Source organism: Balaenoptera musculus, chromosome 17 (assembly GCF_009873245.2).
Source record: "Balaenoptera musculus isolate JJ_BM4_2016_0621 chromosome 17, mBalMus1.pri.v3, whole genome shotgun sequence".
Classification (NCBI taxonomy): Eukaryota; Metazoa; Chordata; class Mammalia; order Artiodactyla; family Balaenopteridae; genus Balaenoptera; species Balaenoptera musculus.
The window spans coordinates 13,181,146-13,325,324 of record NC_045801.1 but is presented as its reverse complement, the minus strand read 5'-3'; the positions used below and the strand labels follow the sequence as shown (position 1 = coordinate 13,325,324).

The 144,179-nt window shown below is 40.4% G+C and overlaps 1 long non-coding RNA gene across 2 annotated transcripts; it reads left to right on the top strand.

Annotated features, from left to right (window-relative positions):
• The first annotated feature begins 40,188 nt into the window (after nucleotides 1–40,188).
• LOC118883705 lies at nucleotides 40,189–91,861 on the top strand. Of its 2 annotated transcripts, none has more exons than XR_005017079.1 (3): nucleotides 40,189–40,251; nucleotides 57,664–57,782; nucleotides 91,612–91,861. It is a non-coding gene; the product is annotated as an uncharacterized LOC118883705 (long non-coding RNA). The 2 variants fall into 2 exon arrangements; XR_005017080.1 differs by lacking the exon at nucleotides 91,612–91,861 and adding an exon at nucleotides 61,801–61,899.
• Nucleotides 91,862–144,179: the final 52,318 nt, after the last annotated feature.

The following is a 144,179-nucleotide window of genomic DNA, read 5'->3' as shown; positions in this document are numbered from 1 at the left end:
TGAGTAAGGACTTTGGGGTAGAAGATACATTTGAATGTCTTCTGAGTCTCAGGCAGGGGTTGGATGCCAGAAATGACATTTTTGAAAGAAGGATCTATCATAGATAGTGGAGCTGGCCTCACAAAAAAGGTAATAATAACCCTGTTTACCTACAAGATTCAAATCAAGTGTCACTTCTGAGAAGATTGCTGTCCATGACAAAGCTGCCAAATTCTTCCCCTGAGTCCCCACTGACTCTTGTATTTTATTGAAGTCTTTGTCCCAGTATAAGACATTTTGATCATATGTGTTTCTGAAGCTAGAGCAGAGGTTTTCGTGTTTCATTCATCTTGTATTCCTAGTGTCTACATGTCATCAGGCCCAATAGATGTAGGTGAGGTTTGAAGAATAAGAAAGCTCATCAAGTGTAACACTGAGTGACTCGTGGAAATATGGTATTCCTACACTGCATTGTCAGCAGAATGGGGTTTGACCATAGTAATGAATAACTTAGGGAGAAGTGATGAGGCCCTTGGGATGGTGAGACGATAACGTCATCTGAGTACCTGCAGCAAAGTCAAGCACTAGTGGCGTGATGTTGACCCATAAAGCAGAGACTGCCACTACAGTGCTTAGCAGAGTCCCCAGCATGTAGCAGGCGATCAACCAGTCAGTGGCTCAGTCAGTCAGGCAGAAATTGGTACAAACACTGAAATAAAGATGCCTTAAAGTCTCTAAGGAGACCCTGCTAGCCATTCACCTTTTCCCTGTAAGGTGAGGTTTTTTTTTTTGAAGACTGCTAGTAGAAATACACAACCAAAATATATTTTGACTTTACCTTAGTTATATTCTTCATGGCCTCAGCTTGTTCTTTCGTAGGCTGGTGTAATTAGGGAAGGACAGTTTCTAGTAACACGGTTCATCTCTGATTTTTCTTTTTTTTTTTTTAATGGCGATAGTTGTTCCAATTCTTACTTCCAATTTTCAAAAGGTCTGCAGTAAATCATAGGTCTACATCATTTCTTCCTTTGAACTACTTCATTGGGTAGAATTTATTTTGCGTAGAATTATTTAAGATCAGTTTTTAATTATAGTTTTTGTCTTATGGGACTTTTACAACCTTATTTTCTGCTGATACAAATGGCTTTTGATCCTTAGGGATCAAAAGGGATATATTTCCCTTCAAATATTTTTAAATCACTAAAGAGAATCGATTTTTAGTAATAATGAGGGAAAAACATTTTCCTCCTAGAATTTAAGAAAAGTGGGGCCTGATAACCAGATGCTGGAAACCTACTGATTTTTTTTTTTATTCTAGTATCCAGATATTTGCCATAAAAATAAAGTACCCTGGAAGAAATGCTGAAAATAAAAACAAAAGTGACAACTAAATGTAATATGTTGTCAACAATATTGCACAAGTGTCCACACATGTCATCTCTGTCCATTTTATTCCTGAGATGAGTCTGAAGTCAACCAATGTGGGATTTAAAATGTAGCTTAAGATATGGGTGTGGTCACTATAATTAGGGGAAAGGAACATTAAGTAACCCTGGAATCATGGTTGAGGAGTTAGTAGCATAGGGTAGAGAAAGTTCCAGTTAGCAAGGACTATTGTCCTTCAACCTTCATTAATAAATAGGAAGTGGCAATTTCACAGCAAATTCCACAGCTCTTCAGGTTCTGACCAAAAGTCATTTCAGTGTGGGGGATTCCTGTAGAAAAGAGTGAAATAAGGAACAAAATGTAGGGTCTTTGTTAATATAAGAGAAATGTGAGGGTTTTGTTATTATAAGCAAAATTTTGCAAGAAGACAAAACTGTATTCAACTTTTTGGAGCAAGATTGGGGGAGCTACAGGAAATTGGAGTTTGGAACTTTCTGTTTCATTATAAGCAACCCACTTGCTTTTATCTCACTTCTCAAAAAAAATCAAATGAATGGTGTTTTAGGCCCAAAAGAGGAAAATTTTAGTTGGAATCAATGGTACTGAGTACAAATTATGCTCAGAGGAAAGTAAGTAGGAAGCTTTTGGGGGAGACAGTCTATTTAAAGAAAAGCTGGATAATGGAGTATGTTTGTAAATGCGTTTGGGTTCAACATTGATGCCATCCTCATGGTTGGTCTCAAATATTTACTCTCAGTTCCTTTAATGTCTTGGTTCTTACCTGCTATGGTTGCAGAAAGTATAAATGTACCTTTAATACAGATCAACAGTACCTTCCACAGCCCCACAACCAAAAAGGGAAGAGGAAAGATAGGCAACAGGCACAAGAGCTACTGACAGTGATCTCATGCACATACCAATATCTAACCAGCCTGTACTCAACTCATTCCCAGTTCTGCATTTGAAGATGGGAGTGCATGTGGCTGAATATCAACATGAACCCCTGGGAAAGATCTGTCTGGTGTAATCTAAGGAGTATTATATCTAGGTTCCCTTCTCAGCTGTGCTGCAAGTTTAAGTCAATACCATCTCTGGGCTTCAATGTCATAATCTAAAATGAGAAGAAAAAACAAAAGCAGGGAAATTAGACTAGATTGGAATTCAACGAAATTGGCTGCTAGCCAAATCCAGTCCATCACTTGATTTTGTAAATAAAGTTTTATTGAAACACAGCCACATCCATTCATTTACATATTATCTATGGCTACTTTTGTCCTACAGTAGCAGAGCTGAGTAGTTGCAGCATGGTCTAATATTAGACCTAAAATATTTGCTTCTGGTCCTTCACAGAAAAAGTTTGCTGAGCTAGTGCCAGAGAAATCTGTGGTCTAAACTGATCCTCTAAAAGATTGGCATCAGAGTTTCCACTTGTGATTACACATTGTGAAATGCATTCTTCCTAATCTAGAACACAGCACATGAGTCAGTAGGCAAAGCGATCTATGTCAATTCTCAAATTCAAAATTCATTCACCTGAAGCTATAGCAGTTTTTCATGCTTATTATCATGGCTGGGTTTGGAATAAAGGGTGTCGGGGAAGGAAAATTCCCTGAGCGTTTTAAGTCTATTTCACTTTCATTATGAGACTACTGAGGCTTTTCTTGAGCAAGAGAAAGAGTGTGAAATAGAATAAGGCATCCAAATCAATAGATTAAATTTATTGAAAGGATGAGTAATTGGAGTAATGTTACAGAATATAAAGCAGATTATTTAGATAGCACACAAGTCTCCAGTTTGATCAGGTCAATTTGCAGGCCATCAGAAAAGTACACAGAGAAATAGTGGGTTTGATCCAAGAGCCTTCTGCATTAGAATGTAATAATTTGCTCTCTTTAGCTATTTAATCTCTTCTTCATGTTCAGAGGAAGAAAGAAAGTAGTCATGAGAGAGGAAAGTAATGAGATCATACTATAATTGCTTAGACAGATAACAATAACAGAAGCCTTTTCACACCTGCTAATATTGTATTTACTGCTCTTTCCCTGTACAGACATAAGATGATGGATGGAGGGGTCGATCAGGAAAATCCTAGAATGGGTCTAGGAAAATGGTGCCAGATACATCTGGGTATCAGAACCTCCAATGAAGCTGGGACCCCAGACCTACTGAATCCTGGTCTGTGGGTTTAGGCAGGAGCCCAATCAATTAGATCTTTAACTGAATGCTTATGGGATTTGCCGTGCAGCCAGGCTTGGGAACTATCTGTGCAGTCCAAGCCCTTCATTTTCCAGTGGTGAGACTGAAGTGACATTCTGAAGGCCAGAGCCCCCTCCACTCCGCCCCTTCCCCCAGCTCATCTCTCTCAAAACAAAACACCAAGACCCCTCAGTGGCCTGGCAGGGATCGTTTGTGATGTGACCTACTCTGGCCAGACATGTGGGCCGCTATGCTCTTTTTCAAACATGTGGAGCACACTTCTGCCTCGGGGACCTGGCACCCTTTGTCTCCACTTCCTGGAATGCTCCTTCCCAATACCCACATCAGTCGCTTCCTCACTTCATCCAAGGCTCCGTTCAGAAGTCACCTTAACAGAGAAGCCTGCTTTGACTTTTTTTTTTTAACATCTTTATTGGAGTATAATTGCTTTACAATGGTGCGTTAGTTTCTGCTGTATAACAAAGTGAATCAGCTATACATATACATATATCCCCATATCTCTTCCCTCTTGCGTCTCCCTCCCTCCCACCCTCCCTATCCCACCCCTCTAGGTGGTCACAAAACACAGAGCTGATCTCCCTGTGCTATGCGGCTGCTTCCCACTAGCTATCAGTTTTACATTTGGTATTGTATATATGTCCATGCCACTCTCTCACTTCGTCCCAGCTTACCCTTCCCCCTCCCCGTGTCCTCAAGTCCATTCTCTAGTAGGTCTGGGTCTTTATTCCCGTCCTGCCTCTAGGTTCTTCATGACTTTTTTTTTTTTTTTTTTTTTAAGATTCCATGTATATGTGTTAGCATACTGTATTTGTTTTTCTCTTTCTGACTTACTTCACTCTGTATGACAGACTCTAGGTCCTTCCACCTCACTACAAATGACTCAATTTCGTTCCTTTTTATGGCTGAGTAATATTCCATTGTATATATGTGCCACATCTTCTTTATCCATTCATCTGTCGATGGACACTTAGGTTACTTCCATGTCCTGGCAATTGTAAACAGAGCTGCAATGAACATTGTGGTACATGACTCATTTTGAATTATGGTTTTCTCAGGGTATACGCCCAGTAGTGGGATTGCTGGGTCGTATGGTAGTTGTATTTTTAGTTTTCTTAAGGAACCTCCATACTGTTCTCCGTAGTGCCTGTATCAATTTACATTCCCACCTGCAGTGCAAGAGGGTTCCCTTTTCTCCACACCCTCTCCAGCATTTATTGTTTTATCTTCCTCTTGACACTTACTGTTACCTGACATTTACACATTTATATGTTTATTCATTGTTTGTTTCCTACTCAATTCGATTGCAAGCCCTGTGCCAGAAGAGAAGAGTTTTCTTTGTTCACTGCTGTATCCCCAGCATCTCTATTTGGCACATCATAGACTCTTAGTAAATATATGTAAATGAAGGAATGAATGCTTTACTGTTCCCTGGACTGCCAGTCCAGTGTAATAATGAAAAGTGGAATAATGTAAAGAGCCTTGAAATCAAACAGATGTTGTTTGAATTCTTCATGCATGACTTTGAATGAGGTCCTGATTCTTGCTGAGCTTCAGTTGTGTAAAGTTGGGCACTGACGCTGGAGGATGGCTGTGAAAATTACATAAATGAAGCGGGCCTAATAACAGCCCCCTAGAGAAGTGAGGCTAAGGTTTAGGTTATCCGCACTGGGAATTCTAAGGGGCTAAGAGGTTGACCGGATTCCCCAATTGAGCTGCAGAAGAGCCAGAAGGGTGCTTTAGTTTCTTAATGCTGCAGGAGTGGGAGGTTGTGTAACTCTTAGTTGGTGCCCTTTTGAACCACATTTCATCAAGATATTGTGAAACAGGGAGCAAAAGGGAGGCTTCTCTGGCCAACGTGTATGAGGCCTTGTGCTAAGTAGGATGTGCCGAGAGGAGAGAGCGATCCCTGGCAGCCTTGCAGAGTCCGCTCCCGTGACTTTGCTCTCGTGGGGCTGGCTGGGAATGAGCAAGTCAGCCCTGTGGAACTACTGGGCCAAGTCACCAAGCCATGCTGGAGAACAGCAAGGTCTTTTGTCCATTGTCTCCCAAGGTGAGATGTAAGGTTTGTAGTTTCCAGAAGAGAGAAAGGAAGAAAGAAGAGTATTAACATTCATGTTGAAAACGTATGTTCTAGGTAATTAGCTAGTCACTTTCACAATCCAGCCACAACTTTTTTTAATCTTATTAATCTATAAGTAGGATTATTAGCCTCATTTTCCATATGAGGAAACAAGACTTGGCAAGGTATAGTTATTTACAGTATTATGTAGTTGTTCAGCACATGAGCACACAACACCTTGCCCTAAGACTTGATTCTCCTCTTTAGTAATTCTGTAACTTTAGGAGACACGTCTGACCTGGTATATTTGTGTTCTATTTTGTAAGGCATAATAAGAATAATAATACCTACTCACGGAACTGTTAATTGAGATAAAATAAGCTGTTGAGGGCAAAGCACTCATCCCATTGCCTTGCCCATAGTATGTGCTAAATAAATGCTTGCCAGTATTGTTAATATTAGCCTAAGTAACCCAACCAGAGGCAGAGCTAAGATTCTGCCTCCTGTTGATCTGAATCTAAGCTGTTTCTTTTCTATAACAATTGCCCAAGGAATTCACATTCTAAAAGAGCTTGAATTTTTCTCTAGTCCATTCCAAACATAAGATTCATTAATTCCAGTGGGAGAGTTGGACATCCTATACTGAGAGTTCTCAAGGAAAAGAAGTCGGGAATCTTCCCTGGAATCACATCCTCTTATGGCACCTCCCTTCTCTTCAGGATGCAGTGGACCTCTGGGCTCCATGGACTTTATCCTCCCATACAATTGGTTCCCCTCACAATTAGTTCCTGGCACTGTCATCAAAGTGAGCTCTCTCAAAGGACGAGGAACAGGATGGAAAACAAATCTTGTATTGTAAACTTGAAGTGTGATCAGGGCAGGCACAGCAAAGGAGGAAGGTTGTACTGTGGAAGTGGGAGTCAACAATAAAAGACAGCTCTGCCAGCCTCTCGCAGGTGATTTGTGGGAATGTGCATATGTCCTCTTATGCCCAAAACATTCCCATGACAGAGCAACACTTAAGGATCAGAGCCTCTAAAGATTTTGCCTAAACTTAGAATCATTATTCTCTCCTGTTCCAAGTCATAGCAGGGAAGCGGCCTATCTCCTTATATTCAGAAAGTATCAGGTTTATCCCATAAAATCCTTAGGGCAGCTGTGGTTTGCCCTCATCTCCGGACAGTGTGGATAAGGAGAAAGAGCCAAAAGACACAGCATCTCTCTTCCAATGAAAACTCAACTTCAAAGAGTAAAGTGACCACTGTTAAGGAGGTGAAGTCACAGCCTCAGCAAACCTTTGAAGCTGGAGGAGAAGATTTAAATTAAGTGCAGACCAGCAGGGTACAAAAATAAAATCCTTGAAGGAAAAGCAAACTCCTCTGCAATGGGTGTGAAAGTAAAGAAAGCCGGCCGGCCAAGGCAAGGAGGAGATAAACAGGATTGCATGATGTAATCACACTGTGAAAAGGCCAATTAGATGAGAAATATAAGGAAAATACATGGAAGTTGGAAATTGTCTATTTTTTCTGAGAATTTGTAAGAATCAAAGTGGAAGCAAAGTCAATTTTCTCAATAGTCGATTCATTATAAACCCTCCTGGGGGGTAGGAAACATAATTTTATTTGCTGTTTCTGCAGTAGTGTTATTCTGGTATATGACAGAGCCATGGCACTCTAATCTTGTGTAGGGCTACATGCCAAGTGTCATTCATGAGTTTTATAGCTTTTTTAAATGTCTTCTACTAGTTAGTAATTCATTTGTGTATTCACTTACGTATTCATTCAATAAACTGATTTTGTGCCTGCTGTGTAGCAGACGCTATACTAGATGCTGAGTAAACAAACATAAACATGACACGTTTATATACTTAAAGGCTCACAGCCCCATATAAAGACACACTTAAGTCGTCAATTAAAGGTCAGTGTAGTTAGTTTCTGACAGAAAGAAGCAAATGGTTTCAAAGAATGACAGGGTGCAGTGGATCGAAGAGTATCCACCTCAAATTCATGGCCACCTGGGACCCCATTATGTGACCTTATTTGAAAAGAGGGTCTTTTCTGATGTAATTAGTTGAGCTTCAATGAGGTCATACTGAGTTACGGTGGACACTAAACTCAATGGCCACTTTTTTTATAAGGAGAGGAGCGCACACGCAGAGAAGACACACACAGAGAAGAAAGCCATGTGACTATGGAGTGGGAGATTGGAATGATGCAGCTACAAGCCAAGGCATGCTAATAACTGCTAGAGCCACCAGAAACTAGGAAGAAGCAAGGAAGGAATTTTCCCTAGAGCCTTCAGAGGGAGCATGGCTCTAAGGACACCTTAATTTCAGATGTCTAACCTCCAAAATTTGAGAGAATAAATCCATTGCTTTAAATCACCCAGTTTATAGTAATTTGTTATGCAGTTCTAAGAAATGAATATATAGGAGAAGGGCATTAAAGCCATAGTGGTGAGAATTAAAGGCAATAGGCTTTTTAATTTATTTTTATTTTTGGCTGTGTTGGGTCTTCGTTTCTGTGCGAGGGCTTTCTCTAGTTGTGGCAAGCGGGGGCCACTCTTCATCGCGGTGCGCGGGCCTCTCAGTATCGCGGCCTCTCTTGTTGCGGAGCACAGGCTCCAGTCGCGCAGGCTCAGTAGTTGTGGCTCACGGGCCTAGTTGCTCCGTGGCATGTGGGATCCTCCCAGACCAGGGCTCGAACCCGTGTCCCCTGCATTGGCAGGCAGATTCTCAACCACTGTGCCACCAGGGAAGCCCGCAATAGGCTTTTTTTTGCTGACATTACGTAGGGTTTTTTTTAATAATTTTTATTGGAGTATAGTTGATTTACAATGTTGTGTTAGTTTCAGGTGTTCAGATTCACAGCAAAGTGAATCAGTTATACATATATCCATGCTTTTTTAGATTCTTTTCCCATATAGGTCATTACAGAGTATGGAGTAGAGTTTCTTGTGCTATACAGTAGGTCCTTATTTGTTATCTATTTTATATATAGTAGTGTGTATATCTCAATCCCAATCTCCCAATTTATCTCCCCCCATTCCCCTCTGGTAACCATAAGTTTGTTTTCTACATCTGTGACTCTATTTCTGTTTTGTAAATAAGTTCATTTGTTCCTTTTTTTGTTTGTTTTAGATTCCACATATCAGTGATATCACATGATATTTGTCTTTCTCTGTCTGACTTACTTCACTCAGTATGACAATCTCTAGGTCCATCCATGTTGCTTTAAATGGCGTTATTTCGTTCTTTTTTATGACATCATGTAGTTTTTAACATGGCTTTTGCTTTGTGGAACTACCTCCTTTGTTCTCAATCAAGTAGCCTTGCTCCACTCATCAAAGAGTGGGCTCATAGCCAAACTGGAGTTTGGATCTTTATGCTGGTGGCAGCTCCTAGAAGAAACTGTCAGTTTTTGCTTCCTTGATTCCAGGAGCTGTCCTGGTTCTTACGCTTCCTGAAAGTCAGTTCTTTGGATTTTCCCTCTTCATTTGCTTTAGTTAACTAAAAGTGGTAATGGTTGCTTTCAACCAAGAACTCCAACTGATACAGGGCCCGTGATGAATTTTCTGGTTATTCTTTACAGAGAACATGATAATCTTCTCTGTTTAATTTCATCTTTTATTATTATTCTTTGTTCTGCTGCTAAAAAGATTATGCTGTATTTTTGGCTACTTCTAGCCATGATGGAAGAAGAGTCTATGGTATGTGTTTCGTAAACATGCTCTGCTCCCGGCTAAAATAGAACTTCGATTCATGCCAGTCTTTCCCTTAGGAATCTCCTCTCCTTTCACCAACTTCACGTATCAAAAATATCCATTTTTTAAGACCCAAGATATTACTGGAAGAATAAATAGAAGAAATAACACAGTCATTGGTGTTTAACTAAACTGGGCTTTAGCTGAGGCACCATCAATGTACGTGGCCGACATTTGGACCAATCACTGAAACTGCCTAAGTCACGGGTTTCCCATATTCACGGGTTTCGTCATATTTACGCCTGGATCGTTGTTGGAGCCAAGGAGGCATCATAAGTAAAGCACTCAGCCCAGTGCCTGGCATGTAGAGATGCTAAATATTTTTGTTTTTCTCCCTTACTTCTTTCTTCCAATCCTGGCTCTTCAAAAGTCATGCTACCTTCTCAGAGACTTTCCTTTTTCTCTTCTCCTGGACCTGTAGTTACAGACAGTTGAGAATGATAAATGGATGTGTGACAATAGGTATCTCTTCAGCCCTCCTCCTCTCTCTTTAGCTTTCTGAGTCCTCCTGACTGGATGACACGCCACTAAGCCACTAAGGAACCCCAACCTCACACATACAAGAAGAGGGGTCATTTTTACATAATATGTTGTTTATCAATTCAATCCATTCTCAAAGCATGTTTTGCCTTTTGAGTTTAAATAGTCCTGATTCTTCCTCCAAGCTATATAAATGTGTTTAATGGGAAAAAATAAAAATACCTTGAATGATTATGTGTGTATCCATTTCTTTCCAAACATGCACAAGCATTTTACTTGGACCTTCAAGAAATTCTGAGATACATTTTCATTTGGGTGACTTCAGGATTCATTTTGATAGCAGCTCAAACATTCTTCCAACAGAATGGTCAGCCATCCAGACATGCTTAATCTTGTAAACCGATTGATTCTGTTACCCCTCCAAAGGGACACACTATTGATTGTACAGCTCTGCTAATTGCATATGAGAAAAACTGACTTCTCATGGACACAGCTTGATGCTCCATTAGACACCTTCATTTCCTCACCAGTGTAACAGAGTTATCAACAATTCCCTGGGTCAGGCTATTAAAACAGTTTCTTGGGTAGGTTTTTTGAGTATTTCTTCTCGGATAAGGAATTTACCTCATCGCTATCATTTGTAAATTTCTAGAAATAAGTCATCATTAACATCAGTGTACTGGTTCACCGACTGGGTTAGAAGCTTCTTCTTGTTCTTCTTTCATCAAGGCTCCCATCACACCCTCTATTACCTCTTGGGTAACAATTGTCACATTGTACCGTGACAAGGATGACCATATAAAATTTTATCATTCAAACTGGGACAGTTTTGAAAGTGAAAGGGAATATGGTTAATAATTAAGGCAGGGCAATGGGAATAAACTAATACTGTCCTGAGAAAAAATAGGTCACTAATTTTAACCATCAGTTCACTTGTCTGTATCGTCCTCTAGACATTAAGCTCCCCAACATATTTAGCTTATTCTCTGCTGTAGCGCCAGCATCTCACATAGTACCTGACACAGGAAAGGCATTCTACTTCAATCATGGTCCTGTATCATGGCAAGTGCATAAAGTCATCTCCCCCAATCTACAATCCTTTAGGAGTAATAACTAATTTATAGTATATGTTAGTATTACATAGTGCAGCAACCACTCTTTCTGCCTAGTTAACTACTTGTCCTTCAGGATATCTGAATGCAAGTGCATTCGGGGGCATTCATGTTCTTAGAGCATCCTGTCTTTATATCTTTGTGTTGACCACACTCTATCCTAATTGCTGGTTTATAGTTGGTGTTGACCCTTGAGCCTCTGGGCTCTCTTTTGTGTCTACAGCAGCATTTAGCACAGAGCCTGTCACAGAGTAAGAGAACAATACATGCTAGTTGAAAGAATCGATGGATGGATTCATGAGTGAACAAATGAAATATTCAGATTGAAAATGAGAAAATCCCACCTACTAACTTGCCATTTGGTTTGCTTAATATTAATTATTTAGATTCTTGGTGATATACAGAGAGTTAGCATCATGGACCCACAGAGTAATACAAACTCAGAGGCAATCCCACACATTAGTTAGGAAGAATAGTATTCTAGTATATAATAAAAGACTAGATCTGACACTATAGTCACCAATGACGTGATGTACTTAAAGGTGATGTAGAGCTAATGTTCATGTAAAAATCATCCTATGATATGTGTTACTGGTTAACATTCAGTCTCATGGGAGAACGAAGAGAGTGATTAAGAGCCTAGAAAATAGAATTCATGAGAAAAGGTTAGAGGAACTGGAATTATTTAGCTCAGAGAAAAAAATATATGTAGCCATTCAGTGAAATCTCATTATCCAATATCAATTTACTCAAACGAGGGCATAATTTAAACTGACAGCTATGTTTCCAACGAACAAATGACCTACTGTTCTTTAAAAAAGAAAAAATGATAACCAGAAACCATTTAATTCAAATATCACTTTTTTTCTTTTTGACCTCTTCTATTTTAGATTATCAAGGATTTATTTTATATGAAAACTTCTGGGCCGCATTCTGCATGGTAGTGAAGGTAGCAGTTTATCAAATATAATCAAAGGAGATCATCCCCCACCCATTTCTAGCCCTTAATTTTTCTGTTCTCTAAAATGAGGGTGTTGGTTCATTTATCAATAAACATTTATTGAGGACCTATTGCATGCCAGGTTCTGTGCTAAGCACTAAGAATAGAGAAGTTATAACAGATAATTTTCATTATTATGAGCTATTTTCATCTCAGCCCCTCCCCTACTAAGCTTAAAAGTGCCTGAGGACTTCCCTGGTGGTCCAGTGGTTAAGACTCCACGCTTCCACTGCAGAGGACACAGGTTCGATCCCTGGTTGGGGAACTAAGATTCCACATGCCGCACGGCCAAAAAAATAAATAAATAAAGTGCCTGGGAATCCATTAGAAAGTCGTACCCCTAGGTTAAGACATCTCCAAAGTGCAATATTTCCATATTGGGAGAAGGGAGACAGCAAATTAAGATATTATCTGATTTCTTTTCACCCAGTTACTTTTCAGATGGGCACCTGTCCAAAAGAAAATAAGATACAGAACAAAAGAGTAGTGAAAAACAAAAAAGGATGGATATTTTAAGAACTGAAAACCAAAAAAATGTTAGAGTTAGGAAGTACCTAAGAGTTAGCTGAGAAATATGAAGTTGACAGAGGTCAAGTTGCATACTCATGGTAACACAGTAAGTTAGTAGCAAATTGGAAGCTGTAATTCTAATCCCCTCGTTATCTTGACTTCTGTCTAGAATTCTTCCCCTCATCTGTGTTAGTTAGTAATTGCATTCAGTTACTAATAGTAACTATTAGTGTATGGCTGCTAATATGCCATTATAGTGCAAAACCCAACATAATATCATAAACACATAAAGATTTATCCACTCACATAAAATCTAGAGATAGGCAGTCAGTCCATAGCTGCTATCAGGGACCCAGACTCCTCCTGTCACTCTATTCTACTCTTTTTGGTGTGTAGCTACAACCTTCAGTCACAAGAAGGCTGCTGGAGCTCCAGCTCTCACGCAGCCTTCAATTAGGCACATTTCTGTCTGGTATCTATTTGGGTTTTATTACTAAGTGGAAGAAAACGAATATTAAGTAGGAACTTTGTAGTTTATACCACATCATTGTTCAGAGACAATTTTCCATGGGTTTTTTGTATTTCTGCACATCTTACAAGTAGAAGCTCTGCTTCCCTTTGTTGTAGACTGTTTTTTCCTGAATGTTTGTATAGCAAACAGCTGTGGAAGCTAGAAATAGAAGGCAGAAGGCAGGTTCATTTACTGTCCAATATAATAGAGTTAAATATTGGGGCAAAGGTTAGGCAATGCTTGCTGCCCATTATAAAAGATCCAAGTTCCCTAAACTCAGTATTCCTCCCCTGTAATGCTTCTTACTGTGTATGTAGACATCACATGGCCCTAATTGTGTCACCCACCCTATGGGAATTGAGGCTCAAGAACTTGGCTTAAGAAAATGATGTTACTCTGGTTACTGTTATTGCTATAAATAATCAACTGTCCTCTTTCTCTGACCCAGGAGTCTCCTCTCTTCAGCCAGCTGCCATGAAACTGTGTCAGGCTAACTTGTTAGCTTGCAAGTAGAATAAAATCTTAGACTGTTCTTGACACTTACGCATATCTTGCTTTGCACGATACAATATCTAAGGGGTCTAACTCCTGGTCATGTAGAATAGAGTAGGTGACCAATACATACCTGAATAAATAAATAAATGACTAAGTGAAAACCCTCAAAGGATATTTTAATGCCTCAGGGCACTTGGTATGACGCCCTGGCTACACCCCTTATGAGCCTCACCACCTTCAGCAAAGTCACTTACCCTGTCTAACCTCAGCTTCTTAAACCAGTAGGCTGCATTTACTGCTTTCACTTGCTCAAGCTTTGTTTACTCCCTAACCTACTACTGCCATTTGGCTTTGGGCCTCATCACTTCACAAAACTTCTCTTCCATGGTCTCTGGTGACCTGCTACCTGCCACAGCCAGCTGACCCTTTTTCACTCCGTGTCTTATTCCCTGTTGCTCTGTTGACATTTAACTCTTTAAAATTCTTTTGTCCCTTGCCTCAGTGAACTCTTTCTGTCTGGTTTCCCTTAATCATCCAGTAAACGATTTCTCTCTCTTCTTCCTTTCTTCACCCTTAAATGTTGACATGCCATGAGTTTCCATCCTCTACCTAGCTCTCTTCTCACTCTATAGAATAAAGTCTACCCTTTTTTATTTTCTTACAAAAAACACATCTATTTACCATTTGTGTGCTAATAACTTTCAAATCTCTACCTCTAGTCCAAACTGCTCTCCTAAACTCCAAACCTATATTTTAAATCCCTCATTCACTATCTCTACCTGGATGTCCAAATGGAATTTCAAATGAAAACACATTCAAAGACAAACTTATTTATTTTCATCCCTTCTGGAAACCTGTTGGACCTGGAATTCCTTTCTTGCTGAATGGTATCACCATCCATATTTTTTCATGTCAGAAACCTTCACAACCCTGGTCAACATTCCCTTTGGGTTCTCATAAATCTCTCATAAATAGCTCTTAGAACCCTTGTCTTCCTTTTCCACTGCATCTACATTAATTTAGTCCCTCATTATCTCTAAATTTTACGCTACCCTCAAACTGTGTCTCTAAAATCAATTGGATCACAGTTTCCAACAAGCCACCAGAATGAACCTAAAGAACAAAAGTCTCATAATACTGCTGCCCTGATTAAAATCCTTTGTTGGCTTTTCTGGGTCAGAACAGGAGAAAGTCTAAACTCTTCAGCATGATATCCAAGCCCTCTCTAAATCTGTCTCTGGCCTGCCTCTTCAGCTTTACATCCTATTTCTCTCCATCTTATAGGCTCTGCCCCAGTCATAATGGACTACTCACTGTTTCCAGCTTGTCCCCTGGTAAATCAGACCTCTGCACCTCCAGACTGACTGATTCTTCACCTGTTATTCAACATGACCTCCAAATCCAGCCCAGGGAATCTTATCTTCTGAAAACCAGCTCAACTTGCTCTAGCCCTGGGAAGTGTACCTAGAACTATCAAACCGTCATTCTTAGGAATGGTTTATTACTCCCTGCTTTGTGCTTCTCTCTACCTTGAAGAACCTTTTTTAATAACATTTATCATATCACACTCTACTTACTTGTTTACATTCCTGAATTTACAATACAACATATTTTATTTATCTTTATATGTACAACATGGAGTACAGATCCAGGTTCACAGAAGAGATTCAATAAAAGTACTTTAAATAGTTTAAAGAAAACTTTAAATAGTTGAAAGAAAGTTGGAGAGTTGGGGTAGTACTAGCGAAAAGGCAGTTACTGAAGTCAAATGAAAGGAAGAAAGGACACAATTTACCTTCTTCATAGTTTGCCCCAAATAAACCCTAGGATGTTCTTGGGCAATTTTCACCCTCCTGGGCCCCAAAATAAGAAATCAAATCCACCAAGAAGTAATGAGTTGGGAATTGCACATGCGAGTACAGCATCCACCTCCCAGTCAGTCCAGAGATAAGTCAGTGGGGAAAAGGGCAGCTAGAAAGCAATGGACTGTCTTGAACAACACACATGAAGAACATATTGTGAACATTGGGAAACTTCCTAGTTCAGAAACACAGTCTGGCTTAGACGAGGCTGTATGTGAAGAGTAGGAGAAAGGGCATTACCAGGATAAAGAGTCAGAAGGCTCGAGTGAAGTGTCACTCCAAAACTTGTTACTCCTGCGTCCTTGGGCAGCTTCCTTCACCTCTCTAAGTCTCAGTTTCTCCATATGTAAAATGGGAATAAAAAGTATACCTCCTGCATGGATTTGTTAAGAAGATCAAAAAAGAAAATGTGCATGGAATGCTTTCAAAGTGTCCAGAACAGGGGTACGTGCTAAATAAATGTTAACCATTGTTTATAGTAAAAGCAGTGATATACTCTAGTTCTGCTGGTGATTTCCAGGCCCTCTCTCATTAGGAAATCAATGGGACCCTTAGTCAGGTTTAACTAAGGGAAATGTTTCTGTCTTTACTCCATTTCAATCTTCCTATTCTTTCTTTATGCACATCCTGTAAAGCCCACTGATGTCTTTTATGCCACCCAACATTTTCATCTCATATTGTCTACACTCATATGGTTGCTTTCTTTATTAGCAGTTTTATACTAACTGCAATAAACTCTCAGTCCTTCTGTGATCATTTTCTCAGAGTTTGAACTTTAGGCACAGCCTTCATCTATTGTATTACAAATACTCACCTCCCTACTTGATATCTCCACTTGTGTGTTCCACAGACAGCTTAAATTTCACAAGTTTAAATTTGAACTCAATTTCTTCTTCCCAATGCAGATTCCCCTCCTATGTCTTATAGTAGTGGATAAAAACTTCTTACCATTGACAGCACAGACTCCAAAGCCAGACTGTTTGAGCTTAACTCCTGGCTCCAATGGTAACTTGCTGTGTGACCTGGGGTAAACTATTAATCCCTCTGTGCCACATTTTTCTTATCTGATATTTATATTACTTAACTTTAACTCATAGGGTTTTATAAGGATTATATAAATGACCATGCATAAAATGCTTATAACAGTCCCTGGTACATGGCAATTATTATATATACAAGTAGCAACTCACCAAGCAAACTAACCTGGAAACCATCCTTGTACTCCCACACACAAGCGATCACTTGCTCAGTAATAAATTTCTCAACTATATCCACATCAATTACCTTTCATTACCTTTGTTTATACCCCATCATCGTTCATCTGAACTAGTACAACAGGCTCTTAAATGGTCCACTCATTTGTTAATCTACCAGGCAACAAATATATATTTACTCCTTTGGAGCTGACATTGTGCTAGAGAGTGGGAAGTGATAATGGATTGCCGCTGTCTTCACGTCAAAGTTAGAACTTCCAGCATGCCATGATCTGGCCCTATTCACCACTCCATGCTGTTTACTCCCCACTCCCTGTTTGAACCTTAAGTGCAAGCTTTTAACTCTGCTTTTTACAGAAGGTGCCGTGTGCCTTCTTTCCTCTGGGCCCTTGCACCTGCCGTTTCCTCTGACCCCTCCAACTCCATGCTACCCATACCCTTTCCCATAGCTAATTCCTATGGGCTGTTTAGTTTTTAGCAGAAAGTTTTTCCTGATCCCCAGATCTATATTCCTATAGCACATAGAACTATCATGAGACAAAATTAAGTGACATTGTAATTTCTGGTTTATTCATCTGCTCCAAACACTATAGGGTGTATTTGTTGAAGAAACTCTAGCTGATTTAACAAATAAACTCCAAAACTTCAGTGGCTTATATTTTCATACGCAGTCAAAGTGTATTTTTTGCCCATGTTAGCAGTTGGATGCAGGTGTTAATCGCCAGCAGTTAGTTTTCCACAGGTGATTCAGGTCATCATGGTACCCAAGTCCTCTAGGAGACTGTGTTCATCCAGGAAAGGAGGAGAGAGAAAGTGTAGAAGGCACATCTCCTCCTTAGGCTGCTTGCCCTGGAAGTGCAGTACATCCCCTCTGTTCATTCTATTAGCAAGAACTCACTTTAAGGCCTCACGTGACTTTGAAGGAGGCTGAGAAAAGTAATCTCTGTCCGGACAGCCTCTTTCCAATAACAACTCTCGTCTCTGGAAGGGGAAGCATGTATCTCTGATGGACAGCTGGTCATCTCTACTACAGTTGATAAATTCCATGAAGCCAGGGACTGTGCCTCACTTATTGTTTGTTTTCTCTGTCTAACATAGTGCATAGCACAGAGGAGATTCTCAGTAAATATGTGAAATAAAATGATGCTTTACCCCTCTGGCTCTGCTTGCCCTATTCCTAATCACACAGATACAGGGAGATTGTCTAGGTCTCAAATTTTATAATGAAACTTTTTAAACCTAGAAACCTCACCTCTCAAGTCCTGGGGCATCTCAGTTTCCCTCTGTCTCTCTGCTCTAAGCACTTGTGGATCACCTCAGGTTATAGCTAAAGAGGGCGCATCATGTTCCCTTCCAATCGGTGGTAGGAGAGTGCTTGTCCACTGGGCAAAATATTGGATTTGCTATTTCCTGAGATTCACCATCAAAGATCTTTCCCACAGACTACAGGTTTCTGAGGTGGAGGGAAGGAATAACTAACTGATTAATTCTTTCACTGCCAATTCAAGGAGGACTTCATTTGAACTTGGAGGTACCTCAAAGGGACCCCAAAAATCCTCTGGTCTGTGGATGGCAAATCATATCATATATGATACCAACCCCTTAGTATCTATGGCAAGCATCACTAATCATACATACTTTTCCACCAAGCCTGTCTGTGGCTTCAAAATGATTTTCGACAGAGACTCAGACTTTTGATTCACAACTTATTGGAGTTGGCATTGAGGTGACTCATGAAGTAAAGAGAGATGTAGTAACTTTATAAAAATCACACAGAAGTTGGCAACAGAGCTAAAACCAAAATTGAGGGAATCAGTAAGTGGTTCCAAAGCAAAAGGAACCCCTCTGGAAGGCTTGATGTAGGTTGGGCAAGTGATGTGGTCCTGTGCCCTAAAGACAAGTGGTGTGTCTCACAGTTTGGCTGAGGGCATGCTCTGGCATTTAGGAAGGTCTTGAATTTGGGGGTTACAACATACTCATTTCTCAGTGGCACCAAATTGCCATAAAATGCAGTTAAGATCCTGGGCCCTAGAAACAGGCAGGTAGATATTTCAGTCTATTCAGACACTGAGTGGCTGGGCGAACTTGGGCAGGTTGTTATGCTGCTTAATAAAGTCTCAGTTGCTTCCTTTGCAGAATAGAGAATAGTGTTTTTGAGGTGAGATTAATGACCCCTGTGAAGCTTTGAACACAGTATACAGTGGGTATCGTAGGTATTGTCCAACTTCGGGTCCCACACGTTGGCAGGGAAAAAAGTGTTTTAGCAGCTTAAGAGTAAGATGAAAAGAATACCTCCACGTTCTCCAGCAACCCAGTTCTAATTCTGGCTTTTCTGCTCTCAAATGTTTTGATTTGGGGTGAATCACTTTGCTCTCTGGTTCTCAGTTTTCTGAGTGGGAAGATTGGAAAAAGATCTTAAAGTCTCCTTTCATCTCTAAACTCTTACGATTCTATGTTCTCTCACTATATGAGTCCTCAGAATTTTGTTTCCTGAGCTATTTTCCTCAGTTGAGAAAAAATTAGGAGGAGGACCACTAACCAGTTTTATTTTGGGTGTAATGGCCAGTCACCCTTGCACATGGCATTTGAGACGAATCTCCATGAGCAAAGTCTGCTGCAAGTGTGACTTCAGCCTGCTAGCCCCACAAAGCCATTGGCTGCTGCCAGCAGGAATGGAGGATAATTCCAGCCTTGAGGCAACTGTTTCATTATAATTCATGGACATGGTGGGGGGAGGGGCATGTCCCTAGGGCATATCCTTGTGCCCACCCCAAAGAGGTTATCCTAGGTAAAGGCTCTCTAAGGAGAAATATTGATAGAAATGTATGGCAGAGCTGTAGCTTCCAACTTCCAGGCAAAGAGCCACCACAAGCAAAGTAAAAAAGCAGAAAGAAGCTTCTGGGTGTTTTTTGGAAGGTAAGTACCCTGGTCATTTCTTTTTGGACCATAAATCACTTTATGCCAAGCCTGGTTGCTGGGTGCTGGACATACAGAGATGGCAAAGATGTAAAACTATGGTCCCCTTTTTTAAGGAGATCACAGTTTACTAGGGCAGGTATACCAGTAACTAAGGCAACCTTATTACTGTAATACATAATATCATGGGCATTTGCCTACAGATTAAAAGTATGATTTTAGCAAGAGAAGTTGTCATCTACTTCAGATTATAGATGGAAATGATAAATTATCCGGAGTCACTAAGCAGAGCTTCCCTTAGAAGAGCATAATTCGATTAGTCTCGCCAATGATGACTTCCCCTTATAGGAGGATACAAGGGAAGAAGGCATGACTGTATTGGAAGAAAAGAGAGCCAAGACTTGGGAGAAAGAGCATCACCAGAAAGACAAGAAGTGGATTGTTTCTGAGTTGATAATGTGGAAGTTTCTAGAAATTGTCCTCCCTTAGGTGCCCTGAGACTAGTCTGTGCTGCTAGCTGTATGTGAAAACCAAAAGATCTAATTGCTAGAGCTATATTCCTTTTGGCTGTAGCCTAGTAGATGTTTTCCTACTAAACTGTAGCTCCTTGGAATTTTCTGGAGCTACTTTTTTTTTTTTTTTTAATTCCTGGACCTACCTATAGAATAGATTGAAAGGCAAGGAAAGCTCCTTACCTCTTCGTAAGTCAGTTAATCTATGCTAGGGTAACAATAAACACTAATATAGCAGCGACTTAATGCAAGTTTCTCACCCGTATCCCAGTCCGGTGAGAGTTGGGTTGCTCACCTTCATCCTGAAACCCTGCCCCTGGAACTCATTTTACATTGCCTTGGAAAGGAAAAGAGAGTGGGAGGGTCAGGTTTTTATTTATTTATTTTTTTAAAGTCTTTATTGAATTTGTTACAATATTGCTTCTGTTTTATGTTTTAGTTTTTTGGCTGCAAGGCATGTGGGATCTTAGCTCCCCGACCAGGGATCGAACCCACACCCCCTGCACTGGGAGGCAAAGTCTTAACCACTGGACTGCCAGGGAACTCCCGAGGGCCAGGTTTTTAAAGACCATGCCTAGAGTGCCTTACATCATTTCCATGCACATTGCTTTGTCCAAAAGTCAGTCATATGACCCCAACCTACTTGCAGCGGAGATTGGGAAATGTCTTGCTACTTTCTCAAGGAGAGAAAACAGTCTGGGGAACACGTAGCATTTGTTCCTGCCATACTCCCATGTTTACCCCAAGCATTTCTCCAATCCTTTGTTACATGGTCCCAAGCCCTTTGTATTTTCTGCAGATGAGACTTGAATACCTGTGTGTTTCTGATCTGACTTGAAACAATCAAGCAGTAACACAGTTTCCCTGAGTATTGTTCTACAACAGTCCGAATCCCCACTGCCTTATGCCACTAAAGAAAGAGGAAAATGGAAAGTCTTTGATTCCAAAGGCCTTGTACAATTCAGCTGGAGCTCTTTTGCAGGACACCAAGTTACTATAACATCTGTGGCCATCATTGGAGCCATGGAATTCCCTGCAGCTGGGGTTTGGACGCAACCTGCCCAGGCCAGCTTCTGTCAATCCACCAGCATCCCTATGCCATAGAAAGTACACCGAAGTGAGACCAAGCCAAGTGGACCACCTCCCATCCAAAGGCACTTAGAGTCACCTGAGACCCCAAACTTTGTAGAAGATAGAACAAAAGAAACTTGGAGAGGTCTGAACTGCTGGTTCTCTAGCTATTAGATAGGTGAGGGAGAAATAGAAACTCTAAATTTGTGCATTCTTAGTATAGAAAGGAGTACATTCATTGTACCACAAACTTAGTGGTACAATGAATAGAAATAGAAACTCTAAATTTATGCATTCTTAGTATAGAAAAGGGTACATTCATTGTACCACAAACTTAGCATGGAAAGGGGTACATTCATTGTACCACAAACAGGGAAAAACTCTAGTTATAGTAATGTGATCTCATTAAATGTTAATGTAATGTAGAAAGAAGTTTTCATGGAGGCAAAAACATGTTAAAACTTTAAAAAAAAAGTAAGATTTTGCCAAGTTGTTCTGGGAAAGGGGGGAGGGAGAAAGCACAGTTCAGGCAGAGGAGTAGCATATGGCATGGAATTATGAAAGAGTGTACTCCTTACCCCTTGGGAATAATCTGGAGGCCAAAAGCTAAATTATTCACCCCAAAAGAATCTGATGACCTTTACATTGGCTTATTGGAGCTTCAGAGTCACTCTCTGATCCATGATACTCCCTTGCAGAGCGGCTGTCAATGACCTGAAGGAAAAGACAGAGCAGAGCATCTGGGAACACTGACCATAGGCTGATTTGACCTCAGAAAGGTCAGAGGGTGGTCTTGTGGTGAGTCCCTAAGACAAACCCATGCGAGAGCAGCCACAAAGAGCCCGAGGGAAAGCCACGCCTCCCTTGGTATGAAAAGGTGGACAAGAGGGTCTTCTCCATTCATAGAAGAAAGAAAAGACTCTTGGGCAGTGCTTCATAATAAACATAAAGAGAAAGACCAGGAAAACGATACCTGCCCTTCACGTGGCTTTCAGAATCGGATCTTATTTACTCTTCTTTCAAGTAACACAAAGCAAGGGTACCACATCTTTTTGAATACTCAAAACTTGATGGTTTAGTCCTCACAAGAATTCTCAAAGTGAGCACCGACATTTCCATCTTATTGATAAGGAAACTGGGGCTTTGAAAGTGTGAAGGATTTGTCCATGGTCTCCCAGTTTGTCTGGGGAAGAGCCAGGATCACACCCAAGATGATCTGAGTCCAAAGCCCAAGCCATGTTCACCAAGTGGTCAGAATGAGCTACTGTACATCCTGAGAGTCTGACAAAGGCTTGGAGTGAAAATAAACGCCATTGGCTGGTTTCGTTTTGCTAAAAGGAGCATGTGGGAGAAGGGACACTTAAGGTATCAGGGAGTTAATCAAAATTTACATTTTTCTTTCCCCTCAGGAAGGGATCATGGAGCATTCTCCAGCTTTTTCTCTAGAACATATTCTAATAACCTTTTCCTCCACTCGGCTTCAATCTTATTTTAATTTCTGGGTTCTTTTCATGCTGAGCATATTACAACATTCCAGCTCGCATGTCACCCATCTGCCTCAGCAGGGTGTCTTGAGGGCTTGAACGCACACTGTGGTAGAGGAAAGGTTAGCACTAATTTCCTGTGATAAAGGAAGAATTTGCTTACCAACTATTAAACAGGAAAGTTCATTGCATTCATATGGCAGCTTACCTGTTCCTCTGTAGAATGGAACACAACTTAGTATTTTATTACCTCCTAATTTCTTCTGTAAGTGAATGAACACTTTCTGAATTTAATTCAACTAAACAAACATTTATTGTGAGTCCACTCTGCAACAGACTCTGCTGTATGAGGGAATACAAAAAATGAGTAAGCATAGTCTCTGCATTCAAGACTTGACAGTTCAGTTGAGTAAAGTCAGTAAGTAAGTGAACAGCGTTCTGTGCAGTGGGGGTTAAAATAAAGATCTTTGGGTTCACTTAACAAGTCATTGAAAACCATCCATAAATACTGAATTGGCTGACCACTAAAGTAACGAGGCTTTTTTAGGTATGGCTATTGAGTGTGATTTTTTTGTTTGGTGGCTATAAAGAAATACCTTGCACGCACGAGCTTTGATACTAGCCACAGCTCTTTCCTGAGGACAGAATGTCATACAACCACTGAAAATGATGCCAGAATTTATAGAGTACTTGTTATAAGCCAGTTATGTCTAACAGTAAGTGCTCAATGAATGTTAACTATTCTTTTTTTTTTTAACATCTTTATTGGAGTATAATTGCTCTACAATGTTGTGTTAGTTTCTGCTGTATAACAAAGTGAATCAGCTATATGTATACATATATCCCCATATCCCCTCCTTCTTGCATCTCCCTCCCACCCTTCCTATCCTACCCCTCTCTAACTATTCTTATAGAGCTTTAATTAATCCCCAAGCAACACTAGGTGGTAGATATAGTTATCACCCCAATTTTGCAGGTGAAGAAACTGAGACTAAGAAAGTTAATTAACTTGCCCAGAATCACACGAGATTTGTGGATCCATCTGACTTCTCCTAAGCTTGTTTTAAGCCGTATTAGGGCTGACCTGGGGATTGTTTAGCACCCCCTTAAGGTGTGCCCTTTCTGACATCTGTAACAAAATCCCTGTGTATTCAACAAGGTCTCTACACTCTGGCTGGCATGAACTCAACCAATTCCCCAGCTCTATGTGAGCTTTGGCAATTTTTTAGCTTAGAGCTCCCTGATAATTCTTCTTTCCATAAAGTTGCTCTTTGCCTAGTCTCATGGAGTTTCATCATATGCAAGTAGAAATTGCTATTCATGGTGTCACAAGGGGACCTCGTGCAGATTTCTGGAGCACTTCATCTTCTCCCGTACTTTAACAAATCCCAGATGCCTCTTCTCCCCTAAATGGTCTCTTCCTCCTCAACTCAGGAGACGGCCAGGCTCTTTTAGAGCTTGCCTCTTACCCCACAGTTTATAAATTGTCCCTAGGCAAAAAGCCAGGATGATTGTAGGGCTAACCTAATTTGTTTCCCTTATTTGGGGAATCACAGTCCTACACTTCCTGTGGTCCAGTATTTGAAATTGTTGTTTTAAATATTTCATACCATTTTCTAGTGGTTTGTGATAGGGAAGTATGAAAAAGGTTACTTCTTCATGGCTGGCAGCAAATGTTTTCCCATCATGTAACAATATTCATGGTGTTTTGAATGAAAAAAGTACATTTTAATGAAACATGTACAGTCTAGTCCTATTATGGAAAAATATAAATATATGTTAGGAAAAGATCCCAAAAGATATAACATGAAATGTTAATAGCAGTTTCTAGGTGGGTAAGATTGTAGCTGTTTTATTTTTTCTTCTTTTGGTCTCTGATTGGAAACATACATTACTTAAGTAACATAAAAAGGAAGACTTTAGGGAAAAATTAAATGGTAAAATATACACTACTCAAAAGCAAAACTATATCTAAACTATGCCATCTATGCTCATTACTAGAGTTGCATTATACCAATCAGAATCAAGGATATTCTCCTAGAAAACTTAATGGCACAATTTATGCATCCAAGAATCAGTTACTGCTCTTTAATTTAATTCAATTTTTTTTCTTTTTCTCAGACTGAAAAAATTTGACGCAAAGTGTTCCTTAATTGTTCACAATAGCTTCCTAAAATTTCAGCAATGCCTCCTTCTTACAAAGAGCTTCTGCTAAAGGTTGCTTTTGACACATTTGTCCCTCTAAACCAAAAAAAAGTTTTTAATTATATCAATCATTTGTTTAAAATTTGCTGTTTTATTTTTTTCCCTTTCACTCTGGCCTGTTCTATCCTGAGAAGAAAGGAGTTGAAATTTACTACTACTGATCAGACACTGTAGTCTCTTTCATAAACTTTGTCCTATATGTTCCTCAAAACAACTCTGCAGAGTATTTTTAATTCCCATTTGATAGGTGGAAACTAAGTCTTAAGAGGCAAAAAGACCTTCCCCAAAACCAGTAAGCAATGGATCCAGGACTGAGCTTTGGACTCCAGATGTACTTTTCAATTTACTGAGAGACTATGACAGAGGAATTAGGTAGAATTTCACCTCCCCCACCACTAATCTCCACCACAGTTTTATAATTTTCTAGCTAGTTCATTCACTCACACACACAAAAATGTGGCTCTGTCCTCTTCAAACCATGTGTCTGAGTACAACACTGCATGGTACACATACCAAAATAGGGAGATTAGCTTAGTCCCTGAACAAGTCTTATATTCAGATTTGTGAAGCCATTTTTATTGTGATCATTAATCTTCCTTCTGCTTCCATAGCACTTGGTTAATTCATTTATATAATCTTTTATTGAAAAACATTTACCTAGCAAGTGTTATGGTTGAGATCCTGGTTATATAGTAATAAGTAAGACTGGATTCCTAACTCTCAACAGAATCTAATGTGAAAACACTTGCACATAGTGTGATATGAATGATGTTAGCAGTTGGCATGGAGGGCTAGCAGTGCACAAAGAAAAGACCCCTTATTGAATCTGGAGAGGTGATCAGAGATGACTTCTTGGAGAAGATCGTGACTGAGCCAAATCTTAAAAGATAAATATGAGTTAGGCAGATAAGATAGGAAAGAGGATTCAGGTACTGGAAATATCATGAAAAAGCATTTGTAAGCATGAAAAATACAGTTTATTTGAAAACTCATAAGAACTTTAATCCGGCTGAAGAAAAGGTAAAATGGTAGAATGGTGAGAAAGAGCATGGAGAATTTGACACAAGGTAGCTCTTAGGCAAGATGGCAATAGTGGAAAGTTTAGATCTTAAACTAAAGACTGAGTTTTTATTGAAGACTTTCAGGAAACAAACAGTGTGATCAGGTTTCCTCTTGGTGAAATCATGTAGGAACTCAAGTGGACAACCTATTCACAGGTGCCAGGGGTTAGGACTTCAACATATCTTTTTGAGGGGCACAAGTCAACCCAAAATAGAAGGTATCAAGAGGAAAGAATTTGTAAACGGTGTAAGATTCCATTGAAAGGGCAAAGATATGTCTGTTGGATTCAGCAACAAGGAGGTCATTAGGTCTTTAGGATAATCAGTTTCAATGGTGTGTGTTACCAATGGGGCACCAAGAACTGTATGGCACAGTGCCTCCTTGATGGAGCTCAAGAAGTCAGACAAAGATTCAAAGGAAGGCAACCCTTGGAGGGTCACAGAAAGCTTCCAGGAAGAGGTGATAACTGAACTAAGTTTGAAAAGATAAACAAGCACAAGCCATTGAAAGTAGAGGAAAAAGCATTTCATCCTGGAAGAACAGGGTGGGCAAAGACACAAAGCACAGAGAAAGCATAGTTTATGAAAAGCTGTAAAGTAATTCAGCATAGATGATGAGTAGAGAATGAGGTGGGTAGAGGGCAGAAAACATGACCAATCAGGATTCAAATGCAGGACTTCAGAATTGCCTCTTCCCACCGTGTCTCTCTCCCAGCTTCTTTTTTGTCCTGGCCCAGTTTAGGAAAATGTTTTGTGGGGATACCATTAGGTTCAGCTTTTGCTTGCTGTAAAAGCATGGACTGGCATATGCCACAAAGCAGGTCAGCCAGCGGATATGCAAGGTCAGAAAATGACTTTCTGTCAACATTCATCCCCATTCTGCGTCCCCTGCCCCCCACAGCATTAACAAGAAAATAAGAATGCCTGCCCAGCTGTCCCGCTTGATGTCACTGGGTAAATTATCTTTTATTAAGGATCTGTAATTGTTCTTCACTGAGCTGTGACCTAAATTTAGTGGTGCTGAGGAGGGAGCCCCAGCCAACAGGATTTCCCTGAGAACACGATGAAGTTCCTGTATCAATTCAATTCATTAACTAGAAAGAGAAAACAAACACTGACTGTTTTTTTTCCATTCTTCAGTGAATCATTTGTTTAGCTTGACCAGAATTTTTCTAAGATCCAGTCTGAGAGTCTGTCAGAAAAAAGGAGACAGCAGAGCTTATTCAAATTCTTCCTGAGGCATTAACTCTGAGGCAGAAACCAGATTAAATTAAATGAATCTGACTTTCCTGCTATTAAGGGCCTGGGTTTACTCACTGGGTATTTTCACCCTGAGGGAAAGAAATGCCCTCAACCTAGATGACTTGGGGTGAAATGAAGGGGAATCAACTTGTCTTGCCATGAGAGGAGAAAAAAAAGAGGAAAAAGGAGAGAGAAAAAGAAAAAAAGTTAAATACAAAGCTAGAAAAAGCCCCCAGTGAAATGCCTGTGCTGTAATAAAGTTCTTGAGAAGGAATGGAACTAATATAAATGCTCAATACTTAACAAAAATATCCTTTAATCATAACAGCCCAGCTGAGGCTGAGAGGTAAAGTAATTTGCCTAAGGACACAGAGCTTCTAAAGAACTGAGCCGAGATTTAAAGCCATGTCTTCTGACTTCAACTCTAGTGTTCCTTCACCCCAACACTAAGTCTTGGCTTTTGACAGAGTGGACTGCTGACCAAAGATGGTCAGGAAGGTCTTGAAATCTCATAGATTGATGTTCACACAGATGAGAAGCAAAACAACCCTCACCTTGAACATCCTCCTTCATCTTGGAACAGTCCCCCAAAAGAATCACTCCTTTTGGCTACTTCTGTTGTTCTGGCTGGAGCCACCTGATAACTACAAAAGCATATAGAACAGAGAGGAAAGTCTACAACATAGCCTCAATAAGTTTAGTCTTTAGTCAGAAGGCTATGAGATATACACATCCTGATGTTAATTTACATTGGCATCATATCGTCACTGATATTATCTCAGTTGAGTTTCACAGCAAATTTATGATGCAGATTGAGGAGATGACATTATCCTCATTTTACAAATGAATTAAATAGAGCTTCAAGGGTTGAGTCACTAGTCCAAGTTCACAAAGATGGTGAATGGCAGAACCTAGTATAAAACCCAGTGCACTTGGCTTCTAGTCTAGTGTTTCAGCCAGTGTACTGTAATGATTGTCAAGGTTGCTTTAAGATTACATAAGTCCTATGTCAAAATACAACTCAAGTTGGGGCTTTGGAGTCAGAAGACGGATCTACTTGGGAAGAGGTATCACAGGATCTGGGAAAAAGAGCCTCCATGTATGAGTCAGATCTGGGGTCTCATCCTATATTAGTCAGGTTGGGCTGCTATAACAAAATACCATAAACTAGGTGGCTTAAACAACCGAAGTGTGTTTATCACAGTTCTAGAGGTTGGGAAGTCCACGATCAAGGAGCCAGCTCCAAGATCAATTCAGTTCCTGGTAAGAATTCTCCTGACTTTCAGATGTCCACCTTCTTGCTGTGTCCTCACATAGCAGAAAGAGATCATCTCTCTCTTGATTCTTCTTAAAAGGGCACTAATCTCATTCATGAAGACTCCCCTCTCATGACCTAATCTCCCCAAAGGTTCCACCTCCAAATACCATTATGTTGGGAATAAGGCTTCAACATACGAGTTTTGGAAGGACATAAACATTCAGTCCATAGTACATTCCATCTCTGCACTTACATGGCTTAGCAACAAGTAATTTAACCTTTTTTGGTCTCAGTTTCCAAATCTGTAGAATGAAAGGTACAGTTGCAGAGAGTATAAAGTCTACATTGCCTACATTACGTGACAGTTTTCCAGAGACTCAATGAGACTTTTTAGGTAAAAGTGGCTTCATGAACCCCAGCACCATCTTAAATGTTGAGAGTACTTGTTGGCTTATTGAGAGTGTTCACGGGCATGTATCCCAACTGACCCTCACAAGAAACCTAGACAGGACAGGCATTACTTCCTTCCAATCCACAGATGAGGGAACTACGAAGTGTTATTTTTACTCCTCATTTCTGGGGGTGGGCGGGGTATGGGGTATTATAATATTCTTTTTTCCTCCTCATTTCTTAAAGTAAAAAAAAAAAAAAAAAATTGAGCCTGCGTATGTTAAGGGGTTTCATCCAGAGTCAATATGATATAGATTAACCTTGAAGTTAGAGCAAAGTCTTCTATCTCTAGAGTAGAACCACAAACTTGGATACCCTTAGGGTTTATGTTGCCAGATGGGGAACATAAATGAATGAAGTGGGCTGCAATAAGATGGCAAATGGCTTAGTATTAGGAAGGCAATAGGGAGTGGGTGGGACCTGTAGAAAACTGGAGAAAGTATGGCTCAGTTAAAAGAGTAACAGCAACTCAGCTGCAGCCAATTGTTGCCATGAAACATTAGGTCCAGAGTTTTCAGAACGTCCAGTTGTCTTCAATAGAAGCCATAGGTCTATATTTTTATGCAGAATGTCTCAATTTGAAAATATGGGCAATTAACTCAAATGCAAAGCATTTTTGACTCAGCACTGTACATTCCAGATAAAATACATCTCTGGTCCACATGCTCTGGAGACAGTATGCTTCCTGCTCTCACATACTGTTTCAAACCAAGTTATGGCCACTTAAGTATACATTGAGAAAAACACTGTAATGCAGTGATTATAAGCATGTACTCCAGACCAAATGGTCTGGGTTCAAGTCCTAGCTCTGACATTAACTAGGTGAATGGCCTTGGGCAAATCACTTTACCTCCCCTTATACTTCTGTTCTCCCATCTGTAAAATGGGGATTTTAACTGTACTTACCTCTTTTGATGGCTGTCGATATCAAATGGCTTGATATATATAAAACACTTAAAACAGTTCCTGACACGTAATAAGAGCTATGTACACATCGGTGCTTATTAGAGTTCCCATCTCACTATGAACATGTCCTAGAAAAATATCTTTCCCCACATAGCAACACAATCATACTTACTCTGTAGTCAATGTTAGTGTCACATTATCATACATTCCTTATGCTTAGAGTAGCCTGAGGTTCTTCTGTTTATCCTGACCCTGGGAAAGACAAAGCAGCATAAAACACATCCTTAGGGAGCTTACGATTTAACTGGGAAAGATCACCCAGTTTCCCCAAAACCTAAGCCGGGCGTCTCTATTCACAGCTGCACTGAAAAGCTTCCTTCCTGGCTTGTGTCTCCAAAAAGGGGAAACTATTGCAAGGTCTCTAAGAGGAAGGAAAGAGGACCTTTTTAATTAGCTTTCTCTTTTGAATGACGCCATCACAGACCTGATTCATTTCCATGAATTGAAGAAAAAAAAAAGTGGGGTGGGTGGTAGGCTCTCTGTGAAGGAATGAGTGAAAACTGTCAGGAGAGCACAGATCAGAGGAAAGCTGAAGTTGGAGAAAACAGCCATGTGAACTTGGCTGTCTGCCATGATCCAAGTTCAGTCCAGGAGATGACGTCAAAATCTAAATTTAAAATGGAGGTGGCAAAATGTCTGCCTCCATTGTTGGAAACTGGAAGCCAAAAGAGTGATGGAAATGTTGGTCTGATCCTCGTGTTTCAGAATGTACCAAGTGGTGTATCTGGAAGTTTTCATGAAAGGGTCCCTTGTTTGTAGACCTATTTCTCTCTGTGATATTCCACAGGGAGATTTTCTGCTTTCAGGCCATTTTGTGTCACATGTGTGTATGTGTGTGTGTGTGTGTGTGTGATAAATATATGAAATTACACAAGCCTAAGGCAGCCTATTAAATGCATACTATGGTCTCCGAAAACTTTTACATCTTGACAAATCAAGGAAGGACCAGGTCCATAGAGTTGGGAGGCCATCCCATTTCTCTAGTACTTTCCATGTGCCGGGTGCAGTATTAATGCATTTAATACTTTACCTATCTACCTTCAAGCCAATCCCCTGAAGTAGGTGTTATGAATTCCACATTATAGATGCAGAGGCTGATCCAGATAAGTTTACTAATTTCACGTGGCCACATAGCTACTGAGTGGGATTTACGTTAGGTCTGACTTGTTTAAAAACCTGTGTTCTTTTCATTGCCCCTTTTCCCTCCAAAACAAACAAACAAAAAAAGTAAATCATCAAAAAGGGTTGTGCTATAGACTCTGTAAAATAAATTAGCAGAAACCTCAATTAGAGTTAGGATACCAGAAGGGGGATCTCTCATACCCTGTGACTATAGAGCCCAACAGGAAGAAGAAAGACTCCTCTTCTTTTTTGGCAAGGACTCAGCCAATGAAAAGCACTCCTGACTTCCTTCTCTTCTCTATAAAAGTGCTCTTCTTTTCTTACCGTGTGAAAGGACTTGCATGTGAGTTGCCATGGTTGCCAAACCCAAATTACAATTCTCTGCAGATCCCAAATAAACCCATCTTTGCTGGAGAAATACCTGGAAATCTATTTCAGGTCAACAACTCCAAATAAGGGCATCTACTTCCCAACTAGTTTCTTACCTACAGTGTCTCTTTCCTCCAATCCATCCTCCACACTGCAGCCAGAATGTTCTCCTTCTAAAATATATTTGCTATTAAAGCTTTGACTGCCTAAAAGACCTTTCAATAGTTCCCCATTGCCCACAAGATAAATGGAAAATGTCTTAGCAAGATCCTTCTCAACCTGTTGCCAGCCTGCCTCTCTAAGCTCATCTTTTCCCTAAAACGCAGCCAGTATCAAGAACACAGGAGGCTACTGACCATTCCCCAAAACACCATTTATCTTCATGCCACTGAGTTTGTTCACTTCTGCTGGGCAACTTCTACTGACTTTCCAAGACCTAATGCAAAAACTCTGTCCTCAGTAAGATTTCACTGACCTACCATTGTTCACCCAAATTCTCTAGCTGGATACCATCCTTCCCACTTCTGTGATGCCATGCATGTTCTAGACAGCTCAGTTGAGTCAGTGATCATACTACATAATGAGCAAGAATGGCTCTCTGTTAGTTGATGAACTTCATCACATCTAGACCACATTGTCCTCATCACCAGTGCCGAGCCTAGGTCTGACTCATGGTGTCAATAAAGCTATTTTGTATATTTGTAGAAAGAAGGAAGGAAGGGAGGAAGGAAGGGAGGGAGGGAGAGAGGGAGGCTCATAGATAGACTGTTCTTTTAAGTAGAAGAAACTTAAATAAGAATCACTGCTCTGAAGTAAAAAGTCTTTTCGTTTTTGATTGAGCAAATTGATTCCTGATCCAGCCTCCCTCACTGTATGGTAACTCATACGGCATTTAAATGTATATATAAGCCTCAGTTTCCCATAAACTGACCAGAGTACTTTGTCTCTGAATATTGATTAAATATTCTGCAGAGTTTTTCACTCATCAAAATTTTTAACATTTTGTTTTATCCTGACTAACGTTAACTCAGTTCTGGCAGCAGGGAAACCAACTCAAATAGGAGCAGATTGTTTTCCTATATGTTTTTTGCTTTGTTGTCCATTTGTGTTCATGCTGTCTGTTTATGTTTAATCTCAAAGCCTGCTCCAACTCCACTTGGAATACAAACGTTTCCATCTGGGTCAACAGGTGTCACTGTTGAGCAGTATAAATATGCCCCCCACACCCCATCTTTTTGGTGCTGAATGTCCTAGTTGGTTACAAAGCCCACCCTCTGCTCAATCCAAATAAGTTATCTCTGTTGTCCCTGTGCCAGTAGCCATTGCAAACCTCCAAGAACACCAATATATTTTTTCTGAAAGACCTAGTTACTGAACATAACCATAGACCTGATTGTACCGTAAAAGGGGGCAAATAGGAGGAAGAAACTATAATCATTTCCATTTGTAGGAGATAGCATTGTGTCATGGGAGGCATCTCAATTGATAGAGGGAGGAAGTCTGAGTTTTAAGTGCCTGCACTATCCCTAACCAGTTGCCACTAGTGTAATTGGCTCAAGCCAGAGGTGCCAGTACTTCAAGCTGGAATAAGGACAAATGTTGCAAATTATCAGAAACACCAGACAACTAGTTTAGGCCATAAATCTCTGAGAAACCCACAGAGTGATTCAGGAAGAATTTGAGAGGGGAATATACTCATAGAAAACATGGGGATGGAACAAGAGAAGCATGGAAATTGTTACCATTTTCTTACCCTTAGGCTGACATTGTCTGGGAGACGTGGAATTGGATAGAAAGGAATGAAATGAAATAAAATGGACTAGGGAATGGAATGGAATGGAATAGAATGGAATGGAATGGAATATGAGATGGCAGGTAGTAGAAAAACATGGAATTTGAGAGAGAATGCACTAAAAAATAAAATGAGATGAGCTAAAAAAAAGAAAAAATGCTAGGATAGTTAAATATTAAAATATATTAGAAAGCAACATGTAATTCATAACCAATTTTTCTGGGAGCATGATGGCCAACAAACTAATGGGTATTTTTGGAGAACCCACAATATGTTGAGTTACAAATAAAGTCTATGATTTAATTCTTTAAAATAAATGAAATGATCTAAGATGGAATATGGAATGGAATGGAATGGAACATTAAATGATGTAGAATGACTAGGTGTGGAATATACTATTTGGAGAATGCAAAAAATGAAATGAGCTAGAATAGGCTAGGATGTGAAACACGTTGTGTCAAAATTTTGAAATGGGATACAGAATGCAATAGAATGGGATGGAGTTTTTCATTAAATGCTTTGAGACATGTAGTGAAGTGCTGTGTTTAATTGGCATGAAAGTAATTAGCAGGCTCGGGAAATTGCCATCATAATTCTAGTCCAGATGATTAGATACTTAGGGACCTAAAAGCCTGATACCTTCATTTAATGATTCCTCAAGGGGTCACCTGCTTTGTTATTATGGCATACAACTGGCACTCTGTAGTAACAACAACCAACATTACTGGCACTCTGCTAAACCCTGGTATGTATTATTTCATTTAATTCTCACACCAGTCGTGTTTGATCTCCATTTTATAGACAGGGGAATGGAGGCACCAAAAGGTTCAGCGACTTGCCCAAGACCACGGAGCTAGAAAGCAGTGGAGTTTGAATTCCAGCATCAGACAATGTGCTGTGAGCTTCTGCATGCTGCCCCTCTACACACTGCTTCTCACCGTGCAAGGGGCTTGTAACCCATGGCACTGCAAGTAGAAATGTTAGGATCCGTATAAACTATGGTTTAGCCACAAAATGTCACTTACAGAAAAGCTTGAAAACTTGGTAGAGGTACTATTCTGATACAAATATGATGAAACAGGGCATGGTCCCAAAGCCCACTTAGCTGTGCTACCATACGCAACACATCCAGAACCACAGTGATCCCTTCCCCCTTTAGACCAGGTCTCACTGGGGGCTCCCTCACCTCTTAACCCTTCCTAATCCGAACACCCATTGGTTCATCAGACCTTTCCAAAGGGCCTACTGCAGACAATTTAATCATTCATTTATTCATTTAACATTTGAGCACTTATTCTTTCCCCTTAGTTTTCTAAGAAAGTAGATTCAGTTACTGGAGAAAGATTCTCAACAACAAAGAAAGAAGGCAAAGCAACTAGAGGTTTGGGTAACTAGAACCTACTAGAACCTACCCCCTATTGAGACCCTAGAACTCAATTTCAATTCCTGAAAATGTCCAGTGAGGATACTAATAGCTGCCTTTGTTGAGTATTTACTACTTAAGAGAGGTTGTATAATCTACTGATTGAGAGGGGCTGCCTGGATTCAAATCCTGGCACTGGCTCTGCCACTACATAGCTTTGTGCCCTTGTGGAGCTACTAAACTTCTCTGCATCTAGATTTCCTCATCTATTAAATGGGGAGAAGAGGATACTTTGAAAGATAAAATGAATTAATACACATAAAGCACTTAGAACACTGATTGTCACAAATGAAGAACTTTGCAATATCAGCTATTATAATTGGCCAGGCTTTGCATCATGTGTTCACAGGCATTATATATTTTTTTTAATTTTTAAATTTTATTTTGTTTATTTTTTTATATGGCAGGTTCTTATTAGTTATCCATTTTATACACATCAGTGTATACATGTCAGTCCCAATCGCCCAATTCATCACACACCCCCCCGCCCCCCACTGCTTTCCCCCCTTGGTGTCCACACGTCTGTTCTCTACATCTGTGTCTCAACTTCTGCCCTGAAAACCGGCTCATCTGTACCATTTTTCTAGGTTCCACATACATGTGTTAATATACGATATTTGTTTTTCTCTTTCTGACGTACTTCACTCTGTATGACAGTCTCTAGATCCATCCACGTCTCAACAAATGACTCAATTTCGTTCCTTTTTATGGCTGAGTAATATTCCATTGTATATATGTACCACTTCTTCTTTATCCATTCACCTGTCGTTGGGCATTTAGGTTGCTTCCATGACCTGGCTATTGTAAATAGTGCTGCAATGAACATTGGGGTGCATGGGACTTTTTTTTTTTTTTTCATGGGACTTTTTGAATTATGGTTTTCTCTGGGTATATGCCCAGTAGTGGGATTGCTGGGTCATATGGTAGTTCTATTTTTAGTTTTTTAAGGAACCTCCATACTGTTCTCCATAGTGGCTGTATCAATTTACATTCTCACCAACAGTGCAAGAGGGTTCGCTTTTCTCCACACCCTCTCCAGCATTTGTTGTTTGTAGATTTTCTCATGACGCCCATTCTAACTGGTGTGAGGTGATACTTCATTGTAGTTTTGACTTGCATTTCTCTAATAATTAGTGATGTTGAGCATCTTTTCATGTGCTTCTTGGCCATCTGTATGTCTTCTTTGGGGAAATGTCTGTTTAGGTCTTCTGCCCATTTTTGGATTGAGTTGTTTGTTTCTTTAATATTGAGCTGCATGAGCTGTTTATATACTTTAGAGATCAATCCTTTGTGCATTGATTTGTTTGCAAATATTTTCTCCCATTCTGAGGGCTGTCTTTTCATCTTGTTTATGGTTTCCTTTGCTGTGCAAAAGCTTTTAAGTTTCATTAGGTCCCATTTGCTTATTTTTGTTTTTATTTCCATTATTCTAGGAGGTGGATCAAAAAAGATCTTGCTGTGATTTATGTCAAAGAGTGTTCTTCCTATGTTTTCCTCTAAGAGTTTTATAGTGTCCAGACTTACATTTAGGTCTTGAATCCACTCTGAGTTTATTTTTGTGTATGGTGTTAGGGAGTGTTCTAATTTCATTCTTTTACATGTAGCTGTCCAGTTTTCCCAGCACCACTTATTGAAGAGACTGTCTTTTCTCCATTGTATATCCTTGCCTCCTTTGTCATAGATTAGCTGACCGTAGGTGCGTGGGTTTATCTCTGGGCTTTCTATCCTGTTCCATTGATCTGTATTTCTGTTTTTGTGCCAATACCATATTGTTTTGATTACCATAGCTTTGTAGTATAGTCTGAAGTCAGGGAGTCTGATTCCTCCCGCTCCATTTTTGTCCCCTCAAGATTACTTTGGCTATTCGGAGTCTTTTGTGTCTCCATACAGATTTTAAGATTTTTTGTTCTAGTTCCGTAAAAAATGCCATTGGTAATTTGATAGGGATTGCATTGAATCTGTAGATTGCTTTGGGTAGTATAGTCATTTTCACAATATTGATTCTTCCAATCCAAGAACATGGTATATCTCTCCATCTATTGGTATCATCTTTAATTTCTTTCATCAGTGTCTTATAGTTTTCAGCATACAGGTCTTTTGTCTCCCTAGGTAGGTTTATTCCTAGGTATTGTATTCTTTTTGTTGCAATGGTAAATGGGAGTCTTTCCTTAATTTCTCTTTCAGATTTTTCATCATTCGTATATAGGAATGCAAGAGATTTCTGTGCATTAATTTTGTATCCTGCAACTTTACCAAATTCATTGATTAGCTCTAGTAGATTTCTGGTGGCATTTTTAGGATTCTCTATATATAGAATCATGTCATCTGCAAACAGTGACGGTTTTACTTCTTCTTTTCCAATTTGTATTCCTTTTATTTCTTTTTCTTCTCTGATTGCCGTGGCTAGGACTTCCAAAGCTATGTTGAATAGTGGTGAGAGTGGACATCCTTGTCTTGTTCCTGATCTTAGAGGAAATGCTTTCGGTTTTTCACCATTGAGAATGATGTTTGCTGTGGGTTTGTTGTATATGGCCTTTATTATGTTGAGGTAGGTTCCCTCTATGCCCACTTTCTGGAGAGTTTTTATCATAAATGGGTGTTGAATTTTGTCAAAAGCTTTTTCTGCATCTATTGAGATGATCATACGGTTTTTATTGTTCAATTTGTTAATGTGGTGTATCACATTGGTTGATTTGCATAGATTGAAGAATCCTTGCATCCCTGGGATAAATCCCACTTGGTCATGGTGTATGATCCTTTTAATGTGCTGTTGGATTCTGTTTGCTAGTATTTTGTTGAGGATTTTTGCATCTATATTCATCAGTGATATTGGTCTGTAATTTTCTTTTTTGGTAGTAAATTTGTCTGGTTTTGGTATCAGGGTGATGGTGACCTCATGAGTTTGGGAGTGTTCCTTCCTCTGCAATTTTTTGGAAGAGTTTGAGAAGAATGGGTGTTAGCTCTTCTCCAAATGTTTGATAGAATTCACCTGTGAAGCCATCTGGTCCTGGACTTTTGTTTGTTGGAAGATTTTTAATCACAGTTACAATTTCATTACTTGTGATTGGTCTGTTCATATTTTCTACTTCTTCCTGGTTCAGTCTTGGAAGGTTATACCTTTCTAAGAATTTGTTCATTTCTTCCAGGTTGTCCATTTTATTGGCATAGTGTTGCTTGTAGTAGTCTCTTAGGCTGCTTTGTATTTCTGCGGTGTCTGTTGTAACTTCTCCTTTTTCATTTCTAATTTTATTGATTTGAGTCCTCTCCCTCTTCTTCTTCATGAGTCTGGCTAATGGTTTATCAATTTTGTTTTTCTTCTCAAAGAACCAGCTTTTACTTTTATTGATCTTTGCTATGGTTTTCTTTGTTTCTATTTCATTTATTTCTGCTCTGATCTTTATGATTTCTTTCCTTCTGCTAAATTTGGGTTTTGTTTGTTCTTCTTTTTCTGGTTCCTTTAGGTGTAAGGTTAGATTGTTTATTTGAGATTTTTCTTGTTCCTTGAGGTAGGCTTGTATAGCTATAAACTCCCTCTTAGAACTGCTTTTGCTGCATACCATAGGTTTTGGATCATCGTGTTTTCATTGTCATTTGTCTCTAGGTATTTTTTGATTTCCTCTTTGATTTCTTCAGTGATCTCTTGGTTATTTAGTAACGTATTGTTTAGCCTCCATATGTTTGTGTTTTTTACGTTTTTTTCCCTGTAATTCATTTCTAATTTCATAGCGTTGTGGTCAGAAAAGATGCTTGATATGATTTCAATTTTCTTAAATTTACTGAGGCTTAATTTGTGATCCAAGATGTGATCTATCCTGGAGAATGTTCCGTGTGCACTTGAGAAGAAAGTGTAATCTGCTGTTTTTGGATGGAATGTCCTATAAATATCACTTAAATCTATCTGGTCTATTGTGTCATTTAAAGCTTTTGTTTCCTTATTTATTTTCATTTTGGATGATCTGCCAATTAGTGTAAGTGAGGTGTTAAAGTCCCCCACAATTATTGTGTTACTGTTGATTTCCTCTTTTAGAGCTGTTAGCAGTTGCCTTGTGTATTGAGGTGCTCCTATGTTGGGAGCATATATATTTATAATTATTATATCTTCTTCTTGGATTGATCCCTTGATCATTATGTAGTGTCCTTCCTTGTCTCTTGTAACATTCTTTATTTCAAAGTCTATTTTATCTGATATGAGTATAGCTATTCCAGCTTTCTTTTGATTTCCATTTGTATGGAATATCTTTTTCCATCCCCTCACTTTCAGTCTGTATGTGTCCCTAGGTCTGAAGTGGGTCTCTTGTAGACAGAATATATATGGGTCTTGTTTTTGTATCCATTCAGCTAGCCTGTGTCTTTTGGTTGGTGCATTTAATCCATTCACATTTCAGGTAATTATCGATATGTATGTTCCTATTACCATTTTCTTAATTGTTTTGGGTTTGTTATTGTAGGTCTTTTCCTTCTCTTGTGTTTCCCACTTAGGGAAGTTCCTTTAGCATTTGTTGTAGAGCTGGTTTGGTGGTGCTGAGTTCTCTTAGCTTTTGCTTGTCTGTAAAGCTTTTGATTTCTCCATCAAATCTGAATGAGATCCTTGCCAGGTAGAGTAATCTTGGTTGTAGGTTCTTCCCTTTCATCACTTTAAGTATATCATGCCACTCCCTTCTGGCTTGTAGAGTTTCTGCTGAGAAATCAGCTGTTAACCTTATGGGAGTTCCCTTGTATGTTATTTGTTGTTTTTCCCTTGCTGCCTTTAATAATTTTTCTTTGTCTTTAATTTTTGCCAATTTGATTGCTATGTGTCTCGGCGTGTTTCTCCTTGGGTGTATCCTGTATGGGACTCTCTGAGCTTCCTTACTTGGGTTGCTATTTCCTTTCCCATGTTAGGGAAGTTTTCGACTATAATCTCTTCAAATATTTTCTTGGGTCCTTTCTCTCTCTCTTCTCCTTCTGGGACCCCTATAATGCGAATGTTGTTGAGTTTAATGTTGTCCCAGAGGTCTCATAGGCTGTCTTCATTTCTTTTCATTCTTTTTTCTTTATTCTGTTCCACAGCAGTGAATTCCACCATTCTGTCTTCCAGGTCACTTATCTGTTCTTCTGCCTCAGTTATTCTGCTATTGATTCCTTCTAGTGTAGTTTTCATTTCAGTTACTGTATTGTTCATCTCTGTTTGTTTGTTCTTTAATTCTTCTAGGTCTTTGTTAAACATTTCTTGCATCTTCTCGATATTTGCCTCCATTCTTTTTCTGAGGTCCTGGATCATGTTCACTATCATTATTCTGAATTCTTTTTCCGGAAGGTTGCCTATCTCCACTTCATTTAGTTGCTTTTCTGGGGTTTTATCTTGTTCCTTCATCTGGTACATAGCCCTCTGCCTTTTCATCTTGTCTATCTTCCTGTGAATGTGGCTTTTGTTCCACAGACTGCAGGATTGTACTTCTTCTTGTTTCTGCTGTCTGCCCTCTGGTGGATGAGACTAGCTAAGAGGCTTGTGCAGGTTTCCTGATGGAAGGGACTGGTGGTGGGTAGAGCTGGCTGTTGATCTGGTGGGCAGAGCTCAGTAAAACTTTAATCTGCTTGTCTGCTGATGGGTGGGGCTGGGTTCCCTCCCTGTTGGTTGTTTGGCTTGAGGTGACCCAACACTGGAGCCTCCCCAGGCTCTTTGGTGGGGCTAATGGCAGACTCTGGGAGGGCTCACACCAAGGAGTACTTCCCAGAACTGCTGCCCGTGTCCTTGTCCTCACGGTGAGACAGTGCCACCTCCCGCCTCTGCAGGAGACCCTCTAACACCAGCAGGTAGGTCTAGTTAAGTCTCCTATCGGGTCACTGCTCCTTCCCCTGATCCTGATGCACACACTACTTTGTGTGTGCCCTCCAAGAGTGGAGTCTCTGTTTCCCCCAGTCCTGTCAAAGTCTTGCAATCAGATCCCACTAGGCTTCAAACTCTGATTCTCTAGGAATTCCTCCTCCCATTGCCAGACCCCCAGGTTGGGAATCCTGATGTGGGGCTCAGAACCTTCACTCCAGTGGGTGGATTTCTGTGGTACAAATGTTCTCCAGTTTGTGAGTCACCCACCCAGCAGTTATGGGATTTGATTTTATTGTGATTGAGCCCCTCCTACCATCTCATTGTGGCTTCTCCTTTGTGTTTGGATGTGAGGTATCTTTTTTTGTGAGTTCCAGTGTCTTCCTGTTGATGATTGTTCAGCAGTTAGTTGTGATTCTGGTGCTCTCGCAAGAGAGAGTGAGCGCATGTCCTTCTACTCCGCCATCTTGAACCAATCTCGGCATTATCTTTTTTAATCCTCATAACCATCCCATATGGTAGGTGCTATAATTTTTGCTATTTTGCAGCTATGAACATTCACTTTTCTCGTGAAAAGCCCCTAGAATTTAGTGTCTCCAGTATGGCCCTGTGATATCAGGAAATTTAAGTAATTTACCCAAAGCCATGTAGTTAGCAAGTAGCACAGCTGAGGTTCAAGTCCAAGTCAGTCCAACTCAAAAGCGAGTGCTCTTAACCATTATGCAATCCTGCTTCATTTTCAAGCTGTTAGGAGGTAACCATAGCATAGACAAGGACCCCAGCATCTGGGCAGAATAAGAAGTTTCAAGCAGGCTGGGAAGGGAGAGGGATGTGGAAAAGGGAGAGGAGTACATGGGTAGAAAGTGGTGAACTTCATGCAGAAAAATTTTAAAACCACTGGGGCATCAAAGAGATGTGTCATCTCTTCCTGGAAATAGCTCATAGCTTCCTGAGGGCCCCACCCAAAGACCACATTTAACCTCCTCCTGTATTTCATCTACACCTGCAGGTTGCCTCCTACCTTTCTCTTACCACACCCTAATTAAGTCATTTCTGTCCTACCAATGATAGCCATGCCAACTAGGTTACTTAGGAAAACCCTAGAACTTAGTGCCTCCCGTGTGGTCCTGCAATACCAGGCTTTATCTACCGTGATACTGCTCTGGTCCAAGCCACCACCTTCTCACTCCTGATCTCTGCAATCATTTCCTAACAGGTCTTCCTCTATTTACACTAGTCTTCCTCCAGTCTATTCTCTAACCTGCAGTCAACATGAGCTTTCCAAAGCTTTAATATGATCATCTCTCTGCATTGTGTAATAAGTAAGTAAATGAATATCCATCTACTCCAAGAAGGTATGGCTTCACAAGACTAGTGTTGTGGACCAGTGTGCCCCGCAATGCATAGCAGAGTCTGACTCATAGAAGATGCTCAATAAACATTGTTGTTTGATGAATAAATGGAATAGGGAATAAATGAATGAATGATTAAGGTAGTTCACTGATTGTGGGATGAGGATCATAGGATGTGTGGTGAAAGGGTTCGGAAGCAGGGCATTCTGCCTGGTTAATTTTCACCAAAGAAGATCATGGGGGAAGAACAAATAAATATCCCAGTTTCAAAGACCTCCGATTAGATTCTGGGTAGAAGAGTGGGACAGAGCTGAGGGAACAATCTGGAGTTCGAAAGTAGGGCACACGTGGAGCGCTTGGTGCCTTATGCGAAGCTGTTGGAGCCTGTGAACTTTCTCCAGTCTCTAATGAGGACTGACTTTAGAAACAGGGAGGAGGGGGTGTCCAGTGGAGTGTCGGGTGGCCCCAAGCAGCTGAGGAAGCTGAGCAGTGCAGAGTCTGGGATAGGCAAGGCTTCTGGGTATATGGGAGGCATTTCCAAGTTGGCTTTGGTTTTCTCACTTGGGTAGTTAGGAGGACTATTAGTCCATGTGGAACCCCATGGCTGGCCTGAATGTGAGCCCAAGCCTGCTCCAGAGGCGCTGTGCTTTCCAAGATGTTTTATTACCATACAGGCACAACTCTAGGGCCACGTTCTACTGACCCATCGGAAATACAACTAGAAAGAGCCTGCTTTGCTTCAGCTATTGCCTTACCTCCGAGTCTGCAAGAAGTCCATCAATAATGATTTCAGTTAAGACACTAGATTCCAAGGGGCTGAATCTGAAAAGATGCCTTGATATAAAAAGGGAAAGTAAATGGAGGGTGGAGGGCATGTCATTTAAATTTCAGAGAACATAAACAATAAGACGCCTATACTACATGTCTGAGAGGCAGTGCGATGGGGGAGGAAAGAAACAGAGTTAAGGAGTCTGGTTCAAGCCTCAGCTCTGGTACCTAAAGACTGTAGGATTTTGAGATGGTACTTAAGGTCTCTGAGCCTCTTTCACCCAAAAAACCATTGTTTCCTGTGTACCTCTTAAACTTAATTACAAGGTTAAAAACAAAACATTTACATGGTACTTTATGAAGTACTTATCACATGTACTTGTTGATTTAATCCTCTCAATAATCCCATAAAATGGGAATTATTATTATCATCTTCGTTCTACAGATGAGAAAAGTGAAGGCTTGAAAGTGTAGGAGCCTGCCTCGGGTCCCGCACGGCCACTGGAGATGTCTGTGGTATTGTGGTGATCCAGTCACTCAAACTTCCTCCCTTCAGAGTTCTCTACTGTGGAAGCCGTGCCTCAGGGATCATGAGCTAAACAGAAAATACATCAACACTCTATACATAACCAGACATATGTCTAATCTCTCTCAATGTGGAACTCTCTAGTAAGAAATTGCAGGAAAGCCTGAGTCCTACTCCATTTCTCAAATCAAGAAAGATGTATGCACAAGGACCCATGACAAAAGACTAACAAGGGTCTGGGTTGTCCCAAGCTGCTTTGATGCTCTGAACTCTTAGTAAAGTGAATGGAGTTGCAGGACCTCTGCAGCCCTTTTCATTACGTTACATTTTGTTCCCAAATGTGTTTTTTACCATCAAACCACAGAGGATAGATGCAAAAGAGTAGAGGAGGAGCACAAAAAAAATACATCTAGTGGGGCTTCATTCTAAAGAATAGAAAGAATGCAGGAGAGATACTCCCACTCGGGAGCTAACCTTTCATCAGCCACTGATGCCATTCAGTGGTGAGCCTGACAGTAAGGCCAGGACCCTGGCGAGGTGAGCAGTGTCCCCACGGGGCAACATTTAAGGAGTCACAAACCCTCAGGTTCCTGCAGCTGCAGGGTCAACACCTGAGAGTGAATGCCCCCAGAAATCTTGCAGTCTACAGGCCTCACTTGCCTCTCCCTAGTCCTGGCTCTGCCACTCTGGCCCCTGAAATCAAGCCAGTTACATCAGTAAGATAACTTATTAGCTCTCTTCTCGTGGAGGATCTAGGTGAGAAGAGAGGTGGGAATCTGTATCTCCCCACAATGCTAAGATGTGTCTTCTTGTTGTCTTCCATTTACTATTCCTCTAGACTTTCAGTCCTTCTCAAATTTTAATACTGCATATGGGTTACCTGGGGATCTTGTTAAATCGTATTCTGATTACGCAGATCTGGGATAGATTAGGGCCTAAGATTCTGAATTTCTAACAGCCTCCCAGGGAATGTTTATTTGTGTCAGTCCGCTTACTACTCTCTGAATGGCAAGGCCTAGAAGTGATGGGTCTCAAGCCCAAGTGACAACCCATACTAGTTACCTCAGTTCTACAACGTCGTCAGCACAAAGCAAGAAGAACAGAACAACTGCAGGGGGTGGAAGCAGGAACTCAAAAGCCTGAAGGAGTAAAAAAAAAACGTAAGCCAGTGGATATTTGCAGAAATAAGGTAAGGACGTAAGATTCAGGTGCTTGAGACAAGGTCTGATTAAACCCATAAATGTGTGTTTGTTTCAGACTGTTTCCTTTCCAAACTGCTTCCTTCCACGTCCAACCATTCTGTCCTTAAGAAGACTCTAATTGTCTCGTAGTAAAACTCAATGGCCAATTGAACCATTCAGGCACTTTTGCACACCCATCACCTCTGCAGAATCCATGGCAATTTATGCACAAAAATAGAGTAAAAAAGTTAACTGCCATTTTCAAAAATGACGGTAACTTTAGGTACAAAGATATATGCTATTAAAATGCAGTAGTTTCTATTACATGTATATCTTCTTATTCAAAATAGCTTATTTTCACAAAATGCTATACTTGGCATCCTAGAAGGAGATAATATATACATACACATTGTAATTTCTAAAGCCAAAGAGAGTCCTTGGACAATAGATAAGAAATGTAAATTTTTAAAAATAATCTCATATCAACAAAAAAAAGGATGGCATACCTGTTGTGTAAAAGTATGTGGAACACGATAAACTGTGTCTGATAAAAAGTATCTCTTCTTCCACTTCTATCTGTTTACTTCTGTATCCCAATTTCCCAGTAAAACATCTTGTATATAGTAGGTAATTCATTTACATTTTAACATATGAATGAATTATTTTAAAAGAACAAAGAAATGGAGACACCGTGGTACCAGGTGATGGTTCCACTGTGGAGCAATATGTTAGCCAGGACTAGGGGGAAGGAAAGGCAAGGTAAAATCCTGAGAAGCGGGGTCTGGAAGAACTGACCAGGGAAAAGTTTTCAACTTGGACATTTAGGGCAGAATTCTAGGCTTGGTGAACTAAAATTCAGTGCAGGAAGTATGAGGGGAGCCCAATTATTCTGGCTGGGAATATAGAGGGGAGTTAAGGAAGCTTTCAGTGCAGTCAGCATTCCACTGTTTAGGGTCCACACCGGGTTCACCAGGAGCCGGCCATAAACAGGAAAACCATTCTTGACCTCAGCTGTAGTCAGGCTAAGGTTCCATGTCAACAGCCTGACCTTGTCAAGATGGCCTCAGGAACTGTTGTTTTTTTCCTTATCACTACCTATAGCTTCCTATACATTTCACTTCCTCCAGCCACTAGGACATGAGCTCCAAGAGGACAAGGACTCTTGTCTGTTTCATTTACTCTTAGATACCGAGCATCAAGAGGGGTGCCTGTAACAGAATAGGTACTCAATAAATATTTATTGCATGAATACATAATGGTTGAGAAAATGAATACAGTAACAGGTAACAAATGAATGCATGAGTGAATTGGATAAACAGAGGCTTCAATGGAGGATTGCAGTACCTAACTCTGCATCAGGAATTGACCAAAGTAGAGTGCCATGATGTGGTCCTGGCCTCAGAAGAGATTACAAACCACCCAAAGAAAGATGGCAGAAACATAGGAAGGGTTACATAAAGATACAAGGATCAAGTAACAGAGTAACAGTTTTAGAAAATGATAAACATTTTAGCATCTTAAATCAGGTTATTTAATTGGATAATGAATGCAGAAAATGAAAGAAAACAGTTGTGTGGAGTGGCCGCTGCAGAATTTTTAGAGATGGGGTTTGATATAGCTTTTTAAAAATTTCCATGGGTTTTTGGGATCTTTTCCCACAAAGATCAAACCCACAAATATCTATTATCCGATAATGCTATCAATCTCGGTTTAAAGCTTGCGTGAAAATGCCATTTAAAAGGCTGTCTTAAAAGTGCTATGACTGAGCCAGTTTAGGCTGAACAGATTCCTGAGGTTCACAGATTCTTTAAAGGAATGGGAAATGATTTCAAGGATCAGGGGAGCTCAAGATAGAAAGAGAAATAGTATTGCTAGCAGCGCCATCTCCCTGAGTCCAGTTCTCCTTGCTTTTGGTTGTGTAGGCTTCAGAAGTTACACATAAAGTTGCTCAACTTTGCTCCATGTGGATAGCTTGGGCTAAGTGGCCCTCCCATGTTTTTCTAAATGTGTAAAAGAAGATATGATTAGCTTTCACAGGCAGCAATTAGCATGAAGTGGCTCTGTTGGTCAGAATACTCGGTCACCTTGGAAGCAGTAAAAATGTTGCATGTTCAGCTCAGATATGGGGGCATTCTAGCTCATATAAATTCACTGTTTCAGTTTGCTGTGACCCCTTACAAGTGTCCTGGCATGGGTGATATCAAATGGAGGGAGGGAGAATCATTGAGATTTCTTTCTTCAGAAGGTATCTGCATAGAGGGAGATATAAAGGCATTATCAATTCCTCTTTATGGACAACAAGATGTTTTAAAAGTAATTTCTAAGTTGCTTCTTAGTAAAGCCATTAAGTCAAAGATAATCTGTCAAAAGCTCAAGGTGATGTTAAAGTCAAGCTCATGTGACAGAGGAGAATCACTGTACGTAGCTTTCAAGTCACACGGAGCTAATGGCTACATCATCATGATGTTCCCCTTTTCCATGGGTAGAAGAAAGAAAGTGTCTTTTTTATGATTAAGAAGAATCAGTCATGAGGACTCAGTATATCCAGAAATAACACAAAGTGTTGTTATTGTTCTATTTCTTCTATGTGGAAAGAATGAAAGATAACTTATCAGGAGGTAACATTGATAGAAATAATTTCATTAGCAGGCTGTGGGGAGACAGCTACATTAATAATTCCTTAATTGGGAATACTCATTGCTAGAATGTTTGAGAATCCATGTGAATGAATTTTAATATCAGGTTCATCTAAAGTTTCATAGCAGTGCTCCGTCTCATAAAGCTACAGCAAAATTTGGCTATAGAGCACAGAAATGAGCATGCATGGTTATGCTATGACTAATTAATAGGGAATATTGAAGAAAGTACTGACTTTTGCCTTCAATTTTAATTTTTCTAAAAGCATTCATACGTGTAGACCTGTAAAGTTTCACATTCATGTACAACTATTTATGGACACCCATACATATCATCTTTATAATTATTAAAACTAAAATTAACTATACAAGTTCAGTTGTACTGTTAAAGTTTACATTTTGAATTTTAAATGCTAGTAAGGGAAAAGGTATATCAACTTTTCCAAATAACCATGAATGAATGAATGTATGAATGAATAATTACTATTCATAGATGGTGATCACAAGTGAGGCCCCGTTGCCACCTGGTGGCAGCATACCCTAATTGAAGAATTAGTTTTTTAGTGAAATCGAGAAACCTAAATGTATAGAGATAGAAATCACATCGCATGAGATAACACAAATGAAATATTAGAGGATCACAAGCCCATGTAATTTAAATATAATACTTATTTTTCATTTTCTATCTCAAGTGAGGAGGAGAAACATAACTCCCTGGTCTTGGGTACAAGGCTGGTTTCCCTTAAGCTATATCGAGAGTGTTCACTTAATGAGCCACAAAGCCATTTTACCTATAAGGTGGCCCCAGGCCTATTTAGCTGCCATATTGACTAAAAGGTTTTAATATGTCATTTTTATGGGCCTGGTGTAGATGAAATAACTGCTAAACCAGCAGTGTTCTAGGAATAACTGCTTTGACCCTTCGAAAATCTCTGTAGTTCAGTGGATTTGTGCACGTACTTATTTACAAAAGATTATTTTATTTAACTAATCCCATTATCCATGCCACAATTCAGACCAATTATATCGCTATCTCTGGAGATAAAAACAGGCATCGATATTTTTGATAAAGCTTCCCAGTGGTTCCAATGTGCAGCCAACGTTGAGAATCATTGAACTGTAGTAAAGAGAAGATTGAAACATGGGCCACGGAAAAATGATGTTACTGTTTAAAGTTAAGCAGATCTTCAGCAAAACTAAATATAAAATTAAAATGCATATGAAAAAAATGCAGCAAAAAACCAAAATGCCATTGGTACTTGTCCTCCAAAATTCTTCTGAAACTCTGAAGAGTAATGGAAAGTAAAATATTGTTAATTGACAACTTCTGTGCAGATGCTTTCTATATACCTTTCATTTAACCTTCACCCAAATGAGATGTAGACTTTATTATCCCTATGCTCCTTACAGTTTCAAAAACTGAAGCAGAAGTAGATTTATTAACACAAGATCATGCAAGTTGTAAATAGCGTGGCATGGATTTAAACTTAAGATTGTCTGATTCCAAATCCCATGGGTAATTCCATGACACCTTGTTGAGTTCGAGTTAAGAAACAGAATAGCCAGCAGACTTCCAAGAGTCTCCTTTGATTCATTAACAACCTCTTCTTGAGCCTCACAAACCACTAGAGACAAAGCTTTAATGGATTTAGAGACAGAGACTCAGCTCAGTAATTGATCTGGGTTTTCCTGTGTCTCTTCTACCTGTTTACCAGCCAACTGAGTTGAGGGAAATGCAGAGAAGGCAGTGGCTGCCAGCTGATGAGGAGATGAATCAAAGACAGATTTTCAGGGGGAAACTTGGTAGAAATAATAACTTTTCCAGCTATACATAGACCCTCCCCCCACCCAAACTGAGGTGGGTGCAGAGTCTGATCTACCGTGCCCTCTATTTTCAGACTCTATACAACCCTCTGAACTTGCCCAGACACATGGGCTATTTCACTTTCTCCTACTGCGTAGCTTGATGATCCAATCAGTCAACAAAAAAGTAAGACCTACCGAGCTTCTGCCATGGGTATTCCATATAGATCCCTGCCACGATGAGTTTGCAGTCTAGTAAACGAAAAAAGCCATGCATGGGCATAAATCTAACCATTTCAATTCCTTGCTTAAAATCCCTCCAGTAACTTTCCTTTGCTTTCAAGATAAAAATGGAGATTTTTGACAGGTTCTAAAAGACTCTGCTTGATTTGAACCTTGTCTATCCCTCCAAAATCTTCTGTCTTCTTGTCTTTCTTTCCCTAAAAGTGCTTTCTTCCCTCTGCTAGACTTGTGCACACCCTCTCCCTCTGCCTAGAATTCAGTCCCAGCCTCCAAACTACAGCTGGTGTGTTAGTAACTTATTGCCATGGAACAAACCACCCTCAAAATTAGTGTCTGAAAATCACAGCCATTTTACTAGCTCATGATTCTGTGGTCAGCAGTTTGGGCTGGAATCTTCTGCTGGTATCAATCGGAGTTACTTTTGCTACTGTAGGTCTCTGGCATCTGGACCGGGGCTGGATGATCTAAGATGGCCTTGTTCACAGTCGGCACAGGATGTCAGCTGGTGGGGCTCAGGGGACACAGCAGGGACAGCTTTTCTTCACTGGCCTCACATCTTCCAGTAGGCAAGACTGGGCTTCTTCAACTGGCAATCTCAGGGGCGCGTTCCAAGAAAGCAAAAGCAGAGCCTTTACTTCTTCCATGGTCTGTTGGATACAGGAAGTCAAAGTCCATCTAAGATTCAATCGGTAGGAAAACCGATTCTACCTCTTGATCGGAGAAGCTGACCATGTTTTATCTACCACCGCTGACTGATGAAGGCTCATATTTCCTTCAGATGTCAGTTCTCATTTTCCTTCTACAGGAAAACATTACTCTGAGTCACTGGATATGATCAGATTCTCCATTACATGCTTTCAAATCATTCTGGATTTTTTTTTTCTTGTAGCGTTTATCTCATTTTATAAGCAAATATTTATTTGTGTGGTTATTTGATGATATCTGGATTCTCTCCGAAACTGTGACCTCCATGAGGGCAGGGACAGCATCTGGGTCCTCAGTGTTTACCACAAAGCCAGGCCCAAGGTTACCATTAGATAAGTGCTTGTTGACTTAACACGAGCATGTGAAAGTAAGTTGAGAGTAAAGTGGTTTAGAAGGAAGAGTACCACTTCCTAGCTGTGAGAATGTCATCAAGTTACATAACGATGTTACACTCAGTTTTCACATCAGCAAGCTGTGCATACGCATAGCTGGTGCCAATAAATGCTTTTGAAAGCAATAGGAGACTAATGACTTAATTTTTAGTGAAAAACAAGTATGCATTTCATCCTCATATATTTTTTAGTGCATAAAAAATCACAGAGAAATGGAATTATTAACTCCTATATTGATTAATTACTATCAGCACATTTTAAAATACTGCTCTAACTAATCGTGTGCCATTATTGTATATATAAATAAGGGCAGATGTAGGTGGTAAAGAAAGACAGAAACCTTATGTCAACCACTGAAAGAGTCTTTGTAACTCTCAGGTGTCTCTTTTTTTTTTCTTTAAGCAGGTAGAGAGAATTTCCCAGGCTAATCTACAGCTTTGTCAAAAATACCCATGATTTGTCAGTTAAGCCCCTGATATTTTTAGTTCTGGAAAATCTGTCAAAATGACCAAAAAGTCTCACATTTTACAGAGTATACGAAACAAAACCACGGGGGTAGACTGAAATGAAACACAGTCATTAGCAGTTAAGTTTGAGGTTACCTGCTCTTTAAAAAAAGAAACAAACCTGTTTCTTCTGTTTTTCCAGTGCTGTCAGCCTTCAGGGGCCCCTCTTTACTTTGTACTCTCTGAGAATCAGAAGTATGCCTACCCATTTCTGGTTTCCTGCCATCATTTTTAACATTTGGATTTTACATATTTGGGGTTATCACCCCAGTAACCTCTTCGGTGAAATTGACCTTCATAAATCAAAAATACTCTAATTTCAGAAATTCAATGCTCCGTGGGTTACAAATGACTGACCAGCATGCTGTTTCCACCAGGGCAGATGACGTCTCTTGTAAATCCTGAAACATGAGTAGTTTATTCCTCTCTCCCATGCTCTCTTTTTAATTTCCCCTAACCCAAGATGTGTACAAAAGGACTTTCTCAAAAGTACTGTGAAAGAGAGAGGTTTCAAAAAGCATGAGAGAGTTATACCAAAGAGAAATCTTTCACACTAAAGGTTTAAACTATCTCTGGGCAATAGGCTACCATAATTTCAGCATTATTTGGGTCTGATATGCGTTAGTTTAGGCTAGTCTGTGATAACAAGTAGCTACAAATTTGGAATGGCTCAACAAAAATCTTTATTGTATCATTATGTAACAGTCCAGGGAGGTGACAAATAAAGTATGTGTTGTGGTGGGGTGTTCTGCTCCACAGTCATTCAGGAATCCAAGCTGGTAGTAGTTCTGCCATCTTGAATATGTAGCTTCCAAAGTCACTCTCGAGGTTGCCATCACAACCAGCCAGAAGAGAAAAAGGAATAAAGAAGAATGCATGGGAGTGGCCCACATCACATCCATTCACATTTTGTTGGCAAAGCTCAATCTCACAGCCACAACTATCTGTAAGAGAAGCTGGGTGGTGCCATGTCTGTATATGAAGAAACAAGAGGAAGATGCACCTTGGAAAACAGTATCTGACACAAGAAAAAATCAAAGCTTTCAATATGAGAACACTGTTCTTCAATATTATTTCCCATTACTTCTCAAAGTGACCCTTATCTCACCCCCTAGACCGGATTTCAGCCTGACTGTCCTCCACAATAGGGTGTTTTTTTCAGTCTTCCTGTGTCCAGCTTTTCCATCTCCAATGTATACTGTGCACAGTGGTCAGAGTCACTTTTCTAATACATAAATGCAGTCCTCTTCTACTCTTATTCTTTAATCTCTCTCAGTTACTCCCTAGATAAAATGATACGGCCACGGTATGCAGGCTCCTTCTTAATCCAGTCCTTAGGCTGTATGATGTAAAGGTTGGGAACACAAATTCTGCAACCAGACTGCCTGGATTTGACTTTTCTGTGCTACTTAGTGGTTGTGTTAACCCTGAGCAAGACTGAATGCCTCTCAGAGTTCTTTCCTTATCTCTAAAACGGGGATGATATTAATGTCTACCTCACTGAGTTATTGTGAATTTTAATTGATTCATGTATGTAAAGCACTCAAAATAACAAACACTTGTCTGAATTATTGTTAATTAATACCTTCCATAATTCTATCCAATGTACACCCCGATTCAGCTATACAGAGCGTCAAGAAGAGGAACATCATCAGCAAGGATAATCATCCCACAAACAGTGCTTCCTACGCGCCAGGAACTGTTCTAAACATTTGGCATTGATTTTCTTCTCCAAACTATCCTATTATCCTCATTTAACAAATGAGGAAATTGAGGCACAGAAAGGTTAAGTGACTTTTCCAAGGTCAAATAGCTTGCTGGTGGCAGGGCAGAGTTTCAATCCAGATAGCCTGGCTTCTAGTTATTATACTGTGACTTTGCTCTTTTGTACGTATTATTTTCTGTATGCCTTCTAGTCTTCATGGCTAATCCAGATTTATCCATCAAGACCTGGTTCAATGTCACCTCTCATTTGAAGCCTTCCCTTATTTCCTCAAATTCAGTTAATCACTCTTGGCTTTACTCTGCTGGCGTATATTGGTTCAGAATTTACTGGGATATCTATATATGTCTCTCCCACTAGCCTAGGTTTTTTTTTTTTAACCATTTATCTTGTAACTTCATTGCCAAGATGAGTACTTATTTCCCTCAATCCCAATACTTGCTTTATGCAAAAATTCCCAACTTTCTCCCTTTTGCGTTAATCTTACTTATTGTATCAGTCAGGTTCCCATCAGGAAACAGACAACAGACTCAAATTGGGATAATTTCAGGAGGGTTTATATTTAGAATCTAATTACAAATATGTGGGGGCGGGGGGGGGGAACTTCCCTGGCAGTCCAGTGGTTAAGACTTCGCCTTCCAATGCAGGGGGTGCCGGTTGGATCCCTGGTCAGGGAGTTAAGATCCCACATGCCTCGCAGCCCCAAAAAAACAAAACATAAAACAGAAGCAATATTTGTAACAAATTCAATAAAGACTTTAAAAATGGTCCACATCAAAAAAAATCTTTAAAAAACAAAACAAACAAAAAAACCCCAAATATGTGGGGGGGGGGTGCATAAGGGAATGACAAGAAATAATACAGATATTCAGGCTAGGAATAGTGGAGCTGTTACCATCCTGTGATATTTTTTCCATCAAGAAGTGGAGCTTAATTACCCTCGCCCTTGAGCATGGGCTAAACACAGTAGGTCATGTCTAATGAATAGAATAAAGTGGAAGTGACATGTTTGACTTCTGAGTTTAAGTTTTACAAAACATTGTGGCTTAATCTTTGCTTCCTCTCTTGGAACACTTACCCTGAGAAAAGTCAACAGCCATGTCATAAGAACGCTCAAGCAGCCCTATGGAGTGGACCAGGTGAAGAGGAGCTGAGGCTTCCTGCCAACAGGCAGCAAGGAACTGAGAACTCCAGCCAACAGTCATGTGAATGAACCATCTTAGAAGTGGATCATGCAGCCCTAGATAAGCCTTCAGACGACTACAACACCACTCGACATCTAGACTGGAACCTTATGAACGACCCTGAGCCAGAAACACCCACTGGGAAAAACGCAGCTTCTTATGTCTAAAATGGGGATAATATGAATATCTACCTCATTGAATTATTGTGAAGTTAATTGACTTTATATATGTACAGCACCTAGGATAGCAGACACGTGCCTGAACTGTTACTATTCTGTAGCCTTACCTTCCATTATTCTATTAAAGCACGTGCCAGTTCAGCTAAACACGGCATCAAGACCAGCGCCAGCAACATCAAAGATAGCAGTCACTTGTACAGAGCTTCCTATGTGCCAGGAACCGTGAGGCAATAAACCTTTGTTGTTTTAAGCCACTAAAGTTTGGGGTAATTTGTCACACAGCAGTAGATAAGGTAATGAATGGTCATGTCTAATTTGTTTAACCTCTCTGTGCCTAAGCTTCTTGCAGCCTCTGATTCTTCATTTATAAAACAGAGATAATATCCATTACACCAAATGATTGTGAGAATTACATTAAATTATTACCTTAGACTAAATCACACATTAGAAGGGATATGAAAGTGTTTGACTCAGTGCCCAGTACTTAGAAAGTATTTAGTAGACAATTACATCTTCCTTCTCCCGGAATAAATCACTGCAGGTCTCCTCTTACTACAAGCTTGGGTTTCTAGTAATCAAGATGGTTTCTTTAATGGATTCTTATACTTAATTATCAGCCCCTATATAGGGTCTCTACCTGAGGACCTTGAGAACAAATGATTGTCTACACTAATGCTAAGCATGCCTGAACAGCTTCCGAATGAAGCTCTCTCCAGTTCTCAGGGTCACACCCAGGATTTTTAATGTCCCATTTCTGAGAAGCCATTTCAAACTGCAGTAAATGCAGTGAGAAGGTATAAGGACTTGGTACATTGGTAACAAAGGAAATGCAATGAAAATATGCAAACTCAGGAAAAATGTAAGTTTTAAACAATAAGGGATTTCGCCTTGTCATGAAATGCTTAGGGAGAACACTGGGGCATCAGTTTACCAAGAGGATGTGCCGAAGCAAACGCACAAATCCAAGCACTGTGTGGACTTCTGGGGACCAGGTTCTTATAATTGTGAGATTCGATGCTGTTGGGCCTTTAATTATCTGCACTTAAGAACCTAAATAATAAACATTGCAAGGACTCAGCGAGTTCAGAATTATCCTCGTAACAGTGACTCTCTTGGGGTTTTGCTGATTTCTCCTTACTTGAAGGGTGTGAATGGAGTAGACAAGTGGGGAAAATGAAAAGCAAAAAAAGGCAGTGTATCTCCTCTTTCTTTCCTGGAGGAAAATTCATCTGGAGGAAGTACCTTTAATGTTTACAAGGAAGCCAAAGTGTTCTGTCTTCATTGCTTTCTTTGCCAGTGTCTTCTCCCAAGCTCGTGTCAGCAGTATGCTTCCAAGGGAAAGCCTCAACAGTGGTAATAGTAATAGGTAAAATGTATTTAGCACATACGTGTCAGTACTGTTCTCAGACAGACACACATACACAAGCATTAATTAGTTAATAAATTAATAAAAATATAAACATAACATGTTAATCCATTATCTACATTTTACGAATGAAGATACTGAGGCACAGGGAAGTTAGTCACTTGACCAAAGTCATATAGCAAGGAGGTGGTACCTGCAGGATTCTAACCCAGACACTCTGATTCTAGGGCCAGCCTCGTCAGTGTTAGCCAAAAGAATATCAATAATAATGAATTACCAAAAAGAAATTAAAACTCCCTAAACATTTCACACTCTTTAGACAATGTTTTTACATACATACTGTCTCATTCTGAGATGGGTCCTAATCATTCCCATTTCACAGCTGGAGAGACTGAGACCGGAAGCTTAAGAGTGTTGACCAATATCAGTCAGTGAGTGTGTGTCAGAACCAAGAACTCCATACTTAACGGTGCAAGCCTCACCACTTAACAGCTTGTGTTACTGAGGGAGTTGCTTCACCCCTCGAAACCTCTTTAAACCAATTTCCTAATCTATAAAGTGGGAATAATAATAGTTTCTGCCCAGTGGGTTTGTTGGTGTATCAAATGAGGCTATATGTGTAAAACAGTTTATACAGTTCATAGCATATAGCAAGTCTGCGATAAATGTTTGTTATCATCATTAGTAAAATCATCTCCATTATTACTGGAGTTGATTTTCTTTTTCACATTATTGGAAAGAAATATGGATAATTCCTCAGCTGGGTTTTATTATTCTTAAATGTATACTCCTTACTCTTAAAACTACCTACTTAAAAGAAATTCTTCAATGTTAGACTTTAAGCAAAGAAAAACTCTGCTCTACTACAGAGCTTCCTGCTCTACAGGAAGCTGGTGAAGTAGAAAGGTGAAATTTCACTCCATAAGCACTTTTCTTTTCTCTTGGAGGTGGACACTAAATGATTTGTGTGTGTGCATTTGTCTATGCAGCTCTCAAAATTAAAATTCTTTAGAGGGAACCATTGAAAACCAGTCATTCAAAAAGCTTAAAAAATGACATCTTGAAGAGGTCCTCGGTGCTAATTCATCAAAGTTAGCAATGATTCAACTGTGATTCTTTTTTCAGATTCATTTCTCCCACGATATTAAATACCATGAAGCTTTGCAACATTGTATCCCAATGAACGGAGATACCAAGGGCAAAGTGGAATGGGCAAGTGGGATGACCCCACTCTAGCAGCTCTCTTAAAAAAGATAAACAAAAAAAAGCTCTTTGGAAAGAATCACTTAAATTGGACAATTTCTGCACTTAATAGTATATTGATGGGGTCACCTATTTTAAACAATTGAAGATTTGCCTGAAGTTTACAATTAGCCTTTGTATATCACCTTGAAAAATCTTTTCACCAGCATTACCTCATCCAGGCTTTACACTAATCCTGCAAAGTGAGCAGTATTATGTTCCCATTTTACAGAAGGGAGAACTGAGTCATGGAGAGGTTATCTAACCAAGGTCAACAAGTCAGTAAGGCTAAGAACCAGGAATGATACTGTCTTCCTTCTCCGTATCTCCCGTTTTTCACACTGTGAGGAGTACCTAAAGAATGATTAAAATCGATAACATCTCAATCATAATAAATAAATATCCTCATATGAAGTTCAAGTTTTAAAAGTTAGGGTCATCTATTTATGAAATAAATTGAATGCCAGACATTTAGCAATCCTTGCTGAGCACATCCTAGAAACAAACATTAGTCCAGGGGTAAATATGAAATATAAGACCCAGTGTCAGCTCACAGAGATGAAACATACAGTTTAATTAAGAAGAGAAATACAAGCCTGTTAACACATAAAATAATAGTGTATGAAAATTGGTCATTACTTTAGATCAACTTTTCCTAAGCTGTAAGTTGTCTTTCTTCCTGGTTCTTCCAGGTGTTAATAATTGTTCTGCCTTTAAAAACTTGGGAACAGGGTGTCAGGGGGGTGTGCTTCATGGTGGGAAGATATTCTATGGCGATACAGACATCCTTCTCTTAGAGATTGACAGTGCACAAGCTGCCCATCCCAAGTTCCTAAAGTCCCACAAAAATAATGAAAACCTCTTTAGCTTTGTTGAGCCAGCATCTCTAAACATTTCATCATGAAACAAGTTTACTCACAAAATCTTGTTGAGGAATGAATGTCCTCGAAAAGAGTGATCCTCAAACTTGAGAATACATAAAAATCACTTGGAAAAGTTGTTAAAATACATTCCTTGGCTCCTCCCCAGAAATTCTGATTCAAGAGGACTTGGGTACAGTCTGAGAACTTGCATTTTTTTACAAGCTCCTAGCCAATCCAATTTGCAGATTTGAGAACTACGTTTGAGTAGTATCTCTACAAAACAGTTTCTAAGATGTTCCTCTAGAATGCTAGACCCTTGATATGGACTGAATTGTATCCGCCCCACTGCCAGTGAAATTCAGATATTGAAGTTTTAACTCCCAATGTAATTATACCTGGAGATAGAGCTTTTAGGAGGTAATTAAGGTTAAATGAAGTCATAAGCGTGGGGTCCTAATCTGAGAGGATTGGTGGATTTGTAAGAAGAGGAAGAGAGATAGATCTCCGCCCCCCCCCCCCATAGAGATGTTCAGAACAGCATTATTGTTAATGGCATTCTTGTGCATATCTCATTGTTCACATGTGCTGGAGTTTCTCTAATGTATTCTGGAGTATATTGCTGGGTCAAAGGCTATGCAAATCTTCAATTTCCACAGATGTTATACTAAGGTGTATATATATATATATATATATATGATCAATGAGAGAGTTTCTCTTGCCCTTCATTTTCCAGATTCACATTTACAAGGAGCGCAGATGGCCTGTGGGTCAGATTGACTGATCAGAAGATCATTGCCAAGCCAATGTGAAAGATACCGATGGTCTGAGGAAAATAGACACAGTAGAGACAAGGTAAGAGAGGAAAGAAGTGAACATATTTACAAACCAAACCCACAGGACTTGGTAAGGGATTGTGGAGACACACGGAAGGGGAAGGAACCAAGAATGACTCTTCAATTTCTAGCTTGAATGCAAGGAGGGAACTTATGTATAGTTTAGCTGATGATAAATTCCCTTAGAACATGTTGCCTTTGAAGGACAGGGAGGAAACCAGAAAGCACTATCCATCAGGCACTTGGATAATCAGGTCTGGGGACTGAGAATAGATCAAGACAGAAAACACAATTTGCGGTGTTGTCAAAACAGGTGAAATTAGAAGAACTGGATTGGGGAAAGTATGTGGAGTCAGAAGAGAAGTGAGCTGAGAAAATATCCTGGGAAACACTAATATTCAAAGGGAGGGACTTCCCTGGTGACACAGTGGTTAAGAATCCGCCTGCCAACGCAGGGGACACGGGTTCGAGTCCTGCTCCTGGAAGATCCCACATGCCGCAGAGCAACTAAGCCCGTGTGCCACAACTACTGAGCCTGTGTTCTAGAGCCCGTGAGCCACAACTACTGAGCCCGTGGGCCACAACTACCGAAGCCCACGCACCTAGAGCCCACGCTCCTCAACAAGAGTAGCCACCGCAATGAGAAGCCTGCACCCCTCAATGAAGAGTAACCCCCGCTCGCTGCAACTAGAGAAAGCCTGTGCTCAGCAACAAAGACCAACGCAGCCGTAAATAAATAAATAAATCGATAGATAGATAAATAAATTAATTAATTAATTAAATTTAAAGGGGTATAGAAGGGAGAGAAGACTGTCGAAGAGACAGTGACTAAAGGAGCAGCCGGAGGAATCGAGAGTATTAAAGAGTAAGTGGTCAACTACATTAAATGCAGGGAGGAAACCAAGAAAGTGAAATATGATAATTAAACATTAGTGTCACAATGAGACCATTGAACCCATGTTAAATATGGTTTCAGTGGAAAGGGCGTAGGTGGAAATGACTGCAGTGGCTTATGGAATAAAAAGGAAGAAGAACAAATGCAGATAGCCAGTTTTCACTAGTTGGGTTCTCTGTAAGTAGACACTGAGATGTAGTTTGGGTGCAAGATGTTTATTGAAAACCAACACGTGTGAAAGGAAGGAGAATGATCCCAGGAAATTTGGCTTCAGAGACCATGAGTTAACCACTATATCATATTACCCTCTCTATTAAAAAAAAAAAAATCCATCTCATGCCACCAGAATCAGATTCATCAAATCTTTCTGTCCCACTATGGTCACTATTTCACTATTTTCATCCTTCTAACCTTGCTAGGGAAACTGAAGTGAAAGGTTAGGAGAGCAAAGAATGTAAAAGAAAATTTTATATTTCTCCCTTTGATTTTTTCCCCCATTGTTGCTTAGAATGAAACACTTAGAAAACATGAGATAAACTTGTTGTCTGCAAACGAAGCCCCATGATTATGAACTGTGAATCCCAGTAATAGAATGACTGATGGTATTGACACATGACCTCTACTGCTAGGGACCGGGAAGGGAGGTGACTTAAGTTCACTGAGCCTAATCACAAGCAAAATAGAAATGATCATAGCTTCTCTTCTTTATCATGGGGTTGCTCTGAAGCATCAGTGAGAGCTCACTGTTGGATTCGGCTCCTAGCATACAACAGGACTCAGGCATGGTAGATATGAGTGTCCCTGCCCATCAGTGTGCTGGAGGAGGAGCAAGGCTAGCCTGCAGTTCCCCAGTGCTCACTGGGAAGAGACGGAATGAAGATGGGAAGGTTGGGGATCTGGCAAAGATGTCTCCTGTCTGAAAAAGACTTCAGTTAACTTTCAGTCAATTTTTTCTTAGGAGCTAAGAAGTGAAAGTTGACACGACTATCAAGGAAACACACCAGTTGTTAACTAGGCCCCCCAGGAGGAAGTCAACAAGCTCCACCACATCTAACAACACCTACTGCTGGGCAGCCCTTACCCAAAGTCAGGCAGCTCTTCACCTAGGTCTCCTGTCTTCCAACTGGGGGATGAAGAAAGTGCACCAAGAGGAAATTATTTCACTTCCTCCCAGAGGCAAGGAGGAGGTGAAGGATATCAGCATGAATTGAACATCTACTACACGCTGGCTGCATTACATATGTTGTGCAGTGTTATTATCCCACCAGACAGATGAGGACACTGAGGCTCAGCTGCTTGTTTAAGGCACCAACATCTAGTTATGCAGGGAGCCAGGCAGGTTATAAAAGTATGTCAGCCGGGTACCCAAGTTCCCATTCTTTCTATAGCTACATCAGATGTTTCTCCAAATAATTTAGGTTTTTTTAAACCTAAATTTTCTTTTAAAGCATGGGTCCCACGTGAAAAGAGGCTGGCTTTTGGAACATATCCCCTTAGGAGGGTTTCCATCATCACTCCACCTTCTTCCTCTGTGCAATCAGCACTTATTGTTGGGCCCTTCTAGAGGAGTTATCAATCTAGGAGGAGAGATGGACACATAAGGAAATAACTTTCATGTAACATGGTAAATGCAAAACTAGAGGAATGCATTAGCAACTATGAAGGGCAGAGGATTGGGGACCCCTAACTTAACATGGGGGTTCATGAAAGCCTCTTGAGGAGAAACCCCTGAATCCTAAAGTATAAGTAAGATTGGACAGAAAAGAAAAGGGGGGAAGGGGATTCCAGAGAGAAGTAACATGAACAAAGGCAAAGAGGCATGAAACAGCCTGAACTCTTTGGGCAAATTACTAGCAATCTGGCAGTACTGGAGAATAATGTATGAGGTCAAGAGAGGGGAGAAATAAATCTAAACAGATAAGGGTCCTTTATAAGCTAAACTCTAGGTGCTACTGTAAATATACAGATAAGAACACTACATGATGGAATGTTTAAGACCTTTGGTGGAATAAGTTTAAGAACTTCGGTAGACATTTCATTAAACACTCCTATCTGTGGAGGCAGAATCCCACGTCATGTCAAACTTAATACAGTGTACTTACATCACACATTGACACATTAATTCAAAAGATATTTATTGAGCACCTACTATGTACCAGATACTCTCCTAGTCATCTAGTATCCAGTACTAAAAAATCACAAAAAAGAACACTGTCCTGCTTGGAATGACCTTCTAGCGTGAGCAGACAATACAGAAAATAATGAATTATATGTTATCTCAGGAGATGTTGCATACTATGCAAGAAAGATGTATCAGGGAAGGGAGCAAGAAGTTATGAAGAGAGAGGTTTAAACATTAATAGAATGTTCATGAAGATCTCAGTTGGAAGGTCATGTTTGAGAGAACATCTGAAGGAGGTAAGGGACTTGGCCAAGCTGAACTGGGGGAAGAGCATTCCAGGAAAGGGGACCAGCCAGCGCAAAAGGCCCTGAGGGGGACGTGTGCTGGCAATATTTGAAGAGTGGCAAGGAGACCAGTATGGCTAAAGCAGACTGATCAACAGAAAAGGGTGGTAGGAAATGAGGTCAGAGAAACAGGAAACAAGGGCTTTTTAGGTCATTGGGGATTTGGGTTTTTCCCTGAGGGAAGAGAAGTTCCTGGAGTGCTTTGAGCAGAGGATAATATATCTGACTCAGGTTTTAACTGGATCGTTTCATGGGCAAGAGTGGGAGCAAGGCGGCCGGTGAGGAGACGGTTGCAGTAATCCTGACAGGAGGCGCGGAGGGCTTAGACCAGGGAACAGCAACAGAGGTGGTGGAAAAGTGACTGGTCTCTGGGGCTGAGAAATGGTGGGTAGGAAGAGAATAGTGTCAAGGATGATCCAAGATTTTGACCTGAGGACATGAAAAGAAGACAGTGGAGTTCTGCTTGCAGCTTTGTTTTACTTTAAAAATATTTGAAATAATTATACTTTTGAGTTTTATTAATACATTTTCCTATATGTTCTTATGATTTAAACTTGCTGCATTTTAATATAAACCATTAAAAGTTGAGTTAAGTTGACCTTGTAGACAATATATTGTAGGCAATTCATTAACATCTATTAATTTTTGATTCTTCAATTTTCTTTTCAAATTTCAGAACAATATATTTGTTTTTTTGGCTCTCAGGCAGCCCACTGAAAAGCTCCTCGTCCTAATCACTCTTCCTGTAGTGGGTGATAAATAAAACATCTCTGCGTGCCTTCTTGAAGTTTGTAGTCAAAGGCAGAAAAAATTAATAAAAGCAAATATATGTATTTTTAACTCCCATGGTTTGGTTCCTAAAGCTCATGTAAATTATTTCATTTAATTCTCACAACAAACCCATGAGGTTAGTGCCTCCATTTTAAGGTTGAGGAGGCTGGAGCACAGAAGGTTTGAGTGACTGGTCTAAGATCTCACAGGTATGTGTTGGCTAAGCTGGGATTTGAATCCAGAAAACTATGTTCCTGGCATCATTGGGTTCTCTTAACCAGGTCTTGTGGCTTACTGTCAGGAGTGATATAACCCCAAGAAGCATTTGTAAATGAAGAGGGGGGCTTTTGACTCATTCCAGTGATGGAGGAGCACCACTGTCATCAGGGAGGGGCAGGGAGGGGAAACATCTTTTATCCAGTGGAAGCATCACACCAGAAGGAAATGTCCTTCCCAAAAGGTCAGTAGCTCTCCTCCCCTTAAGAAATGCTAAACACTGCCAGGGTCCCATGATCCGGGGACAACTTCCCCTGGAGAACGCTCGACGCGCCTCAGGCTGGTGCAACGTCATGCCGGCCTCTGCTGCCGCAGGCTCGCCCCGCATCCGTACCCCTCCCTCCCCCCGGCCTGAGTGAGCCAGAGCCCCCGAATCAGCTGCTCCTTTAACCCCGTCCTGTCTGGGTGAAAAACGGACGCCCTCAGGCGACCTACACGCAGAGGCAGGGCCAAATCCAAACCTGAATCCCAGGAGCTGTGGGAACAAAGAAGAGAAAGCGAAATCTCTCCCAGCAGCCTCAGGAGCAGCGCATTAAATCTCCACAGTCAACTTGATGTACCCTGCATCTGTGGAATACCTGAATAGACAAAGAATCATCGCAAATTGAGGAGGTGGACTTTGGGAGCAACGATATATATATATTTTTCCCTTTTTCTCTTTTTGTGAGTGTGTATGCGTATGCTTCTGTGTGTGATTTTGTCTGTATAGCTTTGCTTTTACCCTTTGTCCTAGGGTTCTCTCTGTCTTTTTTTTTCTTTCTTTCTTTTTTTTTTTTTTTTTTTTAGTATAGTTTTCAGCGCTTGTTATCATTGGTGGATTTGTTTTTTGGTTTCTTTGTTCCTTCTTCATTTCTTCCTCCCTTTTTTTTTAATTACTTAAAAAAATTTTTTAAATAATTATTCTTTGTTTTTTATTTTAATAACTTTTTTATTTAATTTAACTTATTTTATTTTATCTTATCTTTTTCCTTCTTTCTTTCTTTTTTTCTCCCTTTTATTCTGAGCTGTGTGGATGACAGCATTTTGGTGCTCCAGCCAGGCATCAGGGCTCTGCCTCTGAGCTGGCAGAGCCAAGTTCAGGACATTGGTGCACCAGAGACCTCCCAGCTCCACGTAATATCAAATGGAGAAAATCTCCCAGAGATCTCCATCTCAATGCCAAGACCCAGCTTCACTCAACGACCACCAAGCTACGGTGCTGGACACCCCATGCCAAACAACTAGCAAGACAGGAACACAACCCCACCCATTAGCGGAGAGGCTTCCTAAAATCATAATAAAGTCACAAACACCCCAAAACACACCACCAGACGTGGACCTGCCCACCAGAAAGACAAGATCCAGCCTCATCCACCAGAACAAGGACACTAGCCCCCTCCACCAGGAAGCCTACACAACCCACTGAACCAACCTTAGCCACTGGGGGCAGACACGAAAAACAACGGGAACTATGAACCTGCAGCCTGCAAAGAGGAGACCCCCAAACACAGTAAGTTAAGCAAAATGAGAAGACAAAGAAACACACAGCAGATGAAGGAGCAAGGTAAAAACCCACCAGACCTAACAACTGAAGAGGAAAGAGGCAGTCTACCTGAAAAAGAATTCAGAATAATGATAGTAAAGATGATCCAAAATCTTGGAAATAGAATGGAGAAACTACAAGAAACGTTTAACAAGGACCTAGAAGAACTGAAGAGCAAGCAAACAATCATGAACAACACAATAAATGAAAATAAAAATTCTCTACAAGGGATCAATAGCAGAATACCTGAGGCAGGAGAACGGATAAGTGACCTGGAAGATAAAAGAGTGGAAATAACTACTTCAGAGCAGAATAAAGAAAAAAGAATGAAAAGAATCGAGGACAGTTTCAGAGACCTCTGGGATAATATTAAATGTGCCAACATTCGAATTATAGGGGTCCCAGAAGAAGAAGAGAAAAAGAAAGGGACTGAGAAAATATTTGAAGAGGTTATAGTTGAAAACTTTCCTAATATGGGAAAGGAAATAGTTAATCAAGTCCAGGAACCACAAAGAGTCCCATACAGGATAAATCCAAGGAGAAACACACCAAGACACGTATTAATCAAACTATCAAAAATTAAATACAAAGAAAAAATATTAAAAGCAGCAAGGGAAAAACAACAAATAACATACAAGGGAATCCCCATAAGGTTAACAGCTGATCTTTCAGCAGAAACTCTGCAAGCCAGAAGGGAGTGGCAGGACATATTTAAAGTGATGAAAGGGAAGAACCTACAACCAAGATGACTACCCAGCAAGGATCTCATTCAGATTTGATGGAGAAATTAAAACCTTTACAGAGAAGCAAAAACGAAGAGAATTCAGCACAACCAAACCAGCTTTACAACAAATGCTAAAGGAACTTCTCTAGGCAGGAAACACAAGAGAAGGAAAAGACCTACAATAACAAACCCAAAACAATTAAGAAAATGGTAATAGGAACATACATATCGATAATTACCTTAAATGTAAATGGATTAAATGCTCCAACCAAAAGACATAGACTGGCTGAATGGATACAAAAACAAGACCCTTATTTATGCTGTCTACAAGAGACCCACTTCAGACCTAGGGACACATACAGACTGAAAGTGAGGGGATGGAAAACGATATTCCAATCAAATGGAAATCAAAAGAAAGCTGGAGTAGCAATTCTCATATCAGACAAAATAGACTTTAAAACAGACTATTACAAGAGACAAAGAAGGACACTACATAATGATCAAGGGATCAATCCAAGAAGAAGATATAACAATTGTAAATATTTATGCAGCCAACATAGGAGCTCCTCAATACATAAGGCAAATACTAACAGCCATAAAAGGGGAAATCGACAGTAACACAATCAAAGTGGGGGACTTTAACACCCCACTTTCACCAATGGACAGATCATCCAAAATGAAAATAAATAAGGAAACACAAGCTTTAAATGATACATTAAACAAGATGGATTTAATTGATATTTATAGGACATTCCATCCAAAACCAACAGAATACACTTTCTTCTCAAGTGCTCATGGAACATTCTCCAGGGTAGATCATATCTTGGGTCACAAATCAAGCCTTGGTAAATTTAAGAAAACTGAAATTGTATCAAGTATCCTTTCTGATCACAACGCTATGAGATTAGATATCAGGTACAGGAAAAAAATCTGTAAAAAATACAAACACATGGAGGCTAAACAGTACACTACTTAATAACCAAGAGATCACTGAAGTAATCAAAGAGGAAATCAAAAAATACCTAGAAACAAATGACAGTGAAAACCTGACGACCCAAAACCTATGGGATGCAGCAAAAGCAGTTCTAAGAGGGAAGTTTATAGCAATACAATCCTACCTTAAGAAACAAGAAGTATCTCAAATAAACAACCTAACCTTACACCTAAAGCAATTACAGAAAGAAGAACAAAAAAACCCCAATGTTAGCAGAAGGAAAGAAATCATAAAGATCAGATGAGAAATAATTGAAAAAGAAATGAAGGAAACAGTAGCAAAGATCAATAAAGTAAAAGCTGGTTCTCTAAGAAGATAAACAAAATTGATAAACCATTAGCCTGACTCATCAAGGAAAAAAGGGAGAAGACTCAAATCAGTAATTAGAAATGAAAAAGGAGAAGTAACAACTGACACTGCAGAAATACAAAGGATCATGAGAGATTACTACAAGCAACTATATGCCAATAAAACGGACAACCTGGAAGATATGGACAAACTCTTAGAAATGCACCACCTTCCAAGACTGAACCAGGAAGAAACAGAAAATATGAACAGACCAATCACAAGCACTGAAATTGAAACTGTGATTAAAAATCTTCCAACAAACACAAGCCCAGGACCAGATGGCTTCACAGGCAAATTCTATCAAACATTTAGAGAAGAGCTAACACCTATCCTACTAAAACTCTTCCAAAATATAACAGAGGGAGGAACACTCCCAAACTCACTCTACGAGGCCACCATCACCCTGATACCAAAACCAGACAAAGATGTCACAAAAAAAGAAAATTGCAGACCAATATCACTGATGAACATAGATGCAAAAATCCTCAACAAAATACTAGCAAACAGGATCCAACAGCACATTAAAAGGATCATACACCATGATCAAGTGAGGTTTATCCCAGGAATGCAAGGATTCTTCAATATATGCAAATCAATCATTGTGATACACCATATTAACAAATTGAAGGAGAAAAACCATATGATCATCTCAATAAATTCAGAGAAAGCTTTCGACAAAATTCAACACCCATTTATGATAAAAACCCTCCAGAAAGTAGGCATAGAGGGAATTTTCCTCAACATAATAAAGGCCATATATGACAAACCCACAGCCAACATCGTCCTCAATGGTGAAAAACTGAAACCATTTCCACTAAGATCAGGAGCAAGACAGGGTTGCCCACTCTCACCACTATTATTCAACGTAGTTTTGGAAATTTTAGCCACAGCAATCAGAGAAGAAGAAGAAATAAAAGGAATCCAAATCAGAAAAGAAGAAGTAAAGCTGTCACTGTTTGCAGATGACATGATACTATACATAGAGAGTCCTAAAGATGCTACCAGAAAACTACTAGAGCTAATCAATGAATTTGGTAAAGTAGCAGAATACAAAATTAATGCACAGAAATCTCTTGCATTCCTATACACTAATGATGAAAAACCTGAAAGTGAAATTAAGGAAACACTCCCATTTACCATTGCAACTAAAAGAATAAAATACCTAGGAATACACCTACCTAAGGAGACAAAAGACCTGTATGCAGAAAATTATAAGACAGTGATGATAGAAATTAAAGATGATACAAACAGACAGAGAGATACACCATGTTCTTGGATTGGAAGAATCAATATTGTGAAAATGACTATACTACCCAAAGCAATGTACACATTCAATGCAATCCCTATCAAACTACCACGGGCATTTTTCACAGAACTAGAACAAAAAATTTCACAATTTGTATGGAAACACAAAAGACAACGAATAGCCAAAGCAATCTTGAGAAAGAAAAACGGAGCTGGAGGAATCAGGCTCCTGGACTTCACACTGTACTGCAAAGCTACAGTAATCAAGACAGTATGGTACTGGCACAAAAACAGAAATATAGATCAATGGAACAGGATAGAAAGTCCAGAGATAAACCCACTCATATATGGTCACCTTACAATGGAGAAAAGACAGCCTCTTCAATAAGTGGTGCTGGGGAAACTGGACAGCTACATGTAAAAGAATGAAATAGAACACTCCCTAACACCATACAGAAAAATAAACTCAAAATGGATTAAAGACCTAAATGTAAGGCCAGACACTATCAAACTCTTAGAGGAAAACATAGGCAGAACACTGTATGACATAAATCACAGTAAGATCCTTTTTGACCCAGCTCCTACAGAAATGGAAATAAAAACAAAAATAAACAAATGGGACCTAATGAAACTTAAAAGCTTTTGCACCGCAAAGGAAACCATAAACAAGACGAAAAGACAAACCTCAGAATGGGAGAAAATATTTGCAAATGAAGCAACTGACAGAGGTTTAATCTCCAAAATTTACAAGCAGCTCATTCACCTCAATATCAAAAAAACAAACAACCCAATCCAAAAATGGGCAGAAGACCTAGATAGACATTTCTCCAAAAAAGATATACAGATTGCCAACAAACACATGAAAGAATGCTCAACATCATTAATCATTAGAGAAATGCAAATCAAAACTACAATGCGATATCATCTCACACCGGTCAGAATGGCCATCATCAAAAAATCTACAAACAATAAATGCTGGAGAGGGTGTGGAGAAAAGGGAACCCTCATACACTGTTGGTGGGAATGTAAATTGATACAGCCACTATGGAGAACAGTATGGAGGTTCCTTAAAAAACTAAAAATAGAACTACCATACGACCCAACAGTCCCACTACTGGGCCTATACCCTGAGAAAACCATAATTCAAAAAGAGTCATGTACCACAATGTTCACTGCAGCTCTATTTACAATAGCCAGGACATGGAAGCAACCTAAGTGTCCATCAACAGATGAATGGATAAAGAGGATGTGGCACATATATACAATGGAATATTACTCAGCCATAAAAAGAAATGAAATTGAGTTATTTGTAGTGAGGTGGATGGACCTAGAGTCTGTCATACAGAGTGAAGTAAGTCAGAAAGAGAAAAACAAATACCATATGCTAACACATATATACGGAATCTAAAAAAAAAAAAAAGGGCATGAAGAACCTAGGGGCAAGACAGCAATAAAGATGCAGACCTGGTAGAGAATGGACTTGAGGACACAGGAAGGGGGAAGGGTAAGCTGGGACAAAGTGAGAGAGTGGTAGTGTATATATGGACATATATACACTACCAAATGTAAAATAGATAGCTAGTGGGAAGCAGTCGCATAGCACAGGGAGATCCGCTCAGTGCTTTGTGACCAGCTAGAAGGGTGGGATAGGGAGGGTGGGAGGGAGGGAGATGCAAGAGGGAAGAGATATGGGGATATATGTATATGTATAACTGATTCACTTTGTTATAAAGCAGAAACTAACAGACCATTTTAAAGCAATTATACTCCAATAAAAATGTAAAAAAAAAAAAAAGAAATGCTAAAAGCTAAGCTGCCTTTTCACTTATCTTGCCCATTTCCACCTTTTGAGTCAAATCTTTGGTGACGTAAAAGGCTAGGTGTTTGGTGTCGATGAGTTTTGTGAATTCTCTCATGTTTCCTATTTCTTCTGTCTGTATCCTGAATTGCCACTACCCTGAGCTAGCTCTAAGAGTCAAATCCCATTACATTTGTTTTGGGGATGGGAAAACTCTTTGAGCTGTCCTAAATTTCTAGCTATTAAATATTACTCAGTGTAAATAAAACATTGACTGGGACTTAATGATATTTTCATTTCAGTATATCCTGAAGTAACATGTACTCTGCATGTAAAATCAATCAATGTAACATCTTTGGGGTATTTCTGAATGAACAGGGGGCATCAAGTCAAAGAGGAAGAGGTGAAAATGTCTAGGGTGGCTTGAAAACCTGCTTTGAGATTGGCACTCTTACATGCTCTGAAAGGTTAAGGTCATGCAACTAGTAAAGAACAGAGTCCGAATCCAACATCAGATGTGAGTCCACAGCCCATGTCTTGATGCTACATCATGTTTCCTCCTGCATTGGGAGTCAGAAGAACTGGGTTCTAATCCTGAACCTGCTGTTATCTAGCTGAGCGACACTAATCAGATCATGTAACTTCTCTGAGTCTTAATATCTACATCTATAAATAAGGAAGGCTAGAATACTAAAGCTTCTTCTGTCTCTTCCAATCATTGGTTTTATAGGATCTTGGCCAGTAAATGGTTTATTATATTTTAGGGAAACAAATTTTGTCCTCATGTTGTTGCCAGACCTGTTGCTCTTAACTGCTACAACTGTTTCTCTTTGTTGAAGACATTTGCCAGCCCAAACGTGATGGGTCTATAAGGCTCTGGCATTTTGCCTAGGTCTAGCCCAGGAAATTCCACTAACAGGTCCACTGGGCATCTGAGACCACCGGGCTATTTGTCATACCATGCCAATTGAAGTTGGACAGAGATAAAAGTTGGCTTTTATGATTTGGGGCCAGAGCTTGAGAGAGAGTGGGGTACAAAGCCAAAAGCATGGTCTTCAGAGTCAAGCGGGCATGAGTTCATATCCCAACTCAACCACTTTCTGGGCGTGTAGCCATAACCAAGCAGCAGTTTAAGAGGCACTTTCACAGAGAGGCCTTGCAGGGTCTCCCAAGTTGGTTTAGTTCAGAACATGGGTTTTACCCATTATAAATCTTATCATATTTAACCATATGTATTGGGCACTTAATAAATACTTTGAGAATAAATGTTGAATAAATAGTCTTTGAATAAAAAGTCACTTAACCTTTCTCAGTCTCTGTATTCACTCCTGTGAGACATGCAAAGAAGAGGACAGGGTTCTTAAGCAAAAAAATCAGGTTGAAATGCTTCAAAAATAGCAAAACACTGTTGCGATGTTAGATTGTATGATTACAGTCTGAAATAAACTAGTAAAAAAATAAATCTCATATTCAAGTAGGGCTTTTTTTGTCACTTAGAAGTTAGAGGAAGAAATGAGGAAGCTAAAGATTACTGAGTGTCTGTGATGTACCAGACACTGTGTGTGACAGGATGATACACATTTAATATTTGCCTAAAAGTTCAAAAGTTCAAAATTCAAAAAGAATTTCCAGAGGAGGGAAATAGGGTCCTGACAAAAGCAAGGTTTGCTCTAACTTTTCAGACACTTGAGTGAGCCTTGGGCTTTTTCTTCTCATTTGGAACTTTTGAGGCCGCCGCTGTTAGAAGGAAAAGCTAGTGATGCTTATCTATGTTCAGAGCCAGCAGATGTCCTCTTCCTCTCCCGTGGTTGGTCCCACTGTTGTTCAGGTGCTGCCTGTGAACAGCCGCCCACAGAAGACGGAAAAGATGAATCCGCAGATTGCTACAGGCACAGGCTCATCTAAATGAGGTAGCAAACACTGCAGAGTTGGGTCTACCAATGAGATACGATTCCATTTCAGAAGGACCACACCTTTCTTAAAAGTGACAGAGGTGGAACATTGCCGAGAGGAATACCGAAAGGGTAGCTGGGTTCTGTGGGTTGTACCCAGAGTAAGAGTCAGAAGATCCAAATTGTAGCCCAAGATCTATTGATTGCTAATATCCTTTGTAAGCCCGTTCCATCACCTGCAAAATGGGTCACTAAGCATCCGCACATTCGTTTATTCATTTATTCATTCACTAGATAAACCTGTAGTAAACCTGTATATATCACCGATTATGCAAGACACTTACACACAAGGATTTGATTACTACAGATTCCTGCACTGAAGGAGTCACCTTCTAGTGAAGGAGAAAAGCATGAAAACAAACAATGAATTTAGCAAAAAGTTCAAAAATTCTTACTGAGATATATGAAAAGTGCAATGTGATCACAGAGGAAAGAGAATATCTTACTCTCTCTAGGTGACTAGAAGTTTTCAGTGAAGTGAAGATATTTGAGTGAGCCTTAAAATATGTTAGAATTTATCAAATAAAGTAGGTAGAGAAGTGTGTTCAAGGCAGAGACCGTCCTAAGGTGCTGAGTCATGAAATGGCGCAATGCCTAGCCCAGAGCAGCCGCGTTAAATATTTGTTTTATGAATGAATAAATGTATGTATGAATGAATGAATGAACATTTGGAGAAGCATAAAAAAATTAATTGTTCCAGGATGGATTGTGTAAGATTTAGAGAAGATAGCAGTGGCAATATAAACTGTGGGAAAGCTGGGGATGAATTTAAACATTCAAATAGGTAGATTTGACATAATTGTGTTTTGTGTTTTCCTTCTTTTTTTTTTTTTTTGGCCACACTGTGAGGCGGCTTGTGGGATCTTAGTCCCCCGACCAGGGATTGAACCCTGGGCCCTCGGCAGTGAAAGTGCCGAGTCCTAACCATTGGGCCACCAGGCAATTCCCCATAATTGTGTTTTTCTAACCTAATTTTGTCCAGCAATTGATTCAAGCTCTTGTTTAAATCCCAAAGTGATCTTTATACTTTTTGATCTCCCCCATGTTTGAATCATGAACAATAGTTTCTTTGGGGAATTTGACGATGATATGATTGTAACAAATCAAGCAGTAATGTTGTAGTTAAGGGTTACAATTTTTAATTAACACATTCATTTATTAGTCATTCATTTACCTATTAAATATAAATGTATCCAAAGAATGCATTTATTACTTCAACAAGTGATTATTAAGCACTTATTGTGACCTGGGTATTGGGCTGGGACCTGGGCATATAGTCGTGAACAAAGCAATCATGCTTTGTGCAGTTATGGAGCTTATAGTCTGGTGGGTAGAGAGACCATATTCGAATCCATATCTCAAATGGAGGTAAGCATTGTACTAGGAAAGAAAAGAACAATGTGCTAGGAGAGAGAATAATGGAAGTGGATGGCCTAATCTAAAGTAATTGTTTATGGAATATGGTAAACATTACCTCTGCCTGTAGCAGACACTGCTTATTGCCCATCTATTGGCTATTTCCTTTTTTTCATTGCTAATAGGAGCCCAGCTTAGTTTGGGGTGACCATATTAACAGCCCTAGTGGAATCACTATGGCTAATCTACATTTTCCATGGTAAATCCACACTTCTTTTCCAGATACTCATTTTCCAGCCTCTCTTTTTTTTTTTTTAATAAATTTATTTATTTATTTTTGGCTGTGTTGGGTCTTCGTTTCTGTGCGAGGGCTTTCTCTAGTTGCGGCAAGCGGGGGCCACTCTTCATCGTGGTGCGCGGGCCTCTCACTATCGCGGCCTCCCTTGTTGCGGAGCACAGGCTCCAGACGCGCAGGCTCAGTAGTTGTGGCTCATGGGCCTAGTTGCTCCGCGGCATGTGGGATCCTCCCAGACCAGGGCTCGAACCCGTGTCCCCTGCATTGGCAGGCGGATTCTCAACCGCTGCGCCACCAGGGAAGCCCTCCAGCCTCTCTTATAGCTAAAAGTGACCTGATATATAAAGAAAGTCATTGATATATAAGGAAAGTCTTCAGGGGAGCCTCTGGAAAAGATTTTACATCTTAATAAAAGAGATTAATACTAGAGACTGCCGTACCACTTTTTTTTCTTTTTTGAACATTTCATTGGGAAGTTATGACGTTTAGAATTGCAGCAGTCATAGTGGTCTTACGATGATTAAAACAACAACAACAGTATGAGTGTGTTAGAGAAGATGAATAGAAAACCTTTGCTCTTCCATAAGATTTTTTCTGCACTAATACTAAAATCAAATGCCTTCAGATGTCCAGTCATATTAGAAAATTAGGTGCTTTTTAAATCTAAGAATGTAGGTTTTCTATTACTTGCAGCTAAAAGCCACAAGATTGTAGGCTTAATAAAGACAGGGTTGTGTCTCTTTTGTTAAAAATGGATTTCTCAGTTCCTACCAAAGTGCCTAGCACATAAGAGTCACTTAATCAACACCTGTTTGATGAGTGAATAAAGGATGGATGGGATTAATGAAAATTGCATAGGCAGTAGAGGGTCTTAGGAAAAGCAATTTTGAGATAGTCTAACCTCAATCAATCACTCCTTCACAGGGTTGGACCAGGGAGTCACATAGGACATGGGACACAACCCCACCAGATGATTAACTCAGTCCTGAATGATAGAGGTTTGTTAATACAACCACAAGATCTACCTCACCAAAATTTCTCCAGAGCCAATATTCTTTCATCTTAGGCCAGTTATAGGATCAGAGAAATTGGGTTTAGTCCCCTCAGTTTCTATATTTCACACTACATTTTCTTCATATTCCAACTGTAGCTTTCTTATTTCTCTCTCCCTTTCCCAACTTGTGGTTGTTATTAAATAAGTCTTGGCCAGCACAATAAGGCAAGAAAAATAAATAAAAGGCATACAGATAAAGGAAGAAGTAAGGCTGTCTTATTCAGAGATGATGTGATTGTGTAGAGAGAAAATCCAAAAGAGTGTACAAACTATCAGAGCTAATAAGTGAATTTAGGAAGGTCATTGGTAACAGAGTTTGTATTCAAACGTTAATTTATTTTTGTGGACTAACAACTGAAAACTGGAAACAGTGTTTAAGACAATAACATTTACAATAGCATCAAAAAATATCAACTCATTAAGACTAATTCTAATCAAAATTTCCAAGATCTCTACACTGAAAATTGGAAGATATTGCTGAGAGAAATTAAAGAAGACTTAGATAAATGGAGAGACTTATTATGTTTATGGTATGGATAACTCATTATCTCTAAGATGTAAATTCTTTCCAAACTTACATACTGATTCAATGCAATACCAATTAAAGTCTCTGAAACTTTCTTCTTTGTTATTGTTGGAATAGACAAGCTGATTCTGAAGTTTTTTTATAGAAATGCAAAGAAACTAGAACCCAAAGAAATTTTGCAGAAGAAGGAAATTGGCAGACTTAAACTGTCAGATTTTGAGACCTACTACAAAGCTACAATTATTAAAAGAGTATATATTGCTACAAGAATAGACAAATAGACTAATGCAATAGAAGAGAGAATCCAGAAACAACCATACATGCACAGTCACCTGATTTATGACAAAAGTGCCAAGGCAATTCAGAAGAGAGAGGATGATGTTCTAAATAAACCATTAGGTATCTGGATATAAACAAGTAACCCTTGACTATATGTCATGCAACACCCCAAAATTCATTACTGATGGAAAGTATACCAAATGCGAAGATATACTTCTAGAAAAAAAAAGAAAATATTTTCATACTTTGGATTGGCAGATATTTCTTAAACAGGACACAAGGAAGTGAAAAGGCAAGCCAAAATCTGGGATAAGGTTTTTATAATATTGTACATGTATGGTTATATCTGACAAAGGACTCATACCTAGAATACCTTACTAGAATACTCATACCTAGAATACCTCTTACAAATTGATAGCAAAAGGATAAGTACCCACTTTAAAATGGCAAAAAAACCCCAACCCTTCAACAGACACTTCATACAGATCACTCAGGAAAATGCAAATTAAAACTACAATGAGTTATCACTACCACTACATCCTCATCAGGATGGCTAAAATTTTTAAAAAGACTAAAAACGCCAAGTATTGTTAAGTAAGAGGAGTAGTTGGAACTCAGTACATTGCTAGCTGGAGTGTAAATAGGTGTACCCCTTTTGAAAAACTGTTGAAACTATCTACTAGAGTAAAACATTTACCTACACTATGACCCAGAAACCCTATTCCTAAATATATACCCAAGAGAAATAAAATATATGCAAAGACATGCACAAAAGTATTCATAACCAGCTTGATTCATAACAACCAAAAACTGGGAAAAATTCAGATATCCATAAACATAAAAATGGATAAATTATGGTCCAATCATACAATGGAACACAACTCAGCAATAAAATCAAACTGCTGATATATGCAACAACACAGATTAAGTGCACAACTATTATGTTGAGTGAAAGAAGTGAGACACAAAAGAATGCATGCCATATGATTTATATAAAGTTCAAGGATAGGTAAAGCAAATCTATAGTAATAGTGATTATATCAGGAGGTGTAGGTGGAAAGGGACACAAGGGAAGCTTTTAAGGTGATAGAGGCTACACAGGTCTATACAGGTATGCAGATATCTAAGCAATTAGTGAGCTGGACACAAGATCTGAGCCCTTTATGTACCTTACTGATGTATTTTACACTTCAATTTAAAAATTTTTAAAATATTTAAAAAAATTATTATAGTTCACATTTCCGAAGACTCTGCCTCCACGTCTCTCTCTGTCTCTCTCTGTTTCTCTCTCTCTCTTTTTCCTTGAAAGCTAAGTCAAACCTCAGAGAAGCAAAGAAAATCCACATGGACAAATTTGCATTCAAGTAGCTCATCAAAATAAGACAGCAAAATCAAGTTGAGACTTGAATTGCCTGCTTTGGATAGCTGTAACAAAGACTCACTGGATAATTGCCCCAAATCCCACTTGACTTTGTGTCGTGTCCCTTATTGACTTCTTGTATGAACGTTTAGGAGGAGATGCAGCAGAAGGGAGTAACTTTCCAATAACAGTGGCTTTCACCCACCAAGTTCACTGGACCCTGAAGATTATAGCCCCAGCCCCATTCTACTCACAGTTAGCAGTGTGACGCCAGGATGACCATGTAGCCCTCTGGGTCTCTGAACCCTTACTTGAAACACGAAGGGGCTGGACTGAGTGTTCTTAGATATCTTGTTTTCTTCTAATGAAATACAAATAGTCTCTATCCATTCTTTCATGTAGCTAGTATTACTTAGTACTTGCTATAAAACCAGGTATGTTATATCAGGGGTTGGAATGTCAGGAGGTTCATTTCTACTTATTCAATACACTATGATTTTAACCTCCAGTAAATGAAAGAAAAAAAAAAACACAAGATCATTCATTTGATGCAAGGATGATCTTCACACCCTAGCAATGGCGGGGGTGGGGGGGGATGGGAAGTGAGGATTCAACAAGCAACAGCAGCAGTGATGTCCTGCTTCTCTTAAAAGAGAAAACAGCCCCAAACACATTGGACTGACAGGATTCTTATGTGTATAGCTGGGAGTCTGAGTACTTGGGGTCTTTCTATTTCCTTCCTCCCACGAAGAATACAAAGTCAACACCATGCCAGTGGTGGAGTGTTTGGGTGCACACCTGAGTGGGTGAGGATGTTTACATGTATAGGGAATGTGCATAGCTCTATATTTATTTTGTGTACATGTAGTGTGTATGTGTGCTTGTGTGTGCATGTTTCTTAGTGGTTGCCTGTAAGGATGCGGATATTTGTGATATGTGTTTGTGTATGTGTGTGGGGTATACATAGAAGCTGTCTGAGGCTTTATCTCACTCTAAGGTTTGAGTAATCATGTAAAAAGTGTGAGTCAGAAAGGTGAAGGGTATAACTGTTTAATGATATGAAATTCATTCAGAAAACTGTGTTTTGTAACTGCTGAAAGAAGTATTGAACAGTTTCTCGTAAAGTTACAATAGCCAGACCTACAGAGGAAACCCCTCCTAGCTTGGAATTCCAGAGTGTTCCCTAGAGTTTGAAAGGTGGCCAGAAAATGGCCAGGCATTTAAAAGAGAAGGGGATGGAGTGGGGGGGGTGCCTGGAGTCAAGGGCACAAATTCCACTTTCATAAATAATTTCAAGAGAAAACTAATGGATCTATACTCAATATCTTCTCTCTTACCATTTTGCTTTTGTTTTCATGTCCTATCTTCTAGTGTGGCCCAACACATAGTACAGGAGAAACCAGTAACCATGAATTCCCTCTCTTCTTCCTTTCACTAAATGATCTCAGCACCCTCATCTGTCAAATGGATATAACGATTCTTATCTCCAAAGTAGTTGCTGTGAGCATCAGATGAACATAAGCTTATAGCTTACAGGCTGTAAACTCTGTGGAAGTAGGAAATACTCCTGATTTGTTCATCTTATCTAGTGTTTTAACACAGCACTTGGCACATAATAGGTACCACAAAAATATTTGTTGAATGAATAAATGAATATATTGAAAGGTGACAATTTTTAAATAAACCATTAGGTGCTACTATAAAGTCATTTGGTGCTAATGGTGAAGGAGAAGAAGTAGGGAAGAATTCCTCTAATTTGTATTCTACAGGTTTTTTCAAGACAGCTTGGGAAGGAGGAAGGAGATAGTCTGGTTGGGAGCTAGAGGCTAGAGTCGGCAAGACACACTGAGGCCAGCTCATGCTTACAGAGCCCACCTCCTTCTCCATATCCCCCTTCCCTGCTCTGACCCCCTCACCCATCTGTACCTTTGCGTCTCTCATAAACACAAATCCCTCATTTGACCAACAGGAGCTGCTCCTCTTCTGAGCTTGACAGTGACACTGATGCCACCTGCCCAGCAAGGTGGGGAAGATAGAGCCTGTGCAGCTCAGGCACATCTGGGTTTATATTCCTACTCCAGTAAATATACAGGCCCTGGTATTGACAGGATTGTATTTATACAGGAAAAAAGCACAGTGAGAGACACAATTTCACTGAGATGAAGCGTGCAGTGGAACACAGAATTAATGATATCTAACACCACAAAGCGTTCTGGTGAGCCCTCCTACAAAAGGACAGAAGTGTGGGGATCTACCCACCCGAGTACCCGAAATACTCATCACTCTCCCGGATGATTAGATAAATTTAGGAGAGCAAGCCACCTACACATCCTCCTCTCCCATCCCAGGTCCTACACTGTTTGGATTCCAACAGCCATCCACAGCTTGCCTGAACTATTTGCAGTCATTATAGTGCAGTGTTCTCCTTGCTTGGGGGTTGGTTTATAATTTCCTCAAGTGACCTAATTTCAATTATGCTTCCAACACTCCTTCCCCAGTAAGTGTATGTCAGGCTTGGTAGGAGCTCAAGGCTCAGGGGATAAATGAGACAGAGTTTCTTTCCTTCTGAAGCTCACCGATACAGTGGACTGTAAAAACTAGCTTTATCATTTTCTTTCCTCTGTTCCCAGTGTTTCTTCTAAACACTAGGCAAAGGCTGTAAGGTTCTTTTTCTCATTTACTTCCTACCACAGCTCTGTGTGGTACGTATCCTCATTAGACCCATTGTAAAGATGAGGAACTGAGGGTAAGATGGTTACATAAATTGCCTAAAACATTCAAGTTACTGATGAGAGGTTCAAAATTCAAATTTAAACAGTCCGACTGTCAAATTGCACGTCATTTCTGTGTTAGGAAAGAGAAACAGATGAAATGGCACAGAGCCACCTAAATGACTACAGAAGTTTAGGGAGAATGGTGCAGTATAATTTTAGCCGGGTCTTGAACGATGAATAGAAGCATGCAGTTAAAGAGAAGTGAGGGGACTTTTGGCAGAAGAGACAGCATTTACAAAACAGCTGGAATTATAAAAATTCCTATATATCTTGAGAGTGTAAGGCCGAACTCACGGGCAACACCCTCCCCAGTGTGGGTTTGGGTGATGGTGAAGGGGTGTGGAGTGGAAATGAGCCTGGAAAGAGTCCTAAAGTTTTCAATCAAGACTTGAATGGCCATCTTCTCATGCTAAAGAGGACCTTAATAGTTGTGTGCTTTTGATTTGAGACACCCGGTTACTTAGAGTTAAAAATGTGAATGTGTTGGGTGATTATCAGATCAATGCCTCCATAGTTATAAAGCAAGTTTTCCTGTGTGGCTCAGGTGTGACCTAGAAAATGGCGTCGAAAATCAGTCCATGAGTTTTCAGCAAAGCATCAGGATTTCAACGCTCCCACATGGAACCATAGATAAGAATGTATAAGTTCCAGGATAGTAGTTGGGGGCAGGGGGAGAAGATGGGGGCCTTCCCACCTATCTACGTTTGACCAGAAATGTGATGAGCTTCACCAGCTTGTCATGACTGTGAAATGGGGTTGAAGATACGGTCTTCCTATCCCACCTATCAAGGGATCTCAGGAGATACATCCTAGGCATACAGAGCTGTGAACAAAATAGTGCCCCATTAGAACATAATTTTTTTGGAGGAAGATTTAAACGATCCAATAGGAGGGATATTCATGATATCTTTCTTTGTCCTTGTCTCCATTAAGGTTATCTAGGCATCAGCTTTCTTAATTGCTACATTCTGTACTTACAAAGGAATAATCTGCACATGACACTTTAAAAAATAAAGCGTGCAACCTGAGGATTTGATATACATATGCTTTGTAGAATTACCAAAATCAAGATAAATACACATCCACCACTTCACATAGTTAACATAGATATAACTCTTTTTTTTTGTGATGAGAATGCTTAAGATCTATTCTCATCAGCTTTCTAGTATACAGTACCATGTTACCTGTGGTCACCATGCTGTACATAGCTCTTCAGATTTCTTTTTGTAAGTGAAATATCTTGCCTTTTGTCCTATATCACCCACATGACTTGTAGAAAAAATTCTCTGCATACAAGGGGATGGTGCCTGAGCTGGGCTGGGAAAATTATGACAACAGTGAGGAGCTATGTGGGTGTCCTCACCTCTGCTGTCTCAAAATGTCCAGCTCTTGGGTGTTAAAATGTTTTCCCCCATGAAATCCCCATTGCAAACAGAAAACCAGAACTATGAACCAAAAGAAAAATATCTATTTGAATTTATCTTCCGGTGAACTGCCTTTTTAGCTATTTTAGTATATTTTCTTGGTGGCTGAAGCATAGCAAACCGATTTGTGTTTCCTTCTCACAGACATCCTATTTCTTTGAACTGTACGTGGAATGGCACATATGACAGGACATTTATTTGTTTATTTATTAAAGTATAGTTGATTTACCATGTTGTGTTAATTTCTGCTGTACAGCAAAGTGACTCAGTTATACATACATATAGATTCTTTTTTTAAATATTCTGTTCCATTATGCTTTATCACTGGAGGGAACACGGGTTGGGGGAGAGGGAAGAGGCAGTGGGCGCCATCCCGCTTGGGGAGCTCTTTCTAGAGGTCACCAGCTAGCGTCAAGTGTCGTGTCAGACCTTCGTGGAGGAGAGAGAGAGGCTTTTCTCTCCTGCATGTTAACTGCTATCCCTGCATCTCACTAATTCAGGAAGTCAAGTAGCAAGATCCTCAGTGCTGAAAGGTGATCACGTATTACTCATGAATCATGGAATCACAGAGCTGAGAGCTGGACAGAAGGTCAATGGGACATCTGAGCCAGCCCTCTGACTAGTAGCAGGTAATAGGTTATTATGCTGGTTTTGGAGACCAGGCAGCCGGGGCCCAGAGGTATTCAGGCATTCTCCTCTGGTCCAAAGGTCAGATCCAGGGACCGGGCTGCAGGCTCTGACAGTGGAGAATGATTATCTTTCCATTATCACACGTACCTCCTCAACTAATCAGCAAAGGACAGAAAATCTGCGTTGTAGCCAAGCCTAAAGCTGTGGAAAACACGAGGTTCTCCCTCTGCACACACACCTTTGAAAGGGTGTACTACACACGTGGAAAAGGTCACCCCTGGGGGTTAGCTTTGGGACTTCCTAATACTCAGAGCAGCATAAGCAAAGCTGCTTCGCTTTGCATAGCTAAACACAAAACTGAGCAAAATCATATTGAGTGCTTGCTCTCATTTGTAGCCAGATATTTTAAGTATTCTTTTTTTTACATGTTATAAAAATAATACATGCCTATTGTGAAAATAAAAGATAAATATAACAATGCTTTTCAAAAATATAATTCTGCAATTACAAAAATCACCATTAACATTTTAGCATACAGCAGGAGTCAGCAACTTTTTCTCTAAAGAACCAGATTATAATATCTAGGCTTTGAGGATCTATGCACTCACTCACTCATTCTGCATTGTAGCATGGAAGCAGCCTTAGAGGATACATAGAGAAACCAGTGTGGCTGTGTATCAATTATTTACAAAAGAAGTGGCAGGACAGATTTGGAACAGGAACCATAGTTTGCCAACCCCTGGCATATAGAATTTAGAATGTTCTCTGTGGCCTATCGCATCATGTGTACAACTGTGTATCCTGCTCTTTTCACTTTATGTTATACCGTATCATAAATACTTTCTCAGGTTATTGAACATTCTTTATACAATATTCTGCATTAAACTGTTGCTTGTTATTCATTTTATGAATGTCACAAAATTTTCATGACCATTGAACATTTAGATGTTTACAGTTTTCTTACTATTTTACAGACTATAATGAACATCTCTATACGTTAGATTTTTGTCCACATTTCAGATTGCTTCATAGGATAGATTTCTGAAGGTGAATTTTTTCATACCTTTGGAAAATATTGCCATTTTTTTGGTCTCAGACGGCTTCACCAATTTACTCCCAGAGCTATGTATTAAACTGCTCTTTTTCTCCATCACCACACCAAACACTGAATATTACCACTTTGTAATCATTGTTAATTTGATAAGAAACAGAATGTCTTAGGCTTATGTTTACTGATGTAAACATGGTACTCGGGTGTTGCTAAGCCTCCTCATCCTTCACTTACACAGATGACTCCAGCAGAAGGGAATGCTGAAAAGATCACAGGCCTAGCTCTTCCTCCTTCCTGCACCCTCCGAATCTACCCCCTCCCCTGCTCCAGGCAGAGGGCAGAGAATGGAACCCATATCTTTCTGAATGTTTCCTTCCCTCTTCCTGCCATCTCACATCTGGACTGAATACAAATTCCGGGGCTTCCTGTTTCTCTCTTCACAAAGGTCCCAAATGTTAATTCCAAATTAACCCTTTTTTTGCTTTTCTTCTCTATCTCACTTCAATTCCAAGTTCTTTATTGACATTTTCTTATGTCTCAAATGAGTTGAATGAGTTCTACCTCCTCTTTTAAGTCTCCCCATTTGGCTGCTCTTGTTACTTGCCATCACTGGGGCAGACCATTCACATGAATATGTGAAGAGGCTTTGTGGACAGTTGGGAGTAGTGGGGTCTGTGGTGCAGCCCTTCAAATTCAAAAATCTTTCAAACACGTACCAGCCCAGAAGACCTGTGTATGGACTAGACCAAGTGTATAGGGTCTCACATTTGCAATCATGATTCTACCAGTAAGCTTCTTCTACCCATTATGTCTTTTGCATTTTTCTCAGATACTGGGCTAGGGTCAGATAAACTGAAATTTCGACTATGGAACTGATTAGGTTTGTGACCTAGGAAATGTCACTTAACCTCCATAAGCCTCTATTTCTTCAACGGTAAAGTGGGGATGAAAATACCTTTCTCCTGGAGTTAGGATATTAATACCTTGATAATAATACATGACTTATTGTGAGAAGTAAATATGATTCCACATTCTTACAACTGCGCCTATCCACTCTCTTTTATTCTCACTGCCACTGAGTCAGTTTGGGTCACAACTATTGCAACACGAGTCTGGTAGTGCCTTTCCATGCTAGCCACGCACACAGGCCTTCACAACCTGCCCCTGCCAGCCTTGCACTGCCTCCTTCGGCTCCAACTGTCCCAGGAACCCACACCCCTGCTAAACTCAGCTGTCCCACACACATTTTAGCACCACTAGTCTTTTGCTCATGAAGATACTTTTTTCTCAAATGTCCTTTCCTTGATAATATTTTTAATTAAAGGAAGCTCAGATATCAGCTCTCTGATATTACATCTTTCTCAGTTATTACCCCCCACACACACTTGGCCGACCTTACATACCACTGCACTGGAGCATTTCAGTCCTCTCACAGATATTTATCGACCATCTAGTGTGCAGATGAAAAATGTCTCTTGTCATATCAGTGAACAAAGGATGTTGTGGCCATTAAGCCCTCAGCTACTGTAGCTGCCCCCAACTGTGCACCCTAAAAGGACGCAGGACAGAAAAAAGCAGTGTACTGGCCCTGAATAGTTCAGGTGCACATCAAAGGAATGATTTCAGTGAGCCCAGATTCTGGTATCTTCCCATACACAGAAAAGTGCTAATTCATTAACTTGAGATGTCTGGTTTTCTTTAATTAACGATGTTCCAGCTACCTGGTTTTCGTGGCAAAACTCCTATATATTCTGGCTCCTCCCTTACCTCTTTGGAGGAGTCCCTCCAACCGATCTTAGAGGCTGTCTTCTGGCTTAAGTCCTCAGAAAATCTGCCGAATAAAACGTAATTCTCAACTTTTAGGTTATGCATTTTTTTTTCAGTCGACAGGTGTGTGCCCAGAATTGTGCGAGGCACTGGGAATACAGCCAGGGCAAGACAGACCTGTCATTCTTCCAACACCACTTGTAATAGCTTTTGCATTTTGACTGTTACATTAACTAGAAGCCAGGGGCCCTCCTCCCACACTGGGAGCTCCCGAGGAAAAGGGTGATATTCCGTGTGTCGCTTGGCCCTGTGCCGGGCACAGGGTAGGCTCTAAGGGGATGTCTATGGAGTGACCGGGTGTTTTGTTGCCAGCAGGAAGCAGTGGCCGCCTTGAGAACAGGACAGTGTCCCATTCACCTCTGCAGCCCCCACAAGCAGCTGGCACGGAGCCTGGCACCCTAAGTCCTAAGTAGAGGAATATGGGAGGAAATGAATAACTGACGCCATACTGCCTCCTGACCCCCTTTCCTCAACTCTCACCAAAGAAAACAAAACCCAGCAAAAGAGTAACAAGCAGATGGGAGGAAAACTGGCTCCCAAGCCTGAATAGCCTCATAAATACGAAGTTCTCTATTTTATTTCCTGGAAGATGTGAGCTTCACAAGTTATAAAAATTGATGCATTTTAACAATAATAATCATTATTGCTGATGGCTAATTTATATAGCCACCCCTTGTTGGCTGAGGAAGCTGGGATGAGGGAGCGATTTACCCTGAGCCTCAGTTTTCTTTTCTGTAAGATGGGGATAATAAAGCATACCCATGCATGTGGAGTAATAATTCATTTAAATGAGGTAAAATATATTTTGGTACCTATCTCCTAGAACAGAGTAGATTTCAAGAAGTGTTAGAGATCTTTTTTTTTCTCCCTAGTATTCTAATACTCTAGTGTGACAGCAGAATTTAAGCCTTCTTTAAAAAATAAAAGTGCCTCCTAATTTTTCCTCCAGTCAAACACACAGATTCTTATTTCAAGAAAGTCATGGCTATTGGTTGACCCCCAGAAAACTGTGAATTTGCTCAGTGTACAGGGTGGTGCCATCATAAGTAACTATAGGATATTAGTTAAGTGTGTTAACTGGTGAAGTGTTAAGTGTGCTCTGCTCTCAAGGCGCCTGGGTTGAATTCATTCAGTACATATTTATGATGTTCTGGCCATGTGCCAGGCACTGTGCTAGGCATGAGGTACAGCCCACATGAAGTCTCTGCCTTCATGGAGCAGACATTCTACTGAGGGAAGACAGAGAATCAAATAATAAATGTACAAAACTTTTATGAGAAATGAGGATGAGTGTGATGGAGGGGTACGAAGGATAAGAGGAAAGTGCATGCTGGAAAAGGCTGGGGTAGGGGGTAAGTGGAGGCTGAGAGAGATTGAATCTCTGCTGTGCATCCCACAATATGTGTGACTGTCAGACAGAGAAAGAGAAATATCGTATGATATCGCTTATATGCAGAATCTAAAAAGAAGTGATACAAATTGAACGTATTTACAAAACAGAAACCGAATCACAGCCTTAGAGAACGAACTTATGGTTACCGGGGGGACGGGTGGGGGGAAGGGATAGTTAGGGAGTTTGGGATCGACATGTACACACTGCTATATTTAAAAAGGATAACCAACAAAGACCTACTGTACAGCACAGGGAGCTCTGCTCAATGTTATGTGGCAGCCTGGATAGGAGGGGAATCTGGGGGAGAATGGATACTTGTATATGTATGGCTGAGTCGCTTTGCTGTGCACCTGAAACTATCACAACATTGTTAATCGGCTACACTCCAATACAAAATAAAAAGTTAATAAAAAATTTTAAAAATAAATAAATTTATCAATAAATTGGACAAAAAAAAAAAAAAGATGTGTGACTGTGACCTGGGCAGGACCAACTGCATAATTGTGGGGACCAGTACATAATGAAAATGCAGGGCCTGCTGTTCAAAATTTCGAGTCAGTGCAAAGTTTCAAGTCGAGCATTAAACCAAGTGTGGACCCTTCTAAGTGTGGAGTCCTGTGCAGTTACACAGGTCACGCGCCCATGAGCCGGCCCTGACCTATTAGACTTTATTCTTCCTCCATTTTTAAATGGGAAGGAACTGGGAAATACTGACACATTTTATAAAGGACAATGGATCTAAAGCTTTTTGACCCAAAATACCTTGGATTAAGAGCTCTTTATCTAGGCTTTATGGAGCCCTAGAATAGATAGGCTTGCAGAAGTTCCATCAGCCTTCTGGAATGTTGTATAAGAGTGTGTGTAAGTGCATGTGTATGTGTGGTGTGTGAGTGTGTTTCTGTTGGGAAGCAGGCCCATAGCCTTCATCACATTTTCAAAGAGGTTCATGTCCCCTTAAAAGGGTTAGGAAACATTTACTCAAAGAAATGGACTCAGAAATTTCACCTACTTATAGGGAAGCAGTAATATTAAGATCTGCCATGTGTGTGTCTCTTACTGTTATGACGTGTTCATATTTCACCTCATTTAAGCCCAGGACAACCCACTGGGCTAGACAGACGGAGCAGGGATTTGAGTGCAGTTTTTCTCACTGGCTCTAAAACCCATGATCCTAAACATCCTTACCATTGGAGGGCATTGCTGTTTACCCTTTCAGTTTCAGCTGTGCTATTGAAAGCAGCAAATCAAGGGCAGGACCACAGTTTGACCTTAAACTATTCACCTCCACTTAATTACCCATTGTGGTGGAAGCACGTAAATACAGGACGTCCCTTCACTTGGCCATTCTGCTTTGCATCATTATCAAAAGGACAAATGTAATTCACGTCCAATTACTCACTCGCAGCAAGGTCAGAATATTTATTTTTATCATACTTGCGATTCTCAGGATTAAGAATATCAGCATTTATCCATGGCTAACCTAAATCAAACATCCTGTTGATATCATAAGGAGCAGTTCAGTTATTGCCGCAGGTATGCTGAGTCACAGAACACAAACGAGGTTTACCAGTTGACAGGGAAAAGGCTGCAGGGAGGTGTAGATAAGTGTACCCGGCTGATCACAAGTGTCTTACGAAATATCCACGTTGTTTATTTATACTGTCCATTTATTGAACTCAAAAGGTGCTTGGGAAACAAACTAGTTAAAAACAAAATAATGAGGGTTTAAAAAAAATTATTATTATTTTTTTAAAGTTGGTGGTGGCGGTTACTTTTTGGTGAAATTCATCAAGTACTCATTTTAGAAATTGTTTCCTCTTTCTAGTGGAATAGAGCCTTGACTAGTTAAAGGCAAAGAGAAGCAGAAGAGATGGGAAAATAAAGGAGGCTCCAGTGACTGGGAATAATTTACTCAGAGATCTAGAGTAGCAATAACTTGTCTGCCCAAAACTCCTGTGGTCAATTAATAAGATTAATTTGAAGTTGCCATATTGAAAGGGAGAACCCAGACACTTAGAAGTTGCAGTGTGCAATTGACCCATTCCCTTCCCCATTCAGATTCACCCAGTCAAATATATTTTATTGCCTTTGGCCACTGTTGTCAAAACAGTCTTAGCTAATTGCCTGAGCTTCCCATCAATTGTCTGTCCTTGCAGACATCACTGTTACAGGTTGTGCCTGTCGTTCCATCTTTATTTCCCTGCTCTTTTTTTCTAACATATTTTGTACATAGATACTTTTTCTTAAGCCATTCCATTGTTCTTCTTGGTGTCCTTGGGTAGATCAGCAGTCTGGGAATCAGGCTTCTAGATGAAATCTTACTGGGAGTTAGTAGCTGTGAAACTTGGGCAGGTATTATGTTCTGAGTCTCAGTTCCCCCATCTGTGAAAGGAGGATGTGAAATCAAATGGTTTCTTTGGCCCTTTCCTACTCCATCACTCTGTATTTCTATAATTTTGTATCTAGTTTCTGTGGGGCACATGGTCATTATAATGTTCCAGGTGACTCTCTTTAGCTTAATCAGACAAGCCAAGTTGAGGGATTTGTGAACAAAGTTTTAGTCTTTAGATGACAGTAAATGAAATATGAGTCATTGATGTGATATATTCTCCAAAAAGGCAAATTTGATGTTTGAATACACAGAAATACATTAAGCTTTAGAGTATTAAATTTCCATTTTGGTAGATCAAAAATTGTTGAATAAAGGCAATTTCATAAGGTTCATGGTCTGTCAAGTAAGATAGAAAAACCTGCTTTTCTCCGTTCTGCTCATTTCAGCTCACATTTGATGCTGTATGAAAAAAGAGAGTAATGGACAAAGACAGAAACACATTCAGTGGATGGAGACGATGTTGGGAAGGGATTGAAAGGATATTCAGTTAATGGGGAAGAAAATAAATGGGTTCTTTAATTTAGAGATGTTAGCAGTCTTCTAATATTTGAAAGATAAGCGCAAAAGACAAAATATGTCTGCATACATTTTTTAAAGGAAAAGCTACGATTGTGACTATATAGTTCAGAAAGACTCAGATTCCTGTAAGAAAGAACTTTTGGGATGGAGCTGTACAAATTTGAATGCACGTGTCAGTTGTGAATGTGCCGTTGCCAGGAATGTTTAAGTCCAGGTTAATAGCGGTGACTCCAGGAGCACACTGTATTGGATATGGTCAGTAGCTCTCATCTGGGGTAAGTCTGCCGCCCAGGGAACAGTTGGCAATGTCTGGAGATATTTTTGATTGTCACAAGTCTAGGGATGGGTAGGAGGGCCTCTGGGTACGACTGGCCTCTAGTGGGTAGAAACCAGGGATGTTGCTAAACATCCTACAATCCACAGGACAGCCCTCCACCAGCAAAGATTTATCTGGTCCGAAATGTACAAAGGTTGAGAATCCCTAGTGTAAAGAGTTTGACAAATATATTTAGTTCCTAATATCCCCATGCCTGGGAGAAAAAAAAATGAAATTGATCTATCGACAACATCAATTGTAATGTAGACAATTGTTTAAAATGACATTTTAAAAAGAATGTCAAAACATGCACAAATGTAAATGAAAAAAAGGGACATACGGCACTAAACGATAATGAAAAAGAACAAATTTCTGCATTGGAAATAATAAAAACAATTTTGGCTTGAGAGTAGTTGTCTCTGATTAGTGGGATTATTCATGCTTTTGCTCTCTTTTGTTTGTTTAGTTGGCTGTTTTTCTCTATTTTACCAGTACAGAAAGTACAGGTACTGCTTTTAAATTTAGAGGCAAAAAAAAAAAAAAAAATCTAGGTTGAATGTTGAAAACCTGATATGGCCCTGAGGATCTAACAGCACGTGGTAACAAGAATAACAGTAATAGTAATTTCAATTTAGAGGCAAGCTTATGTGGAGACAGGCCAGCTCATTCACTCCCAGTCAGAAAGTAAATTGTTATAACCCCTTTGGAAGACAATTTGGCAATATGACTTCATAGCCTTAAAAATATTCATAGCCTATGACCCAGTCATTCTAATTCTGGGAAGCTAGCCTAAGGAAATAATCAAAAATAGGCACAAAGATGTTCATTTAAGGATGATTTACAATAGTCAGAAATTCAATTTATAATGGCTACAAATTGAAAAAGGCCTAAAAGAACAGAAATAGGTGAATGTTTAGCTAAATTATAATAAATTCATATGATGTAATACATAGCTATTGAAAATAATGTTTACAATGACTGTTTGATGATGTGGGAAAGCACTTTGATACACAGCTAACTTTAAAATAATAAGGGTCCAAAATACAGAAAAAGGGTAACCCCAAATATATAAATATACAAAGGAACAAAAATGTTTGGCAGGAAATATCTTAAAATGTTAATAGAAGATAAACATTTTTAGGGTATGGGATATGAGTAGCTTTTATTTTGTTCCTTTTTAATATGTTTATGCCTTTTTCAAATTATATAAAGTAGAAAATATAATTGTTATAATCATATAAAAACACTGGTAAGATTTAGTAAATGCCAAATCTGCGTCCAATGCAGCTGTGCATTTAAGGAACATCATCTCATTTAACGTTATAACTATTTTGAAGGTAGGTGCCCTCATACCCATTTCACAGATGAGAAAACTGGGGCTGATATTCTTCATTCTCCATGTCTGATCTTAGCTACTGTTTCCTCCAAGAAGCCCTCCTTGACCTTCCAAGTATGGTTAAGTTATTCTTTCTCTGAGTTCCCATTGCCTTTCTGGTATTTTTTTGGGGGGGAGGGGGGAGCTAGTAATAGGCAGTGCCTAGCAAGTATATGACACAAAGTATCTGTGGTCTGAATGAATGGATTAAAAAAATGAATAGCATACCAAGCCAGTGAGTGGCAGGGTTGGCCAGGTCAGTGTAACTTCGAAGTCAGTGTCATCACTGAATGCTCCAGATGGATCATGAAGGCCAAAGTTCATTTCTCAGCACCTTTCGCAAAGTGCAGAACTTATTGTTGGAACAGAATGGAGCCTGGCCTAGAAGTTATACATGTATCCATCTCTAAAGAACTGAATGCCTTCAAAGAGCAGCATGGATTTTTCTCTGTGAAGTGTGAGCATTTTTGCGGTGCTTACCACAGCAGCTGGTAATGATTATTGCTTCTGTTTCCTTTTGAAATTTCATGTTCGTTTACTTAACAGGCATTACTAATCTGGAGGAAGGGAGTGGGTGAAGAACCTCATTTGTAAAGAGGATAACAGATTAATGAAAAGAAGCAGAGGTATGTGTAGATGATGGTGTTTCTACAACGCTCTGTTCAATTGGGATGATTTAAGAGCAAGCCTTAGCTGGCTGGTCATAATAAGGGCCACGTTATGGAGGGGATTTACGTGGCAATTACCATGGTCCTTGCTGGTGGGTTACAGTGTTTTAGAGCTCCCCAGATACTTAAGATTAATGTCTGAATCACTAGTGTTATTGTTGCAAGATCTTGGTGTGATGGGGAGCCACTTGAGACAGGAATTTTTGTCCCTTATCAGAACATAAAATATCTCATAGTTGCAGGAACACCAATATGGCTTGGAGCCGCCCTCAAAATGGGTTAAGCACCACATTCATTGGTTTTTTTCCTTGGCAGCTAGAATGAGTAAATCGGTCTAGAGCTACTTTTGCTCATCCAGGTAATATGATTAAAATGGGAATTAGACATGTTCAGTCATTCAGAGATGAGGGACTAAAATCATTGACCTGAGCAAGGCAAATGATTATAGAGAATCTACTACGTAAAGGATAGTTCGGGGCTGCAATTTAAGGGCTTTTCCGTGTACCCTGGAACAGACCCACAGCATCCTCTGCAAACTCACCGTGCTTTACCTTAGTGTATTTATTGGCACTAGTCATCCTGAACCCCAAGGAGTTTTGGGGAATTGATGGGTTAAGTGCTAAGTATACACCTGACCAAGATGCATTTGGTGAATCAGGAACACATCATGAGAGCAGGAAGAGAACTAAGTGACTTGTCTATTAGTATGGTTTTTCCAGCCTGGATGTCTATGGGGGGGAAAAGTGCAGTTGGAGAAGGAGCCAAGTCCAAGACGTTTCCCTCCAAGAAAGTGGTCAAAATGAGTAACACTCATTAATAGATCACTTTGAGACCCAACTCATCCAGTCAATGGGATCAATGCCTTAACTCCCCCTCTCCTCTCCAGAATCCCCACAGATTGTCCTAACACCATCATATGAGAAATGAGATGAGGACCTAGACATGGAGAATATGATTGTCTCATGGCTTCCAAACAATCTAACAGAACACTGAGAAATGCCCTTGAGACGAGTCATTTTTGAGGGTCTTGGTGAGACTGGGATGCCAGTGTAGAATGACATGATATTTCAGCCAGGAACCTGTAAGTGTCTGAATCCTGCCCTTGTCCATGACCACCCCTTCCCATTATATCTCTGAGAGCAAAGAAAAGTGATGTATATTAGCTGGATTGTTAGCCACAAACTCCAATGTGGAACTCCAATAAAACATACAGGACTACATGGAAAATTACTTTTGTTCCTGGACAAAGTATTGCCAACTACCCTCGAAGCCCTACTCCTCTATTCCCCTGATTTTGAACCTGTCCATTTAAAGGTCATATCCACATCTACCCAGAAAGATCTAATTCAGTCCCTATGGTTCCACTTCTAAAAAACTGCCCAGTGAACATTCTGAAGCCTGAATGCTCAGGTCAGCCTTCCTCCACATCTTTGTGTGTGGGGGGGAGGGGCTGGCAGGTAGTGGGGGGTCGGAAATTAGAAGAACAAGAAATCAAAAGAGAGGTTTGAGGCTTCTGCTAGAGGCCAATATCACAAATCCAAGATAAAGACCAAGATATAGATGACCTGATGCCAGCTACTCTCCTTCACTCGCATTCACTCATTCATTTATTTATCAGGCGAACATTTGCTGGGCACCAGCGATGCCGTCACTGCCCATGTTTGGCGTTGAGGCAAGCACACGTCAGGAGTCTGAGCAGATGACAAGACCAGAAGCCCTGTGGGAAGGGTAGGAAGATTATTGCCCAGTCCTCAGAGCAAAGGGAAGAGCAGTGAAGGCACGTGGACCCTGAAGCTTCTTCACTTTCTGCAGATACAACAACCGACAGCACAGTGGAGTTTGTGAAGAGGGACACCATCGCAGTCAGCCAAAGAGTGAGTCTAGTGTTTATAGGAAAGTTGTGATATTTGGAATTTTTCCATGCACACTGACACGCACACTTACACAGTACCCCCGGCCCCACCAATCACATGTGGAATCACACAGTCTTACGTTTGATCCCCAGATTTGCTTGTTAGTTGTGTGACTTTGGACAACTTGGTTACCCTGTCTGGGCAACTAGTAGCTCCAGGGCTGCTGTGAAGACTAAATGATGGCGTGTCGTCTAGTGCTGGCCCTGGGGTGTGGATGCCATCTGATGAGTGATGATGATTTTTTCCCTTGTGTCTTCTTTGAGAGCAGACCCAGTCTATTGTTTATTCTGTACAATAGACATAAAATTATGAAAGAAACAAAGGGAAGGAGTGAGAAAGGGAAATTGAAAAAAAGAAAAGAAAAGCATAGTATGATCAAAAAGCTAAGTTTGCAAATAGATTTGATCCACTCTCCTTTAACATAGGAGCAGGTCCACAAGGGCTAGTTTCCAGCCCGATCATCATGAATGGGAATAGTCAACACTTACCCAGTGATGCATTTAAGATCATCAAGTAGAATAGATGATCTTAAATGCATCATTGGGTAAGTCTACAAATAGCAAGTAGATATACCGTTTATCATCAAGCACCATTCTAAAACATTGGCTGATTTGCCTGTCTGAAAGTCTGGTTGCATTTTGCTGGGTGGAGAAGGCAGAACATTTGGAAAATATCTAGGCCTCTCCTGTGTCTCAGAATAATCATTACAAAAGCCAAAGTTTATTGGTCACTTGCCACATTTCAGGAACTTTATTATATTTTTTCTTTCATCCTCAAACATCTCAGTGATGGAGGTATTTCTAGTGTAATTTTCCAGGTGAGAAAACTAAGGTTGAGAAATAATAAGTTAGGTACCTGAGATTCGTTAGCTAGAAAGTGACAAAGTCCAGATTCCAACTGAGGTCTATGTACCTCCAAAGCTAACACTCATAACCACCACACTGTAGAGTCCATTACATTTGTAGGAAAAAGGTGGGCTTGAACTGAGGGAAATCTGATCCCTGCTCCATTTGGCAAGCGAATTATTTTCTGAAGTCAGTGGCATTGGGTAAGAATAAGAAGGACATGGTGCAGGGGCCGGGTGGGGAGAAGAAACCCATAGCAGTGAGGAGTACACAGAAGGACCCCATCCTTGGTTCTTAAATGAATGACTGCGTCAGCATCCATGCAGCAACACTGGAGATGGGAGGAGGAAGAAATGTTTCAGTATTTCCCTCATTTTTCAAATGCACAGTCTGAACATTTAAAATATAGATTCAGGTCGCTAATGCACATAAAAATCAAAGAAGATTTTTGATCCAAAGACTGAGAAGTACATAGAAGATGACAGAACGCAGTATTTACTGAACGCTTACTATGTGCCACATCATGGCATACATCTTCTCATTTAAACCTCATAACCTCTCTGCAAAGAACTATATTCATTTATAGAGTTAGAAACTGGATCTTGGAGATGTTAAGCAACTTGCCCAAAAACTACTGAGCTACTAAGAAGAACTTGTGATGGAACTCATACATCTCTACCCTCAAAGGCCAAGCAGTGGTCACAGTTCTACATGCTGATCTTGACCTGATTTTCTTTTACAAACTTCAACAGTGGATTGAAACCAGAAATTATTAACAGAGGTTGTCTCCAGGTAGAAGAAGTAAGTGGCTAAATAACAGGAATGGGAGAGAAATTCCCATCAGTGTTTTTCTATCTTTCTGGTTTTGAAACATGAATTTAGTACTTATTCAAAACAATTAAATTGTCAAAGTTAATTTTAAAGTGGATTAACATAAACATTTCAATAAGAAAAATAAATCTGGTTATTTATGGTTCAAATCAATATAGTGGTCAAATTTAAGAAATATATGTTGACAAAGAAAAAAAAGTCTCAAGGAGCAACATATATTGAATTTTCTTCCCTCTCTCCCTCTCATTTCAATTAAACTCAATAAACACTTATTGAGCAAGTCCTACACGTCAATCTGGGAATTATACAACTTTTTAAAATGTTGCTAAGATTGTAGGAGAAAAAAAAAGATTGTAGGTGAAAAAAATAATTATTTAGTTTGTATTATTTTGTTTATAGGTTTATAAGCTACTTTGAATTTTTTTCTGAAATAAGGCAAGAAAAATAAATAAAAACTAAAACAAATCTAAAAATCAAGTATTGAAATACCATCTTTCTACAAAATTAGAAAACATCATTCATAACGGTAATTTTTTAACCTTCCCCTGGGAAGTGGATATAATTGACCCCATTTTAAAGATGAGAAAACTGGGGCTCAGAGAGGACAGTCCTGTAACTAGAAAGAGGTCAAGCTGGGATTTGAATTCCTCCAACGAAAGACTGTGCTCTCAATTATTACATTTTCCTGATTTACAAGGATAAATATAGGTTCCAGGATGCCTGGGGAAAGCAAGTGCTCTGTTATTTCTTTTCTTTTTTTTTCTTCCTTTCTGTTGTTGTTTTTGTTTTTTTGGTTTGGGGTTTTTTTGTTTGTTTGTTTTTGTTTGCTTGTTATTTCTAACCAGGACCACCACTTGGTACCAGGTTTTGTTCAAAAATGAGAATGGGCATTGACCATCACAGATGGAGATCCACATTCCTAACATGGATTTATTCAGAAGCACCCAGATTTCACAAAAGGAAATGAGGCATTTTTCCGACGTGGTGAAACCGTTGCCTTTGTTAGTCACCAATGAAAAAAAAAATGGTCTGAAAATTCCTCAAAGGTAAAATGTAGCCTTTCTTCTCCCAAGTTCTGATATGGTCCCAAAAGGAAATAGAAACTTGCATAATTTAGGCCCCAGTGAGTCTTCTTTCACTCTTATTCACTACAAATCTTTGCTGCATTTTTCTTTACTAATTAGTTAAATGCTTAAGCTCCTGAGTCACTGGGCCGTCTACTGGTTAGAGCTTGTTCTAGCTCTTCCACCCTCGAATGGAACTTGCAAGGAATTAGGCACTCCAAAGATCCCACATTCGTGTCGTGAAAACAAGCCAACAATGAAATCAGTCATCGCCAAGACGGAGGGACAAGCGTGAGCATTAAGACCAGATACTGCTGAGTCAAGGCCTTCAGATATGTTGCCAGTGGGAGGAAGACAGAAAAATTCTGTTTCTTCATTTATACACATATGCATTCTTCCCTCCAAAGGTCTGGATTTCACACTGGTCCTCTTACCCCTGTTACATTCAGGAGCACAGCTGTATTGAGCCTGCTGTTTGAACATGGGGTCGAACTTCTCTCCAGCAGTGATGGAGCCAGACACGAGGCCAGCTCTCCTGTTCTGAGCAGCTAAAGGAGTCTCTGAGAGGCCAGAAGTTTGTCAAGTCCACAGCATCTGAGAAAACCAACAGCGCACTCCCTGAGACATGAAATGGCTTTAGCCATAAGTGTGTACAGGAGGTGGGAAATTGGTCTCTTCCAGAAAAGTCACATCTTCAGCATAGATTACTTCAATCCACACTACTCAGTTGTGGGAGAGTCTCCCAGTAGGTGCTCCATTAATCACTGTCATAGAAACCACAGGGAAAAGCTATGAGTAGCATTCCCAAGCTGTACCTATTGACACAACCTCCTTAGTATAAATATACGACCTTCCACTGATTGGCCCCAAAACAATTTTCCGAAGCTTGCCTCCCCTTTACTCATCAGTGAGTAGCTGCCAGAATGTTCACAGTTCCCCAGAAGCTGTATCCTCTCATGCTTCTCTCATTTACATTCTCCATCCTTCCCTGGACACCATTATCTTCCTAAAAATTTAAACCTGATTCTGCTGTGTGCGCGCACACACATGCACACATGCACACACCCCACATTAATCGGGATCTCCACCTTTGCATGTAGAATGGGAGTCCAAGCCCATTAACAAGCCCTTCTCAATCTAACTCCAACCTGCTCCTCCAGCCTCATCTCCACTATCTTCTTCATCCTCTCCCTTCCCTGATGTCACCACAAAATCATCTTATATTCCTCACCATTTCCAGAAGCTACCAAGCCCAAGCTCAGTACCTTTGTGCACTGCTGCTTCTCCACCTGGTGTTGTCATCTCTTCTGTCTCTACCGAGCAAACTCCTTCTCACCCTTGATGATCAAGTTCTCGTAGCCCCTCTGAGATGCCCCCAGATGGAGTTAAGTTATGTCCTTCCCTGTGAGCACACCAAGAAAAAGCAGCTTTCCTCATTCACATATCTCGCTACTACACGGAAATAGCTTACTTGCCTATCTCCCCATTAATCTGTGTCTCTCTAGAAAGCAGGGATCCTTTTCTAACTTTCTTAGATTCCCCAGCACCTAGCACAATGCATATCATTTAAGAGTTGGTTAGTACATAATTGTAGAATAAATAATAAGTGCGTCGGGTGACTTGGCATTTGGTGACGATGTTGGCAGTCCTGAACAGGCTGCGTGTGATCACACAGGCAGGTGCCCCTGCACTGCTGCAGCCCGATCGTCAGCTTTGAGAGCATCCTCCTCTGCTTCTGAATATCGTGGTCCAGCAAAGACAGCGAAGTCCTAGGGAGCAGGAAACAGGAGGTACTAGCTTCAGGATTCACTAGTACCTCACACCTGCTCAGGTCAGTAGGGGATGCTAAGAGGTGCTGAAATCATCATCTACTTTCCTGAACATGGTAGGACTGAATAAAATGCCCTGCAAAGCATATGTACTCATTAAAGCTTGAGTACTAACTCAATAAAGCAAAATTATAGAATGCCAAGGTCGAAGGGACCTCGATATCAACCACTCTATTATGGAGACAAGAACACTGAGACTCAGAGAGGGAAAGAAACAGGAACACGAATATAAACAATAAATTCACAGGTATGCCACAGATGATGGTAGAAAACATTCCCTAGTAGAAGAAAGGGGGCATCTGTTTAAAGGGCTAGCTTTTCTCTGCTTGCCGAAGAAGCACTCAGGCACAGCCCTGAGCCACGGGGCTCTGCACTGGATCCCAGATCCCCATGTAGGGCAGAGCAGATCTGGGAACCTGCTATGGACCTTGGCAGCTCTCACTGTGCCTGTGGAGCACCGACATTTCTCTTGGGGGTGACTAAGAGAGAAGATTTGCCTTGGTTAGAAATTAGTCAGATGGCATTTCCTTAGGCTTTGCTTTCATTTCTCAGTGAAATGTTGAAATGCATGCAGCACTTGGTTTTCCTGTCAGGTTATTTCATTAATGATCTATAGTTATTGCATAGTTTCCAGAAGCCTAGGGCAAGAGAACTTGATAATGAAGGGTGTCTCCAAAGACCAGGAAAGGTCCCACAGGTGCTAACTAGGGGGCCTCAAGAGAACTCATGATGAGTCCTGGATCCTGATTTTCCCACTTGTAAAATGAAGGGCTTTGACCAGGTACGCTCTGAGTCTCCTTCCTGCTTTGAGAATCCTTAAGGTCTCCGAGGCCACTCATGAACTGTCATTCACTTAGCACATTTCCCTCTTGCCTCTTGTGTGTTGGGCTGTGTGGTTGGTCCTCAGAAGGGAATGACACCAAGACCGACTTGGTTCCTGCCATCATGGAACTCCAGGTCTGGTGGAGAATAGACAGACAATAAACCACTGGAAAACACACATTAAAGATTGTTACCAATCATTATGAAAGAAATAATGAGGCTCTGAGGTATTCTGTTACAAAGCATAAGGAATTACATACATGTAATTCCTTATGTGATGGAGGGGGGCACTCATTTTAGATGGAAGGTCAGGAATGTCTTCTTTTAGGAGGGGGCTTCTAAGCTGAGACTTAAAGGATAAAAAACTAGCAAATAAAAAATTAAGGCTTGAGCTTTCGAGGCAGAGAGAACAATGTGCAAGAGGCTGAAGGGGGAAAAAAAGTTTGGCTTGCCGGAGACACTGAAAGAAGACGCGTGTGACTGTTGGGCAGTGAATAAAGGAATGGAGGGGGATTGTATAAAATGAGGTGAGAAGGGGAGGAGGTAGGCACGAGAAGGTCAGAATGTAGATTTCCGTATCACTGCAAGGGAGTTCATTAAGTGAGAAGGTAACACAACATGGTTTCCAGTTTGACTCTGATGGCTGTTTGGGGAACAACCTGAATTGGGGCCAGCACAGGTGAGAGCTATTTCAGGAGGCTATTGAAGGAGACCTGGTACGAAATGACTGTGGTCAAGTTGAGGTGGAAAAAGGTAGATGAGTTTGATTGATATTTTGGAGAAGGCACTGACAGAAGCTCTTGATGGATTGGTGTTTGGGTAGTCATTTGCGGGGGAAGCGGGGGGACCACCGAGTTAGGGGCTGAGTACAGTGAGCGTACAAGAGTGAAGAGGACGCGGTCCCATGTCCAGACCCTTAGGCACTCACAGTTCACATAATTGTCACAGAAGCAGGTGAGTTACAATAATCCCAACAGCAATCTGTTGTACAATAGAGTTACAATAGATACATTCTTCTGTTTTCACAACACAGAGGAGAGAGGCATCCGTAACAGAGGAGGAAGAAAAGGTTTCACAAAGGAGTAGGGCTGTGAGCTGGGCCGTGAAAGACAGGTTCTGGTTTAACAAGCAGAGAAGGGAGAACAAAAACACTAGAAAGAGCGAGAGCAGAGCCAGCGTGGTATGAAAACACATGCTGTGATTCGGGAACCGTGAGTGGTATTAGACTTGGGCCAACTTGATGAATGTGTTAGAAAAACGACGTTGGAAATGTAGGCTTGAGGTTGGATTTTGGCGGGTTTGAAACTCTACTGGGGAGGTCTGCATTCATTAAGCATTTTAGAGTGACATTATTAGTTCTAATATTGGAAAGATAATTCTGGGGATGAGACCTATGATGGTGTAGGATTAGCCTAATCACTGAGTCGTTTGAAACTGGAATGTGTTTCCAAGTTACTGTAAAACTCCTGTTCCTGAGGCAGGAGCAGGGAGCTGACACATCACCCCTTTTGCCACGTCTGTGCTCTGAACCGACTCAACAATGAAACAAAAGGGTATTATTAATATCAAACAGCGATAGAGATTTACCTTGTGCCAGGCACTGTTCTAAATGCTTTATGTATATTAACTCATTAAATCCTTACAACACTAATGGAGCAGGTAACAGAGTAGGGATTTGAATCTTAGCTGTTGGAGGCCATTATCTGTGCCCTCACCCATAATGTCTTTCTGCCTCTGGATGAATGTAACATGAAAATATTAACCTTCATTGTACAAAACACTGCTTTGGAAAATGGTTTTATACCTGCAGGCAAGTGGACTTCCTCATCTAAACCCCAGAAGCATCTGCTTCTGGGCATAGATGTACCTACCCGATACATCTGGGATAGACTTACCTATCAGGCAGAGGGAATGCTGGAATATCCCAGGTTTCAGCAATAACTGTTTCATAAAATTCCCTGCATGGCCAAGAACAATGGCAAATGTTCTGCTCTCTGAGCAGTCCATTCCTGGACAGTGTGGGTCGTACTGAAGGAACTAGGTTACATGTGCCTGGGTTCCCCTCCCAGACTCCCAAATTATATTAAGCATTCCTCCTCTGGGGAGTAAGTTTCCCCTCCGAGAGAGATAAGACTGGTATGTTAGCATGGGAGAACTTATCCCCCCATGGAAGGGAACACCAAGAACAAAGAAACTCAACTCTGATATCTAGCAAGTTTGATTCTACTTAAAAGTGATATATAGTTTGATGCAATAGAATACAATATACTTAGCACTAAAATGATGGTGGAGGAAAATCAACATTTTTGATGTGCTGTATTCAGTAAATGGACAAATATTCGTTGCCTGCCATGAGTCCAACATTATAATTAGAGCCATCATTAAAAATATTCGAGATCTCTTATAGAATCAAAGTATAAATCCCCCATTGAACCACAAGTCCTGAATAATTCCCAATAAGCAAATTTATTATACCTAGAGATAATTTTGTCTTCTTTCTGTTGTGGTATGTTTATCAAAAAAATTGAGGCATCACGGGAAATAAGAACAATTCAGACCATGGAAACCATAGGCTTATAGAAATGTTAAAATCAACACATTCCGAAGATGTGTGCCCCAGGCCTTGATGTTGAATGTGACAGGTGGCATACAATTAGTGGTTAGAATCCTTTGTACTGAGGAGATAAATCCAAATTAAAAATATTTTTTCACTAAAGAGTGGAAAATTTATTAAAAAGAGTCCCCACATTTATTAAAAATTAAGGAAAGAAGATTGGGTGACATTAGATGACTGACAGTTGGGAACATTGGGATTACACAATACTAGCATATCATTACACGATCATTTGTGATAAATAAAAAAGTGAAGTGTATACACACACACACATTTATGGAAGCTTGTTGTAAAACAATGGCAAATCATTGGAGAGAAGGCCTTGTCTACAGCCTTCCCGACTGAGGAAGAAGTAACAATAATCAAGAATCGTATAAGCTTCCATTCAGTTGTAAAAAATAACAGTAAAGCATAGCTCTAGAGCTTGTGCTTGCTTGAAACTTTCCTGCTACTGGAGGTGAGAGATTATCAATAAGAATCTGGTGTAAAGAAAGAGGCAGGGAGGTATTAAAGTTCAGTGCAAAATGGTTGCCAGGGAGAACCCACGGAATTAGGAGTCAACAGGCATTGTCCTGCCACCTGCTGATCTTGTGTGAGCCTGGTCAAGTCATTTCAGCTTCGTACGTGTCAGTTTCCTAATCTGAAAACTAAGGGCAGTTGCTCCAAATTGTCTCTGAGTCCCTTTCATCTTGAAGATACCAGCATCTTAGGCGCAGTTTCTAGAAGTCCAACTGACACATCTGTCAACGCCCTGTATAATATGACTTTAAAAAAAAAATGTGGTTTGATTATACAAATTATCATTCAGTCTTCCCATATCCATAGGAGATGTGATAAATGGCCAATATCAGTAGCATCAGTTAATAATAAACAATAAATGAAGTTTTTCTGACATAGACACCCTCAAGCTATTAGATTGTTATCTTAATGATCCCTCAGTGTGGGAGAATGGACAGAAGATATGTTTATTTCCTTTCTTGAACATTACTGAGCCACATTCCATATAATTCAATATAATTAAATCAACAAATTAATACATCTGTAATTGGCCAATGTCAATTTCTCCCAGACACAGGAAAGACAGATACACATGTTTTTAGAATCTGTCTTGTTATTTTCAATATGATCTATTTAACTAAGTATCCAACAGGCTGGATGGATTAATATGGAAATACCCAAGGCAATAATCTAAAATGTACAATGTAAAACATTAGATTTTAAGAAAACCTTAGACCTTTTTTCTAAGGCAATTCTTTTACCTTTGTGGTTGAAATTCTAATCTGCCACTTCCTCTTATGAAGATCAGGAAGTTACAAAGAAAGATGTCAAAAGGTAACCCTAAGCCTCCACAGTAAAGAATCAAAGTAAATCAAATAATGTACAAAGATAAATAAATTTCCGGTGTCTTAAATCCTACCACTTGGACTTGAAGACAGTGAAGACCATGGGATACAACCTAAAAATAGGTCCTTAATCTTAATTAATATTGATTATAAAAAGATAAAAAAACAGGTCACTCAAGTTGGAATTGTAAGGTTCTTACACAAGCAGTCCTCAATCACATAACATTTGCCATGAAGCAGTTAACCAATACTCCTGTGTTCTTGCTGTTGAGGGAAGTGGGATGAGAGAAGGGGACATTTAATGGTACTGTGCAGAAATGTGCCTTCATTTTTCTAAGATGCAGGGTATTTATTTTTAACATGGACTACATTGGAAGTGATATTTTTCAGCAAAAAAACAAGCTGAAAATAATAACCTCCTGCTGGAGAGTACAGAGCGTGGCTCTAACAGGAGAACAAGCATCCCTGCAACAAACAGAAAACAGACTCGACATGCGTGAGAGAGACAGAGTTAAAGCTAAGATGGCCAGCGGTTCCAGTTTCCCAGGACTGTCCAGGCTTCAACACTGAAAGTCCGATGTTTCCAGAAACCCTTCAGTTCTGGGTAAACCAGGACAGTTGGCTTCCCCAGTTGCAGCATCTTGCAGCCATTCTGTAACAAGCAAAGACCAAGAGACTTTGTCATCAGTGACACAAGCCTTGAGAGCTAGAAGCATGAAGCCAATATAGATGCTGTAAATCAAAAGAAGTGCTGGACACACAGGAGCCGCCAGGACCAAAATGAGATGGTCCCCTTAGCTACGCTGGTTAAGGACATTGGTAATTGTCTAGCAAGGAAGAACCAGTGACTAAACTGTGAACCCGTTACATAGTCTCTCTAGTGTCCTGTATGTAGTTATGTGAAGCTGAAGTGATCAAAGCCTGATTCACATGGCCCCAATCCATCCTCTGCCCAGGCAGACATGGCACATTTGTCAAAGAACTCTTCTTGTTCATCTTTGGTTCAACGGGAACACAGAATTTGCTCAAGACATGGCTCTAGACCAGAGCTTCTCAAATTGGAATCACCTTGGGATCTTGTTGAAATGCAAAGTTTGATTAGGTAGAAGGGGGTCAGGAGGGGCTTGAAAGTCTGTATTTCTAACCAGCCCCTAGGTGAGCTCCACAGACCACACTGTGAGTGGCAAGGCTGCAAGCCCCAGTAACCAACCAGACTGAGAGGAAGCAAGATGAGATATATATTTGACATACCTTACCTATAGTAATAATCCCTACCTCATAGGGCCATTCTGCGGATTGACTGAAGTAAGCCATAGCAAGTTCCTAACATGGTGCCTGGCACATAAACTACGTTTAGTTCTCATTCCAAGGGGTGGGTTCATTCTTAACCAATAACCAATTGGCTAAAAAATTCAATTCATATTAAAACTTCAGACAACCTGGGTTGCAGAAGCCAATGAGAAGGGCGGGCTTATTGATATGTATCCACTCAGTTTTGGCTTTCACGGATAGCAAGGCGTCTGCACAGCGAGATTCACAGGTGGTCTTGTCTAGTGCAGGGACTCCCAGGCCTGTCTATACTGTAGGATCACATGGACAGCTTGTAAAAAGATATGAGTGCCAGGACCTCACCCACCATCAATTGAATCTGAACCTCTGGAGGCCATTTCTAGGCTTCCCACAGTATAGACGATTCCCAGGTTATTCTAAAGTGCAATCAAGTTTGAGAACCATAGACATAAAGGAACCAGAGCTGTGTAGGTTGAATCTCGGTTCTGCTTTGGTGAACTTTCCAAGCCTCATTTTCTTAATTGGAAAAATAATTATAATAGAAGTAACAATATTGCCTACCTCAAAATGTTGCTTTGAGTGTTTGACAAAGTAATTTATGTAAATCCCTTATAACAGTTATGAGTTATGACCATAATGCATGCCTTTTGTCTCTATCTGGATGGGTAGATGGTAAGTGAAAATTATAATCAAGATCCAAGAGCTAGTATCTAAGTAAGAATTAGCCCTTAAAGAATTCTATCATAAGGTCTGTTTCAATCCAGGATGCTACATCGTATACAAGCATTATTTTAGGCACGGTAATTTGACAATTTAACCTATGTCCATAAGCACATACTATTTATCAGCCACTAAACTATATGAAAGGCAAAGAGGTCTAATAGGAAATCGATTCAATATGAATTGTTGCTTTACCATTTACTAAATATGTGACCTTGAGCAAGTTACTCTACCCATCTCCAGCCTGTTTCCCTGTCTGTCAACGGGGTTGATGCTGATACCTCCCACTTAAGAATTATTTCAAAGAGTGAATGAGATTATCAATGTGAAGAATCTGGTACAGCACCTTGCACTGAATAGGAGCTTACTAAGTGTTATTTCCCCATGCCAGCTGAGTGGTGTGAGGGTACAAGAATTAATAAGATGCCCATCTCAGCTTTCACAGTCCACTTGAGAAGGTAGGAAACAGAGGCACACCTATTACTATTGCTTCTTCTTTAAAATCAGTGCATTAGAGACATACAATGAGAAAGAGCCAGCATCTATTTATAGGAAGTTCATCATGTTTATGTGCTCCGTTCCTTGACAGGGTACATCTGGGGAACTTCAGATTTTTCTGTGGTTGGTCAGTGTTTTGATTTTTGGTTTGTGGGGTTTGGTTGGTTTCATTTTGTTATAGTTTTGAAAGCAGACATGATTTGGCAGATGTTTAGAGTAGTAGTTGTGCCTTGCTTTTGATGTCTTTGAGAACACCCAGTCCTTGAGGACTTGGACGATGTCTTTCTGTAGACTGTATTTTCTAACAAATAATGAGGCAGTTTGTGAGCATTAAACAGTGTCGCTCCAGATTACATAAGAGGCCATTCTTCAGGAAGCAGAGTGAGTTAGTGTGAGAAAAAGAAAAGAAAACCAGCGCATTCCACATGAATTTTGTTCAACTTCACTTGACAAGGGGCAAAAGTGATTAGGGAGTTAATAGAGAAACCTGAAATTAATCCTGTAATTTACTTAGAACTCGGAAGAAGTCTTAAACCTGATATTTCCCAGATAAACTGGTGATGGTGACTTGAGGTTGATAATGATGATCCGCTGGAAATAAAATTGTTGACCCAGGACTGAGGAGACATGGGTTGAGTTCCCATTTACATCCCTAACTAGATGTTTAATTGCATTAAATATCATTCAACATTTAAGTGACACTATAATTTACAAAGAATCTTACCACCGTCTCATTTGATCCTTATATTCCTCTTTGTAATATTACTATCCTTATTTCACAGATGAGTAAGTCAAGGCTCAGGGTTTGTAAGTAATCAAGGCTTAGATACTTAGCTAGTCCAAAGCAGCACCATCCAGGAACCCCCCGGCTGTGTCTTGACTATACTCTTCCCACTAAATATTAGCCATATCAGTGTTAGACAAGTCACTTTCCTGTCTGTGCCTCAATTTCTTCATATCTTGGCCTTGCTTACCTCACAGTGATAATATGATCAAAATATGAGTTAAGAAAGGAAAAGAGCTTTGAATGTACAAAGCCCTGTACAAGCCTAGAGTAGTAGTAGGATAGTTCAGGAGGTGTGGAAGTGAACCAGAACAAGGCATGTGTGGAAGTGAACCCACCACCTTCATTGAAGTCTCTGAACCAAGTACTCTGAAGTTTTCATTATTTTTTGGTCAACACTCTGCATTTCTAACAGCCTCCTGGAAAATTTTACTTTCACCTGCCAATTTTTATTAATCCTACTTGGGCTGAGTCCAAAATTGAAAAATTTCATCTGAAAAAAATTTTTTTTTCAACTTTCATAAAGTTCAGAGTATAAGGTACTCTTTCACAGAGAATAAAAACAAAGTTTACAGTGGAAATCATGTTGTAGACAGGCCGGGGGCTCTTTGCTCCCCAACCAATTGACCAGAGCTCGGTGAGTGGAGGATGGAGTCTGGCCTCAGAGGTTATACTCACCTCACCTTACACAGCTCTCCTGCTAAGGGCTTTGTGAACGTCCCGGGCTTACAGTGAACTTAGAACACTGGAGCTTGGTTCCATGAACCATATAGTTTGGGAGAATAACTTCCCCAATCACCCAAAGGAAACACGGGCTACGTATCAAAATTGGTCTAAACCGGCTGGATCATTAAACCTGAAAGCCAGGGCTGTGAACAAGGTAGAGCAAGTGGGCCCCATGCCAACTGGTTTTCAGCCCCAGGTAGACTTTATTTAAACAAGGCCATGAACTCCTTCAGCTACCTCCTTTCTTTAATGCTTCTTAACAAATTTGAAACAAGTGATGAATTAAGAGCTGCCATTACCAAGCATACTGAAATGAAGACTTCCCTTTTTGTTGCCCATCCCTTCCCAGATTACGCCCAAATGCACTGTGACACCTACCGATGTCCAAATGTGCCATGGTCTCGGTTGCCTCCATGCTTTTGGACCTGAGAGCCCCCCTCCCTAAACTCTCATCCTCACTGCTCCATCACCACCCTCATCCCTCTTTATGATTTTGAACATGGGTCAGATTTTTCTTCTTCCAGGAAGCTCTCTGATTCCTCAGATTGTTCTGGGGGCGCCTGGTCTGTATTCCCAATGCACTCTATGTTTGCTTCCATCTCTGTATTTATCTTTCCATTTCTTTCCTTCATTCCCTGGCATTCAGCCCATTGTGAATGCTTCAAACATTCTGATATATTCTCCTCCACAAACGTTGAATAAAGAATGACACGCAGACAAATCATTCAGTGTCTTTAAGGTGGAAGAAAACTGCTAGTTATTACATACTTTGCATAAGCCAGGCACTTTGCTTTGTACTTCAGGTGACTTATCTCATCATATTATCCCAAATCTGCCCTGAAACTGATATTATTACCAATATCATCATTTTATAAATAAAAAAGCTGCCTCTCAGAGAAGTTATATAATTTAGGATTTAGGATTTAGGATCTTGGGATTGTCCCAAGATCACACCAAGAACAAGATATTCAGAAGAGAATCCCAGATCTGTCTGACTTCAAATCTCAAACAAGTTCTATATCACTGTGCTGCTTCCTTTACTTCTAAGGATTTTTTTTTTCAGCTTGCATTCAGCCAAGTGCCAAATGCACTTTCAAATTTCCTTGAACACTGACCTGTGGATGCTACGGTATATCACCCAGAATCAAGGTACTCATTTCTCCAGCTGCTGGAATGTTGGTTGCAGATGGGAACTGCCCTTTTGAAGGCAGCTCCTTTGCCCTTTTGGCAAATTTTTTACGCTCCCTCCTGGGTTCAGCCCGATCCAATAACTGGTCAATATGGACGTATAAAGGCAAGGCCTCTGCTTCAACTCAGGAACAATCTGCGGGGTCATCCCAGTTCTGGCGCCCCTGGGATCTGCTAAGGCTCCAGCTGCACCTGTGTTGCAGTTCAGTTTCTCCCTCTGCCCAATCCTGCTTCTCTCAGTCTCTTACAAATATTGTTCCAGAGGATACTACTCAATAAATGGAGATGCAGGCACATCTCCATCTCAGAGTCTGTTTCTCAGGAAACCCAGCCATAGAGAGGATGATAGGAAGTCCCTGATTACAAATTACTCATCAGAGTAAGACTTTGCAAGCAACCTTTTAGCAGTGGCTTAAGGATGGGGTGCATGGTTCAGAGAGGATGCTTGGAGCATAATCTCTGGCCCAGGAAGTGCCATAGAGCATAAAGTTGGAAAAGCACCCCACTCGCTACTTTGGGGTGAAAGATCAGCCCCTGAATGTCATCACTTGACCCAGATGTTGTAATTTTCCCAAGCCTCTGTCTTGCACGGCTCCCCGCTGGCACAGTGTTGGGCTGCCTTCTCAGGTGTGCCCCTGTGGTTAGGAAGGCAGAGCCCATGAGAAGCAGCAGCTCGGCACAAACTAGTCCCATCTCTGCGACTGTAGTGGCAATCGCTGCTTCCAGAAAAATGACGGGCACTTTCTCAGCAGAGCCAGCCACTGCTGTGCATGCCAGGCAAGATTTTAAGTAGATGTATTTTTAACTTGGATTGTGCTCAGATAAAAGCAGTAAATGATATAACTAGGAGCCCCAAATCATGCCATGTACCCATTCAGCCATCATACGTTCCTTATTAGTTCTAAACAACACTCACAGTTTAAAACATCTTACCACATTGTCATAACTTTGGTGAGATTATGTTGGAAAGATATTAACAGTGTATGCCTAGAAATGGCAGAGAGTTTCACCCTAGAGAAGACTTAGGGTGAGATATGATAACTGCAGCTACCTTTAGGTGTTCTTACTCTATCCCAGACAGATACCTATGTTGTTAGATTGTTAACCTTAGAAAACAACTATTGTTTTCATTCTGCAATTTTTTTCTTCAGATGCCACCTAATTCATTGGGCGTTTACTCTTCAGAAATCATCTCGCTAAGCAGATTCCACACTTTCTCTCTCAAGAGCTCTGCAGAGTCGGTGCCCCCCTCCCTCTTCCATTTTATGGGTGATGAAAATAAAGCTTACAATGTAATCAATGCACATGTACATACTGCCTACATAAAATATATCTCTGATGGGATAACATTTGGAAGAGGGAGGATAATCAATTCGTATGGCTCTATTGAGTTAGTCGTGGGACAAATGAGAAAAAATTACACAAAGCAGACAGATAGAGACTTAAAATAAATGTATTGGGCAGTACCCAATTCGAACCGATCAAAGTCCAAAGTCTAGGGACAGTCCGACACAGCTGGATATAGATGCTCAAACTATGTGGGCAGGAATATGCTTTCTTCTGTTGGCTTTATTCTCAGGGTTAAACGAAGATGGCCGCAAGAACATCGAGGCTCACAACCTATCAGTTTAGCAGCTCCGCCAGGAACAATATTTGCCCTTTCCTAATTGCTCTAGAAAAGTCCCAGGATTGTGTCTAAATAAGCTGGCTTCCATCAGATACCCACCTCTGAACCAGTCACTCTGAGATGCTCTACAGTTATTGGCCAGGACTGGGTAGTGTGTTGACTGTGGAGCTAGGAGGTCAGCTCGGAGGAGCTAGGATCAGCTCCTTCCAAATGATGTGGGCTGAGACAAGGGGAGGGGAGATTTTCCAAATGAGGGATTGGCAGAAGGAGACTGAGAGATCCTCGGAAGACAAACATGCCAGATGCCACCTACAGTGAAGAGTAGATTTTTACATCTTGTAGTACACTTTGTTGGAGACCTACTCATATCTCCTCGGCTCTTACAATGTTTGTGCACACCAACCCAACCAATTGCTACTGCTGTGCTCCTTTGCTGAAGGCTGAAGATTGTTCTGCAACTCTGGCGTCTCACTTGCATGGGAGTTAACTCCTCTCCATTGAAATACAACCAGTCATCGTGCAGCCTGGTGGATAAATACCCCAGCAACCTCATCCCTCGGGTTAGATAATCCTGAGGTTCCTAGACTTCCTCTGCAGGATTAAGCCCCAATGATCTAAAGCAATAACTTGATTAAAAATATACCGTATACTTATTTGCCTGTCAATTCCCCCATGTCAATTCTCCATGTCCCTACCGAATATACCAGGATAACCTCCCAAAGAAACTAACTGCACTTTAATCCTTATCTCACAAATCAAAAATAAGGAGATAGGCTATTTCATGTGGTAGTGAAATTCTTGGCAGTCGAAGCATTCATGAATATAAGAAGGCATGTGGGGAGACTCAGGAATAAAATGGGTAATTGGGCTGAAAGAACCACATTTAGACCTTGCTGTCCTTTCTAATGCTAAGTTGAATCATTATTTGACTACACCCTTACAGAAGAAGAAACCTTAAGTTCATGCTTTGGGTTCTGAAACTTATGAATGAGATAATCCATGAAGTTCTCTGGGGAGGATTTTTTTCTAGAGGTTGTTTGAAGGTATGATGTTCAGCCCCTTTTTTTGTTGTGGCACCTTCTTACAAAATGACCTTCTTTGTTTGCTCTGCTCTTCCTCAGCTTAGGAAGTGCTCAAGGTTCCTAGAATATGCCATTTCCTTGGTCCTGACTAGTTTTAAATTTTGACACCCACCATCATCCAGGCAGAGAAAGAGAGCCTTCACAAGAGAATTTATAAAACAAAGGATGCACGCAGCTGCCACAAAGAAGTAGGTGAGAGTGTGTCATCAGCTTAAGTTCTTTGTGTTCCTTTGGACATATGCCCAGTACACAGAAATGTAAAGGAAGTGATTTCTCTCAAAATAAACATGTCAATCAAAAAAAGATAAAGAAAATAACTGTTTCATCTTTTTGATGTGTGAAAGAATGCATGTCATATGGAATTTATTCCCAAGTGATGTATTTTATTTCCCCACTGATACTTTTCCCCAACTCACTCATGAAATACTAATAAGAGGTAGAATTTGTTGAGTGTTAACTGTGTGCTGGGTACGATGAAAACTACTTAATACAAATTATTACATTGATTCCTTCCAAGAAAACATGTATACATGGCATCAACATTTTAAGTTCACACAACAGTGAGATGCAGGTCTCCCTGTGTCTAGTGGTATATTAGTAATGCCTTCAAAAGGCAATGCTTAAAACATTAAGCATGTGTATCGCTCACAAGGCTATGGGGCAGCTGGGCTGTTTTCCTGGCCTCAGCTGGGCTCACTCATGCATCTGTGGTCTGCCATGGGTTGGGTAGGTGGCTCTGCTGATCTCTTTTGGACTTATTTGCATGTTTGGGGTCAACTGGCAATTGGCTAGCCTAGGATGCTCTCAGTTTAGTCAGCTGGGCTCTCCACCAGCTGGTCTCATCCTCCAGGAGGCTAGAACAAGTTTGTTTTTATATGTACCCAGGTTATTAAAGTTTCTCCCTAGTGGGGTGCCCAGAGCAATCCCCATACTCTGAATGCTGTCTCACAAGTTTGGGGTCTACCGGGCCCATCAGCTCCCTTAATCTATGCACTCTGGTTTTATTAATACAGCCCCAAATTGGGTTTGGTTTTGTTTTGTTTCCCCTTTACCTCCTCTTCCTTTTAAAATTGCACCTTCTTCAGATTCACAGATATAGAGAACAAACTAGTGGTTACCAGTGGGGAGAGGGAAGGAGGGAGGAGCAATATATAGGTAGGGGAGAAAAGGAGTATTATGGGATTCTATGAAATCCTGTGTGTGAAACTTTTGAAAATTGTCAAACACTACAGAATTTAAAGAATCTTTCATCAATAAAAAATTTTGAATAAAATAAAATTGCACCTTCTCTTTTTTTAAAGTATTATAATAGTGTTTAAGTCTATACATCTTTTTAAAATCTTGTTGCATTAAATTGAATTTGGTTTCTCATCCATAGCAAATGATCTGAAAGAGGGCTCTCACCCCTGTATTTGTGCAAATTGTTTTGAAGCCAAAGGGCAGGCATCTGCCTTTTTCTCTTGTTATTTCTTCTGTGAATTCAGGCCCATCTTTCCTGTCAGTTGCAAGGCTGTAAACACTGATACTGTTATCTAGTCTGTTCATTTATCATTCAAGGGTCCTCTACCGAGATACTCTTCAATGTAAGGCTTTGTATTAGCTGGTTGGGACACAAATGTATGAAGCCCAGCCTTGGTCCTTGAAGAGCTTGTAGGTTCCTGGGTGAGGCTGTGGTTTATGGAAATCTCTTTCAGGTAACCTTGGCCTCTTTTAGATACACACATCTTTGGGGGTTTCTTCTATACTCTTCTTCAGTGCCCCAAGAGGACACTTGTATAGAGAAAGAAGGCTGTGTGGCCTAGTGGTGTCAGGGCTGTCTGGTTACCGGGCTGTCTTCCTCTGCAGGCTTTCTTGGCAGAGCAGATGCCCTCATTCAGTCCCTAGCCATCATGCCGGCCCCCTCTGCCAACGTCAGACGCTGCTGTGGCCTCCGTCTTGAAGTCCACCTGCCGCAGGGCCCTCCTCTCAAGCCCAGGCCTCCTGCAGGCTCAGGATCTTCCTGCCCTCTGGGGGCTGGTGGCAAAATGAGTGCACTGTGGGTCTCTCTGTGTGGGTGGTGATGTGGGACTTGGCCTCAGCCCCCTCTTGGCTACCCCGCTACTCCTGCTCTGCATTGGATGGTAGCTTCATGCTGACTGTGCTTCTCTGTGGGGCTGGCAGGCTCCTGAGGCTTTGCCCAAGGATGCAGGTAACCAGTTTCTGATGTTGTCAAATTCTCTTAAATGATATTCGGCTTCCTTATTCTCCAACTTGACACTTCACACTAAGGGGTAAGCTGGAACTTGAACAGTGGTGTCTTGTCTCTTCTGCTTCCCTTTTTCCGTCCCTAAGCTCCTCCCAAGCCCTGGAGGGGCCACCTCTTTCCTGCTTGTGGGAATGTCCCTGCATCTGGTCAGCATTCTCACTATGCTCTATAATTTGTTCTATGAGTAGCCTTCAAATTCCACCTCAGTGGAAGTCATTTCTCTGTTTTGTTTTCTCTCTGTCAACAAAATTGGCTCTCTGCACATCAAAAGCATTTGCTTTCACACCATTGTCTCATTGTATTCCTTAAAACAGTTTTCCAGAAGTGAAAACAATGAAGTCCCTCTTTTCAGACTGGTTCAGCTCTCACTTGAAGAATAAAAATTCATTGATTTTATAGCGGCAGAGAAAAAAGGGACAAGGACCCAGGAACTAGACGGGCTGGGTACACGGGGGTTCATGATGTTATTCTCTCAACATATATGCCTGTTTGAAATTTCCACATTAAAAAAACTTAAAAGTTTAATTCCTATTATACTTGTGAAGAGACTTGGTGTACCAAGGAATAAACAGTGAATCCAGGAGGGACAGTAGTGACAATGACATGACTTGAGTGAAGGTTTCCAAAAGGCTTAATGGGATTTCTTCACTTTCTCTTCTTCTCTGTATCATCTAAATGTTAATAACAGAAGGATGGTTTATCAAGCTCCGATCTAGTCTCAGAGAGGGGAGGGGAGAGGAGAAAGAAAAAAAGGGAAAGAAAAGAGAAAAGAAAGAAGAGGAAAGGAAAAGAAGAGAAGAGAAAAGAAAAGAAAACCAAAGTAGATTGATGACCAGTGTCTGGAAGACTAAAGCAACCCCAAGTTAAGTCTTAAAATGACTAAATGTTCTGAGAAAAAAATAAAATGACACAAACCCTTTCTCATCCCCAAAGCAGAGAGTACAATGGAAATGAGAGAAGAATATGGAGAAAAAGCATCATGGAACTACAGATTTCTCAGAATGCTCACTGCTCTATTGGAAAGGGGGCGCTCAAGTGGTTAACACAGAGCCAATGCAAGAGTGACAGAGATAGTAAGTATCTCATATTTTGAATGAGATCTCCTTCTTTCTACATATATGCCGATCTATGACATGGAAAAAAATAGCATATAGGTTCCTTCGTTCATTCACTCAGCCAATAATATGTGCCCCACATACGTTTTTCAAAATACTAGGAATACAACTCAGATCAAAACAAACAAAAATCCTTGCCCTTATAGAGTTTACTTGCAAAGGGGAGAACACACATCAAATAAAATAAGCAGATCCAAACATGGTGCATTAGATGATGATAACTATTATGGAAATAAGTAAAGCAGGTAAAACAGGGACAAGGGTCCTCTTGGAAGGGAGAGGATGCCATTTAAAATAAAGTGAAGGAAGGTATCTCTGAGACAGTGACATTTCAACAGTGACCTGAAGGAGGTGAGGGACATCTGGGTGGGTCATGTCCTAAGCAGAGGAAACATCAAGTACAAAGATCCTTAAGGCAAGAGCTTGCTTGATTTGTTTCAAGGATAGCAAAGGAGGCCAATGAGATCAGAGGTCAAGGGGGAAGGGAGTAAAGAGATAAAGTCAGGGAAATAGTAGGAGCCACATCTCATAGGGACTTACAGGTCACTGGAAGAATTTAGACTTTTATTAAGAGTAAAAGGAAAAGCCACTGGAGAGTTTGAGCTACGTGTAACATAATAGGATTTACATTTTAAGAGAATGGCCTGACTGCTACGTTAGGAGAAGACCATGCAAGGAGGTCAGGTATCAGACTATTGAAATAATCCAAATAAGAGATGACGTTACCTTGGATCAGAGTGGTAGTGCTAGAGATGGTGAGAAGTCGGTGGATCCTGGACATATTTTGAAGACAGAACCAACAGGATTTGCTCATGAAAAAGATGTGGGATGTGACGGAAAGAAAGGAGTTAGGAGTTTTGGGTCTAATAGAAGGATGGAGTTCCATTTACTGCGGTGGAGAAGGATGCAGAGGAGCAGGGTGGGGACAGAAGAAGGTGGGAATTGGTTTTGGGTAAACTCTTTTAGACATTCACGTGGAGATATCATACTGGTAGTTGGTTATAATTTTGTGGCATTCTCAGAGGAGACCCAGACTTGGTATGTAATTTGGGGAGTCATCAGTGTATAGATGGTATTAAAGCCATGAGACTCCGTGCAGTGAGTATAGATGCAGAAACATTCAAGAACTGAATCCTAGAGCACGCCGAAGTTTGGTGGTTGGGGAGCTGGGCAGTGAAGAGCAGAGGCGATTGAGATGGAACCAGTGGAAAATATGAGAATCGTATCCTGGAAATGAGAAAATCTTTCACTGCAGAGGGAGTGGTCACTTGGTCAAATGCTACCAATAGGTTAAGTAAGATTAGGAATGAGATTTACTACATGCGGGTCTTTGGAGACATTTCATGAAGTGGTAAGGAGATAAGCCGAATGGAGCGGGTCCAAGAGAGAACAAAGACAGATGTAAAGACAATAAGTATCTCTTTGATGGAGTTTTGCTAACAGGGGAGCAGGGAAATGTGGCAGCAGCTGACAGGAAATGCAACATCCAGAGAAGGAGTTTTGAGGACAGGAGGAATTACTCACAAGCTTCATTTGCTAATAAAAATATTTGTGCAGAAGAGATAAGGGATGCTTGTTGTGGCAACGTCCTTGAATAGGCAAGAGGGGATGGGTTCTGGCGCAAAAGTGTAGAGAAAGGTCTTGGACATAAACACAGATTTATGTCATTCATGCTGACTAGGAGAAAGGTGAGTGTATAGTACAGGTACATACAAGGTAGAAGTGGTGGGGGGATTATGAGAAAATTGTCTTCTGTTTCCTTCTATTTTCCCAGTTAAATAGGAAACAAGATCGAGAGACTGTAGGTCACTGTGCAGTCAAACCTTTTTGGAGCTGTGGTCGTGGAATGCAACAAGTTGGAAAGACAGTGTGTGGTGGTGGGAGAGTGTGATACTTGAAACTGAGATTACAGAGGGGATGGTTGTGTGAATGCCAAGGTCTGGGGAGGATAGGGAGGAGGCAAAAGACATAAGAGACCAGATTACTGCCAGGATTATCTTCTCTGATATTGAAATCACCAGTTTATGATATGAATAGTAATTACGATTATAAGACTGAGTCAGGAATTAAAAACTTTAAAGTATAAGGAGGGAGGGGGTGGTGAATCACAGGTCTGCAGATGCCTGTAACGAGGAGGGGTAACAGGTGGTATAGACTGATGACATAAACTTCAAAGTGGGTTTTCAGAGAAGAAGGAGGGAGAAGAGTCTGGATGCTATCATGAGAAAACAGGAGGACATCTCTCCCATCTCCAGGCTAATGGTAGAGGGAGGTAAAAAAATTACAAATTAAAAGGGCTTTATGGGGAGATAGGGTTCCCAGGAGAGTCTGAGTTTCTGTTAGAGCAAAAAGGTAGAATAGAATTTACAAGGAAGAGGTAAGGAATAGGGAATATTGCTAATGACTGACCTGGACTTGCAGAGAGCACAGTGGGAAGGTTTGGGAACTGGGAAGAGGTGAAGAGGAGGGCCATATAAGGTTACATACAGGGCTGTATACAAACATTGGGGGAACGTTTGGGGCAGAAAGAATGGCCTAGGGATCTTGGGCTTCTTACAGTGTCTGATGGAGATGGAGACCAAGACGGCCTCCAAGACAGTGATGGTGAGGCTCTGAACACAGTGGGAAGTAGGGTGTAGGGCCTTTCCTGGTGCACCTAGAACTCTAGAACCCTCTCTTCTTTCTCCTACCAATGGTTTATGGAAACCAGGGAAGACATGGTGTTACTAGGAACAATGAAGCCTGAGCCCCTTTTCATTCTTGCTGATGTTCTTTGCTTTGTTCATTCATCAATTCATTGAACAAATATCTATTTGGGGCCTACTAAACCTGAATGCTAGATGGCAATACGACACTGAGACAGAACAGTTTCTTCTCTCATGGAGCCTTCAGAGTATCAGGGAAAACTGACTTCATTCATTCAGTCAACAAATATTTGTAGGGTGACATGATCAGATTTGCATTTTTCTCTGTAAGCTTCATCTGGCTTCACTGTGGAAAATGGATTCAGGTAGGGCAAGAGTGAGACAGAGAAACCAGTTAGGATGTCAGAGTTAGGATGTCAGAGAAGCAAGGCAACTGTTATAGGAATAGAGAGATGTGGATGGATTTGAAATATATTTGTGAGATGTATAAACCATAGGACTTGGTGATGGATTGGGAGTGAGGGAAATGGTAGTTGTCAAAGACAATTTCTAGACATTTGACTTAACAGCCAAATGAATGATGATGCCATACACTGAGATTGGAAACACTGGGGTGACCAGTTTTAGGGGAAGAGAATTGTGAATTTATGTGAGATATTCAGATGGAGTTAAATTGGTCATCAAAAAATATTAACACCTATTATTTGTTACATACTCTGCTCTGCGTCAGGCCCTCTCCTAAGTGCTGAACAGTTATTAAGTCATTAACTCCCACAATATTACAGCAAGGGTGGTAGAAATTCCTCTCCATTTCATAAAGGAAGAAACTGAGACCCTGACTGATTAGATAACTTAACTTCCAGGGTCACACTAGCTGTCAGTCCATCCCAAAGGCCCTGGCTCACCCACTATTCTGTGCTGTCTCCCTAGGGGATGCTTAAATATCTGAATATCTAACACCTCAGAGAAGAGGTCTGGGTCAGAAATAGAAGCTTCAGCCATAATCAGGGACAATATGACCCAAGGAAAAAATCTACACATAGAAGAACAGAACTATCAAGAGTCTGAGAAATTGGGGGAAATCAGAGGGGTTCCAGAATATTGTGTTGAGAAATATTTGCTTTTTAAAGGGGGGAGGGTGGTCTATGAGTTTCTCAGGGCTGCGGTAAAAAAGTAGCACAAACTGGGTGGCTTAGAACAAACAGAAATTTATTTTTTCACAGTTCAGGTGTCAGCAGAGTTGATTCCTTCTTAGGACTCTGAAGGGGATTTCTTCCAAGCCTCTCTCCGAACTGCTGGCTGCCGGCATTCCTTGGTGTTTTGGGCTTGTAGAGGCATCATTCCGATCTCTGCCTCATATGACATTTCTCCCTCTGTCTCTGCATCTCTCTGGGTCTCCTTGTAAGAACACCAGTAATTGGATTTAGCGCCCACCCTATTCCAGTACAACCTCATCTTAATTTGATTACATCTGCAAAGACCCTATTTCTGAATAAGGTCACATTCACAGGCTCTGGGTAGACATGAATTTTGGGAGGACACCATTCAACCCACTACAGTAAGAAAAGGTGACATTATAACCTTTTTTGTTCCACCTTGATTATGCACCAATACCTTCCAGTTTTTTAGATCACTAAATTTGAGCTCATCACTAAAGTCCCAATTTCTTTCTCATTAGGAATGTTTGTGATCACATAGAACAGTCATTTGGTCATGACTTTCGCCAGATGATCACATTTCTCTTTTCTCTAGGTCCATGATTATCAAATTTGTTAAAACAGATGCTGGTTCCAACCGACAGTTTCTAATTCAGTAGTTCAAGGGTGTGGCCCCAAATTTGCATTTTTAACAAGTTCCCAGGTGATGTTGATGTTGATGCTGCTAGTTTTGCACCACACTTTGAGAATGACTGCTTTAGACCCCAAGAAATCTGCTTTCTCCCACTCTATGCTTGAGTAAAAGAGCTCACAGTTACATCAATTATTTATTTCTGTTTCCTATGTGTAGATCATGACTAGACGCACAAAAAGAACCCAACAGATGCAAGAATGTTGGTGCTTATGCTGAGGTTGTTATCATAATAATGATAGTTACCATTCTCTGTATCCCGCTACAAGCTTCAAAGTGCCTTCCCATCCTCTATTTAATGTAACTTTCTCACGAGTGATAAGTTGGAGGTTGTTGCCCCATTTTAGCGAAGAAACCTTACCTTCAGAGGCGTAAAGTACCCTGAGAAACACCATCACCAGCTGGTAGTAGAAGCTGTGTTGCAAATTCCAGTCTTTTCATTCTGGGGCCAGTGCAATCTCAGCCCCTCAGCAGCTGTTGTATAGCTTCAGAACCCAAATTTTGATGAAAAAGATCTGGGTGGTACTCCGTGAAAAATGACTACAAATTGAGACAACCAACAAGTTTGTTTTTCAAGGCGTTTTTGCTACTGGCTACAAGATCAAGGTGGTGGTGATGTTTTCCCTTGTTCTCTTCCTCTCATCCTAGCAGAGGGCTTATCAGCCAGTTTATCAGAGTACTTTGTTCTCTGTTCCCTCTGTTTGTCTAAAGGCAAGTTTTGTACCTGTTAGAGCACATTTCCTGACACTAGTTCTCTGAAGTTAATTGGTCCCTAACTCTTCCTTCCGAGGAACCAGGGCAGGTAAACATGATGTGAGCTGTGTTCTGTCAGTATTGCTTCAACCTTTCTCCTCTATAACTTTACCCATTTTCAGCATCACGTATCTGGCAAGTTTTAAAGCTGAGACTTGAACCTGTCTAGTCTATCTCCAGAACTTGTACTCTAACCATTCCACACTGCCCTGCCGCAGGCCTGAACAGCTCTTAATTTTCTAACAGAATCTTGCTAAAATCCTGAACCTGACACGGAAAATGCACAACCAACTCACCCATGTTTGCATCTTCTGTGTGCTCCAGCAAGGCCAGCTCTTCCAGGCAGAGCAGTTTCTAACTCATGTCCCACACCTGTCATGCTCACTCATGTCCCTGTGACATGCATCAGAGTCATCAAAAACACAAGTATTGGACCCAGGTAACTCTAGATATAACGTCTCACTTCTTACCTTACTTTGTAACCTTGAGCAAGTCACTGACTTCTGTAAACCACCATGTCTTCATCTGTAAAATGGGTACAATAATATCAACCTTTCTCAGTTGCTGTGAGAATTAAATGGATAATTTTTGCATTGAGTAGCATTTCAATAACTGGAGCTCTTATTATTTGTATCATGCTATTGCCCCAACCTAGAGCACTGAATTTACTCCTTTTTGCCCAAATGTTCTTAAATGCTTACCTCACTTTTTCCTCACATGAAAACATCCTGAATGTTAGCAGTTAGGGTTGGGGGGGGGGGGTGGTCCCCGGAGAAAGAGAACTGGGCCTGGCTTTCTTGACATAATAGAAGCCATTTTTGGTCTAAGCCATTTTGTGATCTAAGCCTGGCCACAATGCTTGCCCTTGAACAGGTCTCAGTAATAATGATCTTAAGAGAACAAAAGGACAAACTTATCAGACAAGAGAAGTAACAGTAGCAAAGATAACAAATCAGTTGTAAATACTCCCAGTTCTATTTCAATGGTAAAGACTATCCTAAAACACTGTCTTGAGGTGTTTCGCAGAATTTAAATCCCTCTCAGTTGCTCAACCACCTGACCAACTGGAATCTAAGGGATGATGACGGTGACCCTTTCTGACCCTCATGACTTTGATCAACTAAAGCTTAGACTCTACCTACCACCCAAGCCCCTTCACGAATATGCATGTACCTATAGCTTAAGACGTCCCCAGTTTTGCTGTTTGGGAAGATGCTCCTTTGGGAAAGATCCCCAGTGTTCTCCTTACTTGCTGCAAGTAATGATAAATCCTTCCTTCTCTTTGGCTTCGTTGTATCTTTTGGCTCAACACCCATCAAGAGGCGAACCCAGTTTTCAGGTAACATGACAAGTCATGCCATAATCTCCATTACATTTTCATTTCTCTCAGAGCCTTGGTGCACTGTAAAGCAAGTATCTTCCTAACATCATGCCCTGTTTATTCCTCTGCTCTCTGGCTCTTTCACACACTACGTGGTTCTATGAAGAACTCCTCAACCTGGCATAAGAAGCTTAAATGCCTGACCCCTTTCTTCTTCTCTCCCTGCCAGCAGCACCAAACAAACCCTACCACATAGCAGGTGGTTTCTCATCTAGGTACAGTTGCTCACATGTCTTTCTTTCTCCTGCCTCCTTGCTCCTTAACCAGGGCAAAATTTAACATCTCTACAACCAAGTTCAAGCTTGTCACCTCCTCTGGAAGTTGCCCGTCTTTATCCACTGAGGCTGGGTGACGAGCTCAAGGGCTGAGTTGTCACACACAGTAATGTAATATTCTGTTTATATGTCTATGTCTCTCCTCCAGACTTAGAGCCCCTTGAGGACAGGATCTGAGGCTCTGCTCACTGTCATATCTGCAAGGATCTACAGGTGTGGTATTTATTGAATGAGTGAAGGTCTTTATGAATTAGCAGGAGAACATCTAACACAATGGTGGGCACACAGGCTACCCTGGATCACTGCTTGCGGACTTGGTCTTAATTACGATGCTTCTGGAGCTCTTGGTGGATTTCCTAATGAAAATGACTTGGCTAGAAATGAAGCCTGAGGCTAGAAATGAGCCTTCTGCATAAGGAGTTGTGAGGCAGCTTATGCAAGGTCCTCTTCTCTCTATGGTGTCCAGTTGAATGCCACATCCAAAGCTTTCTTGCTTCCATTCACAAACATGAACTTTCTTTCAGCCAGGGGGACCACTGCTTCCAGGGTTGAGATGAATAGGGTTTGGGCAAACCCCACTTCTAGATTATCACCCAAATATGGCAGATGAGGTTGCTACAAGTCAAGGTATTTTGCCAGGAAGTTTCTATATATTTACATGGCTTTCCAATAAAGTACAAACAAACACCTGGGACTCATCACTGCCAGACATCTCCCTTCCCTTCCAATCATCCTTTGGAATATCACCATCATGCTCCTTCACTCCTCTCCTTTCCCAGTGCTCTCTTCCACTCCCACGGGGAGTTGCCTCTGTGCTGCTCCAATATTCACACCATGCAACCCATCAAACCGGATCTACCCAGCTCCCAGCCAGGCTCACTAACTGTAAAGCCTTTGCTGGACTTAAAAGCTTCCTCCAAGTTCACATTTGTAAGCTTGAGGAAGTTCTTTGGTGTCCCAGGATGGGGAACATTTATTCCATTTATTCCAGTCACTGTGGCAGCCATGCTCTGTGACAAGGCTCTGATTATGAGGCTGCCGGCTGGCACAGTCAGCAAATGACTAATTCTAACACAGTATTCAGTGTTAGTTAAACTGCAGGGAAAGAAAAGAAAAGAAGAAAATAGAAGTATCAGCAAATGCTAGGTTGAAAAAAATACTCTCTGGGACCACAGACTAAATCAGAAGATGTTAATTCACTGCTATTCAATACACAGGCACTAGGGAAATAGAACAGCAAAGGAGAGAGTGTGCCTGTCCTGGCCCAGTGTACAGGCTCAGAGGGAACTGGATTTGCCCAACCCTGAGCTTTGGAGAAGTCACTCACTGCTTTAGGGTCACTTGTAAAACCTGGAGTTGGGCTAGAGGGCTGGTACCTACAAGCTGGCTTACTACAAGAAATATCTCTTGCTTTTGCCTCACAGATCTGATGTTTTAAAAGGATTTCATCCAAAAATAAATGATGGTAGTTTTCAATGAGTACTTAATTCATTTCCCATTTTTATACTGATTGAAGATACACAAATTACTAATCAAAATTACTAATCAACAGGGATCAGACAGTAATTCCAGCTTGAAGCACAGTTTATTTACTACTTTAATCAGTTTATAAAGTATTAATAACACAATTAATGTGGACTATCTTTTAGACTTTTTTAAATATTGAGAACTACTCAGTAGAAAGAACTACTTCTTTCCCACTCAGTGTACCTTTGCTGGTCCCTTGGTGTGTGTCTTGATGAGGATCATGCATTTGTTGAGAAATCCAAGTTGACTCTTTGATTCTTATGTGTAAATGACTTTCAATCCCATAGACTTGAATTTCTGCATTACTTTATTCTAACTGCTTATGGGAGTTCTTCAAGGGTTAGTAAAATTCGGTTTTACCGACCAGTCCCTCCCATCAGGAAACTTGCGAAAGCCTCTTAGATAGCCTCATCCACCAGAGGGAAGACAGCAGAAGCAAGAAGAACTACAGTCCTGCAGCCTGTGGAACAAAAACCACATTCACAGAAAGATAGACAAGATGAAAAGGCAGAGGTCTATGTACCAGATGAAGGAACAAGATAAAACCCCAGAGAAACAACTAAATGAAGTGGAGATAGGCAACCTTCCAGAAAAAGAATTCAGAATAATGATAGTGAACATGATCCAGGACCTCGGAAAAAGAAAGGAGGCAAAGATCGAGAAGATGCAAGAAATGTTTAACAAAGACCTAGAAGAATTAAAGAACAAACAAACTGAGATGAACAATACAATAACTGAAATGAAAACTACACTAGAAGGAATCAATAGCAGAATAACTGAGGCAGAAGAACGGATAAGTGACCTGGAAGACAGAATGGTGGAATTCACTGCTGCAGAACAGAATAAAGAAAAAAGAATGAAAAGAAATGAAGACAGCCTAAGAGACCTCTGGGATGACATTAAACGCAACAACATTCGCATTATAAGGGTCCCAGAAGAAGAAGAGACAGAGAAAGGACCCGAGAAAATATTTGAAGAGATTATAGTCGAAAACTTCCCTAACATGGGAAAGGAAATAGCCACCCAAGTCCAGGAAGCGCAGAGAGTCCCATACAGGATAAACCCAAGGAGAAACACGCTGAGACACGTAGTAATCAAATTGGCAAAAATTAGAGACAAAAATTATTGAAAGCAACAAGTGAAAAATGACAACATACAAGGGAACTCCCATAAGGTTAAGAGCTGATTTCTGAGCAGAAACTCTACAAGCCAGAAAGGAGTAGCATGACATATTTAAAGTGATGAAAGGGAAGAACCTATACAACCAAGATGACTCTACCCAGCAAGGATCTCATTCAGATTCGATGGAGAAATCAAAAGCTTTACATACAAGCAAAAGCTAAGAGAATTCAGCACCACCAAACCAGCTGTACAACAAATGCTAAAGGAACTTCTCTAAGTGGGAAACACAAGAGAAGAAAAGGACCTACAAAAACAAACCCAAAACAATTAAGAAAATGGTCATAGGAACGTACATATCGATAATTACCTTAAATGTAAATGGATTAAATGCTCCAACCAAAAGACACAGGCTCGCTGAATGGATACAAAAACAAGACCCATCTATATGCTGTCTACAAGAGACCCACTTCAGACCTAAGGACACATACAGACTGAAAGTGAGGGGATGGAAAAAGATATTCCATTCAAATGGAAATCAAAAGAAAGCTGGAGTAGCAATACTCATATCAGATAAGAAAGACTTCAAAATAAAGAATGTTACAAGAGGGCTTCCCTGGTGGTGCAGTGGTTGAGAATCTGCCTGCCAATGTAGGGGACACGGGTTCGAGCCCTGGTCTGGGAAGATCCCACATGCTGCGGACCAACTGGGCCCGTGAGCCACAACTACTGAGCCTGCGCGTCTGGAGCCTGTGCTCCACAATAAGAGAGACCGCGATAGTGAGAGGCCCGCACACCGCGATGAAGACTGGCCCCCGCTTGCCGCAACTAGAGAAAGCCCTCACACAGAAACGAAGACCCAACACAGCCAAAAAAAAAAAAAAAAAAGAATGTTACAAGAGACAAGGAAGGACACTACATAATGATCAAGGGATCAATCCAAGAAGAAGATATAACAATTATAAATATATATGAACCCAACATAGGAGCACCTCAATACATAAGGCAAATGCTAACAGCTATAAAAGAGGAAATTGACAGTAACACAATAGTAGTGGGGGACTTTAACACCTCCCTTACACCAATGGACAGATTATCCAGACAGAAAATTAATACAGAAACACAAACTTTAAATGAAACAATAGACCAGATAGATATAATTGATATTTTATAGGACATTCCTTCCAAAAACAGCAGATTACACTTTTTTCTCAAGTGCACACAGAACATTCTCCAGGATAGATTACATCTTGGGTCACAAACCAAGCCTCAGTAAATTTAAGAAAATTGAAATTATATCAAGCGTCTTTTCTGCCACAACACTATGAGATTAGAAATCAAATACAGGGAAAAAAAAACGTAAAAAACACAAACACATGGAGGCTAAACAATACATTACTAAATAACCAAGAGATCACTGAAGAAATCAAAGAGGAAATCAAAAAATACCTAGAGACAAATGACAATGAAAACACGATGATCCAAAACCTATGGGATGCAGCAAAAGCATTTCTAAGAGGGAAGTTTATAGCAATACAATCCTACCTCAAGAAACAACAAACATCTCAAATAAACAATCTAACCTTACACCTAAAGGAACTAGAGAAAGAAGAATAAACAAAACCCAAAGTTAGTAGAAGGAAAGAAATCATAAAGATCAGAACAGAAATAAATGAAATAGAAACAAAGAAAACCATAGCAAAGATCAATAAAACTAAAAGCTGGTTCTTTGAGCAGATAAACAAAATTGATAAACCATTAGCCAGACTCATCAAGAAAAAGAGGGAAAGGACTCAAATCAATAAAATTAGAAATGAAAAAGGGGAAGTTACAACAGACACCGCAGAAATACAAAGCATCATAAGAGACTACTACAAACGACTCTATGCCAATAAAATGGACAACCTGGAAGAAATGGACAAATTCTTAGAAAGGTATAACCTTCCAAGACTGAACCAGGAAGAAATAGAAAATATGAACAGACCAATCACAAGTAATGAAATTGAAACTGTGATTAAAAATCTTCCAACAAACAAAAGTCCAGGACCAGATGGCTTCACAGGTGAATTCTATCAAACATTTGGAGAAGAGCTAACACCCATTCTTCTCAAACTCTTCCAAAAAATTGCAGAGGAAGGAACACTCCCAAACTCATGAGGTCACCATCACCCTGATACCAAAACCAGACAAATTTACTACCAAAAAAGAAAATTACAGACCAATATCACTGATGAATATAGATGCAAAAATCCTCAACAAAATACTAGCAAACAGAATCCAACAGCACATTAAAAGGATCATACACCATGACCAAGTGGGATTTATCCCAGGGATGCAAGGATTCTTCAATCTATGCAAATCAACCAATGTGATACACCACATTAACAAATTGAACAATAAAAACCGTATGATCATCTCAATAGATGCAGAAAAAGCTTTTGACAAAATTCAACACCCATTTATGATAAGAACTCTCCAGAAAGTGGGCACAGAGGGAACCTACCTCAACATAATGAAGGCCATATACGACAAACCCACAGCAAACATCATTCTCAATGGTGAAATACTGAAAGCATTTCCTCTAAGATCAAGAACAAGACAAGGATGTCCACTCTCACCACTATTATTCAACATAATTTTGGAAGTCCTAGCCACGGCAATCAGAGAAGAAAAAGAAATAAAGGAATACAAATTGGAAAAGAAGGAGTAAAACTGTCACTGTTTGCAGATGACATGATACTATACATAGAGAATACTAAAGATGCCACCAGAAAACTACTAGAGCTAATCAATGAGTTTGGTAAAGTTGCAGGATACAAAATTAATGCACAGAAATCTCTTGCATTCCTATACACTAATGATGAAAAATCTGAAAGAGAAATTAAGGAAAGACTCCCATTTACCATTGCAACTAAAAGAATAAAATACCTAGGAATAAACCTACCTAGGGAGACAAAAGACCTGTATGTAGAAAACTGTAAGACACTGATGAAAGAAATTAAAGACGATACAAACAGATGGAGAGATATACCATGTTCTTAGACTGGAAGAATCAATATTGTGAAAATGACTATACTACCCAAAGCAATTTACAAATTCAGTGAAATTCCTATCAAATTACCAATGGCATTTTTTATAGAACTAGAACAAAAAATCTTAAAATTTGTATGGAGACACAAAAGACCCCGAATAGCCAAAGCAGTCTTGAGGGAAAAAAATGAAGCTGGAGGAATCAGACTCCCTGACTTCAGACTATTACAAAGCTACAGTAATCAAGACAATATGGTACTGGCCCAAAAACAGAAATATATATCAATGGAACAGGATAGAAAGCCCAGAGATAAACCCACGCACCTATGGTCAACTAATCTATGACAAAGGAGGCAAGGATATACAAAGGAGAAAAGACAGTCTCTTCAATAAGTGGTGCTGGGAAAACTGGACAGCTACATGTAAAAGAATGAAATTAGAACACTCCCTAACACCATACACAAAAATAAACTCAAAATGAATTAGAGACCTAAATGTAAGACGAGACACTACAAAACTCTTAGAGGAAAACATAGGAAGAACACTCCTGTACATAAATCACAGCAAGCTCTTTTCTGAGCCACTTCCCAGAGTAATGGAAATAAAAACAAATATTTAAAAATAAATAAATAAAATAAATAAATAAAAGAAATGACACCATGCCTTACATTTTTAATAGCACTTCAGAGTTTTCAAGATACTTACACAGCTCTCGTGGTACTTTGTCTAGAGGCACCGCTCCACCTCTCCCAGCTATTTACCAGACTTGACCACATAACTAAACTGAAAGAGAATGCAGGTTGAGAAGAAGGTGTGTATGTAAGGCAATGGAGTTCATTCCAAAGCCAAAGAGAGATGATTATCTACCCCAAAACATTTATTGGGTTCCTTCTAGGCTAGGTCCTGGGCCTACAGTGGTGAATAAGACAAGCAAAGTCATTGGCTTCATAGATAGGAAAATACCCAGACCCAGGAAGTCAGGTTCATTCCACCCAGGGCTAGAGAGAGTGACAGGCAGCTTCCCTTCATCTCCTTTGTCTACCTGCAAATGAACACATCAAAATCAGGTGGAATTAAAAGGGCATGTGTTTGGGACAAAAACATTAAAACCACCACTTAGTCTCTCTAGGACTTGGGTCGTATTTCTCCCTTAACCTTGCTAAGCCTCTAATGGGACCTACCTGACAGGTTTGCTGGAAAGATTCAGGAAGATAATGCACACCAGATAACATACCTGGCATACCGAAGGTACTCGATGAGGAAAAGGATTAAAAATTGAGGAAGACAGAAGGAGCCTTCTGGATTTTTTCAATAACATATATATTGTATTACATGAGCAGTGCTACAGCACTATATAGAACCTAAATAAATTTCATTCATAATCTCAATATACTCCCCCAAACCCTACTTTCATTTGCCTATGTCCTCTTTCTCCAATTGATCACAAGCACACATGACATTGGAGGAGTTATGATCAGAGTAAAGTTGCCAGTTCTGGATTTATCATTTTCTTATTTGAATATAGCATGGAACATTGCCATGTTTACAAACTAAATTTGTTATAGCTAGAGACCAGTATTTGGGCATTATCTTTGAAGTGCTTACATTGCTACCAATATATAAACAGTATGGCAAAGCAGAAGATGTGACACTGCTTTCACTCTAAATGCTTAGAATAGGCCCTCAGGATTATAGACTTAATTTGATGAATAGTATTCCAATTCCCACTAATGTCCTTTGGAGAACTGATGGAGATCGAGGGGAAAGGGGCTCACGGTAGAGTGTGAGGTGGTTGAAAGGGGGAGGTTTGGGGCTGGATATGGAGCGGGGAATGAGTGAAAGGGAGGGGACTGAGCCTTACCCTGTAGTACGAAGGGCACTGGGGCAGAAAACAGGACAGAGGCTGGGAGTGAGCTGTGAAGTGGCCGTGGAGGTGGGAAGATTGGAGTTAACTGTGGTGGTTTCAGAGATGGTGGGATTCAAGGAAAAGAATTTCCCATGGAGTATGAGGGGATAGCAGGACTGACGGGAGTGCCGTTCACTGTGAGTGTGAAAGGCTTGTGGGAGGGAAGGCTGAGGGGTCACGGCAGAACGTGAAGTGTTTGTAGAGACGGAGGGTTGTGGATTGCTGTTTATGGGGCTGTGAAGTGGTCCTGTGAGAGAGGACTGGGTTTGGTGTGGGATGGGAATTGGGGATAGGGAGGGAGATGGGAATTACCATGGCTGTGAAGTGGTCGAAGGGGAGATGATCAGGGAGCACTCTGGAGGGTGAAGTGATCATCAGGGAAGGAGGATTGGGGTTTCTCATGAATGGGGTTGCTGGACCAGAAGACTGGTGTTCCTGTGGAGAGTGATTCTGTCTTGGGATTAACTCTGGAGTGTAAAGTGGTTTAGGGAAGATGGATAGGGGTTTGTCGTGGATTGTGAAGGGATTGTGAGGGGGCGTGGATGGGGTTTCCTCGGGAGTGTGAATTGTCGTAGAAAGGGAGGATTGGAGATGAATGTAGAATGTAAAAGTACTCCGGGAAAAGAGAGTTGGCTTTTATGGTACAACAGAATATGAGAGTTGGATGGGGTTTGGGGGCCGGGGGTAATGCTTACTGCAGAATGTGAGTTGGTGACTTGGTAGCCCATGGGAACACCCTCTCCACATTTTGGAAGCTGTCTACCATGTGAGGCTCTCCTTTCCGGCACAGAATTCATATTCCTGGCTGTTGCAGGACCGACATGCAGCACAGCCTCTGTTAATCAGAGGGGCCCTGGAGGACATTTTGGGGGCAATGAGATCGATTCACGGAGAAGGAGGCAGGACATAGGGAATCCATTCTTCTGGCCCAGACTGATGCGGATGGAGGCTGGTTCTGGATTCCTCAGCTGGGCTGGCAGCTCCTGGTTCACGGTGCCCTGATCATGACGGGAACGGCCTCTCTCCGGGTGGGCTAGTTCCATGGTATGACTCGGGGACTCTTTCCTGGAACTTCAGCCTAGAGTCTGTTACTTTAGCCTCTTCATCCATTGTGGGAGCTATCTACATTGTTTAACGGATCCTTTTCTTCTTAAAACAGCTAGAATTAATTATGTAGTGTGTAGTAAAGAAACAAGACCACTATAACTACTAACTCACTTTGAAACTTGGAACAAATCGACCTGCACAGATCATCTGGCTTTTTCAGGGGCAAAACAGCCTAATGATTAAGGGCACGGACTGTGGAGCAAGGGTCCCTGGGTGACCCCTGGCTCTGACACAAGTTACGTGAGCGTGGGTAAGTTATTCCACCTGCTGGTGTTTCTGTTCCCTCCATGAACTGAGGACTGTGTGGCCTTCCTCATGGCGTTGTTGTGAAAATTAAATAGGCGAATTCCTATTAGGCACTTAGAAAAGCACCTGTGACATATGAAACACTGAAAAAAGATTAATTATAATTGTCACCCTCTCTGAGCCTCAGTTTTCTGAAAATTGAAGGGACGTAATTCAACTCATAAGGTTGTAGTGACAATTAGGTTTTTAACGATGCATTTGATGATTCTTTCCTTCCTTCCTTTCCTCCTTCCTTCCTTCCAGAATGGGGAAGTGAGGAAATGGCTGTCAAATAAAATTTGAGACTCATCTAAGGCAAATCTGACTTACTTATCAATTTTGAACTCTTTCCTCTCCTTTGAACCATCTAGAATTAAACCTACACCTTAAGGAGAATTCCCTGGCGGTCCAGGCATGCCATCTAGAACATACAGCCTCTAGGGTCGCCAAGGCAGAGAATGAGAGGGACAGAGGAAGACTTTAACTGACTCAACTCACAAGTAACACACATAACTTCCACTTAAGTCCATTGGCCAAAGTTGCATGGCCCCAATCTAACAGCAAGGGAGGCTGGGAAATGTAGGAGATGACAGATGTGTGGAGAGTGTCTACTGGCTCAACCACACAATTATTCCTACCTTTTCTGGTTTCCATGGGGAGGAATGTACTCTAAACCCTAAGGCCTCTTTCCACTCTCTCTCTTACCCCCCATTGGAAGGGGGAGTAATTTAGCTGCTGGGCCTTTTGGGAGAAGGAGCTGAACTTGTTGGCAAAATTCCTCTCCTGCTTCCGTTCTCTGGGGGTGTATCTGACAGCAGAGAGCATAGTCTGCACTGGTCCTCTGTGCTGCAAGTTTGGCTGTAGAAGGATTCCCCTCAACACACTCAGGAGTACAGGACCCTGTGATGGTCCAGAGTGCATGAGGATGGATGAATAGATTCATTTTATTCTGAGGCTGGGTGTCGGGAAAGCCATCACTGCTACTCCCTTTAGCTTTACACCCTCAGTAGCGTTTATCTACAATCGCAGTGACGTGCTGATCTCCCTCTGCCTAATAACTTCCGTGTCCTCCTCTCAAATGGCTCTGAACTCAGGCAAGAAACAAGAAGGATCTTGATGGACCCTCAGCACTTGTTTCTTTAACCGTAATAGGTGCTCAGTGAATGAAGGAGCCTACAGGATACCGTCGACATCTAATCCAACTTGCCCCTTACAGGGACCCAGAGAGGTGACCTGACTCCTGTCTCAGAATCTCCTGTCCTGACAGCAGATTTCCAAACGTCTACTCCATCTAACACGTGCTGCTAATACCATACCCAGAAAGAATCTAAAGCAGTATCTATTACCTGCCACATTCTCTCCATGATTTTAGAGACCTTCCTCACAAGGAGGAGGAAGACTTAAAAAAAAAAAAAGAAAAGAAAAAGAAAAAGATTCAACTCCTCTGAGTACATCACATGCCGTTCTTTTTTAGGAGGTGGGGTGGGGTAAATTCCTTCCCCCTCCCCACTCCTACCACCCAAACTATGGAATACTTTTGGGTGAATCATTCCCAATCTGAACTGATTGGGAATGATTGAAATGAGATTATTGTTCCCACAGAAAAGAACCCTGCAGTTGCACAAGTCCCAACTGTGTTCCAGAGAGAGATAAAAAGGAGAAAGCAAAGGCCTGGGGTTGTTCGATAGGCTTCTAAGGGGCAGAGAAAAGGAAGGAAAGATTACTCTCCAGGTCCACCCCGTGAAACAGTATTCCTGCAAACATCCAGAGAGCTCCCGCACTCCACCTGGGCACGCTCCCTCCCCCGTTGATATAGAAGCCATCATGAAGTACTGATAGTTAGAGGGATGGTCAGGGTAAATGCACTTATCGCTGCCCCAAAAGTAATAGCAGCCAGGACGGAAGAATATCCATGGAAAGAACACTGTGGCAGGTGAGAGAGCCCAGGCTTGGCATGGCAGGTGAGAGAGCCCAGGCTTGGCATGGCAGAAAGAGAAAAGGCTTCAGGATCATACTGACAGGGATTATGGTCTCGAACCTGCCACTTACTACCTGTGAGTGTCAAAAATTACAACTGCAAGTGGAGTCTGTGTGCCAAGAGCTGTTTTAGGCACCGCAGTCATAAGCATCCATAAGACCTCAGCAGACCCTCCATCACCTGCTCAGAGCTAGGCTTTCTCCTCCTTTAAAATAAGGATCATAAATTCTACATCATATAATTGTTATAAGGAGAGGAGATAATGCAGGGACCATGCCTGTCACACGCAGTCAACAGAAGTGATGATTCTTCTTCACTCTTTGGGAAGGGCTAGTTTCATGGTATCTTGGAGAACAGGAGCCATTCATTTGAGGGCCAAACACCCAGCTGCAGCTCTGGAGAGAAGCCCAGCTAAAGAAAGTGTGGAGTCAGAAACCAGGGTTTGAGCTTCAACTCCCTAACCATTCCAGAGACCAGAGGAGCTCCTGGATTAAAATGATACATTGCAGGGGACACTGGGAAAGGATTGGAAGGCACCGGGCCTCCGGGATGGGAACGTGGGAGTAGGAGTCAGAGATGGACTCGCTGGGAGGCCTCTGGGGGTTTGGAGAGAGACAGATGTGCTTTGACTCTCCATCATTCCCTCTTCAAGAGGCAAAAGTGAACAGAGCAAATCAGTCTGTCCTTGGGAGGTGAAGTTCTAGAGGCAAAGAGGCAAGGCTGTTGTTCTCTGTGACTGGTTCCCGGACCCCTTCCCAGTGTCCCAGCAGAGCCCGGATCCCTTGGGCACAGCTGCCCCATTCATGGCCTCTAATGTTGCCTGAAAATCCATTCTTGAAATGTCATTTCCTAAACTGAAAGCTCTTCCTAAACAACAGCCCCTCTAGGACTCTGTTGTATTTTGTGCTGCTCCTAAGTGCCTTATCCACTATCTGACACAGAGAAATATTTATGTATACACGAGCATACTTTTTACAGATTTAGAATAATGTTCTAACCTGGTTTGTACCTTCCTTTTTTCTCTTGAGGTTTAGAATTGTATTCTTATCTTTTTAACGGTTGCAGGGATTTCATCATCTAGATATACTATGATTAACTTAAGCATTCTACTACCGATGGACGTTTATAATTTTTTCTGTTCCCTTTGCTTTCTCAAATAGACTCTTCTTAGTCTTTGTCTGCATCACTGATTACTTCTCACAGCAGAATCCTGGAAGTAGGCATCGCACTGTCCTGTGTATGAGGAGGCAGTAAGTGGTCAACAACAGAAGCTCCAGGGCTAGACCACACTGACTGGCTCTGTGACTTGGGTAGGGTATTTAACTCCTGTGAGCCTCAGCTTGCTTACTTGAAACTGCAGCTGATAATAGTTACCAACAAATAGGATTGTTGCAAGAGTAAATGAATTAATATATATAAAACAGAACAGCACCCGGCATACGGGAAGTGTTCTATGAATGTTTGCTATTATAGTTGTTGTTGTTATTATTATTATTTATAATTACATGGCTGTGCCCCACAAAACTGGGAGGCCCTTGACAGCAATGGTCATGTCTCACCCAGCCATGTATTCCAAACCTCCACAACCTGGCACTGAGGAGGAGCTCTGTGCATATTTGGAAATAAGTAAGAAACACAGATGTGGAAATCAACCATTGACCTGGCCGTTGCCCAATATCCCTCAGTAAGTGGTTCATTAGTTTGGGGATTAAATCTCCATCCCCAAATATATATTGAGCTTTACCAGTACTTTGCACCTACATTTGTAATGAATTTATTGGATATATTCTAGAGATAAGGATTGATAAAAGGAAGGAGAAAGACACGTGAGGAATCTAGGTGCCCTAGGTAAGAAGAAGAACAGACCTGAACAAGGAAGCAAAGGGTACAGGAATAGGAGTGGCCAACCTGAAGACATATGTCAGTGGCTTACCAGTTTTTCCCAGGGTTGGCTCTGTACTTGTGAAATTATATTACGCAGGCTCCTATTCACTTAACTGTGGCTGATCATACCCCCTTCTATCAACAGGATAAACTTGGAATGAGGAAGCAAACAAGCTAATGATTATTGAGTGCCTAATATACAAAGAAGACTTTTAAATAATGGTCTTATTTGAATCTCACAGACGGCCCTGGGAGGTCTGTGTTACTATCCCCTCCCTACAGATGAGAAAAGGGAGACACAGCCATGCGTAGTCATAACAGCCAGAACACACAGGGCAATAATTTAAACTCTGACCTCTGTACTTCCCTGTTCTAACCCTTTCTTCCTTGTTTAAGCAGAGCCCAAATGGGGCTCACTCCCAAGGAGCAAAGCATTGTAAGCTTAGTATTCTGGCTTCCTGCACCAGGCAGGAAAAGAAAGAGTACATTAACTTTAAATCCCATCCGTTACATTGCCAAGAAACAAGCACGGTCATTAGCTTTTGTTTCTACTTTGGTACCATGATTAGAGAAGCAAAGGTGTTGAAACAGGTAAAAGTTAAGTCTGCCCAGTCGACAGGTGGGAACTTGCATCATTAGGGAACAGATACTGTTGAAAGTTCTATAGTTGGAGGGAATCCAGCGCAGCTGAACGTCAGAAGCAGTGTTCAAAGTTTTACGTAAATTTCCTTTCAGTCACCAGCTTCCCTCTTGGTTGTAAAAAAAGGGAAAAAGGAAAGAAACAGAATTTTTTTTCTTAGTGTTCATTTTTGACTGTGTCAGAGTGTGGTCCCAAGACCCCCCCAAAACGGTTGAAATGATTCATTGTGGTTCCTACAAGAATTTGGTATTTTCTGGAGAAAAGCGCAGATATATTTATGTGTCTGGAATATATGTACTGCTTTAGGCATCTGAATCATTCATATCCTAGAGTAAAATCTTAGATTGATTTTCAGTGGTGCTTCCAAGGATTTGGTAACACAAATCTTCTATTATTGTCTCATGTGTTATCATCTCTTGATGGGGAAATAAAATAGAGCCTAGAATTTATATCCCCACCTATACAGGTAGGAAACTTGAGGAACTAGGATGAAGCAACTCATCTAAGCAGTATAGATAAATAAAAAGCATTTTTGAAGAAGAAAGAAAAATCATGTCATCCAGGGCCCTATAATCAGAAATCTCAAGACAGTGGCCGTTACAGCCAATGGTTGCCACCATCACAGGGATCCTCTACAGCCTATCCATGGGCGATGGCCCTCCAAACCCTGCTTCAACATGCTCAAAGAAGAAACGGTGTTTTTCCCTCTTTGTAGAATGCCATATGTCACAGAAAATATTACCCATGAGCAAGGCAGATCCTCAATAGACGTGGAGCAGGCCTGGGGAAGGCTGGAATCTGTCTGCAAGACAGTGTTAATCGCAGGTGGTTACTGATGAGTGACACTGCTAAACTGATGGTTTATTGAACTACTAAGAAATCTGTTTCTCCAGTAACAGCTAGGTACATGGCTGCTTCAAAAGCTGAGTCAACACTTCACTCTTGTTCTTGTCACAAACGCTTTATCTTCATTTTAACCTTATCGGGTTTATATTTACAACCTGAATATGTGGAGTATTTACTGAAATCAGACACCGGTGAAGCACTTCTAAAGCTTTTGCTCATTTATCCTTACAGTCACCCTGATGAAGGATTACTATCCTCCCATTTTCTGGATGAGAAAACTGAAGGTTATAATTTTACCCCAATGAGGGAAGCAGAAGACCAAAGGAGCCATTAGCAGTAAGTGCTGCATTAGGAGTTACTCTAGGAATCTTTAGAAAGAAACCGTCATCTCCATTGATGGCCTATTGAGAGAGGATGACTTCTGAGCGGGGCCTGGGGGATGAACGAAGGAGAGGAAGGCTTACAGACAAAGGTAACACCATAATGAGAGGCCTAGGGTCTTGAAAGAAGACAGTGAATTTGCAGTATTTCTTAAAGGTAGCTCACTGGACTCCCTGACCTTGCTCTCTTCACTATAACCTTACACAGAGCACATATACCTGGTATATACGTATTGATTGCCTTCTGTGTGGTTCAGATGTTTGATTTCACAGCACTTGCCCCTGGAGCTGGGTCTTCAAGCTCCCAAGTGTAGAATTAGCTCTTAAACCCCACTTGATGTCATGGTGATAAGGATGGCATTGGCTAATCCCCCAGCAGGCAAGGAGAGAGATTATTTCAGGAACCAGGCTTGGGTGGACAGAATGCTCAGGCCTTCCAGGTCCTTTCATAATAAGCAGAAGATTTGCTTTTCCTTCAGTGATACCTGTACTAAATTTTGACTTAAGGCAATAACCGGCTCCACTCACCAAATGGCAATCGGCTATGAGTATCAACCCTCAGGGAATCATTCCTCTTTTAAGAAGAAAATTCTCATTTAAATAATTACACATTGGCCTCTGGGTTAACGCAAATTGTAGGATGTGCTACCAGGACTTTTGTGAGAACATATGAGACATTATTACTAATACTCAACACTTTCTGCCTTAAGCTATTAACCCATTCTGAGCTTTAATGAGATCAGCTGTGGATCTAGAATATTCTGGGAAGTTTGACACTGAGTTAAATGAGAGAAAAGTAGAATCAGAGAAAAGCAGATCTGGAGAGGTCTTAGGAATGGTCTTCTGTAGAGATTTCAAACTTGTTTTTAACAATGGAAACCCTTTTTCAGACTATCTTAAAGGGACCCTGAGGTAGGCATCTGTTATTCCTACTTTGCCTCCTTCTTGATAAAATACACCTTAATTTTCTTGGAGAAAACACCCTTACTCCATGTATATTATATGGGATTGACCCTAACCCAGCTTCTGCCATTAGCAATTCTAGCCTGAGGCCAAAGCTGGCACAGGAGGCAGATCTCTGAGAAACACAAAGAAATGAACCTCTAAGGTAAATACAGTTAACCTGCTTGATCAAGCTGTACCTGAAGCCAACTGACCATGGACTTAGTTATGTAGATAAAGAGATTATCTTTTATACTGAAGCCAGTGTGAGTGGAATTTTCTGTTACTTGCAAATGAAAACATTGTAAACGAGTCTAAAAGCCAGCAATATAAAAAAGATAAGGCCAGACTCCTCTGATTAAAATGAAGGTAGGAAACTTGGGGCCCCACTCACAATGTACTCCCTCAATTTCCAAAAGGCTCTGTAGATGGACTCTACAATCTAACTCAATTCTTTTCTTTTACAGATAGACAAACGATGGTCCAAGGAAGAATAGTAAAATATTGGCATCATGCTTGAAGGACTTAGAACGTGAGTACAAGTTTTTTGCTTTTTGTTTTAAGCAAGTTTCAGAAACTTAGGATGAGTAGTTACTACTTAAAAATTAGAAAAGATTTTATTGAGGGAAATCATAATAATACAGGACACAAAATAACACTAAATGAGCTATCAATAATTATAGCACAATAACCCATGTAATATGGGTCTCGCAATGTCCATAAAAAGCATTAACAGTTATTGCCTTATGGATAGTTGGTCATCCTTCAGAAAAACACGTTTGTGTAGACCTGACCATGCATGTTATAAACTTGCCAGTGAAATTTCTGGTATGTTCTAATAAAAATGCACTTTTCCTTTGGGAGCTGGCTTTATCTGATGCCATTCATCTTACCTCTTACTGTTGTGCAAAGCTTCACACCACGTAACCTCAACTTTCTCCTGAAGGACATCACTGTTGCAGAAGATATCTTTACGACAAACTAAAAGAAATTTAACGTACAGATCAAAATTTGGTAGCACAATATGAAAGGCATGTGGTAAACCATTGTGCCATGGTAGACTAGTAAAAGGTCAGAAGACTGGCAAATTCCAAGTCAAAGAGAGGAGAAAGTAGATTCTGGCCATGAATGTATAATTAATAAGTGAGTCATTGCTCTCTTCATTTAAATAAAATTATCTACTTAGAGGGACTAATTCCATAAACCACACTGCCTCTTTTCTCTTTCCAGTGAGAAAAAAAAAACACAATTTAGTGGTTAGATAAACAGATACTAAACCAAAATTTGAAAGAACATCATTTCCTTCTGTCTCTTGTCTAAAGATAAATCATTACATGACCCCTTTCTGAAGTTTGAGAAGCATCTGAACAGAAATATGTGTCTTTAAGAGCTTGGAACTCAACTCAGTAGAAAAACCTTTTAATCCTGCTGTTTGGTGGAATGATTGTAATATTAGTAAAAGTACATCCATTCTGCCTAAAAAGAGTTTATTTTTGGAGACCCATATAAATGCTTTTATATTATTTTTTGTTTGTTTTTTGCTCTCTCATCTAATATTTTTGAGTAAAGGAGAGTTCTTAAAAACTTCATTTGCTTTTAGTGGCAAAGTTGCTGAAGTATTTGAGAAACACTCAAGAGGCTGAGAGTTGTTATATAAAAACATAATATAATGATTTATTCAAGAAAATGCAAGGAAATTAACTTTTCTCCATATACAGAAAGAGTAATTTTGCTATTCAAACTTCATCTTGTTTGAGCTTTCATCACTGAAAGCATCTATAACTAGTTACTAGTGCCAAGGAGTTATTAGAAATGCCGCTTTGGTGGGTTTTAGTAAAATTTGAGATTGTGCAGGTTTTCTGAGATCTAATATCCCACAACGATATGCTGCAGGGTTAACCTACTGCTGCTACTTACTAATTATGTGAACTTGGGTAAATTACTTATCTTTCCTCAGATGACTTTCTCAGTTTTCTTGTCTGTAAAATAGAGCTATGTTCAATACTTTAATAGGGTTGTTGTAAAGATTATATGAGTTAATATATATATTTAGGGCTCTTAAGATGATTTCTAGCGTATGGGAAACACTTAGTGTTAGTCTTTATGAGCATATATGCCTAGTGTAACTAACACTAGCAGGCAGTCTGTACCATAAAGGGCTTCACCTTGAGGAAAACTGATACAGCAAAACCTGATCTCACCATCCAGATACACATGAGGCTAGTCTTTCAGGTCAGCCTGAATACTCACTGGTTGTAGGAGGCAAGATTCTAAGATTCCTCCAAGATTCCTGCCCCATCATGTATGGGCCCTTTATAATCTCCTCCTCTTAAGTGCAGCCAGAACCTTGTATAGGATGGGGTACCACTCTTGTGATTAGGTAACTAATCAGTGGACTTTGAGTTAACCAAAAGGAAGGTTACTCAGGTGGACCTGACCTAGTCAGGTGAGCCCTTAAAGGGACCAGGTCCTTCCTGAAGTCAGAGATAAAGTGTGAGAGGGCCTGTGGAAGGAGCCACATGACAAGGAACTGAAGTGGTCTCTAGGAACCGGGAATGGTCTCTGGACCACACCCAGCAACATAATGGGGGCCTTGGTCTGACACCAGCCGAATTCTGCCAATAACCATGTGAGCTTGAATGGGACCCCTTGCTCTAGAGGAGATTACAGCCTCAGCTGCTACCTTGATTTCATCCTTGTGATATACTGAGCAGAGAACCCAGATGAGCTCTGCCTGAACTCTTAACCTACAGAACTGTGCAGAATAAGTTGATGTTGTTTTAAGCTGCTGTGTTTGTGGTAATTTGTTACACAGCAATAGAAAACGAATACCCTTGCTAATAACCTAAAGTTGTACCTCATCTGCTGGACTTATGAGAGGCTAGGAGGCTAGACAGTAAGAGTATGTAGTCATCATTTTGCTCCTCAGTGCCTCTGTGAGGGAAGCATAACTCAGAGAGTCATGTGGCACCAGAGAATAGCCCTGTTGATTTGTGTGGACCTGCCTCCTACAGGGGAGTTTTTGTCACCCCCAAAATGCCTTTAATACACTCGTATAATCCCCAGAAAACCCTTCCTCTAGAACTCTGTCATCCTTTAGGCTTCTTCTTAGTAGAAATTCCAAGAAACTTTCCCTAACCACTCACTCTAACTTTGGCCCCCTCCCGAGACATCACCATTTACTTCCTTTGTAGCACTGGTCTGTATGAGTATGTCACCTTACATGGTAAAAGACTTCGCAGACTTGATTAAGTTAAGGATTTTGAGATGAGGAGATTGTCCTGGGTTAACCAGATGTGCCCACTGTAATCACAATAGATACCCTTATAAGAAGGAGACAGGAGGGTTGGAGTCAGAGGAGATGTGGCAACAGGATCAGTGGTTGGAGCTATGCGATTGCTAGCTTTGAAGACAGAAGATTCCTGGAGCCGAGGAATGCAGGCAGCCACTAAAGGCTGAAAAGAACAAGGAAGCAGATGCTCCTGTAGAGCCTCCAGAAGAAATGCAATTTTGCTGACACCTTGATTTCAGCCCAGTGAAACCCATTTTGGAAGTCTGACCCCCCAGAACTTTAAGATAATAAATTTTTATTATGTTAAGCCACTAAATTGGTGGTAACTTGCTATAGCAGCAGTACGAGACTAAAACAGAAAGGTAGAGAGACAGAGCTATCTTAGATATATGTCTCCTCTTTATAAAGATCATCTTGCACTGCTTTGTCTATTAGTCAGTGGTGTTAGGTCCTGCCAAGAACGGGAAGCATAATTTTTACCTCTAGTAAATCTTTCCTCATCATCTCCCTGGCTCCTCCTTGTGCCTTGGATGTGATTTGGCAGATAGAAACAACATAGGCTTCAGAATCAAAAAAAGTTGAATTCAAATCTTAGTTCTGTTATTTATCAGTAGCATGCATTAGGACAAATAACTCCACCCCTTTGATTCAGTCTTTTCATCTCACTTTCAGCATTGTCACAAGGGGTAGGAAGCAAACAAATAAATCATAACAAAGAAAATAATGCTATTGTTGATAACCAAGGCAGCCTTCCAAGCAGATGGATGGAGAACTCACATTAGTGTGTTTCTGCTCTGGACATCCATACGATTGCATGGTGGCAGGAGCTGTGGATAGCTAACTTCCTTCTTCACATTATAGAAGAAGATTTGGTGCCAACAGGCCCAATCTTGGAAGGAAGAAGCAGCAAAGATTGGATGGGGAAGAAAAGAGAAGGCCAGTGAATAGCAGAAGACAGCAAGTTTAGTGATGTGAACTTCCCTGCAGTTTCCAAATCTTCAGGAGCCAGTTCTAAATTTATATATTCTTAGTGTGAGTGTATTTTTTATAGAAACGGATAAGGGTAATTCCTATAACCGCTTTGACTTAGGGCAAAACAGAAAGACGTTTCAGGTGGAGGGTGACCATGAGAGGGTAAGCCCCTGGGCATTAGTAAAAAATCAAGGAAGGACATTAGACTTCCGTGGACCATGAGATTGAGAATTGAGCTAGGCTTACCCAACTCTGTGAAGTACAAGGCCAGGGCCCTGCTAACAGCTCATGATAGGAGTGCTTGGCAAGTTATAGACACACAAACCAGTTATAGACCCACAATCAATTTGGGGATGTTCTGTACACTTTCTCCTCCCATTTGAAACATGTTATCTTCCAAGTTTGTTTAGATAAGAGACATGGGAAGCCCTGATGATCTGAACTAACAGGAAAACAGTGGGTTTGACAGGTGGTAATAGCAATCAAGAAGTCTGTTCCACCTCCAGGGCCCAGAATTTATCCCTTTTGTTCCCAATCACCTCTCTGCCCTCTGGTCCAGTGCTGTCTGCTGGGGAAGACTTAACACAAGAGAGCAGGTGGCTTCACAGACCTCTCATTTGGGGGATGAGTTAGAAATTTTACCTAAAGCCAAGCCCAAGGACCCCTCCAGCTGCTATACACTGGGAGTTGACAGACAGCAACGTGTGTGTGTCTGTGTGCGTGTGTGTGTGTGTTGAAAGGGAGGCTGAAATGTCTTTGTAATAATCAACACATTCATACCTGTTTCCTTTCTTTTCTTTTCCTTTTTGTAAACCACAACAGTTTCTTGAATCACTTGATTCTTTTATGGGGTAATGAAATAAATAAAGCCTACCTTCAATCAGCTACCTCTTCAAGCAGTTAGCTTTATGCACAGATTTTCAAGGAACTCCTCATTGCCCCTTCTGAACTGCTGTGGGAAAAGATTGGAAGGAGATAGCCAAAGGTCAACAATATAGGGCGAGGCACCTGGGCACCCTCCTCAGCTCAGGGAAAGGTTAATGAATTGCATCCTGGGGACAAAGAGAACTTTGACAAGAGAGAGTATGGCAGTTTTCATAAGGCAGGAAAGGTGACCATTATCAACTGAGAGCTGGGTGTGCAAACACAATCTATATGTTTATATACCTTCTCCCACCTTGTAGACATTGTTTAAATGGGAGGGGAAGAAAGTGCAAGTGTCTGTGTCTTCCTTTTGGAAAGACACAGACAGAAATTCTCATGCTTGACCTGCATCTTTTGTCTCAAGGAGCAAGTGCCACCTTCTCTGTGTTGGGTGTCACAGAGAGAGTTTGAAAGACAGCATCACAACCATCAACGTTATTCATTCAACAGCCATTTACTGAGCACTGACTGTGGGACAGTCACTACCCTAGGTGCCAGACCTACAATAATGAGCGAAAAGTCAGTGTCCTTTCTTTCTCCCATAGGACTCTTGGTCTACTCATTGTTGTCATTCAACTTGCCATCATCATCATTGCTGTCGTCACTACCACCTCTTTTCTTGTCTGTTAGTGCAATGTTTAAAATTTAAGTGTGCTTTTGAAATGAGTAGGGATGAAAAAAATGAACATAAAAATAAAGTCTTAAAAAAATAAAACAGTGAAAAATAATCACCTGGAGATTTCATTAAAATGCAAATGTCCGTATATTTGCCATGCTATGAACTAGCAAATCTTGAGATGGGTCCCATGACTCAGCGTTTCCAAAACAGTCCAGAGGATTTTGATGTAGACGTTTCATGGCTCTCACTTTGCAAATATAGGCTTATGTTATAGCACTTCAAACATTTTTGTCACAGTCATTGTTTCAAATGTCACAACAGCCCAAGAAAGTAAATAGAATGAGAATTATTGTCTCCAATTTATGGATGAGGAAAACAAATGCATAAGAATGTCTATTTAATCTAATTTAATATAACTGGCATCCAATTTGTTTAAGCTTTGTACTAGAAGTTGTAGAGGAGAATGACATGCACAATGAATTTGTGTTAGAAGGACGAAGAAAAGTACACAAATATTCCAGGTGCTTTACATGCTATCTTATCTGCAGTTTACTTTTATATATATCAGTATATACATGCATATACAGGTATTATGTCACCTTTATTCTGTACCTTGAGGGTGATAAATTCATTTATTCACTAATTTATTCATTGACTTTACCTAATATTTAGTGAACACTACTATGTGCCTTGCATTCCTCTAGGTATTGGGGATACATTAATAAATAATATATACAAAAACATCTGCCTCCATGGAATTGACATTCTATTTGGGGAAACAGACATTAGGAAAATACACCATGATGTAGTTCATTCATATTTGAAGGGACCTATCCAGGAACAGAATATATGGCTGTTTGGGACCTATTTGATAATATAATAAATATTTATACAAGTGACAGAATTTAGCCTGAAACTTGCTTTGGTCAAAATATTCTTTACAGTAGTAAGATTCTTGAAGAGTAGATTAACAATGCCCATCTACCTTTAATTGTCGTAAACCATTGTTTACCAAAATAATCTAACAATTGTAAACAGCCAAACTGGCATATCAATTTGTAACAGATTGTCTCATTTCATCTTTACAGTAATGCCGTGGTGTAGATAATATTATTATCTCCATTTTGCAGATTAGACATTTGAGGCTTAAAGAGGTTAAACAGTTTCCTGATGCTCAGTTATTAGGTATTGCGTAGTAGAGCCAGGATTTAAACTGGTGTGTCTCTATAGCCTGAACTATATCCACTTCACCATCCTGCTCTAAGAAGATCTCAGTGTCACAAAACCTATATAACCCATCTCTCAACACTTCCCAGTGGCCTTGGGTTTCAGCTGGCCATTCTCTTTCACACCGGCAGCATTCATCTTACCTCTGTGCCTCCTCTCCAGCCTTCTGCCTATCAAAGCCAGTTTAAGGTTCCCTTATCACAGAACTTTCCAGGACCAATTCTAATTGGTGATGATCATGATAACTTCTTAGTCTATATTAAATCTTGTCTCTCCTGAGTAACTAACTGAAACTTTCCTTGAAATTAAGGAATATTTTTCCTACACTTTTCTAATATCCCACAGCATCTAATATGGTACACTGCATACAGAAGGCGGGTAAACTTTGTTGCTTCAGTACATAAATGTTAACTTCACTGCTTAGAATATAGTCACATACTAGATGCTCAGTAAGTATTTGCTTTCTTAGATAGAATTTTCACAAGATTCTGAAGAGTACATTGGATGTCTCTTTCAATTTAGATGATTAGAAGTAGAAAATCAATGAGAATTCAATTTTTAATTTAAGCTATTTTTATTCTAAACAGCTATTATTTACATACTCATTTTAATATAAGGCTTAGAGACCATGGAACAAGAAGCTCATTTTCAGTATATAATGTATGTATCTAGAAACCTGAGTCAGCAATGAGGTTATCTGAGGCCAAATTGGGGAAATATTCATAGAGGGAGGTCCTGGATAGCATGGGCAGGATCGACATGGAACACAGAATGTGGGAAAGAGAAAGTATGCATGGGGCCAAGCTTTTACACATTAGGTTTTCTCTTTTGTATTACGAACAAGCTGGAGGAAGAAGTGGTAAATGAACCATATACTAAGCTAAAAGAGGTTATTTAAGCAACCCCCTACTTACTTTGGAAACATAAATCATATTTCATATCTTGTCACTTCTCAATGACTCATGCGCACAGTTAATGTCATTTGATGGCATTGAAACAGACAGATTTGGCAAATATTGATTAGTCACACGTAAACATGTGATAGACTCATAGCATTTAATATATTCATATATGTGTGTCTCAATATGTGGACCTTGTCTTCCGAGGCCAATACTAAGATAAATGGTTCAATAGGGGATTTTATTAATTTATGAATTTCCTTAAATTAATGTCTTAGTCAATACAAATTTATCATATTCAGGTATACGTATTTGAAAAGAATAAAATTATCTGAAATTGGACTGTTGTCGATGTGGGAAATATGTTCATTCTGTGAACAAGTATGTACAATATAATTACAAAAAGCCACTGTCTAAGCTTTATGCAGACTCATGAGGTCAAAAAACATTATACCAGTAAAAACTTAAGAAAAAAGTATTTGTGTGACACATACCCAGGTATGTACACACACATACATACATGCATGTTAAACTCCTAGAAACAGTGATTTCATGATGAAAGCACTTTGGGCTACATTCGTTTCTCCCTCTGAACTTTTAGTTTTCTCCTTTCTAAACATGGGGATAATTTTAATTGTGTCTATTTCAAGGAGATGTCAGAATTAAATGAGATGGTATATATAAAAATGCCTAAATCACGCGGGACCTGTAATACAGAGTGTCCACCTCTGACCTCTCTTTTTGTCTCTGTTCCCGCTTATCATGAGTCTAGCCTTATGCTATTCTTTTTGGAAGAGCCATAAGAAGTAGATAAAATCCTACCTGCTGCCAAGGGCAATGCTGTTGGGGAACCAAAATTGTTCGTAAGCAGATTAGAGAACTTCACGGGAGAGGATGTAGCCAAACATTCACTCGTGCACTTTGTGCTTTTATGTGTACAATGTAGAAGGTGGGAATTTTGAAAAGTGCTGGTTAAGGTTTCTTCAAGGTTTATCCTATTAGACTATGAGCAGCAAGAATTACAGATAAGCTCTCCAATGAGCCAGAAAAGTCAGAATCAGGTCATTGCCACACTGGAGAGATACCCTGAAAGCAGGAAGCCCCTGAGGAAAAATGATGGCAGCAAGTAGGCAGGAGGAAGGGCAAGGGATTCGCTGGAGCCAGGCTGTAA